This window comes from Agelaius tricolor, unplaced genomic scaffold (assembly GCF_023055355.1).
Source record: "Agelaius tricolor isolate 1412-34295 unplaced genomic scaffold, bAgeTri1.0.p SCAF_3, whole genome shotgun sequence".
NCBI classification, from domain to species: Eukaryota; Metazoa; Chordata; class Aves; order Passeriformes; family Icteridae; genus Agelaius; species Agelaius tricolor.
The window spans coordinates 35,382,528-35,498,469 of NW_027269263.1; the positions used below are offsets into that span (position 1 = coordinate 35,382,528).

The following is a 115,942-nucleotide window of genomic DNA, read 5'->3' on the forward strand; positions in this document are numbered from 1 at the left end:
AAACTAAAAAAGCTTGCCATGTATGTACTGAATCTCTGTTTGATTCTACTGTGCCAGAACATATATTAAGTTTTTTATTTCTTCCACAAGTCCTGTGAGGTTATGAAAAGACTTGTAAAAGAATTCTTCATTACCAACTCCATATGGGTAGGCAGTGTAACTCTGCTTTTGACCCCTTGAAGATTCTGGGGTGACTCAGACTAACAATTCTGCTTATGGAAAAATTCATTTTAAATTGATTATATCACATTTTAAACACATTATTTGCACGTATCTTTTCTAGCCCCTCAAAACTTGCATTACAGTTTACTTCTTAAAAAAGGAATTAATGGAGAGAGAGACTATCCATGCTCTTAGGTCTTCAGCTTTCTCTTCATTTGAGGCTGGGAAAAAATTGTCCTTTATACTTCTTTTGCAGGAATGGAACACCTATGCAAAACTGGAATAAAATTAAAGCCTTATGTTTTAAAATGTTTTCTAAGAGATTTGTGTACTGAGCTGCTGTACATTCTGGCTCAGTTATAATCTGATAGTGAAATTTTTTACCTATATGATCAAGGAAACATGGCCAACAGATCAAAATGATAATTCTTTGCTTTCCTATTATGGGGAACACATTTTCATATACAGTCATGTTCATATACAGTCCATATACATATTTCTTAATCTAGGATTTTTATTTTTCTTTTGTAAAGTAGGAGAAATTCTAAATGTTTTCTATTGCGTTTACTGCCCTTACCATAAATAGTAGTTTTATAATAATTCTTTGATTTCATATATTACCTGATATGTGACTATATTGACCATGACTCACATGGGATTTACTGGTGTTTTCTATTAATTTTTCTTTAATTTTTATGGGAAATTCAACATTTAAGTACTCAGTAAGTTACTGTTTTCTTGTGGGCATGTTGATATTACATCTGCTATGATGGATTTAACAGCCATATGCCAAATGAAGCACATTCAATTAACAGAAAAGCTTAAGAAAGTGGGAAGGAAGACTTCAATGTAACACTTTCATTTGGAGATGGCAGTAATGGGTAATCACATGGGGTTTTTGCTGTTGTAATGCTTGGTGCTGTGCCAAAGCTATCAGAGTTTTCAACTGTTTTTTACCCAACTTCTAAAGCATCTCCCAAGCTCTCAGCAAACTCTTTATCCTTAATTGAAAACAACTCATTGCCTGTAATTTCTGAAAGGAGAGAAAATATCAAAATATTTATCTTAGAAACAAAATATTGGATCAAACTGTGTCCTGTAGATAATTTGTTGGGACAAAAGGAAGCTTGGCTGGAAAAGGGGGGTGATTATGTAAAAAAGATTTATGACTTATACAGTTCTCTGCATTGGAGTCAAATCTCCAAGTAAATGAACATTTCTTCAGGTTCTATCTTATATTGTGTCATTTTAGTGTCTGTGTTCATGAAAGTGGGAGGAACATCAGGGAGGAATATCCTGAAGAAACAGCAGACCTTTCTGTTTGCTTTCAGATATTTTAGGGAATGCTTTACCAACATAAAAAATAGGCATCAGCTTTTAATTGTTAGCTGGATCTCAGAATAGGCTAAGCATGAGATAAACAGATAGGGAGTCTAAAAAACCCCTAGAAAGAAATATAATCCTTCTGGTGGTTCAGCAGCAGCTTTCGAAATTCATGCAAACCTCAGGAAGCAAAAGATGATAGACACAAATGGTTGATTAAATCTAACAGGGGAGTTAAAAGTCCACTTCTGCAGGAGATAGACAATACCTCTCCCAGTTGGAGTAGAGTGCTTGAGTTTCTCAAATGAGCTTGAGCTTTTGTTGTGTTCATGCTCACAAGGGAATGCTTAATGTGGATAATCTCTCTAATCACTGTGCAATCGGAAAGTTTATTTTCTCTGGAAAGGGCACTGCAAAAGCTCATGAGAGATAGGATGAAAAGGGTGTGAACTCTGAGTAGCTGTAAACTGAGGGGCTAGAAATATCCTATATCCTGCCCTGTTCCTTGTAGGGCAGTGGAAAGGAGCAGAAGAAGGATGGACTGTCAACCTGAGACCAATAGGTAATACAGCAAACCTGTTACAGGAGGCATGGAATGCTTTGTGAGGGAATCAGTGGAAGCTGTATGCTCTGTGTATGGCTGGCAACAGAGATCAGGACAGCAACAAACAGTATTGAACTGAGTGAGGGAAGATATCACCAGATGTTTTTTCTCCTCTCTTGCATTCATCGTTCTTTTGTCTGTTGGGATTTCCCTTTGGTTTATAGCCTGTACTTCCACCCTTCTGTGTGTGAACAGGTACACCTCTACTCTAAAAGCATTCTTAGTCCCATATACTGGGAGCTTGCAACTGGAGAGACTGGAATGTTTTCCCTATGCATTCCAGGGTGGGTGGGGAGGAAAGGTAACTTTAATGTGTATTTTCAAAGATACTTTGTAAAAACATTTAAACTCTCTGCATTCTTAGTTGGAATAGTTAAAATTAATACTGTAACTTCAAAGAAAACAAGGATATTAGATGGATTTCATTGGTTTACACAAGCAGGATTTATAATGTAACAGTGTGTAGATTATTTAATATTTATCCCCAAAGCCACTGAAAAAAATATTTTATATTTCTCTAACTATCCACTACATAGTCCTAGAATCCCAGGATTACTCAATAACTGAAACTGGAAGACATGTCAGGAAGTGTGCAGCCCAGGGGCTGCTCCAAGCAACATGAGCCATGAGTTCATAAAAGGTTACTCAGGGGTTGTTCCATTGGGTCTTGAAAACTTTGAAAGATGGAGGCTGCCCAGCATCTCTGGAAAATCTGTTCTGTTGTTTGACTTCCCTCGGTGTGAAAAATGTGTGTGCATATACCGGTGTGTGTGGAGTTTGTGAGGCAATGTTTGGTAGCAGGGGGGCTACAGGGGTGATTTCTTTAGGGAACTGCCAGCAGCTCCCTCCATGTCCAACAGAGTCAATGTCAGCCCACTCCAGGATGGACTCACTGCTGGCCAAGGCTGAGCCCATCTGTGACAGCAGCTTTGACATAACGTGTTTAAGGAGAAAGGAAAGGAGTAACTGCACAGGAGCAATTGCAGTCAGAGCGCAGAGGAGCCTGAATGCATGAGAGAAACTGCTCTGCAGACATCAAGGTCACAGAAGATGGAGGGGGAGGAGGTGCTCCAGGCACAGAAGCACGTTCCCCTGCAGCCTGTGGTGCAGCCCATGGTGATGCAGCTGTGCCCCTGCAGCCCATGGAGGGCCATGGTGGAACAGAAATGCACCTGCAGCCTGTGGATGACCCCACACCAGAGCAGGTGGATGCCCAAAGGAGGGTGTGAACCCATGGGGATCATGCAGTTCACAAAGAACTGCAGCCTGTTTCTCATTATCCTACTCTGGTTTGATTGTTAGTAAATTTAATAAATTTGGAAAAGTCAAGTCTGTTTTGCCTGTGACAATAATGACTGAAGGATCTCTCCCTTATCTCTACCCACGAGCCTGGGGGAGTGATGGAGAGGCTTCAGTGGGCACCTGGCATCCAGCCAGGGTCAACCTACCAGATGGTGTATGCCAGTGAGCCAGTGTTGTGTTCAGGAAGACACACAGGTCTGAAGCATACAAGACTTCATGTGGATACTTCAAAATATTCATAGCAGGATTCCTGATTTATGTCTTTGAGCCATTCTGTGTGTGTATAAGTATATATACTTGTGGAAGGATGAAGAGAAGGCAGAGGACTGCTGGTTAAACCAAGTGCCTCAAAAATGTCCAGCTGGCCAATACCCAGATCAGATTAATGTCTAAAAAAGGCTATAATCTGTACATTCAGGTGAGTATTTTATGATATGTAATACAAGAAACATCTGTGGCTCCAGCCAGCTTCTTGTGAAAGGAAGTTCTGATTACAAAGCTGTCATAGCAGTCTAATGCTAATCTTTATACTTAATGGAAATTTCAAGGAGAGGAGAACACTCAACAGTTCTTACCCTCTGGAGCTGGGAATTGATGTGAATCACAACCCTTCAAAACCCCAGAGACCCCAGAACGTGATGATTCATGGGAGTAGTATAAAAATAGGGGGATTAAGATAGTAAAAGTTCTTTTTGTTGGTATGCTAGTTTAGATCCATATAGTTCACATTTTCTGACTACACAGGCCTGAAACATTTTGAAAAATACAACTACTTAAAAATCATATAAATAGCAACTGAGGCCATTTTATAATCCCGTAAAACTATGAACTTGGTTTTATACTGATGAACAGGGTTGTGACACTGTAAAGGGGCCCTGGTAAGAGTCAGGCTCAGGAATTTTATTCCACGCAGATCAATACCTTCTACAGGAGGATGATAATTAAACCCACAAAAGCTAGGGCATGAGTTTATGCTTTTTATTAATAAGAATCTCAGCTGAGAATAAAGCTGATGATTTTGTTTGAAACACTGAATTCCTGATCCTGCTGTACAGACCATCCTTCTTTCCTAATTCATGTAAAAGGGCCAGCATGAGAAGATGGATGTGTCTGACATGGACAGTCTTCTGCCTGCTACCCTGCACACCCTGAGAGCTTGCCTGACATCAGTGCTGTGTGCTACAACTCTAGTCTGTCCTTGAAATGCCCTTTGCACTGTGGTTTCATGGGGTTACTGGAAAACGGTCCTACAGATGTTTTCCTGAGTGCCTGTCCGTGCTCCAGAAAACATCTCAGTTACAGAGTGTTAAGGACTCTTCCAAAATGCTTTTTTTTCAGGGTGTAAAGGCTTTAGGGTGCCAGTGAAGATCTTGTGACAAAGCAAATCCTAACATCCTTCTTCAGATGTCATTTAGATTTGACTAAGCCGAAACTCCCACTGACTTCACTGAGCCGTTTGAGATTTGGCACCAGGACATTTAGCACATTGCAATCAGCTGTGAAAGCAGCAACAGAGCTGAATCCCATAGAGTAACATCAGAGTAACATACATTATTTCCATCCAAGTAAAAAGGTCTTCCGTAACTTCCTTTTCTGGCCAAATCTAAATCTAAACACATTATTCCTCTGTGCACAAGTCTGTTTGCTTTCCAAGCCAAAATGTACTAGAAAAACAGGAAATAAGATATAAAACGAGGTTGCTCTGCTCTGTTAATTTGTCAAAGCCACAAAATGTGTTTTTCATTAGCTTTCAAGTATGGGGTGAAATGTTTAGTGCATCTGTCTACCCATTCCTCCCCTCCATCCATCCATGCATCTTATTTTTCCTGTGCAGAGCAAAAGTTCAGCACAGTTTTCAGCTATATGGCTTAGCATCTTTTGTTTAGAGAAAGCAACTGACACCAAAATTTTGCTTGCATTTTGATCTTGCAAATTAGTTTGTCCTTGTGAAATGGGAGCAAAACAGAGTCAAGAAACTCATGCTTAAATGTTTGGATCTGTTGGTGCCAGTCTCAATGGTTCAGGAGGCAAAGTCCTTCCTAAATGCCTTCCTAAGGGCAGCTGAGAGCAAAGGGGAAAAAAAAAAGAAAAATCTCATCAATTTCCAAGTGCACTTCATTACTCCCTAGAAAACAGTGTTCACCCTTTCCACACCCCTTAACTTGCCAAACCTCCATGCAGTAAGACACTCCTATATCTCTTAATCTACTGACTGGGTTTTTAGAGCTGAATGAAATTATTTGGTGACTGATGACTTTTGGTAGACTCTTAGAGAGGTTGTAGAGGTATGTGTACTTCATTTAAATCTTGGAAACTGTGGCAACTTTGGCAGCCTGTGCTGAAAATAGAACTCCATAAATTCAACATTGCTGTTTAATTTTGTAAACTCCAAAATTGTATAGATGTGGGAAATGCTCATCACCAAGTCTCAATGTACCCAAACACTCCAATTTTAAACAAATAATTTTACTAGAAATACATGGTGGTGTTTCACTTACACAACTATATTCACTGTGTTTGTAAGGACTCTATGTGAGAGATCAGAAAGTCCCATTTACTTGTAAGTATATTAATTCTATCTACAGACCTAGGCAACTCTAATTCAAGTTTTCCTCTTAATTTAGTCAACTGTGTGTTCCTAAATACCATACACTCCAAAGAGTGTCCAAACATCTTAAGCAATTCCACTATTCTTCACAGAAGCAGAGTTTCAAGATAGAACCCAGGACCAAAGCCAAAATATGTCCCAAATTGTACCTAATTTCTGTGGCAGGAACAGTCTTTCAATTGTAATTGGAATGAGTTCAAATGTGGTGTTGTACATTGCCCTGGATTTTTCAAATCTGAACCATCATCTATTGAAGATCACATCTTTTCCTAAGGCTGGAAGATCACCAGATGATGTGAAGAACTTTGATATTCACAGTGGACCATGAACACCCTCACCCAAAATTGTTACCCTTCAGACCAGGGCTCAGATATGACCTCAGCTGGGAGGCCTCTGAATCCTTGGCTTTTCAAAGGTTCTGAGGGTTCAGTCTCTGGACATTTGCAGAAACACTTCAATTTTGACAGGGTTCAGCAATTTGTTTTCTGTCTCATGCATGAACTGCTTGTGCCTCACCAGCATTGAGAAACAAGAGTTTCTGTGCTGAGCTGTGTCTGATGCTCTGCTCTCAAAGCCCCCTCTCTCATGCACCAGTAGGCATAGTCTTGGCTGCTGTTTCCACTTAAATCATGGTGACACCATCACCTCTTTTTCACAGGATTGCCCCAGAGTTGCAGCTCTCTCTTTTGCCTGGGAGCATTAACAAACTCCTATTTCACATCTCTTTTAGAGACTGCCTAACCACTAATCTGTTACTTACTCCACCTTCCAGTTGAGTCTGTGTCCTGTGAATATAAGAATTAATTATTTCTGATGCCTAAGAGAATACCCAGACAGCCTGGCTTTGTGGGCAGGATGCAACTTGTCTGTCTGTTGGCTGTACATGAGCAACACAGGAGCCATAACAAGGCCAGTATGGGAAGGGAACCTGCCCTAGAGGCAGCTCCTATGACACTGGACAGAGACCAGTTCTCACCAGCTGCTCTTTTCCAGACAGTGGCTGAGACTTGCCACCGGCAGCAGTGGGACAGCTGGAGAAAGCTGGGAAGAAGGACACTGAGGGAGTGTGGGAGGGTGGGGGGTGGGCTCCAGCACCAGCTGGAGGCAACTGGAAAGGGCTATAAGGAGACAGAAAGCATATCAGAGCAATGAGTGTGCCCACCTTCCTCCCCATCCTCTGCTCCTTGCACTCTCTGTGACAAACACAACAGCGTGGCTGGACCTGCTGGCTAGGGAGGAAGGATTTCAGAGTCTTGCATGTCAAAGAAGGCAGCATGGTGAAAGCCACTTGCTGTGGCACTGATTAAAGCACAAACAGCTTCTGGGAGCAGTTACTGGAGCTGAGGTGGATGCCCACCTAGGCAGCACTCCCCCTTTCCACCAGCATTTTTGCTACCCTTGGATGTTTCCTGCACCACTGGGTGCGGAGCACTCGGGTGCTGAGCACACTGTGCAAACACATCCACACCTTCCAGGAGTGCTCCCTAACTGAGGATGTGTCTGGCCATTATGTTGTCTCTGTGATTTATCATTTTCCAGACTGAATACCCTCATCAACATCCTTGTGTTCTCAGTGAGATGTTATGTGCTGGGGGAGGCTTCATCAGAGTCCTCCTTCCACATTTCTCATAACCAGGCAGCCTCTTTCCTTCTCCCATGCAAAGCAAAGGTTCAACTATCAGGGGAAAAATCTAACTTCTAGGACAAATTGTAAACTTTTGCAGCAAAAAGCACGGACAATTAGGTCCAGTGACTGATTCTTTATTACAGACTTTTCACTCCAGGTTCATGCATGGGAGGTCTGGATTTATGTGGTGCATGAAAGTGAGCAAAGGAGCTTAGAGAATAAGGGATTAAATCAGAGGGCTTGGTGGTGGAAACCGTGGGAGGGAAGAGCGTGTGGGAAGAAAGAAGGGAGGAAGAAAGGGGAGGTAGGAAGGTACAGGCAGTGGAAGAATAGAAATAGGTTAGTGGGTGATTGTACAGATGGTGTGAATCATCATGTGCTGATCTCTTCTTCCACTCTGTTGGCTGCTGGAGCTATCATTTAACATTTTTTCATGATGTCTTACTGAAAATAGAAGTAACTCTCCTGTTTCCAGAAGGTGAGCTGTTGAAAGTTAAAGACTAGAAACCAGTAGTTTTTGGAAGAGATGCAGCTTCTTAGTGATCTGAAAGTAGAGCTGAACTGGAAACTTCATTAAGAAGTTTATGTCCTTGCCACCTGGCAGATTTCCTACTTTTTAAAGAGGTGATTAGAGTTCCATAATGTGTTTTGATAAATTGCAGGAAATTATTATTTTTAATGTGGCATCCCCAAAAGAATTCTTTTGACTGAGTTTTATTTTTTCACTCTCATAATTTGAGATGTGTAAATATCAGTACATGGTATTTTCAATTGGAGCCAAGCGCAGAATTTTCCTGATTTAAATTCACCATCTACCAGGCATCTGAGCACTTTTGTAAGGAACAGGAAAACAAGCTTCAAGGGTTTGTCTTTCCCTGTGGGCTGCAGGACTTGGCTAGTTCAGAGGATATATCTGTCTGAAGACTTTTCTGGATCTGGGCAGGGATCTCTTGTACTTAATTTTCCACCACAAATATCCCCCTTGAGGTTGATTTGTCTGTCCCAGTAGTGTTGCCAAGAAGAACTAATTGAAGTAACATCTAACAGCATTGTTGGACACTGTGATTTTAATTTCCAAAGTGACTACAGTAATTTTTTTCAGCTGAGCCTTGCTGCTCTTGTTTGCAGCCATCTTGCTAGAAATGATGACTCCTCATTCTTCTTGTTGATGGTATTTTCAAGTATTGAGGCACCAGCTGTTCTAGTTTGGAGGCTTTAGATGAAATCTCTGGAGGTAAATGGGTATCCAGAGACATCTGACCCTGGCAGAATATGTCTCTTAAGGCCACACAGCCCACCTGGAGTCCCTCCAGCCACGTATCAAACAGAAGGTGGTTTTATTTTGCTTCTGCTGCCAAGTGTAGCAGCAGCCCAAAGACAGGTTTTACTATGTGATTGTATAATTTCCTATACATTATCATTTAGAGGAAGCTCTCTTGACCTCAGTTTTGCTGATGACCACCAGGGTCATGTCAGGCAGAGGAAAAAGCTCCATCAACTAGATTAGCACGACTGTATCCATAACACAGCCATGTGTTAGGAGGAGCTATGTATGTACACTACAGGGAGATCACCAGGCAAAGCTCCTGTGCAAAGCAAAACAAGTCAAGCCCACCCAGGTACTGCCGATAAGGCAGAGCAGAAACAGCCTCCACAGTCTTTGTGTGTCAGATTTACCTCCGTGACTTTGGAATGAAGAGTTCTGGAAACCAAAGAGATGTGTGATCACAGAAGCACAGTTCATGGCATATTTCCAAATAAAACCAAAGAATCATCACATTAGAGCATCTAAATTATTTATGTCTTCTTCATCAAGTTGGTTTCTCTAAGAATGCATTTCATCTGTATCTCATTTAAAAAGGATAAATAACTTATAGTCATGACTGGATGGATAATGTTGCATGGGCAACATTCTCATGACTCCAGCATCAACCTGTAGAACTGCTGTAATCCAGACCTGGAATGGTTCACTGAGCAACAACAGGCCCTGACTTTGTTCTTGCTTTTTAAACCTGATTGCAAATCCCTTTTTTATTTTTTCCTGAATGCTGTTCATCATACCAGTAAGACTGGAAATATTAATTAATTTATCAGTTATAATTTATCTCCAGGGAACAGTTTCATGCTGTGAAATTTATTTCCAGGAACAGTTTCACAGTTATGCCTGCTGTCAGAACATTTCAAACTGGAGATGTATCAACTAAAATCATATCGTATGTTCCTCATAACTGTGTGTGTTGTGACAAAAAGATAGAAGAGAAAGATTTATTGGAAGGAGATTGCCAGATGCTGTCCAGAGAGCAGAGAAAGCCATTAGCTCTGAACTGGGTGAGTCCCTGTTCTTGACCAAGCCAGTAAATTCCAGGCATTGTATCCAATATTGCATGTGTATTTGAAAGTTTGAGAGGGAGACAATTAATAATAAAATATCTTAACTGGATGGGGATAGAATTACCTTCAGAAGAGGGTTTGGGGGTTTTTGTCAAATTAAAGCACATCTCATTTTATATATATATATATATATATATATATATGTATATATACACACCTAAAAAGATCTTCAGCATTCTAATTATATGTTAAAAATATGTCTTTCATAATTTATGGAGACTGTGAGTTTTAGAAATCTGTTTCCCTTTTATGCCCTTGCTACTGCTGGAATAAACTAGAAACTTTGAGTTCCTAGGTAACAGCTAGGTAGCAATCAGCTAGTGGTCAGTACAAGTAGTTCACATGAAAGATGAGGCTTGCTCCTGAGCTGACCAGGCTGCTGTGTCTTCCACTAAACACACAGACCTTTCAGGACAAGAAAATTAATTTTCTGCTCTCTGTTCTTGGAGTAAAAGGCACAAAAGAGAGAAACCATGTGAGAAACTACCAACAGGAATATGGAAAGCTATACCAGCCTGGAGAAATATGAGCATGTAAAAGAAAACCTCCAGAGAAAGGAATTATCTATACAGACTCATACAAAGAGTCTGCCTGAGGCATTCACAGTAAAAATTTAATCACTGTTAAGTGTTCACCATTCTATTGGAATTTTGGGGTGAAAAGTGAACAAGAAGTTCTTGGAAGCTGCTACATATTAGGATCTTTTTTATTATTAACTGCCAGATATTGACTCATCCAACAGTATGATGAAGAAATCTGGATACAATACATCTATTCTGATCTCAGAAAAAAAAAAAAGAAAAAAGAGGTAGATGAAAGAAAGAGAACCATTTACTTTTATTGGGGTCTCTTTTTTTAATCTTTTCATTTGCTGATGTATTTTTGCATTCATGGAACCTATAACATGACTTCCAAAAATTTTGGAAGAAAAAGAGAGCAAAAAAGTTGTTAGCAACTTTAGGCAATTAAAATGAGGGATTCAAAGTAAGCAAATCTGAGAGCTATCACAATAAAAAAATGTTCAGGCTTAATGACAGTAGTGTTATGAAAATCTTACATATGTTTTCAATTAAATATGTGAATACATGCATAAAAGAGATCTGAGAGAAGTGTAAGTGTGTACATCAGCTGCACAAAAGCCAGTGGAGAGAATTTAAAATGAGAACCCAAATAAGTGCTGTTGATTCTGAAGTGGTTAAGAGCTGAGAGAACTGTGGGGATAGCACCATGAAAAAGAAAAGGTGAATCAGTTAGTTATAGAAGTGCTTATTATGGTAAAAAGTACTTGGTGTAGCATCATGTGTAGTTTTGTGGCATTGAGGTTAGAAAAGAAAGTCACTTCATACAGGGCAATACTGGAGATATTTTAAAATGTTTATGGGAAGAAACTGATGGAAAGGAAATATGTGATCAAAGCCACAGGCTGTGTGTTTTGGAGAGTTTTTTGAGATTTGGTTGTTTAGTTGGTTTGGTTTCTTGTTTTGTCTCTCCCTTTTTTTTTTTTTTTTTTTTTTTTTTTTTTGCTAAAAGACCCTAATGGTTATCAGAAATATACAACAATAGTAGAAGAAAAGTGTGTTGCCATTGGGGTCATACAACTGAGAAGTGACTTGCTCAGGGTGTGGTAACCCAAAATATCTACTGTTTTAAACTTGTTGTTTATCTGTCAAGATAAATTAGAGCGAGAGAAAACTTTCTGGATGGTTTTACTATCCAGATATTGCTGTCTTAAATTGCAAATCAGTGTAGAATATCTGTCAAGTTCCATACCTACAGCTGCCAGATTATTGCTTGTATTTTAATTTAATCATATGTGGCTTTATACATTGTTTAGAAGTGGATGAGTAGTGTATGCCAATCTTTGCAACGCAAAGAGTGACCAAAATGTCTGTATTTGTAATATAATCTCCATGAAGGATCATGATTACAGTTACAACAATCATAGAAACAACCACCAAACTCCATCAGATAAAGGCAGTTGTGTGTTAACTTTAAACTAATGCCTTTAGGTACCTGCTCAGCTACTGAGGTACATGCTAAAACATCCTACCTTTACTGGATTCATCAGCTAGGTAGCTTTGCAGAAATTATAAATTACTCATATTGCAGCCATGGTGGGAATCCCTGGAATCTCTCCTAAAGGTGGCTTCCCATGGCTGCAGGCATTCTCAAATTGAGCTTTTTCTTTTATTTTAATTGTAACAATGACTTTGTTAAGTGTGCAAGTTGTTTTGAGGATAAAAATGAAATGCTTGGCAAGAGGAGCAGTTGATTTTGGTACACCTGAGCTCGGCATGACAGGCCATCCGCAGGTCAGCAGCTGTCACTGCAGGAAACAGCGGGAAACTCCCAGGAGTTCATCAGAAGCTTTTATCTAAAATGATGTTTGCAATATCAATATCCTTTCTGAAGGGAAAGCTTTGGTTGCCCTCACTAGCACTGTGTGTAATGTTAGAAATTCTGCCTGCTGTCAGACAGAGGATGGGGAACCAGGTGTCACGGGCTCTCCTTGCACTGGTTTCTCTTGGAGTCACAGACTTCTCTGATCATCCTTGCTTTTCACAGCAGCAAGTTTGTGATGCAACAGGACAGATCTTGTAGAAATTTCCCTTCAAATGAAAAAAAAAGATTCTAAGGCCAAATTCATGCGTACCAGACTGGAAAGGCAGTGATGGTGGGAAACAGTATCACAAAGCATATAGTCAGAGAAATGGAAACAAAACTGCAGTGTCCCAGACCTCAGAGCAGTCCAGATAGCATCAGTGAAAGGACAAGATTGGCTTGGAGTGATGTGCATCCCAGAAAGACAGGACAAAAGCCCTACTGTAGCTTATTTCTGTGAGCACAGAGCACTAACACAGTAACAGCTCGTACCAGAAGGCAATGGTGCTGTGTTAGTAGCTTACAGGCAATATTAAATTGTTCAGAACATAGATAAATACCCCTGCAAAACACAGTGATTTTGGAAAGTGAAGGGTAAGGGAGCCTGATGTGTCAGTCATCTCAGGAAATTTGTTCAAAAGGCTGTCTAGAGAGTCCTTGTCATTAGAAAGATGCTCAGTACCTAGGATCAGCTTGAGGCAGCCCACAAGCCACCAGAGACAGAGATGAGTATTTTTGATGAGGGACAGCTGTCGTGCCACTCTTCACTCAATGTGTTCATTATTCAGAATCATTTGCACCATAGTTTGCAAGAGCCTGGTGTTCCCAAGTTATCTTCAGCAGTCTCAGCATGACATAAGAGTGGATTCAACAATGTTTCACAGGAAATTTGAAGGGCCACCTTAACCTTTTGTGTCAGGACCTTATCCTGTACTACTGGCAAAATAGTCTTCTCAATTGTAACAACACTTTTTGGCAATTGCAACAATATTTTAAAACTAATAAATCCTCCTGAATAATATGTTCACACATTTTAAATCCCCTGTCTGTATTTTTCTTTCTTTGCCTTACCATACCATTTGTGGAGCTACAGTAACATCAGCAGAGCTACAGCATTTATTACAGAATAAAGTTCAGAGTACCTGTAAGAAAAGACCAAATTGACTACACAGCAGTTTAAACAAAAAGTAGAGTTTTCAGCACCCCATGCAGGGCTGTAGGAAACATACTCTCTTTTTCTGTGCTTGTTTGCAGGATGTCACCAGAGAGTCACTATGTGCTTCTTGTGTACTAGAATTTAGTGTCTCATTTTCCCAAAGCATTGGGAAGATCATTTTGAAATGTTCATAAAACATGTGTTTTAAGTGAAGAGAGGAATTTTGATCTTTGCTTAAATCTACAGGTTGAAAGAGCCAAAGGTGAAACAAAGCTGATTCAAACTCTGTTCTGTGCCCTGGAGCAGCCTTACACTAGCAGGATAAGCAGTTTATTTGATGATTCAATTTAAAGTCTTTTCTAACTGTAAAGAAGTGACAGTATCATTCTGTGATGGGAGAGTTTGTTATAGGAAATTTTAATGAAAGGCTCTTTTGTTCTGCCTTCACTATTTGTAAAATCTGTCAATTTACATCATGCACAGCCTGAGTGTTTTAAATAGAGATGAATCTAAGGTTCCATTTTTTTAGTCTAAGTAGGATTTATTGAGTTTGTCCTTTTTACAGAGAAAAGAATGAGTCAAGATAGCCAGTTCCAAGAATGCATTTAGTCTCAGCATCTGAATTCCATGACTTACAAAAAATTTGGTATATTTGCCTTGGGTTTTAATATTCTAATATTTTTCCTTCATTAATAATTAAGTATTTTTACTTTCGTGTCCTGATATTGTCATTTCTCCACATACATCCAGCCATTCTTTATATTCTACTATTTAATATAAATACTTTTTACTCCAAGTATCTCCTTCTTTACGAAACCTATTCTTAATCTGTTTCAATTTACTTCAGGCCTTACATAAGTATATCTATGTCTCAGGAACTTGAAGTCTCTTGCTTTCATTTATGGAAACTTGAATTTGACCAACTGCTTTCTTTGCAAATAAGGAATAAGTAACAACAAGGAGCTTAGTTCATTAGTCATGAACCATGACATTAGAGGGTGACACTTCACAGGACAGAACACTTGTTCCTTGTTTTGGAATTTTTTCATGTGGAAAACTAGATTAAAAGTCCCTTCACTAAAAAAGTACCATAGAACGTTCAAGTGTCCCTGCAGCTTTTTCCTGGTTATTCCTTCACACTCCACAGGAGTCACCTCCCGAAGGCTGAGGCCCTGCTCACCTGGGTGATGGCTGAAATCTCTTTGCATATCCCACAGCTCTCTCAGGGATAGGGATTGAGTGGTTCCCTCTTGTTCCATTTCTTCCTCCTGCTCTTGTGATGGCCCTGCTTTGTTCTCCTTTGTTAAACAAACTCTCTTGTGTCCATTTCTCCTGGTGAGAAGGGGTGACTGATACCAGCAGGGTTGGTGCTCTGGGTCAGCTGCAGGGCCTGGGGCCAGGCTTGGAGCAGCTGCAGTGCCTGTCACTGCCATCAAATCCAGGGAGATCCTCTTTTCCCTTGAGGATCCTGAATCAGTGTTGAACTGGGCTCATAGGCCAGGGCCCAGCACGCTGCAGTGATTTGTGTCTCTCTGGAACTGCCAGGCTGGTGGCATCCTTTTTCCAAGTGTTTTCCTAGTTTTTCTGGATCCTGCACTTGTTCAGGGGGAAGTTCCAAAATGCTGGAATACCCACTGTCCTGGGCACTTGCCCACACTATCCCATGAACCCATCCACTCAGAGCTGTCCAGTCTCAGGGCAGATCTCTGGGTGGTTTTCTTACGTAGGTGTTCAACAAGACCTGGAGCACAGTCAGAAGACATAGCAATAAAACTGTGCTGGTTTGAACATCCCAAGGATATTTGACATTTGCAAGAGCTGTAGTAACTAGCCTGGAGGAGAAGGGAAGTGTCTCCCCCATGGAGTGGGAAGAAGAGGAGAATAGGTAAAAAGGTAAGACTTGTCCATTGAGGGAATTTAGTAATTGCAATGAAGTAAAAGATGATGATGATGATGATAGTGATGGAAAGGAAGATAAGAAGTGAGAGAGGAATAAATCCCAAGAAAGACAAGTGATGCACAGTGCAATTTCTCAGCACCCACCGACCAGTGCCCAGCCAGTCCCCCAGCAGTGATCAGCCCTGCTTGTCCAAATTCCCCCCACCCTATACACTGAACAAGACACTCTGTGGTATGGAATACCCCTTTGACCAGTTCAGGTCAGCTGTCCTGGCCATGCTCCCTCTGGCTTCTTGTGCACCTCCTCACTGGCACAGCATGGGAAGCTGGAAAGTCCTTGACTTAAGGCAGGCACTACTCAGAAACTACTAGAACATCATTGTGGAATCAACAATATTCTCATACTAAATCCAAACCACAGCACTGTACCAGCTACTACTTGGGCATGGTCTTTGCAGAATGCCAAATGATAAAAGACATTAACTGCAGCCCAATCAATAGATCACTGCCAAATGTATGAAAAATGCTGATTTATTACTTTTGCACGCTCTTCAATTACTCTATATACATAAATGACAACACAGGACAATGCAAAACTGAGTCTAGAATCTTGGATGGAGCAAAAGAAAAATCATTTCCAGTTCTTTAATTCTCAAATTCTCATGGATCATCTCTGTTTTAATACAAAGCTATGCAAACTCTACAGAAGGCAGATGTTTCCAGAACAGTGGATGCCCAACTATGAAAGCTCCCAAGCCTATTCCATCTCCTACAAGACAGTGCACATCATCTTAACTGTGATTGAAATCATGACAACCTTGGCATAAGTTTAAAGTTGTTGAACATATGGTTGTGTGATTTACTGGCTCAGATTCTCTATTTACAGCTGGGTAAAGGCTGGACAACACATAGAGATCTTTTTTGTAATTCTAGATCTAGACAAAAGTACCAGAATTACCAAGAGTAATTAGGACAATGCTGGTTGGAGAGGAAGAAATAAATTTTGGTTCTTTATAAGGAATCACACCCTAGATATAAATTTACTCAAGGGATAATATATTTTGTGTTTCCACATGCAGTGAAAAGAAATAATTCTTTGTTTAAAGACAAAGACAGAAGTTGGATAAAGTGGTCACATATTTTGGTTACATTTAGTCTACAAAGCCAAATTTAAAGGTCCAGTCTCAAAAATTATGAATCTAAGGGAACCAAGAAAAATTTTAAAACTGAGTTTAAGTTAATATAACTTACATCATAGAATCAGGAGATGATGCAAGTTCTGTTGACTCAGATTCTTCTTTACATTTAGTCTAGTCTTTAAAATTATAGTTAAAAGAAGAACTCTCTTTGGTTCACATGAGAACTGGCTAACATTCCAGTCCTATAAAACATCTGTCTGTCACCATGAATCTAAGATCTGTACCATGACTCTGTAAACCAGCAATCACATTAATCTTATACTGTAATACATTTGTAATTGTGATGGCTACTTTGCAATAATGCCAAATCCTGAAGCACAACAGACCTATGAATATTAGGACAAGGTGAAATAATTAATGTCCAAAGATGGCAAATAAGGGAAATGTAAATTTTTTAATGATCAAATATCTATATCCATGGCAATCTATGGAAATGTTTGTAGTATACAGTGGAACTTGAAGTATCAGCCAGTAAGAAGATAGTTTAAAATATCAAATACTTCTCTCAACAGTTCAATCATATCAGACTCCCATGAGCTTAGGCTTGCATGGGAGCAGTCCAATGGAGAGGCTCAAAAAAGCTACTCTCTCTATAAGGAAAAGAGCAGATCAAGGCTCCATAGATATGCATTAAAAACCCTGTAGGATGAACAGGGTTATATTGTTGTTCATATAATTAAAATTATATGAACAACAATCAACTACCAAAAAGGTTTTGTCAGTCTATGCAGTTCATGCAATATTCAGCCTTGCTATCTGTTATGGGGATTTGAATACATGCCTTGAAATGAGGATATCTTTCAAGTTTTCTTAATTTAGAGATCTCCCTCAGGGTCTCTGGGGAATTAATGTTTTTCTTGTGTATTTTCAGGCTTCCTGTGTGTGAGACCGCCAACAAGGATTACTAATGCAAATGAGATGAAGCTACTTTTTCTTGAACACTTGAAATCCTCCTTCCCACTGTAGCATTTTATATTATATTTACAGAGCCATATACTAGCAAAATAAAAATTGAGATATTGAACCCCATTGAAGATTTGTTTCCTTCTGTATCTGGTACAGGAAATTGCTCCAGCCTGGGAATTGCTCAGATGTCAGTTTGGTGCCTGATGACTCTGCTCAAGCCTGCTGTAATGTATGTTGTTTTGAAACATCCATACCAAAGATGTGCCAAGAATGCTAAAGTGTCCCTTATCCTATATATCTTCTCTGTGTGTGGATTTGGCAGGAAAGATTGCTGAGGGGTTACTTTTAGGGAAGAGTTGTTGTAAAAAACCATTTATTTTTTCATGATCTAGTTTAAATAGAAAGCAAGAAAGCACTTTAAAGTATTTGCAAATAAATAACATTGGAAGTTCAATTATATACCAATTCAGTGAACCAAGACAAAATTAAGGCTTACCTGGTCTTTCTTGCTTCATATCAAACCTTGCCTACTTTTATAGTTTTCTAATAATTCTGTAAAAGATGAACTAGCAGGGAAAAAATTCTCTGCTGTCCGCAAAACAACTTTCTTCATCCTGATTTTGGATTTTCTGATTAAGCTATTCATGACCTCAAATAAACTTCCTTCTAATACTGAGTATTGAAAGATCCTTGCTGTACAGGTTGTGTCTTGATAAGGGCTGCTCTTTAGCTAGCTTCCCTAGCCACCATGGGAGCAGCTTTTCTTTCACTTACAAGCATTTGTGAATAAAAGTTATTATTTCTAGTGCTCTTTTATGCAGGCTGATGTATCTGCAAATACTGGCTGTATCAAGACAACATTAATAAGGTTTATGTCTTGACAGTCATCTTGGAAGGCTCATGTGGCTGGAGGAACTATTCATATATTATCATCATTTTCTATACCAAACAGACAACGCTATCAGACTATGGATAGCAGAGGTTTCCATACCTGTTAGAGGGTACTTTTTCTCAAATTTCAGTTTAATTGGCATTACAAGACTGTTTGACAAGCACTAACTATTCTATAGTTACATTCAGCATTAATAGTCCCATGTCATTAGTGGGGGAGGAGAGTAACAGCACTTCATGTGTCTCTAGGGAACAAGCCATTGCCAGAAGAGAGGCAGAGCACAACAGTCTCTCTCTCATGAGCTAGGCTTGTTCTTCCAGAGAGACCCTCTTTCGACCTGTGGCATCCCATATGCACCTCCCCTAAGCCAGCAGTGCACTCTCAGTTCACTCTCTCTCTCCAGGAGCCATCTGGCTCTTCTGCTCCCCCAGCAAAGGCCAGCATGGATTGGGCAGCTGAGCCAGGTGGAAACAGGGATTCTTTCAGTGGTCTGTGTGTTTGGGTTAGCTTCCAGATGCCCCAATTCCCCAATCCCACTGACCACACAGCTGCTCCAGTGCTCACACTGGATAAAGAGAGGCAGCAGGGCAGCCTCTCTCAGACACAGCTCCGTTTTAGGTTACTTTAAGCTGGTTACAAAACCACACCCATATCTTCAGCGAAATGGAGCCTACACAGAGCCATATGGCTTCATAAATGACAGTCTAACCAGTGCACAGCCAGTACAGATTAACCCAAGAAGTCTTGCCATCTGCTTTTGCTGCGGTCAAACAAGCGGCATCTTTGTTTATTGCACCACTAAACATTCATTTTTAAACTGCCAATCAGCAAATCTATAGCTATTGTATATCTGGAAAGTTCCCCTTTCATTTCTTTCCCAAAAGAAAAAGGTTAGTGCCTAACATCATAACATGCACTTTTCACTGAGATTTCAGCGTGCACTGTTTACTCAGTTGTCTGTGTAGAGGCCCATTATGCATAAATCAGTGCAGAGAAATAAAGGATTGGTTTATTACACAATGAAATTTTCTAAAAAGGATCCAAATTTCCTGTTCAAGAAATGGCACCATTGTTTACTTGAAACAGATATGCTAAATAGCCTGGAGGAATTTTGATTTTAGGAGACAGATTTGCCATCGTTATGAGTAAGAGTGTTGCATTGTTCATGACAATGGCAATTAAAACATATTTTGATTTGAAGGTAATTAGCAAAAATAGCAAAACACTATTTCAAAGCTTGACAAATTTTCCAAATAGCTAAGGCTCAAATGAGTCCAGTTCTTGGGATAATTTTCAGATTGCTCAGAAGTATTGCTTAATATCAACAGGAAATCAGCTATGAAGAATCTCTGTAAATTCCATGGTATTAACTGCAATGCATTTCATATACAAATTAGCAGACCTGACAAGATGCTATGTCAACATCTTAAATCCCTCAAATTTTGTAACCCTGAGGTTAGATTAGCAAGATGTTAGTGAGCAGAAAGACTACACTCAATCCTTTTCCTTATGAACTCACCTGCAAAATCTTCTCAATTGCTTTTTCTCAACCACAGTATCTGCAACACTTCCACCTTCCAGGCTACTCTCACCTCTATGGACATTCCTCATCTTCCTTCTTTTTACTTCCCTGAGATGCATCTGTGCCACTCCACCTTTCTGGCTTTCCTATTCTTAGTACCATGCCCTTGCCTACCCAGGGACATGTAATTCCTCAGGTGTTCTGCTGTTCCAAGGATAATTTATTTTCAAATTACATCCAATTCTGTGTGGACTGTTGAAAGGACAAGTATAAGGCAATTTAAGAGGAGGAAGATAAAGCTGAAAAATGCTACAATTGTATTACAGTACCCAAGACACAGCACCTTTGTCTTGAATGAGATCATGTTTCCACTTTCAAGCCCCTGTGGAGCAGAACGGACCTGTTCTACCATAGCACATGACAGCACGTTGTCATACAGTAGCTCAAAACCTCTGCTGTATGGAGATCGTGCTGTTTGCAAGATGGGATGAGTGAGAGGACTGTCAGGCAGCTGGTTGTGGTTCCAGATTCTCCAGTGCTTGTCTGGACAGCTCTAAACAGTACCAGCTGCTAATAGTTCCCCTTGGGATCATTTTCTAATTGAAGATTACGAGACACAGGAGGGCATCCCTTTCTTCTCCCGGGGTAATTCTTATGCTGGGACGGAGGGGGAGGAGATTTATGAACCAAATATGCTGAGAACTGTCAGCGTGGTGGAGACAACTAATTAGTTGGTGAATATTTGAGAGATTTCTGATATTTTAGTGCTCTTTCTTACAGGGAATCTATCTTTCATCATATTAATAATATCAGCCTGTTAATTCACCAGTGCAGATATTATACATCAGAATGGTTTCACTGATGTTTATTCAGGTGATTTGTATCTGGGTTTATGCTAATCCAGGGCTGTGCTGTCTTATCAAGTTGATATGTCTGTGTCATCACTTGTATTGAACTCACTTGTCTGGTCCATCTCACTTGAGAATTGTGATTTTCCCCCAGAGAAATCTGATTGTCAGGTCCTTAATGTTACATCAATGTAGAGAACATGTAGCTGTAGTCTGTATTCCTAGGACATGATTTCAGATGAGAGTTTCAACAGCAGTGGTGATTCTTAAAAACTTAATCTTTGTTAATGACGTCTTTTTGAATTTCTAGCCAAAAATATTTTGACACTCAGTTATAATGCGATGCACCTATTTTTTCTTACTGATCTTTGGAAAGCGCAGGAATCCTGCATGAAAGATGTCAAAACACTGATTAAGATTTCAAATTCCAAGGCCTCCTCAGTGAGTGGCTCTCCAAAGCCGCAAAATTTGCCCGAAGATTCTTTTGCCGCCGTTACCTATCTCAGCCGCGCCGCTGAAGCGCCAGTCCTGGAGCGGCGCCTAGCACTCTGCGGGAGGAGTGCTCGTACCTGCTGCTCGGACAGGAATTTCTGCGCCTGTCACTAGAGGGCAACGCAGCCGCTCCCAGCACCGCACCGGGGAGCCCCGGCCCTGCGGACGCCGCGGGTGCGAACCTCGCATAAAGACCTGCGGGTTTTTCTCCACAAATCCCATGCTCAGGCGCTAACCTAAATAATTACCAGTTGAATACTTCTGGATGGACGGTCCGGAATGACGCTGGGTTCTTAAAGCACGAGGAGTTGGCTTCTCTGCGTGTGTGTCGCTTCCTCACGAGGGTCCCTGCCCGCTGCTGAGAACAGCTGCAGTCATCCTCGGACACGCAGTCCCTGATTTCGAGCTACTGCTGCTAACGGGAGATTTACTGCTGGTTTAGTTTCCCTAAAAGCCGGATTTGATCTTTGGTACTGACTTTTACCCACAACCGTGTTTACCAGAATATTATTATCCTAAGCTGGCTAAAACTGACATGGTGAAAAGCGACTCAAGTTTATCTTTGAATTTTGTGCAGGCTGGGGGGGAAAAAAAAGTTTTTGATTCTGTCACATGTAAGTCAAATATTGCCAAAGAGGCTGGCTTGTCTTAACTCGCAAGCACCTGGCACAGAAACCATCTATCATTTTGAACACTCCTATATGCAGTAATGCTCTCATTTAACCATGACTGTGCTGGCTACATTGGAGGGTGGTGTAATTTCCAAATGAGATAACGCTGCGTGATTACCCAGCATCAAAGGTGATTTCAGTTATCTCACTGAGGTTTTTACACCCCTTGTGATTTTTACTGCCTTGCCAAAACCCTACCCTGTCTCAAAGTTAGAGTTCTCTGATTTCATGTGATTATCTTGGGAAGGTTTCCAGGTATGTTTGTGTGGGATCACCACCTGAGTGTATTTTCTTCCCTGCTTACTCAAGTGGTGTGTCCAGATCATCACTCAAGGAACCTATAAGTATGTATATTGTAGCCAAATAAACCCAAATATGAAGCTCACATACTCCTTCCTCCTGCTTCTCTGGAGACATGTTTGCAGTGTAACCCCACAGTTTCTCCTCCATTTCACATAGTAGGTAACTATCACCAAAATCAACTATTAACTTTATTTTTTTTTACAGAATGTAAACGACATCCATATTTAAGTCTCACAAGAATTTTGTTTTGTGAATAAGAGAGAGAGGGTCTTGTCAAGTTATAAAAGTTAAAATGAGGTAGAGTCAGTATATGGGAAAAAGGCTCTGGGTCTGTCCCCTCCCTCAGAATACTGTACTGGAAGGAACCCAATCAAACAGAGATATAACATTATACATCTCTTTTAATCAAGTAGCCTTATAATTTGCATACATCCCTTGTTGTATGTCATATATGATTTGGAAGTCCTTCCCATGAACTAAGAGAGGTCTGGATGTGGACATCTTGCATTTTTAGATATATGTGCTTCTGGTACATTGGGATACTACAGATAGTTACATTAAAATATAATTTCAAGCTTTTTTTCTTAAAACTTCATGGTAAAAGAAAAAAGGTACTTATAAATTTAACAGTAACTTTTTGTTTAACAAGGACTTTTGTTAAATATAGTGTCTTCTATTTGGAATACAGGACTTGTTATTTGAGGTTGGCTCATAGGTTCATTTCCTTTAACATGCTTTTCTGACATTAAATTAGCATAGTAAATTTCAGAAGAAAGCAGATGAAATCCCACCTGTGGTTATAACTTTTTTCTCAGTAAAATTATACAGAATTTACAAGTAGCTGCATTCTAATACTCAGCTATATCCACATACATATTTTAAAATAAATGCAGACACTACCCTAATTTTTGTTGCTAGAAGCCAGATTAACTTTCTTTCTCTTAGTTCTTTTCAATCTTCAAGACAATAAAAGGTGCTAAAAGAGCCTTTGTGGTGAATTCCAAGACCAAGATATCCCCAAGGCAATGTGGTTAGCGCAGAACCAAGAAAAGCACTTAATTCTGTAGATAGAATCCAGTCCTTTTAGTAAGCAAACACAAGCCTATTAAAAACCCATCTTTAAACAAAAAAGCCAAAGCAAAAATAGCGCTAGGTAGAAATTTAGTTGGATTTACAGATAAATTCTCTCACGGCTTATGCAGCAGGCTTTGTCTCTGGGTCCCCCAGGCGCTGCCGTTCTGATCACACACCACGACCACACAGGTGCTGAGGAGGAGCTTGGATTTTATTGTGAATCAGAACAACGCCAAAAGTCAAAACGCGAACGTTCGCACCCCTCCCCGGGTCGTTGTTTGGGGTTTTTTAATCCCTACAGACACGGCTCACCCCCTCCGGTAAAAACACGAGGAAAAAGCAGCCGGGGCTGGTGAAGGGAGGGCAGCGCCGCACGGGAGCCGTGCCCCGCGCAGGTGGGAACTCCGGCGAGGCGGGAGCGAGGGAGGGGACAAGCGACAAGGGGAGGGAGGGATGTCTGTCCGTGCCCGGCCCGGGCCCCGACCCCGGGGCGGGCCGGGGGAGCTGAGTGGATGGAGGGCGCGTCACTCAGGGCAGGGCGAGGCCGGGGATGGCGGCCCCCGCCCGGCGCGGCGCGGCAGAGCCCTGGCGGCAGCGGCAGCATGAGGGCGGCGGCCGCGGTACGGCGGGCAGCACCTGCGCCAGCACGGCACGGCACGGCAGGGCACGGCGGGGCGGGGGAGATACCGGGACAGGGGACAGGGAAGGAGGGAGGGCTGGCTCTCCGCGGGCTGGCCGCTGCCCCGGCGCTGCCGCCGCACGGCGACAAGCCCGCGGAGAGAGCTTCATCTGTCTGTTCCTAGGACGCGGTGGGCATCCTCATCCTCTGCCTGGCTTCTGCGGCGGCCGCGCTGGACTTCAAGTACCACCACACGGAGGAGCTGGAGGAGTTCCTGAGGGGGGTGCACGCCGCGTACCCCTCCCTCACCCACCTGCACAGCATCGGCCGGTCGGTGGAAGGTAAGACGAGAGGAGAGACACTGTTTGTTCTAACTAATTCACAGGGCAGGTGTGGGTAAAGGTGGCGTGTCGTGGCTGCTTGCTGGCGGCGGGGCTGCTCTAACCAATCTCTGTGAAATTTCGTGTTCCTCTTGCTTAAGCGTGAATAACACACTCTGGCTGAAGCATCGTATGTGTCATCAGGGTAAAAGTTCTCCCAACACTTATGTTTCTGAGAATTGGAAACGTCCTGAGTGGCAATTTCAGAAAGAGGGCAGTCTTTATGGAGCGTAGACTGTGTGGGACCCCTTTGCCAAGTGCCCGTTCTGGGAAGGACTATAATTAAAGAAGTGTGTTTCCTAACTTGTGGTTGTGTTAAAAATACCTCCTGATACAAGGTCCTGTGCTGTAGATGAAGAATAGGATTTCAGTCTCAAATGTTACAGGAAAATGTACTGAAGTCAGTAATCACCTTTCTGACCTTATATTGATGTTTTAATTTATCTCCCTATGATTGGTACTTTCTTACCATAAATTTGGGGAGAAGTGACTAATTTTTCAAAAGAGATTTAAAAGATTAAAGTCCATATGCTAATAAACACTAATGTACATCTGTTTAATTCTAAGAAAACAAACAAACAAAAAAAACCCCAAACTGCTTTACTAGATTTCAGTTCAAGAAACTAAATCACTCTGATAAGAGCTATAAAACTAGATAGAAAATCCATTCTTTAGAAACATCATCTGTTCCTCTAATCCCATTTTGTACCACTGGAAGGAGACATTTGTAGCATCTGTTATCAAATCCACACTTGTGATTAAAAAAATAAAAATCTGTATTCTTCTTGATAGATGATCATGGAGACATTTTCATGGCTTTTCACTTGTTTTACCGTGTATCTCAAAGTAGAAAAGGAATCTTAAAGTTATTTCAGCTGTGTTGATTTTGGTTTCATCAAAGGCAGAATTAGATTGGATTATGTTATTCATCCATGCAAGAGGTTAGTTCCTGTAAGTACAGTTCTCTCCAGTGCAAACTAGCAATTATCCACATCCTCATTTTCATACCTTTAGAGAACTTAGCTAACATTGTGATGATAGGAATAGATTATGACTTTTCTGCCAGAAACTCAGCTGGCTTATCTTTGTGCGGGTAGGCAAAAGCCTTTCATCCAACCTGAGAGATTGGAACTTTGGCTTTTACATATCTAGATACCTGAAAGCTGATAACATAAGGTGTTCAACTTGTCTGAGTTCCATCAGCATGAAAACTGGAAAATCATCATCTCTTGGTTGTGATGGAGCAATGCACTGAAACATCATTCAGATTTTGATATATTGCCTTCTGCTTTGCCAGACTCTGAGAAGAGAATTCTGTGGGCTCTCCTCGTTATTATTCTCAGTGCCACGTAAAGCAGAATGGCGGTGAAAAATGTGTAGTGCTCCTCTATTCTTTCAGTTTTTTCTAAAAGTTAAGAGATTTCTACCTTTGTTGAGAAATGAGCCTTCAGAGTCACCTGGAATATGGCAGAGGACAGTACTGAATTAGGGTCTAATTTGGGGGGTTTTTTTGCTCATGCTAAAGGAAAGTTTTATGATAACAGTGGTTATAGAATTCTGGTGAAAATAAAGTTTCAATTTTGGTCCATGGGTTGAAGTTCTGTTCCTCTATTCTCAGTAAAGCTGCTGCAAACAAGGCTGTCTGTGTGTGCACACACCTGTGTGGGTTTACTAGTGTTGTCCTCCTGCCAGTTTGCTAAACCATGGTAGCAAAATGTACTTCTTGATGACAAGAAACAAAAATTGATTTAAGTACTATAAAACTGAGATCAGTGTGATGCAGTAAGTTGATACTCCTGATGTGAAAATTCTTGATGATGAATACAATATCCCATGGATCCAAGCAACACCTATAAAGTCAACAGACATTATTTTACTATTATCATGAATGGCTATTGTTCCCACATTATTTGTTAATCTATGCCAAATTTTATCTGATAATCTAGTATTTTATACTGCCATGTATACTTGGATTATGAAGAATGTGAAGTAAAGGCTTGACTTTTGGTTGGTGTGTGTAGATTCAGAGCTCTGCAAGGATGTAAAAATCCAGCTCTTAGAAGTTGTGGAGGGTGATAGGGACCTGTGTATTACCACTTCAGAAAGTGATCGTGTGTAGTTCTTTAAGAGAACTATTTAAACACTCTTCATGTCAGAAGCCTCAGCTGCTTCAGGCAGATCATAAAGTAATTTAGGTCTGGAGGCTATCTAGTCTGAGCTGCTGTTCAAAGCCAGGCTCACTTGAGAGTTAATTATGATGCTCAGGGCCCTCTCCACTCTACTTCCAAATATCTGCAAGGGGGGAGGTTCCACAGAGTCTCTAGGTACCTGAGCCACCTTGCAGACCTTCAGCTGCACAGCTGCAACCCAGCCAGTCTGCAATCTGTACCTGCATGGCATTATTTTCTTGAGTTGATAATCCATACATGGGGTTCTTTTGTTCCAGGTGCAGGATTTTGCATTTATCTTGGTCAAATTCCATAAGTTTGCTGTCAAGAAATTCCTTCAGTTTACCAGGGGCTCTCTGAATGGCAGCCCTTGCCCTGATGAAGATATTAAACAGCATCAGCCCCAGTACTGACCCTTGAGGAATGCTGCTAATAACTTGCTGCCTCTTGAACCACCAGTTGTTCAGTCCAGTCAGCTTCTAGACTACTTTACTGTAGTCTAATCCATAATCCCATAATCCCATATCCATAATCCCAGTTTGTTTACAAAGACACCATGAGGGTGACTGGACACTGGAACAGGCTGCTCAGGGAGAATCCTTAGAGACATTCAACATCTGTCTGAACTCAGTCCTGGGCAGCTGGCTGTAGGTGGCCCTGCTTAAGGAGAGGAGTGGGACCAGGTGACCTCCAGAGGTCCCATGCAATTCCTGAATCTGTGATTCTGTTGAAAGCTTTGCTAAGGTCAAGACTAAAGAAATAGGGTGCTTTGCTCCCTCTCACTAATTAAGTCATTTCTGCATAAAACCCAAACAGTCAAGTGTGATTTGTTAGGGATAAATCTGAGGTGAATTTTACATAGTGTGTTTATTTGATGCATGTAGACTGTAATAGCAGTGTGCACAGCAGAATCTGTACCAAGATCCTCAATGGAAAACAAATGGAAAGATGCCAGATTTGTTTTGTGGCAGTTTACATCACCATATAGAAATTCCCCCCTGCCAGATTACTAGGAGCACCTCTGCCAAATTACTGAAAACAATGTGTTCTCGACTGGCAAAGGCCTGTTCAGTCTCCAGATCTGATTTGGAAGCTATGATATTTAGTTATGTATCTCATCTGCTAACCTGTTATCCTTAAATGAGGGGAGAAAGGAGCTTAAAAGATGTAGCTCATTGGCTGACAAAACTGAGTGTTACCTTTTGGTCTAATTTAGTAGGTATCATCACATCCCTCAAGATTTGTAGGTAATTTGGTCTGTGAGAAACTGATAGAGTCTTAGCAGCAGGTAGGCAGAGATGTGTGATGGCTCAGAAAACACCCTAATTCTTTCACATTGTTTCAGGTGTGTTGTTGAATAAAGTTATAAAAGCTTTTTGTCAGGAATTCAGCTTTCTGATACATCCAGTATCCAACCTCAGAACAGAGTGTGCACTCTATAATAATAGAGGAACCTGCAGGGCTGCATCACTCTGGGATGGGAGAATGGGACCTGGTATAATCATATTAACCCATCCTGCCTAATGCCACCCCAGTGAGAAACTGACTGACTCTTAGCAAGCAAATCTTAGAGTGCATTACCAAAAGGAAAATAGTCAATGTACATGTATGATCTGTGGCTTTTCATTGTTCAAGATACAGTGCTGTTGTTATTCTTTGAAAAGAAAATGAGGATGGTGGGAAGCTGATTTAAGGATTCTAACTGAACTGATGACCTCCTTAGGAGGACAAAAACAGCCAGGTATTGGAAGAATGGAGTAACTTCTGTAGTAGATCCACACTCTAAAAAGCCTTTTCAGATACACTCTGGATTGAGATAAAGTGATAGCATGCTAATTACAGCTTGGTTTAGATCTAGGTTTTCTGGAGGCCAGTCTGCATTTTTAGAATTCCAGTCAACTTTGGGACAGATGTAAACATCTTCAGGCCAGATTCTGCTCACTGAGGGAATGGTTGTGTGTGGTTAAAGTACCCCTGTCTTTACTTAATGAAATTTCAAAGTTGACTTTATATATTAGTATCCCTTTGGCAGATTTCATCACTGGAGAGACAGAAACTAAAAGAAACTGACCAGATTTTGTTCTGGTTCCACTAGAAATTCTCAGAAATACCTTGCAAAAGAGCTGTCCTGAAAGCTTCTTTGGTTGAGAGCTATGTGGCTTAGTCATCCAAGTCATCTGATGCTTAGTGAACACCAATACTCAGTTGCTCTCTCTGTTGCCCTTGGACAGACACATTCTATCCATTAATCTTAAACACTTTGCTAACTTTGGGGGAATTTTTTTGGTTTTGTTTTTAAGTAGTGAGTCTTGCCTATTAGCATTTTGCAGTCCCTGCTCTGTGAACAGGAGACGCTGAAATGTGCAGGGGGTGTGTGTATGGTTGCCGTGGGTTTTGTAGCTCAGGAGTGCAGGACTCGCCCCTGGCTGCATGCATGGGTTGTGCTGTGTGCTCAGCAGGGCTCCTGCAGGCCAGGTTTCTCAGTGATAAGGTGCCTGTTGGGGCACTTTGTCCCCTTCCTGCCTGCATTCATGTGTTTTTCTCCTTGGAAAACAGGAGGGAATGAACATGCCCAGGTTTCCATCTGATAAGCAGCTGTGACTTTGGCAGTAGGGCGTGCTAGGGATTGGGACTCGGGTAGTGCTGTGTGCAACGTGTGCCTGATAATAGAGTCAATAGAAAACCTGGGCAATTAACCTGTCCATCACTGCTCACCAGCATCAGTGGAATGTGTGCCCAAGGTGTGCCAGAGGTCAGCTTAGACCTCCTGACCCTTCTGACACTGTGCTGTTAATACCAGGTATCAACAGCAGGCATTTATGGGTGGCTGAGACCTTTAGGCATTTATGGTGAACAGGGGAGTGCTGATTTAAGGTTCACTGCACTTCAGTGAAAATATTTAATAATAAAAGGCCAGGTATTGTATTTGTCTCATCTACACATAAATAGTGTGTGTATGTAGCTGGGAACTCATTTTAAGTTATTTATTTTGACACAGTATGGAGGAAGCCTGAGTTACTGCCATCAATAGTTAAGTGCATTGTAAATTCTATTGAATTTACATTACAGACTTTTATGTTCTGGATGTTTTTACTTTTTTTAAAATACTAGAAAACAAGTTTTACCACTGGGGAAAACAAAGCTGAAATACGTTACCCATAAAATGTTTGTTTTATTGTTTCATTGGGAATTATTATTGGGTGGCTCAAGGGTTCTGGCAGTGCGTAAAAATAGAATGAGAAGGTTTTATACAGCCCACTGTACTTCGAGGTGAATTTCTTGGTGTTACCCATTATTAAATGCTAGTGCCAGTGTTTTTAAAAGTAGGAAGAAAAATGAAAGGTAACAGAGAGAATTCTTTTTGTCTTAAAAATAAACTAATTACCTAGATGAAAAATCCATAGCAAGTGTGTTGTCTTTAAAGACTTACATTGCAGTTATTTTTTCTGTGGTTACATTATGCGAGGTGTATTTGTGTAGAGGATTGTTACCTTAGGTTAGCTCTATTTGACTGCTGCAGACGACTTTCCTCCTGTCTCCAGTCCTTGATAATGTCTCCCCTTCCCTCCTCCTTATCTCCCCACAAATTTCCTTACAGGCTTGTCATGCAAGCATAGATGATATAAACATCGAGGCTTTTCAAAGTTTGTTTTTAGAAACAAGAATGAATGAGACATTTTCTACTCTGGGGGCCCCATGATGCAAATAATACTAAAGTTGCTTAGCTCCAGTCCAGAATTCCATGTAAAAATGGGCATTCTAAAACTTATTGTGATAGTTAAATTCTTATCCATGCTCGCTCACTTGTGAATTTTTTTGCCTGTTATGGGTCACTTGTTCTTTCCTGTCTCTCCTCATAACCATCTTTGTTCTTGTCTTTGACAGTATGTGTGACATATAAATGTATGTTAATAAGATTTTAAGTAGGTTTACATGTTCATTTTGGTATTGAGAAGGTGTTTGGTTTCACAGATGGGCTTGATATTAATAGCCTTGTAATTTTTATTTGCAGCACATAATGTCCCTCACTGTGATGGGAAGGGGAAATAAAACAGGGAAGGAGTACTGGCTCCTTCATGGTATGTCTAGTGAAAACTAAATCATGACTTTAAAAACAAGAAGTATTAACTTGAATTCTTAAGTCTTCAGCTCCCAACTGAGCTTTGCTCTACATCATGTGTTTAACTAGAAGTCACCATTACTATATTAGCTTTAGATTTTATTTGTACTAACTGAAGCTAAAAATTCTATAAATAATATAAATAATATAAAAAAATGCTGAAATATAGATTCATATATATTATCTGACTGCATCCTCTGGCAGTTTGACTCCTGTGATGAGACACAAGTAGTTTGTGTGCAATCAGTCCTCCAATAGCCAAGTACTAAGATTTTATCTGATGATAACAAGACTTAACTTTTCTTTCCTGTCAGTACAACTATGCTTTTTACATGGGTCATTCATAAAAAGCATATTGTTTGGTCAGCATCAGATGTTTAAAAGATCGATAAGCTTAGACATTACTCTTGGAGATGCAGTCACTGACTCTGCATTCCTATTCTCTTGCAGTGAAAGTAAAATTATTTGCTTAAGTTTTCTCTTCTTTACACTTGCTGTGAATTGGTCAATCATTTTTGTCCTGCCTTCTATGATCTCTCCTACTTAAATACACTTTCAGAAAATTTTGGAGGAAAGTTTGTTCATTTGTTTTTTTCCTGTGGAACATGCTGCATCAGAGATTTCTGTCCCAGCTTAAATAAATAAACAAAGTGTGAGGGGAACCTATCCTAGCAACATAGATCAAACATTTCTCCTATATAAACTGTTATCTAGTACTGAAGTTTTAATGTTGTAACTTCAAAATGGAAAGATCTGATCTGTTTAGAAATATTACACTGTTCACATGAGTAGCATTTATTTAGAATCTGCCTTTTGAGAAAAATCTCTGTTCTCCTGCTTCCTCTCTACCTTTTGCTTTGCAGTTGTCTGGTTGCAGCATATATGTGTCAGTCTGTTTTTCAGAGCAATAAAAGTCTTAGGGCTGCAGCCATCCTGTTTCCCATCAGCAAGACTTTGCAGCTTTCTGTGTTTGTTTAGAAACAGGCAGAATTGACTACTGGATATTGTAACTCACACCAGTGAAGTTAGCAATGCTCTGGAGCTTGTGTAACACAGAATCAGGAATTGCAGCTGGTGGATGCAGTATCCATATCCCTTTCTGGTGTTGAGGAAGTAATTATGTAAGATATTTTATGTTTGGGGGTTTTGTTTGTTTGAAAACTAAGTAAAATATAGAACTCAGGGTACTAACAATGGTGCACAATGGGCATAAATGAATGTTTTTTCCCCCTCACTTGTTGTAGGATTCTGCATTCTGGAGCATTGTGCATACATTTTTAGCCCTGTAAATGAAATGTGATCCTAATCACAAGCTTTCTTAAAGAAATAAAACTCTCATCTTGTGTCTGGATTTTACCCAGATGGTCAATTTATCTGCATTCTCCTTTTAGCTTGAGAAGAACTTAGTAACACACCCCTCCTACCCCACTTCTTTTTTAGTAGAAAAGTGTTTCTGGTGGCTTTCCATTCACTTCCCGCAAAAGAAGAGGAGCAGTGTGCCCTGCATCCCTTCTGCCCAGCCTTTCTGCCTAGGACCTCTGGCTGTAGATCCTTGAAGGAACCAGTCTTGCTTATTTTCAGGGCTACCTAATTAAAGGTTTGCTGTGTGTAGCTATGGCATATTGTGTTCACATAAGTACATGGAGACCTACTTATGATACATTAATTAATTGTTTGCAAGACTTCTTACAGTGAAGCATTTAGTTCATTAGACAGTCATTCTGCACATGTTTTTTGTGTAGAAGAGAGATCTAGATAATTTTTAGGGCTGGGATTTTTTTTAAATGAAATCTGAATGTGCATGTGATTTCTAAACTTTCTGGAAGTTCTGCTTTTGGAACTTCTTAAAATTAATCTTTTAATTAATAAAAAAAGTGGACATGGAAAAAGATAATGCATAGGATTGGCTGTGGATCTCTTCCCCTCACAGCTGAGAGAACACTCTCCTTGTAAAACTGTTCACTCTTATAAGCTGTGCAATGGCTCAAATGTGAGAAAGAGGGTAGAGGATGTTTCTAAGCAGATGATTCTGCAGTTTAATATCTAGGACTTACTTGTTGTTTTGGGAAAGGTCAGACCATGGCAGTCAGAGGCACTTAATTAAATTACTGTAGCTGCTACGTAACATGCTGAGCTCACAGTGGATTTAGGACAGTTGAGTTACATTTCCTGTTTGTCCCTAGCCAGTGTGTTCTGCATCCATGGTCTTGCAGTTACCTGGGGCATTTAAACAGAGCTTGAGCACATCTGAAAAAGTAACATTTATCCTAAATCTAAAATAAAAGCAAATTCTGTTCTCAATAAGAAATGTACTCCTACTGTGTCCATTATTCCATTTTCCAAAGAGCAGCTAGAGAAAATTAGGGGAATAAGGTAGGCACAGATGCCTTCCCTGCTATGCACTTCAAGCAGTGTGCAGCCAGCATGGTTCTGATGAAGCGTTTTCCCTGATGGTGGTGTGCCTAGAGTACAAAGCTTGCTTTGATACACAATTGCATTAGGCTGATCTCAAAATCCCAAGAATAAACAAAGACCATCATAATGTGTTTGTTCAAGAGACTAAGGACCAAATTACTCTACTAGTAGATGGTAACACAGCCTGATCCTTAGTTGCTGCCTTGTGTCTTTGTTACCTTTCCTGAAAGCCGCTTGCTAGTGTTTCTAGAGACATTTGTTACCTGGTTTAGGGGAGAATCTGGAAATGCTGGTCAGACTAATGTAGCTTGTTAACTAAACCAGAAAAAGGTGATCATGGCAGAGACTGGATTAATTTTTAAAAATTTATGTAGTCTCCATTTTCCCCCCTTCATTGAATTAAAAGGGTGGGGGGAGCTACTCAGTGTCTGGATTTGTAGGAGTCTGCTTGTCAGTGTCGAGATGTGTATGGTTTTGAGCTTCCTATTCTTGAGGCAAACATAATGTCTGAGATCTGACAAGGATTTTTATGGGATAGGTGTAGCAAGTCTCTTGGTGAGGTACTTCAGTGAACTCAAATCCTCAAAGTGCACCAGTAACTTCTCGGCCACATATAAGCCACAACCTGTAGAGTGCTCCTTCTGTTACCTTCAAGTGGCAGAAATAGTTCTACATCCTCTGTCTCTGGTGCTCAAAGTGTAGGCTAAACAAAACTATTGAATCTGGATAAATAGCACTTTAAAACAAACAACCCCCTGTCCCTTATGACCAGCTTGTGTTACAAGCAATCACTTTATTCATGATGATCCAATGGTACTATTGGTAATATTTATTGCTTTCAAATATACAGTAGCTTTTCTGAAAATTACTAGATGCATACCAGTTTCATAGCTTTCTCAGAATATAACATACACCTTTTTAGAACTAGGTTTAAAAACCTGGGATGATAGAAACAAGAGTTTGTGAAAAGGGAAAAATAATCCATTTGGTTTCTGGGTGTAAATACAAAACCAGTTAGTGTAAATAGTAGAAAAAGCCCGCTCAGACTTCTCATCTTCTTAGTGGGCAATACCGAATAAGGTTAGTATATCTTAATTTAAAACCAGTATTCCCTCTGCGTTGTTTTTCTTTGGCTTTTACAAATTTATTTTTATTTCTTGATTTTTGTTCAAATAACCTGTAAGCTACTATTGTAGAGACTATGTTCTGCATTGGTAATTTTTCATTTTGTATAAAGAGTGTGTTCAACTTGATTATGAGAACTGGAAATGGTACAGTGATGACTCACATGGACATAGGAAAGAAAAGGTTGCTGTTCTCATAAGATCCAAGTCTTGTGAAAGTGTCCAAAGTAGCTATGGATCCCAATCAACCAAAGATTTAGTTAAACGTTTAGGAAGATAAGCAAGCATGTGAACAATGAATTGTTTTGACTCCCTTCCCTTCTCAAGTGCTTTGGATACAAATAAACAGTATCTAGTGTTTTTTTAGAGTCATTGTTTATTCCTTCAGTTCTGTTTATATGGTGCTGATTCTAATTTAGAGTGACTGGTGTAATCTCTTGGAGTAGATAGGAGCTGATTAAATAGTGGGAAATTGATATTTCTATTTACTTTTTGCTGAGAGAGAGCGCCTTAAGTCTGTAATGAGGGGTCTGTGGGAAGAGGCCAGAAGTATTAAATTTAGCAGTGGGCCCCACATAGTGACTCAATGGCTGTCAGTGGCTGTAGCCAGTGACAAATAATAAACCTGTAGCCAAATGTTACCTTGGGTGCTATTGGCTTTTTTCTGCTTACTAAGCACCATGCTGAATACTGCCAAACATACCTGGTTGATGTATGTGATTGATCTGATTTAAAATAACTTGAAGACTTATAACTTTCTTATATTTAAAGTGTTCTAGCTCTTCTTGGCATATCAACTTTGTTCATTACTAATGCCAGTGCTACTACAGGCCAAGTCTTTAGCTAATCCATTCTGCCTCAGTATACCTGAAAGTAAAGAAAAATGCTCACAAAAGAATTTGATGTTCAGTTGTTCTTACAGATGTTTGTCTGATTTCAGCTTCAGGTATGTAGCTTATTTTGGCAGTGTTTTATTCAGTCTGGCTAGATTAAAATCACATATTTGTTCATATTTGTAAGGCAGTACTGCTACATCAGTCATTCTGATTAACCATTTCTGGTTATACAAATAATGTACTGGTACTTCAAATTCTCTTAGAATCTGAATCAAGCTGTGTGTGGTTTTGGGCAGTCCCCTTGCAGAAGAAAAGTTCCCAAATGGCATTAGATTTTCCAGCTTGAATTGGTAATGACAAATCAGAGTACCTCAGGGCAAGGGTGCTGCTGATGATAGTTTAGCAAAAGGAATTACTCCTGAAGTCCTTCATTAGCTGTGGTAGTGTTTTGCCCTGAGGAGGCTCATCTGCCTGGAGAAGAGAATGCTTAGGGTGGATCTTGTCACAGAATTCTAGCACTTGAAGAGTGGCTATAAAGAGGATGGATCCTCTCTTTTCTCAAGAAGCCATGTGGAAAGAAGCAAGGGGCAATGGGTACAAGTTGCACTATGAGAGGTTTCATCTCAATAGAAGAAAATTTTATACAATGAGAATCATTCACTGGAATGACTTCCCCAGAAACAAGGTAGAGTCCTCCCCACTGGAGGTTTTAAAGATGCAATTGAACAAAGTCTTATCTAGGTTTCCTTTCCCATATAGGGTTGGCCCAGATGATCTCTTCCTTCTAACCTGGGCTGTTGAATGGTTCTGAGACTGGTTCTATGATTTAATTGCTCTGGGACCTTGCATTCTAATGAGAGTTAATCTCTCTTCCCCTCCTCTCTGAACTGCACCTTTCTAGGTGGGGGCTGCTTCAACACAGATCAGCATTACAGCAATTCCTGCCCATGAAGCCAGTGTGCAACTCAAGGCCAACCCAGGAGGACTGTAGCCAGTCTATTGCTTTTTCTTGGTCAAAGTGGTCCTCCCTGCAAACTCTTGAATCAGTACTCTAGCCTGGCTGCTACTGACAGCGGGTCTGAGCCATTCCCCAGTCATTTCACTTCATTTCCTAGCCATAACTTTCTTTGAAATTATGAGTTTTTCATAAATGAAGCTGTAAAGAACAAAGTGAAGAAAAGCAGAAATAAAATTCAGAACAAAAACAGGGAGCACAATCCAGATTCTAACGTCTACAAATTGATTTGATTTCTTTCCCAGTAGATCTGGAGATCAGTTTCAATTCTTCATTTTAATTACCAGGTTTTGTACATCTGTTTCGAATATGACACTACGTTGTGAACTAGTGGCAATGCTAGAAAACTTTTTAAAAAATTAAAAAGGCTTCTCATTCTACTAGAAGCTGTGTGGTCTGGCTCTGCTCCAATACAAGTCTTGTTTCTTGTCCTGAGACACAGAGTTAGAAACACACGTTTGTCTTTATCACTTGAAATATAGTTCACTAATTAGTTGACGTCAGTTTTGGTTTGGCAATTTGGCAGTGAGAAATGGCTTTTCAAAGCATGAGAGGAAGCTTAGCTGTTCACTTCAGGTACCAAACCAGAGTTATCTAGGCTTTGCTGATTAAAGGAAACCATCCATATGCTGAATCTTTTTACATGCAGTTAATTACAGCCGTATGGAAAGAAATCTTACATCATCCCTCCCAGTTACACTATCCAGTACTGCAGGCTGAGCAGACCCAGGAATGTATTTTAATTGTTAATGGAAGGTTTAGTACTTCTTACAAGCTGGAAATGCCAGGAAATAATTGGTATCTCAGTTCATGGAAGTGTTTATGGTGTAGATGGCCCTCACACAAACTCTAAACAGTCGGAACACTAATGCAGGAACAACCAATTTACATCAGTACTTAATGTTAGTCCATACTTAGCTCTTCCTTGTGTTTCCCATGAGTGAAATCCACAGTGAGAGCAGCAGGAACAAGTACTGCTGATGGCAAGACACTGAAAGTATTATTTTTTAGTTTGATACCAGGATACGCTATTATTTATAGAAAATCTTAAATGATGGAAACATCTAGAGCGCTTTATCTCTGCATGGACTCTTTACTTGAGTGTGTATGATGATCTGCGTGCAGTAGCCCCCTTTGGGCTTGGGCTGTGGCAGAAAGGCTGCAGTCACTGCTGTAAGCAGGTGTGCTCCTCCTGGTGCAGAAGCCCACGTGGCAGCTGGCACCAAGGAGGGATGTCTGAACTTGCCTTCCAAAAGAGGGAATGAGAGCTGGGAAGCAGGCCTTAGAGGGCATAAGGACAAAGAATCATAGGAGCATTCTGGAAGGACTCCTTGGTAATTCATTGCAAGTTGCCCCAGGATACAGCTATAGAGAAAATGACACATTGCAGAGTTGGAAAATTGAGGTTGTTGTCCACGCTTGATTATGAATAACAGTTTTTTCACTACCAGGATTGTTTTCAGTTCCAAACATATGCTACTGCAGCAAGATTTGTCATCTATTTTCACAGAGCTGCAGGATGGTTGAGATTAGAGGGGCTCTGGAGGTTTTGAAAGGGAGAAGGGCTAGGGTGAGATGATTTGTGTGTTCTCTTTCTTTCCTTTTTGAAGAATAATGTGATTAAAAGGTAGTGTCTTTGGGTTCTCCACTCTGCAACTTGTCTAGGCCTACAGAAATCAAACTTTTTCTTTTTTTATGAACAGTGGCTCTACATACAACGAGGCCAAATAACTAGCTTTCTTTCTTACCAAATCAGTTGCCACAAAATTATTTTTAAAACTATGGATTGCTTGCTCACATTGTCCTTTAATGAAAGAGTCAGTAGCATCATCTCACAGCTTTGTGCATGGCATGGTTACAGGGGTTGAACACCAATGTCTTCACCAATGTGGAACCAGGGGATACTGAGATCACTCTTGGTTGAATCTCTCAGCTCTCAGCACTGTCTTGCTCTTCTTGGTCCTAAGACTCTGATTCTGTTAACTGAGAATATAGTTTGGCAACCACTGTCTTCAGTTTTGCCTCTCTTACAACTGTTTCAGTGCATCATCCAGTGTTGCTTCGTCCACTTCAAGTTTTTCTCCCATTCCCGAAGCCATGACCCTTGTGGTAGAGCTGCTGTGAGCCAGTTGCACAGCTGGAATAGAAAACAAAAATGCTGTGGCATGTGCATGACTACAGTGGCCATGCCTTCAGGAATGGGAAGCTGATACGTTCCAGAGTTTGTTTAGTGCAGATTTGATGACCCACAAAGCTTTAGGAAATAGGGCTTTTTATAGCACTGCATGTGGCAGTTCCTATGTTCTGTCTGTCCTGCCAGCAGCAGTGGTGGCTGGGCTCCTCTCAGACAGGCTGTGGGCCCCACAAGCCCTGTGTGGAGCTGGGGACAGCTACCACACTGCAGGGTCTGGGCATTGGCAGTCTTTAGCCTGTCACTGCTGCTATCGAGTAACTGGCCCAGTATCATTGCTGCCATCTACTGAAACTTGGGTTTTCCACCTCACTGAGCAGACTAGTGGGAAGCACAGGTTTGCAGATGAGGTCTGAAATGCCACAATATCACTAAAAATAATAACAAAAAAATCTCCTCTTCTCTCCCCCCTGCTTAAATGTGGACTTGCAAAATGTATGTATGTTTATTTTGTTACTTAAAGTTCAGCTTCTTGTGCAGCTTTAGTGGTCCTAACTAATACTCTTTCTGTAGCTATTAATTCTTTCCCTGTTGATATATTTGAAATATGTCTCTGATATGGCTCTTTCTGGCACCTCCTGTTTTCTGAGTAGTAATGCATGAATATGTTTAGCTTTTTTGTGTTGTCTTTAGTACAAAACCAGATGTTCTTTCTTTGTGATAATGAAAATTTCTGTATATATTTCAGAAAAGCTTTATGATTTAAAATTTTGGGGGGGGGAAGAGTGGTGTTATTTGCTAAATTTAATTTGAAAAGTGTTTATTACAAAAAAAAGAAGAGCCTTCTTTTCTAGTCCTAGTTAAATGCTTTAGAAATTGCAGGGTTTATTATGTACTTGGGCAGAAGGCAAAACATATTTATTCCTATAACTAATATTGCAAATATTCATAGAATAAAAGAACCCCACAGTCTACTTTGATATGTTGTATATAGGACTGAGTGGGCACCAATGAAATACGAGGATTTGTACAATGGTCTTAATGACCAAATCTTTTTATTCTTCTAAGGCTTGTATAATTTTACACTTGTTTTAAAAAATGTCTTTTCCCCTTCCCCTCTTAAAGGTAGAGACCTGTGGGTTCTTGTTCTGGGAAGGTTTCCAACCCATCATAAGATTGGCATTCCAGAGTTCAAGTATGTTGCTAATATGCATGGGGATGAGGTACGTTTCAATTTTTGCAATGTCATTTATACCAAATACACTGTACCAGAGGTTTAGAGTGAGCTTCTCTCAGGCATGTTCTTTTTATTATTGAGATATTTCGTAACTCAAGGAAGACAAAATATGTGTGTATTTATTGAGGAATTTTCAGAATAAAGTTCCCTTTATTTTGGTGGAAGGGCCTTAGGAGACCTTACATCATGGTGCAGAGTCCAGCAATCCTACACTCAAGACCTCTGTTAAGTAGAGAGCTTTGTCTTCTCCACGTGAGTAAACCCAGAGGCTTTAAGTTTCCCAGCAATGAGTCAGATGCAGTAGTTTACTTGTACATTGTTATTGCCTAGGCATGAAATATGACTGATAGAAATCTTCAAATACTTCCTAAGATTAAACAATAATTGCTGTGAAGCATCAAATTATTTATTGTAGGAAGAAAATTTATCTTGGTAACCTTAAGCTAGGAACAGCTAGATTCACCTGAGATAATACAGAGTACAAGAAAAGAAAAAGCAATGCCAGAACAATAGACTTGCTCTGGGAAGAATGCCCACTTATTAGTGATCAAGGAGAAATTATGATTATGAGCCTACCTGGTGCACTACTTGAATCTGAATCAGAAAGAATCAAAGCTTTACTGTTCTCTATAGTACTTTTTTGCTTTGTATTTGTTTTATTCTTTGCCTTTACCTGATTATATTAGTCATCTGCAGGATTAGTTTAAACTGCACAATATGTTTTTATGCAGTCTTTCATGTGAAGGTTAAATAATTTAACAGGAGTAGCAAGGTATATACATGTGCTAGACTGTGAATTCCCAAAACTAAGAAAGATGGATGTAGTAGAAAGTGTATCCTGTGCAAAGGGTAACGTGTCAGGAGTTACTGCTGTGTGTGAGCACTTGCACGCCTACAGGCACTTTGTGACACTATGTGCCAAGAATTTTCCCCAAGTTAGACTAGTTTCACCTTGTTCAGCACTGGCCTTGCTCAAAGTGCTGCTTGGGAGTTTAACTCTGTGTGGGAGGAAGCTGGTTCATGGTGTCAGGTGGGTACATTTGTTACTGGGTGCCCAAGCTAGGGTTTGCAGCTCCTGGAGCACACCTGGTGTGTGTCACCAAGGAATCCAGCAACTGAGGCTCCATCCCACAGTGCAGGGGTGCTGAAGGGGATGGCAAACCTCTGACTGTAAATCAGCCAGCTTTGGTGGGGAGGAGGTGGAGGACAGGATGTGATCTCATCCAGGATGGGCTGGCTTGTAAATCCAATATTGCTGGACTGCAAAAGGCCACACATACTGAAGTCTCCACAAGGAAGCACCCCTGTCATTATCACTGCCCAGCTGGATATGCATAAGGAGCTTTGACCATAGAAACACACATTGTTTGCACATCCACAGGGCTGGGAATTGCTGGGGATTGGCAACTCAGATCACTGCCTAGGATCTGAGTTTTTTATTGACTTCATGAGGAAATTAGACTAGATTTTCTTTTAAAGTCAGACACAGTGCCAGATGGTGTGAGCAGGGTTGATCCTTGAGCTGCCTGGCTAAGGCATCCAACATTCCAGTTATTTGTCAGACCAAGTTCCACACCTAGGGAACATTCCAGAAATAGAGCTATTCCTCCTTTTCAGACCCTCATGATGATTTTTGCTATATGTGGTTTTTGGGTACATACAGGTGAAACAAATAAACATACAAACACAGTTGGTGTTTGGAACTTTTTAAAATCTGATCATAAATGTATTTCAGATGGCAGGAAATGAATTTCTCATATAGAGAAGTATTGGAGAACTTGAATATTTTTTCCCCATAATCTAAGATTCTGCTGGACTGGTCTCTGGGGACAGAGTCAACTACCCCTACAATATATTAGGCAGATAAGCTTTGCACTAATTATACAACAAGCTTCAACTTGTGTGCCAGAGTCTTTCATAAATTGAAATGATGGGATTATGGCTTCATTGATCCAGTCAGGCCTTTTGTGCTTCAGTGACATTTTCCACAAAAGATAAAAAATGAGAAGTTCTGTTCTCAAGTGTTGTTTGGTGAAGCCACCCTTCCGGCCTGTTACGATCACGCATATGAAACTTAACTTTGACTCAGCTGGCCCACTGCTCCAAAAACATAAAAGTTGGGGTGGAACCTGAATTACACGTGTGTGGGCTGTTCACACGTGCTGCTGGAAGAAAATCTAGGTTATTTGGAAAGCTGCCCAATAGGGAAGTTCTAATAAAGTAATCTGAGTATGCAATACCATGAGAGGAGTATTTTTTTCAGAACTGAAAGGATTTATTTTTCTAAGTAAGTTTATTTTTCTTGATACTCTAAGACATAACCAGCCAATATTTAAAAGATTGTAATTTTGTGTTCACTGTTGCCAGATAGAGTGAACTTTTGCCCCAGATCCACTGAGAGGCAACAAAAAACTTCTCCCATTCTTTATGTTGCCTGCATGAAGCTGGACACCATTTTTAGCAGTACTTTTTGTTTAACCTGAGCCAAATGAAAACTGATTTAAGCTAACTTTAATCAAGATGGTGGTAACTGACTGCACAAAATGCATAAGCCTGTGAAATATTGTTAAATTCTGCAGGGGGAAGGTGAGGGAGAGGTTGCCTGATCTTCTGGGGCAACTCCCATTCTGAATTAGACAGCAGCCCCTCTTGTCCCAGTCTTGTGCTCTTACTTGGAAGACCTTCTCTTTCCAAGTCACACACCCCTCCCTGAGGAAGAACTCCTGCTTAACATCAACCACAACCAAACCCCCAGATACTCCTAAGTCACAAATGGAGCAAAACCATTTGGACCCTCTGTGCCAGTGACTGGAGTGCATTCTGTACAAACAGGATCTAATTGGAAGGCTCTTCCTGAGCCATGGATATCACTGCAGGGAAACCCCTTATGGAAAAGCACATGTGAACAAGCTGTGAACTTCCTGGGTGCTTCTGCTCTCCCCCTTTCATGTGCTGAGTATAGGGCTTTAGCTTTCTGCAGCTGCAGTGTAAACAAGATAACTCTTTCTCAGGATGGCAGTGCTGATATCAGTCCTTTTCTTTTAAAGTGTCCACTTCTCATCACTTTATTTTCTCAGCATATAAAATAGCAACGATGCAAATAATATTAAATAATATGATCACTTATTTATAATAAACAATAGTTTATTTATAATAATATAAATAAAACACTAATATAAATAATATAATAATGTAGTAGTATGAAATATTATTAAAATAGTAGTATTTTTCCTGTTTCACTGTGTGAAACTGAGCCTATACTGATAGGTCTGGACTAGCCTATGTGAAAGGATATGTTTATCTGCTGCCTTATCTTGTGAAATAAGTTAATACCCTATTTTCCATGTCATCATCGACACAGTCATATCCTCAGTAGGGTTTCCTGAAATATTAGGGCTTAAGTGATTAAGGGCTGGAGTAGATTTATTTGTGATCAATATAATGGAGTCTTTAAGAATCACCAAACAATAAGCTAATGAGGCTTGTGCAGAATTTCTTACACTTATTTCTAAAAAATTAATGGAAGCTGCATTTACACTATCAAAATACCACTGTTGAAAAAAAGGCTGGTTTTTTATCATCTGATTGCACAAAAACAATACTGCATGTACTGCACAACTTCTAGAATACTTGCATATACTGCTATGAGGAATCCAAAGGCCATATTCCCATGTCCCAGTCCTGTGTGATATGTTATTGAAGTGATATGAGGGAAACAGCATTTGCTCTAGGAAAACCCCCACTATTTATAAAAACATTTATTGTATAGTAAACTATTCTTCACCTAGCTTCAGTATTAGCTGATGTGATGTGAAAAAAGGTCACAAGCACCAGAAATTTAAAAACTCAAAACAATCAAATCTCAATGCTAACAACAGACTTTGAAAAAAGCTGGATGTTGCTGAGGTCTATTTCAGCACATTTTAACACTGCCTTGCTGCAGTTACTTTTTTCCTTATCTTTCTTCACACTCTTCTGAGTGGGAAAAGAAAGAGCTGCCCATGTCTCAGCCAGGTAAATCCTGAAGCTGGTGGAGTTTGTCCAGGTGGTAAGAACTTGTGCCAGTTACTGGTTCAAAAGCATTTCCTTCAGTGATAAACCAGAGAGCTGCACTTGCCTGTCATACATGTGGTATTTCTCAGATGGCCATAGAGATTGCTGCTGCAGAAATGAAGGGATGTGTGCCAAACCTGGCACAAGCCAGTGGTGTGTTTTAGCCAAGAAGGGCAGCCCCAGTGGGGTGTGTCCCAGCAGTGCATGATAATTAGAGCAGTACAAGTGTTAAAAATAACATCCTGCAAGTGTAGCATTTCAGTGGGAAACCAGGCTGGCCTGCTGCTCACACTGAGCTTCCCTAGGTGGGGTTGTGCCTGGTATGCTGAGCCTGGCCTGTGGAGCAGCCAGGGCTGGAGCAGGGAGCCAGGCAAGGCTGTGCTGCCCTGGAACAGGTCCTTCCTGACTGTTTGGATCTTTCTTTCAACATCGTTCAGCTTAAAAACCAGGCCATGTTTAAGGAGAGAATTTTAATAATAAAAATGGGCAGAGTCCATCCACCCATAGTCCCCTGGTATTAGGGCTCTATCATGTGGTAACAGCACTGCTCTAAACCCAGGGCTGCTGCAGTAAAGCGTTACAGCACAGGTGCAATTGCACCTCACCCTAATCTCCTGACTGGCTGCTGCTCAGGCTTCTTGAGTAATCCCTGTGGCACTGAGCAGGGTGCTGACACAGCCCTGCCAGCAGGCAGAGTCAGGAAGTTTAAAGGATTTGTGTACAGAAGCAGCAGTTGCAGCCTTTTCTACAGCATTGATCCATGTCCTGACACATGCATGCTTCTTCATTCAAGGCTTCCCCTGAGGATCACTGGAAGCCTTTCCTGCTGACTTTCTCCCTTTGGGGCACAGGAGGAAGCTGACATCTGAAAGTGCACAGAGAAACTTAATGTCTAATTGTATCCCTGAGGTGGGAGAAAGGGATTTCCTTTGCTTTTCTGTCACCCATCCTGTGAAATACAGTAGCACAATCTTCTTTGGCATCTCATCTCCCCTGAGATACTGCAATCAAAGCTAAATGTTCATGTCCCCATACATGCTGTCCCCTGCTCTTCTCTCTATCTTCATATTAAACCTGAGGCTGGTAAAGGTGTCTGTGCAGTAAGGTTACTGTCAGCAGCCTTCCTTCAGTGTGTCTAGATCCTTTATTTGAAGCTCTAAAATAAAACTAAGTGACTCATAACTCTTATCCAGAGACACTCCTGACCTCTGTAGTGACAGGGTAAAGCTGGACTGAGCAGGAGATGCTTTCCAGGGCTTGATCAAAACTTGACCTTGAACTTTCCCAGAAACAAAAATTTTCCCTCAGATACTTCCAGATGTGCTTTCCCAAGCAATGCAGGGTGCTCTGGACCAAAACAAAACCAGCCCTCTGTTACCACACCAAAACAGTGGTAATAAGTATATTCTTCTCTCACAGTGTAATCACCCCAGTGCCAGCACTTTTATGATAATCTGAGCTGCCTAATGTCCTGAGTACAACAACAGCTATACCAGGAATCCTATAAAATAGTTGGTAAAACACTGTACATGTAAGTAAATCAGGGATTAACTTTTAATTTCAAACAATATAATCTGTGAAAATCTGGTCATCTTTCATTCTTTGTAAACATTGTTCTTTTCCACCACATTCTTTTGTTCCTTTTCTTTTTTCCCCTTTCTGCTCCTGCTTCTCTACCCTTTCTTTTTGGGACTTATTTTGGTCAGGCACTGGAGAGCAGTACAGTAGGAGAAGAGCACTCTCCCAGGTTCTCCAGGCAGCAGTCCAGTCTTGTCTCTGTGGTAGAGCTATTCTTGCTGATTCTGAGTCTGGTAACTTCCTCTCTCATGCCCAGGGCCATGAGTTGGCTGATTTCTCTCCTCTCCTGTCCTCTCCTCTCCTTTCTTCCCCCACCCTTATAATGTTCCCAAGATGTCTATCACCCTTTTCAAGAGCTGCCTGTACAAGACAGGTTCTGTTGCATCCCGTCTTGGATTTCACAGAGTGTATTTATCAAACCTGCAGAGCAGTCTGTTTTCACATACTCAGGTGCTGGTTTAGATCCTGTTGTGATATATGAGGCTTTGTTCTTGGAGATAAAGTAGAGATAAGTTATCTCTAGAACTCATCTACTTGCAAGTCTTGGTTTGTTCCCTTTCCAGACAGGGTTTAGGATCCCTAAAGCACCCTTGAGGCATGGGTCACAGTGCTGTGGAAAGGGCCCCTGGAAAGCAAGGCTCAATGAACACTTGCAGTGGATTCTGGGGTCGAATAGAATTGTCCTTAACTCTTGACACTATTTTGCCTAAAACCTGATAGACTAAAGGGAGATGTCAGCTTTCATGACTTACACAAACTTAAATGAACAAAAGTGTTTAGCTTTTTCTCTGCAACTACCTGTCCCTGATCTAAAGTCCGTATCCAAATATCTTTCCATGTCCTTTTCTAAGGATTTTTTTGATTTCCCCAATGCACATGCTCATGACATTAAAATAAAGCAATGTAACAGAAGTATCTATGTGGCTTCTTTGATCTTGTATTAATATTGACTTCCCATAAAAGAGGATCAACAAGAAAAAATCCTGCTCTGTGGCATCCTGGAAAATGTGGCAGACTTGTCCTCCCTTCCTTCTGAAGCTCCACTGCCAAGTGGTGCCACACAGTGCTGGCACTCGTGTGTGGGGTCACAGCACAGAGCTGGAACCCTGCAGTGGGACTGAGAAAATGCAGAGGAGTGTTCCCAAGCCCACATGATGTTTATCAGGCAGCTTTAGTTTTTGTTATAGCTGTTCTTTATCCATGCAAGATTTAAGCTGTGCATCTGACACAGTCAGCTTCCCATTATACAAAAAGGTCTGGTTGATCTGGGTTTAAAACCCTTGTGAAAACCCTCCAGTGATTCCTTTAATCTATTCAGTTGCTTTAAATATATTTAGGGGAGAGCATAAAACAAAGTAATGTGGATCAGTGTGCTCTCATATGCCTTGTATGTCTGTGTAGTCCATAAGAAAAACCTGGAAGTTCAAGGCAGTGGATATTTATTTATTTATTTTCTTCTTCCATATCAAACTTAAAGTAAATTTTGTGCTTCTTTACACAGACTGTTGGGAGAGAAATCCTGCTCCATTTGATAGATTTCCTGGTGACCAGCTATGGACATGACCCAGTTATTACCCGGTTGCTCAATAATACCCGGATTCATATCATGCCAACCATGAATCCTGATGGATTTGAAAATACAAAAGTGCCTGATTGTTATTACACACCAGGAAGGTAAGGGTGGCTTAGGAGGGTGGGAGAGGTAAAATAAATGGGTGGGGAATAATAATTGCTGCTAGCCAGAGGACTGAATCACACTTGGTGGAGAGCAGAGTCTACAGGATGTGCTAGGGCTAATTTTTGCCTGTGCCCTTCTGAAGACACATTGTTATGGCATAGAGTTTCTGGAAGATTGAGTCAGACTGGTGTTTATGTGTGGTGGAGCCAGAAAAAAATTGGTCAGAATTGGTGTAATGACCTCACCTTTTAGGCAGGAGACCCAGGTTGTGAATACAGGCACAATTCCCTATTCTGTAGTACCTTTAGAGTGCTACAAGAAAAGAAGGAAAATTCCACCCACAGGGATATATTTCAATTGGAGAGTTCTGTAACCCTTCTTAATGAGAAAAGGTGTGTCTAAGCTTGTTGAATGGACTTTAGCCATGTGTTTAAAAATCATGTTGAATGTGGATTTAGTAAGGAGGAGTTACACAAGCAGAGCTGCCTATAATAGGTTCTTTGCTAATAGTGATGGTAGGGAAAAAAACCTACACAGAAGAAAATATTACTTGGCATTGCATCCTGTGCTGCTTTTACATTCTTTATTGTGACTATTGCAGAGACCAAGAAGGGGATGAAAAGCTTAATAAGCTAGAAGAGGGAAAGAGACAGTGAGAAAATGGGAATAAATGCCCAAAGGACAGATTTGGAATGTGCAGAAGAAGGAAACCCATGAGCTGGAGGTTCTCTTGGATCACTGGCCTTGGCAACATCAGAAACAAGTGAAAAGAAAGTCTAGACAGTTTAGTTCTTCTTTAGGTGACCAGTGTAGTCCCTCCTTTTTATTAAGAAAAAATGTATTCCTTGGCAAATAGATGGGACTTGTATGGACCGGGTATTTTTTATCCCCTCACTGTCAAATAGACAGAGTTTACCAGACTGAGCTCAAAAATTATCACAGTCAACAGTGAATACCCTCTTCATTCCTGTGCTGACCTAACTGAGAGAAAAAGCAAGAGAGTGTTTGAACAGGCTGGGCGTTAAGGTTCAGGGAGAATAAATGCATCCTGTGTTCGACTCAATTTTTTTCTGTCTGTTGAGAGTGAGAACAGCCCAAGGGATACAGCCATTCAATAGTTACCTTGGTCTTCCATACAAGCAGGAAAAACACATACAGGAAGAGGACAAAGTCCTTCTGATCTGGCTCTGGTTTTTCTAATTCAGTTATCAGTAGGTGTATATTCTGTGTGCAAGTTAAATATTCTCTGTTTCCATTTAGAAATGTTTTATTGTGGCCTATGAAAATGCCAGTGCTGCCAGAAGGCAAACAGTAATGGGACTTTCTTCTCTCTTTCTAAGGTACAACAGGAATGGAGAAGATCTGAACAGAAATTTTCCTGATGCCTTTGAAGACAACAGGGCCAGCATTCAGCCAGAGACTCAAGCAGTAATGGACTGGATCAAAAATGAAACGTTTGTTCTCTCAGCAAACCTGCATGGGGGTGCCCTGGTTGCCAGTTACACCTTTGATAATGGTAACCCAGGTAAGCTGCTGGCAAACTCTGTTCTCCCACAACTTACTGGGTTTAGGAACATTGGCTGTACCAAAGCAAAATTTATATGTGTTCCTGCAAAGTTCCTCAAGCTTTTGAGCTGGGATGGGCAGAATTTTATAAACCCCATCAAAATTCACTGCCTGATATGGCCTTTTGGGAGATGTTTATCCTGCATGTAAGCCAACACTGTGTGTTTTACCAGTAATAAGAGTTGCACAATGGCTGTCTTCACTCTGCAGTTACTGGCTCTTTGCAAGGCTATAGCAGATCTCCAGATGATGATGTCTTTATTCACCTGGCAAAAACCTATTCTTCCAACCATGCCAGCATGTACAAAGGGACGGGGTGTGACAACAGGCAAACCTTCCCAGAAGGCATTACCAATGGGTACTCTTGGTACCAGCTGGAAGGTAAGAATGTCATTGATATTTCATGCAGCTGCTCCTGGTAAGATGTTTTCTCACTTTCTCCTGCTGTCTCTGATGATGAAAGGGCAGTGATTTTAGTCAGAGGGCTGATGAGGGAAGCAAGTCAACTCCTTCATGCAGATTCTGTGAGCAGGACCTGGATGTTTTCAGACTCCTTCAGCCAGCAATTCCACAAGTGAATGAGGCAGGCACTGCTGTTTGCCTGCTTCTGTGCCCTTGCTTAAGGCCTGCAGTAGCTGTATATGTTACATACATGTGCACACACTGCTTGGCATCAAGATCTTCTTTCAGAAAGAAAACCAATCTTCTATTCATATGTCGTCCATTTTTTTAATGTTTAATTAGGGAAATAAAAGTTTTCTTTATTGTTTATGTGTAGCCAAATAGAATATGGGGCTTGTGCACTGTGTATGTTGTTTTCATTGTATTAAAAGACTTAAAAGGGTCTTGGAATGGCTTTGGCAGTGGCAAATCCTATGCCAGCCTAACTGTCCCTTTTTAGATGGAAAAGCTTGAATAAAGTCAAAGACCCATCCTTTCTCAGCCACAATCATCATCATTTCCAAAATGAAGTATGTTTTAGAAAACAACACTCTATGAGTAACTAGAGTTAATAATTAAGTTGGTTTTTCACAGGAGGCAGTAAATACAAGTGTGGCATTGAGGCATAATTTATCTGAATTACTTCTCTTACAGGTATGATGCAAGTACCAACATTTTAAATCTCCTATTTGTCTTTTAATTTGACCTTAGTGTTTCTTTGCAGCTGAAAACACTTTTATTTCACTTTTAAGGTGGAATGCAAGATTACAACTATGTCTGGGGACAGTGTTTTGAAATTACACTGGAGCTGTCATGCTGTAAATATCCTCCAGAAGAGCAGCTGGGAAAGTTCTGGAGAGACAACAAAGTTGCTCTGATCGAATATATCAAACAAGTACACCTAGGTGGGTATGGGAGTGGGGGCAGAGAGAAAACTGGGGCCAGCTTAGAGGGAACTCCTCAACAGCTGGGTCAGTGTCACAGCTCACAGGGGACAGATCTGGTGGTAACTTGGAAGCTTCTGAACAGGAAGTGCTACAAAGCCAGGGGTGGGTAAGGCAGGAGAACTTACAAGTGTGTCAGGTGAGGGGCTACTACAGGTGTGCAAGGGGTTAAAATGTGCTGGGGCAGGAGCAAGGGGCTGGCCCTGGGGGCTGTCTGACCATGCACTCCCCCCCTCCCCTCTATTCCTGAGCAGCCTTGGGATAATAATAATTTCAAAGGTCTCTTAAGTGTATGTGTGCCTCAGCACTCGTGTCATGGTCTTTGTTGCTTGGATTTTGTAAACTTGAAAGGCTTCTCTAGGTGTGATCCAACTTCACATTTGGAAGAGAACTACTGCTTAGTGAAGCTGTGGTGCTTTACAATGAGTTGGAGAGTTTGCACAAAACCGTTGCTTATCTTGCATTTTGTTGCCCTAAATATCTGACTGCTGTTTTATCTCTGCCTGTGTTGCCTTGAAGATGGTGTGTGGGAATTAAGGGAAACTACTTCATAAGCAGACATTGTTGGTATTCTGCCTTTGGGAAATACTAGACAAGAGGCTGACTTATTTTAAATCACAAAAAAGAAGGGGGGGATATATGTGTGTGTGTTTGTGTGCAAAAATTGCCAAACCTGTAGTGAAGATTGAAGCCCTTCAGTAAAGGACATACAGTAAGTGTGTATGATACCTACAGCAAATGAGATTTGGAATATTAGGAGATTACAATGCTGCTTTCTAATTTAACATGAGGGTAAACTATTAACAACAACAGCCAAGGATTTTCTTAATTCCCTTGAGCAAGGCCAAAGTGACTAGTGCTAGTACTAGATGTGCTGAAAAGTGGTGAAATAGCCTTTGAGGGCACCCAGCAACAGAACAGTCTGCCTTTCTCAGAGAAGGAGGTTCACCAGTTACACTTCATGATCTTTCCCTCCTCTCCCTTTTTCATAGGTGTCAAAGGCCAAGTTACTGATAAGAATGGGAATCCTATTCCCAACGCCATCGTGGAAGCCAAAGGAAGGCCACATGTCTGCCCCTACAGAACAAATCAACAAGGGGAGTACTTCCTTCTCCTTTTGCCTGGGACATATGTGATCAATGTGAGTATGCAGCCTTACTGAAATATTGGTTCCAATTGCATTGAGGTCCTGAGCACAGTGAGACTGCAGCTCAGCTGTGAGCTGAGCAGCTCAAGTCATAGAAGCTGTAAAGACTCTTTAGCAGACTTTAAAAAGACTATGTATTTAAATATTAGTCAGCAGAAAGGAAATTTTTTGATGCAGTCCTCAGTGTCCAGAGATAAGCACTCCTTGGACCTTGGTGGTGGAGCCAGCTGGGATGAGTCTGGAGCATGGCAACAGGAGCTTGAGGTGTTTGAAACAAACCACGGAGCTCTTGCAGGGTGAGAGGGTGGAGCCTGGGATCTGCAGCAGGGGCTGACACCACCATGGGTGACTGTCATTTCCTTGGGTGAAAATGCTTTCTCTGTGGAAGTCCAAACATCCATGCCCTAGAGGTTCTGCCTGCTGCCAAAGGCTTATGCTTGAGCATCACTGCAGGATTCTGACTCTTGTACAGCAAGAGTCTTATTGCTATAACATGAAAACTTCATTCTTTTCCCAGTCCACATTCTCAAATATATCTTTAGAACATTTTGCCCTGTACATTTAAAGTGTAAATATTGTTTCACACTTGAACTCAATGTTTCAAACCAAGGAAGAACTCTTGTGTTTGCTCCTAGGCTACTGTACCAGGATTTAAATCCATGCTGAAGACAGTGGAAATACCTGACAACACTGGAAACTTCAGTGCTGTGAAACAGGATTTCTCTTTCCCAGAGGTCTCAGAAAAGATCAGCTCAAAAGTTGCTTCATGTCCCAAAACTCCCCTCTACCAAGAGCTGACACGGGCTTCAGCCGCAGTAAAACCAACCGTACATCTCTTGGTTTTAATGACCGTTGTGCTTGCAATTTTCAAATAAAGTCAGGAATGACAAAGGGAAAGGCAAAATCTTCCTGCACAAATGTGGCTTTTCAGAGAAGGAATTGTATATGCAAACAAAAGTATGTTTTTATAAACCAGATTCTTAGATTCACAATCAAGTTTACTGTATTTTGTAAAATGCTGGTTTGACAATTGAATGTTTTACTTTACTTATAGTAGACATATTTTTAATTGTAACAGACTATCATATTTTTCTATGTAAATATTTTACTCTGAAGAAATTTCAGACACTCTTATGCTGATAACTGTAGAATTTTGATGCAGAAAATAATACAAAAACATTTTGAAGATTTTTTCCCAAATTCCAAAACATTGAGAATTGTTCTGCAATGTTTCATGCAAGCTCAGGTTCCTCACTGAGCCAACAGCTCAGGCGCCACACAACTGTAAGTCATCAGCTCAATACTAATTTCTCGTAATAAAGCCACTGCTATAAATGAAGAATGGCATTTCTATATATGCTCTTTCTTACCTGGACAGAAGAGACGGCTCAGGGCTCAAATGAGGTAAAGGCCAGTGACACAGACATGTTTTAAGACAAGAAGATGAAAATGAAATGTGAGTATCTACCAAAGGGCCGTGATGTGGAAGCTGGATGATAATCCACACCAACAGGGAAAAGGGAGGAATTTGTGGCTCTGAAAACCATGTTCTCCTACGGCAGAGCTGCTGAAAGCAATGTGGAAAGAGTCACTGACAGCTTTATACTGTGTCCATTTTTAACTGCATTTGTTGTGGCACAGAACCGCATACAATTCAGAATTCTTTGAATAGTTTTAGCATTGGCTTTGTACTGTTTCAACAGCCTCCCAGCCCTGCTGCTCCACTGTTGGGACTGTTTAACAGCCATGCCAGGAGCTGGCAGGCACACCAGCCAGGCACCAGCCAGCTCCAGTTACAGAGGGTGCTTTCAGCCTTCCCCTGGCTAGCCTGTACTGCAGGCAGGATTAGCAGATTCCTTTTGCCTGGCCAGTTGCGACTCATTTTCAGAGCCCTTTGAAGCTGCCCAATTAACAGAAAATTTTTCAAGAAAAGCCAGTTAGTACGAGCTCCTGTGTTTATTTTAAAGCTTTATCTGCCAGTAATTTTCTTGAGCAATTTCAAAAGTAAACCAGCAAAGATTATCTTTGGAAACATCTATCTTTTCCTGTATACAGTAAATAAAAAATGCAGGAATTCAGTTAATCCTTTAATGCCTTTTAAAATCTCTCCTGAGGCATTGGTGCCTGTCACACCAAGCCCTTCCAGCTGGGCTGTGGCACTTGGGCAGCAGCCACTTGTCTGCCAGGCAGCCACATTCAGTGTGCAAATCCACTTCAGAACTTGAAACGGCAATGCCAATAGCAATGAGGGCTGTGTGTGCAAGAGACTGGTTTTTGAATGTTTTCCTCATATCCATTTGCATTTTCTACCTTTCCTCACCCTCTGATCTGCTGTGGGTTGTTTACCACACAGAGAAGTAATTATCCACTAAATCCCATCACTGCTCCTGCCACTTGTAGCAGGGAGAACGAGAGATTCCTTGAGTTAAAATCTCCCAAACCAAAGAAATCTGACAGAAGTCAGCAGTCCAGCAGCTGAGTGGGGGCAGAAAGAGCCTGTGTGCTGGCTCACAAAAGTAAGAATCTGTGTGAAAACAAAGTACTAGAACTTCTAACAATCCAGTAATTGACATGAAAAAAAAAGAACACCATGGAGTATATAAACAAATCTTTATTTAAAGCTTTTAAATGGAACACAGTACTCAATTTTCATCAGAAAAGGAAAAACTGAAAGATAAATGCAACACACGTGGAACTCCTCATAAATGGGTCTATACTGTGTGCAATTGGAGTGGATACTTGCATTTTAATGGTTACTGACTGTGGTCATACATGCACTGGGTAGCTGGAAAGTAATGCACCAGGTCAAGCTCTTGAAAGCATGTTGCATAGTTATTTAAATTCACTATGAGCTATTCTATTCAACAGTCATCCCAGCTGTGTGTAGTCAGACAACAAAGACTCTGGTTTTAGAAAAGCTATTGGTATTTTAGGTGTAAAGTAATCATCATCCTGACAGCTGACTATATGGCTCAAGACCAAGAACCATCCTTTAAAAGCAGGCTGTTAAGCTAAAACATTTACTCAATAGGGGAGCCACCACCTTTTTAAGTATCACTGATAAATTTCACATGTATAATATAGCTCTAGATACACCAAAGAACCATTCATTTGAAGCTTTCAGTGCATCTATGCAAAAAAAAAACCCTAACAAAACCCTCACACTGTAGTTAAAAGCAACAATTTTTCATGTTCGGTAAATGCAATCCACTATTAAAACCTTAAGCTGGGTTTTGTGCTTTGCTTGTGCAACCTTTAAAGAACAAGACGTGCCTTGGACTCTGCTATGGAGGAGCTGGAAGGGCAGGGCAGGGCAGGTAATCCCCTGGAAAGGAGAGGGCTGATGCTCCAGCAAGGCTCTGCTGTGCTGCAGGACCAAGGCTGCCCTACAGCCCCTCCATGACAATGCTGCCTCTCCTCAAGTCCCATCAGCTGTCCAACATAATGCTCCCCACAGGGAACCCTCACAACAGCAAATGCCCCTTTTCAGGCCAAATGTTGCACAACAAAATGCTGTACCTTCCTGGGATAAGGGATAACTTCTGCCCCACCATGTGTGTGGCAAGTTAATATGCTGAATAAATTACCTGCTTTAAAATTATAAACTCTACCTAAAGTTACACTCCAACACAACAGCAGCCTTAGATTAAGATGGGGAAGAAAAAAATCTTCACCCCTATTTCCATCCCATTTATTCAGTTTCATTAGGATCTTAATAATTTTCTAATCTCTCTTTTGTAAGATACATTTTTCTGAAACAATTCTTCTTGTTGACACTCTCTGTAAGAACGAGGAATTTTTCTCTTCCTCATATTAGTCATAAGAGAAAAAAAAATCTGAAAAAAAAATCTTCATACCCACAGACACTTCAGAGACAGTGACATTTGAACAAATGTGCAGCAAACAGAACTCTGATAAAATCGTACCACACTCTTAGAAGGAATGTAAGCTTTTCACCAGTGAGCATTTTGAAGCACTTTTACCCTTTCTAAATCATCTGCTAAGGGGAGAGGCACAGGACGGCACAGCCCATGATCCTGCTGCTGTGAGGTGGATTTCAATACTAATAAATGGCAATACTAACAAATAGGTAAATAGTTAACAGATTTGTATTTAAACAGCAAGTAGGTTTGTTGTACTTTCTAAAAAAAATAAATGCAAGCCCTTGCACCATTTGTACATAACTACTGTCTACCTGATGTGCAAGGAGGAAGAGACTAAGAAAATTACTGAAAATCACATACAGACGCATCCTGTGGGCATCTGGCCTCCCCTGCAACCTTCACGGTCATGTGCCCAAAGGCAAAAGCCATTTCCACCTTTGCAAATTAACCTGAAAGCCTCTCATCACCATCCTGCATCTCCTGGATCATCACCCCAATGTTACCAGCACCCAGAAGCAGTCAGTCAGCTCCTTGCCTGTACTGAGGGATGCAAAAGCATTCCAAAGGAAAGCAAAACACCACCAAAATAGTTTCACTATGCTGACGTTGGACCAGCACCTTCTCTATTCAATAAATCTTGTTGAGGTTCAATGCAGAAGTTGTTTTAAGGGAAGGAAAAAAATTCCATAGCCATAAATCTCCCTTCTCAATATAATACGAGTATTTCTCTGAATTTTAATGCTACATTTCTTAAAATAGTCTTCTTGTGCCTGTGATTTACTAAATAAGCATATTTATATAACTACACATGTAGCAGTAAGACTAATTCAATAAATTAGAGCTCAAAACATCAACTGTGAGCACAAGTATATTTACAAACAGCAATAAATTAAAGATTAAAACGTGTGCGATATTACATAACGATCTCTGAAGTTTTGTACCAAAGTGTTTAAGGGCCAGAACGAGCAGGGTGCTCACTGCTCATGCCCACACACGGAGCACGGCCAGGCTGGGAGCCAGGGTGGAGGCAGAGCCAAAGGCTCCAGGCCACAGCCGGAGCCACCACAGGAGCCACTGTGACACAGCCCCGAGCACCAGCCCTGCACCTGCGCTGGCCTGCCAGTGTCCCTAGCAGGAACAGGCATCAATTCCCATCACTTCCATTTGGAAGGCATGCACCCACACCAAACAATTCACGGTTGCACTAGAAGTCTTTAAGTATAATATTAAGCCATAGAATGTAACTCAAACCCAAATACTCAGTGATTTGCAGATGCAGAAATGAAAATGGCCCATTTCCTCCCCATTGTAGCCAGTGGAAGGCATTTCCAGGGCTATTCTCTGCAAAAGAAGGCATGTGACTGGAAAGGAATGCCGAGAGGGATGGTACAATTTGTCCCAACCGGAAGAAGATAAGGACAGCTGCTCCCCCAGCATGCAGTCACACAGCCAGGGCAGCCCCTGCAGAGAAGGCATGGTGCTGAGAGAGGGGAAGACATGGGAGACAACGCAGTGCACAAAGCTTCATAAGAACAAGATGAAACTTTTTAGGTACAGTCCCCATGTTATTGATGCTTCTGCATACACACATCTATAATTCTCTCTCACCTGCAGGTGCAATGAAGAGCCTCTGCAAGCCTCACAGCACCTAAGTTTATCAAATCAAAAATTAAAAAAAAAAACATTAAAAGGAAGTGCAAAGTAGGGCAAGTAGCTCTGTAATAGTATCTCTCTTTGAAAAAATTAGCTATCTGCCCAAAGGCCTTTTCTCTTTGAGGCTGAAGGATAATCAAATCCTATAAAACCCATTAAAGGTTTCTGCTGATCAAAAATCTTCAAATAACTTCCAGCTACCTGATGTCCCTTTACAAACTGAAGGAGACAAGAAACGTGCAAGTAAGAATGTGAATGAATACAACTGGCATTTATATTCTGTTTACTTAAAATGACCTATGTTAGAACTTCCGTACACCACTATCTTTTACTGGCAACAAAATAACTCAAATGTATGAACAAAATGTGAATGATCCCAATAATTCAGTCCTTACCTATAAAGTTACTACTTTTCAACCAAGTCACAACCAAAGATTTATTAAGTCTTTCCTGTATCTCTTTATGTCCTTTTCCTGAGTACTTCCAGGCATTTGCAGCCCTGCATTTAAGGAGAGCAGGAGTGCCAGCTCACAGGCATTAGCAATTTTATACTGCTGGTGTTAGGGAAGCAGTTGAGCCTTAGCCTGTAAGATGGTAACACTGCACAATTCCTGTACTTGAACTACATCTCCACTCTTGGCACTCCCCTGACTGTTTATCTGCCATTCCCTATTGGTCAGACAATCAACAACCACATGTAAAACTAAAAGGTACTAAAAAATATACAAGTCCCCTTGTAACACAGTTTTCCAAAGGAGTAAGTATCACTCACAGGGTACAGAAACTCCATGTGAAAGGCAGCTGAGTGATCTTTACTGCATCCTGGCTCCCACACTCTACCTTGCCTTAAGGCCCCCAGAACTGAGGCAGGCAGCAGACTCCCTGGGCACAGAACTGGTAAGTTTCACCAAGTTTTTGACAAAGTACAGTGAGGAGACAAGAGCTAAAAGCAGTAAAGAACAGGTCTAACAAGACCAACTTTGAATTGGCCGGCACCTTGCAAAAGATTTTCAGAATTCTCGTGATACAGATAAGAACAGTGAGTTGGAAAGACTACTGCACTTAAAAGAATGTGAACTGGAACTGCACAGCTTAATTGTTTCTGCAGATGAAGGGGAATTTCTTTTCTATTTTTATTACAGTGAATGTAGCAATGCAGCTGAATGTATTCTGCTAAGTCAGAGACAAGTGCAGAAAAAGAAAACAACTGTCCCCTACTACTACCTGACATGACAGTTCATAGCACATCCTTCATTTACCTTGTCTGTTGAGACTCGTTTCATGCTGCACTTAGTCAGAGGGGTCTGATTGAGCCTTATGTTTTCACCAAGCAACAAAAACTGGAACCTGGATAATCATATATTTTCTTAAATGAGGAATTTGCAGAAACACACACTTCAACATGTCTCTCCTCCAACAATTATTGAATTTGGGGTTTTAATGCACGTATTTAATTCAATAAAACAAATGTCACTTTTAATGGAACATTAAAACACTTGGAGAGGCAGGTGGTTTAGAGGACCTGGTTACTTCTATTGAGAGGGATTTAAAATCTCCAAGTTGACTTATGAGCATTAGGCAAACCTCTTAATAACTCCAGTGCAGTTATGTCAGCAATTATTTTTCACACAGAATGCGAAGAGACACAAAATATTAATTTTCCAATAAGCATACAAAAATAATTTCTTGCTCTCTTAACCAATTTCTGAAGTTTCTTTTGCTGCTTTCCAGTCAACACATGTCTAACTAAAATAAGTTAGTACAATCATTTGTATGGGCTGCCTGCACACTGGGCAGGGTTTGTTCCTCTTCTTGAGCTTTTTTGCACAGGTAAAACATGACATGAGGTGTCCTGTTTTGCCATGTACTATGCAGCCATTTTTAGGTCTGCTCTGACATATGACACACGGCTCTATGCTGGTAACAGGCAGACTGGATTCCATGCTTTCCTCTTTGTCTTGCATTTCTCTCCTCTCAGGTTCCTTGAAGTCCTCCTGACTGCTGCAGAACATGCTGCTTGATGTTGATGGCTGGGAATAACCTTCACTTTCCTGGGACTCAGAAAGCTGTATTGCTTTATCCTCATTCTCATCCACAGCTGGTTCTTTATCTTCAGTCATTTTTGTTTTCTTGCAATCAGGAACATCAAAACCTTCTCCAGACTCTGCAGCAAAGGAGGTTTCTAATTTGCTCTTTTCCAATTTCTCACTCTTCTCATCTGGAAGCCAATCCTCACGAAGGGCCCAGCATCTGTGGCAATGTCGTGGAAGCGGAGGATTCATTTCATTGCATTCGGGACACTTCCAATAATCCTTTAGTGAATCAAAGGTTGGAACAGCTTAAGCTACTTGGAACACTTACAACTGAAGTATTCAGACATTATAAACAATTTATTACTGCCAAAATAATTATTATGTTGAGCTATCAACTTGTTTACAATTTTAAAATTCCATTCAGTGGTTTTGGCCCCATTTTACAATTCTAGATTAAATTGGTTCTTATTTTAAAAGGACTCTGGCTTTCCTTTATTTTGCAATAGATTTATGAATAGAACAATTCATTATTTCATACGCAAAACTGCAGAAACAAGACCACAAAATTCTTCAGCGGCCCTCATGAAAAACTCGTTAAAAAGGTCATAATTTCCCATCTTTTGGTCTATGGACTCCTGCAACAGGAGCTATTCCAGACGGAGGGACCCTTTCCCGGCGGCTGGCTGCGCTGTTGGTGCACACAGCGGCCGGGAGAGGGCGCTCCGACACAGCCACAGCACAGCAACATCGGCCAAGGCAAACACAGACGGGAAGGGGGGAGAGGGGAAAAAAATAAAAGGGCAAAACCAAAGGGGTGCATCTGCCTCTCAGAGGTTACTCCATGGATTACAAGAAAATAAACCGCTATATCGTTAAAAATACATTTTGCTTCTAAGGACAGAGACCCTTCTTAAAAACAATGCAAGCTGTAGGGAAAATCAAAACAAAAAAAACCCAACCCGAAACTTATTTAGGCAAGTCCTGAAAAACATCAGTAACATCAAAAGCTTATAAAACAAATTTTAAATCCTAAAAATCATGTACAGGTCTCTTTTCCTACACATAAGCAGCACTATGTTTCCAGAAGGTGGCCAGCCCTGTCTTTAACACACCAAGTCCCTCAGTCCTACAGACTATCATGGGACTGGAACACTTCACAGCTCCACAAAATAGCTCTAATTCAAGCGTCAAATGTGAAAAATATCAGTAAGGTGATAGGACACACTAGAATTAGAATGCAGTGTTTTTTCACAAACATCTCCACACTTTGCCTCAAGATTGTCAATTTCTTCCATACCTCAAGAAGGGTCTCACAGAATGTAGTAAAGGTCTCTTTTAGAGTACTGTTCTGAAAAAAGGCTTGCCTTCACATCTCTGTGTTACAGACACCTTCATTCAAGCTGGACAATAAAACTAGGTATTCTGACTTATAGGGAGAGTTTTTTAAATGTATATGACTAAGATTTTAAGTTTTTTTCCATTTTGTGCAGAAAGTCAGATTTAGGCTCCAAATAATTTCCTTCCATTAAGTCAAGGAAATGGTAAATTAGTGTGGGATGGGGGTTTTTAAAATGGATTAGGAAGTTTATTACCCATTAAAAAAAAAAAAACCAAGGCTCCTTAATAATCACAGTAATTAAAACATTGTATTGGAACCTTCACACATAGACAAAGTCAATTTAATTCTTAAAAAATCACTGGTAGCAATAGAACTAGTCTATACTTCCTGATCTATTTTATGTCAGTTTACCCAACTTACGATGCTTCACCAGACAAGTTTTTACTCACAGCTAGAGAAATCTCTGGATCTTCATCAAATGAATCAGCATCACTATCTTCATCCTGGTAAATAGTCAGCTGATAAACCTGGTTTAAATTAAAAAAAAAAAAATATATATATGTATATATAACTGGCTTTTGGCATTTAATTAAAAACGCAAATATTTTTAACCTGCTAAGATTTTCAGATAGCAAGCTACTGGAGAGTCTCCAGGGATGGACTATTAAGATTATTAATGGATTAGAGGAGCTCTCATGTGAGGAAAGGCTAAAAGAGCTGGGAATGTTCAGCCTGGAGAAGGCTCAGGGCAGAGGGTGCCTGATCAATGTGGGTAAATACCTGAAAGGATGGCATCAAGAACACAGAGCCACGCTCTTTTCAGTGGTGTCCAGTGGCAGGACAAGGGGCAACTAGCAAAAATTAAACACAGGAGGTTCCCTCTGAGTATCACAAGACACCTTTCACTGTGAGGATGAAAGAGCACTGGCATGGGTTGCCCTGAGCACCTACAAAGCTATCCCTGGAGATATTCAAGACACCTGGACATGGACCTGGGCAATCAGCTCTGCCTGAGCCAGGGCAGGTGGGTAAGACAACCTCCAGAGGCCCCTTTGAACACCAGCCATCCTGCAATTCCCAAAACTACTGTCTGGAGCAGGGGCTTTCCTCCTCCAAGATACCATCCTCTCTCAGGGTGCAGCTCTGCTCTACACTACTATTTGGTGTACATCAGTACAGTCAGTCCCATTCAGCCTCTCAGTTACCACAATCATGTATGTCCCTGGTGAATTCTGCCTCTGGTACTCACCTAATCTTGCCATGAGCTGATTAACCTCTCTAAAGTAACAGAAAACTAACCCAGGAAGAAAACCAACCCAGGAAGAAAACCCTACATATGTTGTCACTTCATTCCGGACATTCTAGAAATCTCTTGAAAATTGCAGTAATCACAAATTTTCTGTCTTCCTGCCTACTAATGAAGATTCCTAAAACTTTGGTTCAACATCTCTATGAAATATTTACATTCATAGAGGCAAAAAACTTGGACATATCCCTTTGGAAAGAGCTACTCAGAAAGGTTTCCTTTGGTATCAAGTGTTGTCAAAGCTCAACATGTACTTCTAGAATTAAAAATGCAGAAAGGCTATAGTACACATGCTGCCACAGACTTCAACAGCTGGTGAGAGCAGTTAAGCACCCAGACTTTCCTATCCAGCCCTTTTCAGAGCCTGCAGAAAGCCTCAGCACCGTTTCAGTCGCTGGCTGGTGGGTTGTATAAAGGTGACCCAATTGCACCAACATGTAATTTGATTTAATGAACAACTGGCTGCAGATTGTGACACCAGTACATGCAGTTTGCAAATATACATACAGAGTTCTTCTTGGAAACTTACAGGAATTTTTCATGTTGAAATTCCTTTTCCTTCTCATCCCCTCCCCCCAGGGTCAAACAAGGAAAGCAGATAGTACCTCATCATCTTCATCAGTTAGCTCCTGCCCTTCTTCATTATGGCTATAATCTTCTGAATAAATAGACTCAACTTCAAACTCCACACTGAACTGGTCTGATACAGAACCATGGTCAAACCAATCTGAGTTTTCACTTAATGAACTAGCATCAAGATCCTGAGGAAAACAAAAAAAGAAAGCAGACATTCAACCTCACCAGTCCATATACATAAGATTACTGATAAAACAACTCTCAGGATAAAACTGTACTACTCAGTATAATTAGTTATGGAAGAAAAAGGACCAGCTGCTGTGAGACATAGTACTTTTAATGAGATAAATTATAGGTGGGTAAAAAGAAAGCTAGGTCTGGAAGCCTTTTGCTGGCCCTAATAAGAAACTGCACTCAGCCTACAGGCAGCTGAAAGGCTGCAGTCATTATTTCAGAAAGTCCCTCCTAAAAAGTGAAAGAAGAGATGCAAGAAGATGGTATCTTTTGGCTGCGTGTCATTAAATTCCCTATTCTCATAAACTTTGTTTAATCTGAGATCATGGCTTAACAACTACAAAATATGAAGATTGAAAATACAGTATTAGTGCTGTCAATTGAGAACACAGTATGTGACTAGGAATACTGTTAGTTCAGCTCTTCATTACTTAATTGAACCACAAATTTGCCCTGGTGTTTGCTAAAAACAATACAAAACTTCTGAATAGTGGCATGGCAAATTAATACAATGCACCATCAGCACCCATTCCACTGGGTAGTGTTACCAAAGCTGTACCAGAACTAACATCTAACACTGAATTATGGAATATCTATGACTCTTTTTGTCTCTTAGCATTCTAAGAAATATTTATTTTAAAACACAAAATATGTCTGACTTTTTTCCATACTGTGCAAGTAGCAAGGATCTTGGTTTTTAAAGAACATTCAACATTAATATTTTTAAAAATTTCACTTCAGTTTTGCCAGCAGACCTATGAAAAACCCCACTCCACCCACACACCTACTTTTCTTTCAACCTCTTTTTTTTCCTCAGACACCACTGAAGGCACTGCTGCTTTTAATTAAGAACATTGTGTTTTCAGATGCATGTTTGCACTTGTGGAATTTGCAAAATTTGTACCACAAAAATACTTTACTTTTCTATTTTGACTTACAGGAATGGAAAGAGAATCTGTTGAATCACTGCTATTGCTTCTTTCACGGCACAGACCACTGACTACACACCATGAGAGACTTTCATCAAATGTCACCGAAATGTTCTCTGACTTGTGTCGCTTTCTTCTGTCACTGTGCAGGTCATCTGAAGAACTTTTTTCTGAGCATAGTCAAGAATTTTTTTTATTACTCAAAAACATCTATGCAATGTGCAGTTTTGAATTTTCTAAACAGAAGCTTAAAACACAGTTTACTACAAAGAAATCTAGTAAAGTAAAATATTACAGTATTTTTTTTTATGGGGCAAAAAAGACACTAATACTTATTTAAAAAGACACAATAACTCTTATATCCATACAGTGTGAAACATTTCTGAAACCAGTATTTCAGGGGCTGGCTTTCCCCACTCGTATCATCAGTACACTTATAAATGGCAGTCTCCACATAGAAGACAACCGCAAATTTAAAAGAATTTTTACTCCACACACAACTTGTTAAACCCTTCCTAATTTTAAGAAATACAATTAAATCTTACTTGTCCTCACTCCCTCTACAGGCAACAGACAGAAAGGCACTTTCAGAGGGCTCTGGAGTCCACCCAAGAACTTGTGGGGAGATAGAGCAATTAGCTCCCAGTTCACAGGCATACAGAACACCTTGTGCTAAGCAAGGTAAGTTCAGGTTCTTCAAGTTTCAGACACCTCAACATATTTATCAGTGAATAGTTGCGCTATATGTAATTGTATTTACCCAACAAGATTTTTGTAACAAGCTCTTAGAACTTTCATCACACCCTAGCAAGAAAATTTTCAAGACATACTGTGCAAAAGCTGAACTCCGAAAGCATTGCTTTAAGCTCTGCTTACTAAGCATGCTTGGTTTGAAGGCAGAAAGACAATGCTTTGTAACTACATCGTGTTTTGGAACAATCACCCACAGCAGCGTGAAGACTAAGGGCACGCTATTTTAGGGGTAGGTAAGTCAAAATTCAGCTCCATTGACTTCTAGAGCATTTGGTAAAAAACAATTTTATATAAAAATGTGTTGCAAATTCAGCATGTCAGTGCAGCAGAGTGAAAACCTCCCAAGATGTCAACCACTTTTGGTTCAACAGGCCTCGGTACGAGCCTGCTGACTCCCCAACAGGTGCCTTTTGCACCCAACCCTCTGTTGCCCACCTTCTCCCTCGCCTTGCAAATCACACTGTGACAATCCACAAGTCTTCAAGTCTTGAATCTTTCATTGTTAAAAAACAAAAAGGAAAAAAGGAGAACAAAACACTTGTACATACTTTGAGACTTCTCTTACTCTCCCTTGGTGCTTCTTGGCTCAGCCCCTTTCTTTTCTTTTCTTTTTTCCGCCCTGAGAGCCCCACCAAACTTGGTGCCCCCAGGCCCAAAGGGTGCTCCTGTCCATCGTTGTCCTCATTTAGTTGTCATGGCTCCATGCTGTACTGATACTGTATCACCACAAGGTCTCTATACTCTATTTAAGGGGCTCCAAAGGAGCCACTACTATCCCAATTTAACAAGAATAGTGGTTTAAAAGGAAGATTTCCTATAAATTAGAAAAAAAGTGTATATAAAAACACTATATTAAAAGAACTCTTAAGGTTGTAACAAACTAATAAATGGATGCAAGGCAAGAGTTAATAATCAAACCTATAATAAGTAAGCACAACCCAGGACCTTATGTGATCTGTGCCATGCCTAAATATTACAGGTTGTGATGTTTAACCAAGACTTTCCATCCTTTCATCAGTTTTAGTTACAACATTAAAATGTTCTTTTAATTTAGTGCAAACCGCTCAGCAACGCAGCACTGGTTTGGGACCGACTTAACGTAACAGTGGCTTATGAGGGACACAAAAAATACTACTTGAAAGCTGGGGAACTGAAAAATGCTCCTGAGCAAGTGAAGAAAAGGAAGTTCTATGCAGTGACAGAAGGTTATCACTGCCCAGGTAAGTGCAATCACCTAGTCTTGAGGCAAGACAGTAAGTGATGGAACAAACTAATGTAAAAAATTCCACAGAAGAGTATTTACATAAAACTGTAGAGAACACTTCCATTGAAAAACTAAACCAGGTGTACAATGACCAGATTGTTATTGCTACTTATCAGAAGAAACATTTTGTGTTTTGAAAATGTATTTGCCAGTGATTATTGAATAACCACAGTAAAGACAAAGGGGAGGCAAATACGATGCTTAGGTCACCAGATGTTTTAACAAGTGCTTAATTAATGGTGAGGTACCTGAATGTATCCAAAGTCATTCTGTGTTACTACCACACCTTTGTTGCCCCCAACCAGTTGAAATCCAAAGAACTGGCTTTAGTGAACAAGCAAAATTTCAAATTTTGTGGCTGTCTACAGAGGGAATTGAAATTAATTTGATGGTATCACTAGATTAAAAAAAAGTGTTCTCATAATGAAGATAACACAACTGATAAAGTTCTGCTGATGTGAAAAAGTTTAACAGAGCCGTGGAGTAAGTTATTCCATCATCTTACTAACAATTCTAGACATCCAAACTGTAACATGACACTGAAGCAATGCAAGAAATTGTGTTTTTCTTTCAGACTGAACATTTTGGTTTAGATAAGCAGAGAAATATGAGTAGTATTTGCCAGCATCTTTCAAGTCAGCAAGGCAAGAGAATGTAGCTTTTCCCTCTAAGTGGCCATGCTACTGAAAGCTCTGCATCATAAATCTGCAGATACCAGATTCACTGTGTGTCCTCCTCCTAGAAGATGTAGTTGGTCGGGAAATCACGCTTGATGAAGCCTGGTTCTCTTCTAACTCTTGCCTAGACTCCTGAAAACAGAAATACTGAGTAAGCCTGAGCATAAATATGAGGTAAAATTCAAGAATCAACTTAATAAATTAAACCATTGACACTATCATGCAAAACTGAATAGAATGTACAACTCAGAAAATTTATTGAAATAAAATAAAAATAGCACCTTAACAACATTTTCTTCTTCAAGCTGAGATGTGGCATCATCCTCAGGTGTGTCGCCAAGGGTAGAGTCTGAAACCAAACCAAAATAAAACTCATAATACAATATAGCAGAAAAACTCAATTTCAGGCTGAAAAAGTAAATTCTAAGTAAAACTTGAAGTCCAGACATTTTGCAACAATGGAAAAAACACACTGCTCTTTTGTTTTCCAGGTGTGTGCAGCACCTTCCCTGTAACATTACTGAAGTGGAAATGTGAGGAGAAGAAGAAATGTCAACTGAAAGCAGCTCAGAATTCTGTTACAAATGGCTTCAAATGAAGTCTGTGCATAAACTGTGATTCTGCAGATATGAAAGAATATAGGCAGGAAATGTAATTACTTGCTCGTCTCCAAAGTGCTTTTTACTACTTATCTTATAGGAACCCTGAGTTAGAAAGACATACAATAGAAGAAAAATTAGCTGTTGTTAAAGATATGTGCTTACTAACAGACAGATCCTGAATTAATAAAGAGTCTTTCCTGAAAAAATACTTGGAAGATAAATTTAAGTTTGCAAGCTTAACAATGGGGATGACAAAAAGAGCAGCTGAACACTTCTTGCCTTTAGGAAAAATCAGAAACAAAGGGTGTCTTTATAGAGATTTAGAGGCAAATTTACAAAATGGTTTCCATTGTTTAACTTCTGTTTCAGACGCCATATTAGGCAAAAATTACAGCTATACTGAGCATTTTTTATACTGCAGGACTGTGTATAACAACTCTGCATTTAAGGAGTGGCTATCCACAACATCACCACAAAGATACTTCTTAAAAGTATACAGCCCATTTAAAACAGGGCAGAGTATAGCTCAGAATGACCAGCTCTAAATGTACTTCACATTCAGTTGTGAAAATTAAAACAGAACTTTAACACAAAAAAGAGGCTTTGCCCTAATCTTATTGCTGGCCTAAGTTTAAGAAGCTTATTTTTCATATTAAAACTTGGTATGTTGTTGAAGGCTTTATTAATAACAAATACAAGCAAATTACTTAAGTTTGTAATTTAGTAGCCTTTTTGTTCAGCTCTGTGTTTTTTCTGGTTCTAGTCCAATAAAATTACCCAATTTTTTTCTCCTCCTGAAAAAACAAGTGCTTGCTTTGGTTCACCATTTGTGATTGCACTGGACTATAGCGAGCAAAGCCAAACAGCTAATAATGGAGAGCTCACTGTTATCTGATCACTGCCTGCAAGATTCATTATGTAAATTCTATTTTCCCTACTGCTGTTTCCCAAACAAATCACCCTCCTAAGCTAGCTTACCTTGTTGATTGATTGCTATCAGATTTCTGGAAATCATTGAATATAGTCTCCTTAAATAGGGATAAAGAAAGAGATGATACAAGTTAGCTACGTGTAACCATAAAAGAGAGCTTACCATCTCTGAAGATGCGAAGAGTTAAAAAAGGGACATATGCATGATGGTCTTCATTATTTCCCAACCAGACTCTCAGAAAAGAATCCCATTTTTTACCTGTGTTCTTTTACTGAAAAGCTTGTTACTCCAAATAACTCCCCCAGGAGATCATTTGCACAGTGTACAATATGCTGCTGTTTTTCATCATATAATTGCTTAGACATAATATATTGTCCAATATAGAATATTACCTGTGAAATAAATTAAATACAGATGTTAAATATCCAGGTTATTTCTTAAAGTGTAAGAGACAAAGCATATTAAATACATTGAAATTTACTCTTCAAACTCTGCCTAAAACTCTCTTTGAGCTGACAGATTTTCATCCATCATTCCAGAAGAACACTACTATTCTACTAACCACCAGAAACTTTTGTTCAGATTTTTGAGAAACTTGCTAAATACCCAACTACAATTCAGCAGGAGAAGAAACACTGTCTGATCTCAATTTCTAGACAAGCTATGAAAAACACTGCCCCCCCCCCCTCATTTACCCAACCCAAAACAATCTATCTGTACTCACTGTAGTCTATCTTTAGTGGTTAAAAGTTCTCACCTCCTTCATAGTAAAAGTGTCCTTTTCAGCACCAGCTAACTTTAACAATTTTAACAACAGTGGCTTTGGTTTAACCTGTGTATGAAAGGAGAAAAAATACACTAATTATTCACCAAAAAAACCCCATTTATTTATACCAGCTGTTTTCCTCCTTCTGTATTAATCTGATATGCAAACATACAATTGCATTAAAACCTATCTTCATTCAAGTTTTTTACTTTGCAAAGTTCAAACTTAAAAGCAAATATTATGAACCAAATCATACTAAACTTCTCATACACTGTTCATCTTAGCTCAAACCCCAGTCTTTCACTGTCCCCTGGTTTCAGCTGGGATAGTTAATTTTCTTCCTAGTAGCTGCTACAGTGCTGTGTTTTTGACTTAGAGGGACCATAATGTTCCCAGCACACTGAAGTTTTTGTTGTTGCTAAGTAGCTACACTAAATCAAGGACTTTTCAGTGTCCCACACTCTGCCAGTGAGGATGAGTACAAGCCATGAGGGAACATGGCCAGCACAGCTGAGCTGAACTGGCCAAGGGGATATTCCATACCACAGAATGCCAGGCCTAGTGCTATGAACAGGGGAGTTGGCCAGGGGGTTAAACCACAACACACTGGTAAATACAAACTCCTTAACTGGAGCTACAGAATTTGTTTATTAGTTCCAAGTCCAGGGCTGGGTCCTGGGGAACTCAGCTTCACTCCTTTAACCATTACCACAACTCCCAAGGGGGAGGGAGGATGGAAACAGAACTCTGTGACTGCTAGGTCCACAGTGCAAGTCATAAAACACTGGTCCACCTCTTTCTTAGTCTCTTTCTGTGACAGTTTCTGAGATTTTGATTTTGCATTTGCCAGCTGGGCTGCTTTACCTCTGAAGACTTTTCTTAGCTGGCACCAGCAGACCCTGTCCCTTCTGTCATACTTCACTCACTCCTACCTCTGCAATGGCCTCCCACCCAGTCACCGTGCCAGCAGTTTAATCTGCAGTCAGTCAGTGACAATTTCCAAGGCAGAGGAAGGAAAAGTTTAACAAGAAAAATCACTTCCCCCACACATACATACAAACTGCACTGTCCCACACAGCTGAGCCAGCACAGTGCAGCAGATGAGAACAAGCTGCAGGGGCTGCCACAACAGCAAAGCCCGTGAAGCCACTGATGCTCCCAGAGCAGTACATTCCAGAGTCACCTCTTTAACAATAGTGTAACCATTCTAAAACCGGGCTAATATTTAGCTATCCTGATATATTACATAGCATAAAATGTAAAAAATAAACACACAGAAATTAAAAAACCCCAAGGAAACAAAACAGGGAAGTGTGAATAAAATATCATGAGACAAGGAATTAATGTTTGAGGAAGGGTGGAGGAGGGGAACTACCCTTCATTCCATTCCAAAGATCTGCTAAAACCAACATAAGTTTCAGTGAGTTAACAAGATATTAGCTGCAAGAATTACACATCATGAAAAAAATAACTAAAATCGTGGACAACATTAGCTGTCAATTCACCCCCTCCTAAGAACTGAATTATTTAGAACATGTTATATATATATATATTAGTTTCATAAAGGAAGCAAACAAAAACTTATTCAAGTACTACTGACAGTTAGGCATAGCAAGGCACAGTTTCAAAACTGAATCCACACCTAAGCCCACTTTTATGCCCCAGCCCTCTCCTCCCGTCTCCTCCAAGTTCTGCAGCCGTGCACGTCTGACAGCAGACAGTAATATCACAATATGATGATATAAAAAAAAGGAAGACACAAATGAAAAAAATCAATTTTGAACAGTCTGCTGTTCTGCAATTTCACTTTTTTGAAGTTCTACTGTCAAGTCCACGCTTTTAAGCTTAACCCTTCTACACAAGATAATTCAGTTCAACCATCGTTGTACATATGCAGTTTTGTAACTTGCATTTCAGGTGTAAAAGGCTTCAATCCTCAGGAAAACTAAGGACAAAACAGCAGAACTGTCACTGTATTATGGAAAGCCTATAAATGCAAAGCCATAACACAAGTCGAAAATCTTCCCATTATTTCACCAAGAATATGTTTTGTACGATGGAGATTTTCCAAAGCTCTTCAGCTATAGGATCTTTAACAATTACCACCCGAAATTCTTACCACTATCAAATCGGATTATAGGATTCTTTTTATTAAAAGAAAGCAAAAAAGCATCAAACGTCTCCAGGAAACATTCTAGACCTATACCATCACCCTGTACTCTCAAATATGCTGAAGATTTGCTTCCTACAGAACCAAAGAGAACCACCTTCACTGGCTGGACTTCCCGGCTTTTCTCCAGCCATCGCTCGGTAAGCACAGGGATTCTTCTGAATTAGCCGCTAAAAACTCTGCAAAAAGCACGCAAAATAACCACGCGCCCAGCAGCTACTGACCAGCGCCTCTTGCTCCGAAGCGGCGACAGAGGGATCCGTAAGGGAGGACATCTTGGTATTGCACATTTGCCTGCAGTGAACGGAGAACAAGCTCAGATCGCGGCACGCAGCGACACAACCCGGGCGGGCGGCAGCCCCAGGCCGGCGGGGCCCACTCACCTCGGTGCCTGCTCCAGCCCTCACGCTGGACTCCGGCGGCGGTGTTTGTGCCGGGCCGGGCCGGGCCGGGCCTTATATAGCGCTGCCAAGAGGAGGCAAGTCAGGGCTTAGCTCCGCCGCGGCCCGGCTCGGCCCGACATGCCTGAGCATGACCCGCAGCGCTGCCGCCGACTCACCGCGGGGGGCGGGCGGGCGCCACCGGCCCGCGCTGACTCACCGTGCCCGCCGAGCGCGGGGGGGGGGGGCCGCCGGCGTGGAGAGACGGCGCCGTGGAGGAACAGCGGCGATCCCGCGCCCCACACCCGCCCGCCCGCCCGGCGCGGCCTAGCCTGGCCTGGCCTGGCCTGCCCCCGTTCCCCCGGCGGGAGCCCTCCCCCCAGCACCGAGGGCCCCACGAGCCACCGGCGAGACCCCCGGCGCCCCCTCGGCCCCCGAGCGAGCCGCGATCGATCCCCACGCACCGCCAGCCACGCCCGCTCCGCTGCCCGGCCCGCGGCGGGCGGAGCGCCGGCACCGCCGGGCCCTCTAGCGCGGCCCGGGCGCGCCGCGCACGCCGCCCGCCGCCATGTTGGTGCTCGCAGCGCCCCCTGGGCCCGCTGGCCGCGGGGAGCGGCCCCGGGGAGGGAAAGGCGCCCCCCGCCCGCCGCGCACCGGCAGCGACACAGGCCGGGCCGGGGCTGCTGCGCCGCCCGCCTCAGGCCGAGCAGCGCCTCTGGGCACCAGCTCCACTTCAGCGGCCGCCCGTGCTTTCCAAGTTGGTTTTATTTCCAGAGGTAGTTAAGAAATGGAACTAGGAGAAAACTTTGCATCCAAAGATAATCGGACGTTGTCGTCCTATGCTCTTGTCATCTCCCATTCTACAATTTTCTGAATCTTTCAAATGTAGGGCGTTTGGAAGTATGTTACTTTCACAGGTACTTATTAGTTGCCACACTTCAACTCGAACTGGTTAGTTTTTAGGCTGCATTTTCTAATTCTCAGGTTTTTTTCTTTGCCCATGACGTTTTGAAATTATTTTTGGATAATGAAAAGCTTTTTCCAGAGAGCATGAGTGGTGCAGACAGTGTTTAAAGATAGGCTAGAGCAGAGGGAGTGTAATGCTACTTTTCCATGACAACTAACTTGTCCAAACAAGCAGTGGATAACTGCCTGGACTTGTCTGAGCTTCTCGGCAACCATGGCACCTTGTAAAAATTCCAGCAACGGTTTAAATCCAGATATTTGTGTGATGATGGATTTTCAAGATGACCTTGTTATCTCTCTGGAGCATAAAGCTCAAGGTCTAGTGAGGGACAACCGAGAAGCTGCCAGAATTTTGCAAAGCCTGCTCACCTCCTTTTAGTGCTGGGATTTCAAGGCAAACAGAAATCTGTTTCTAGTGGAGTCAAGAATGTCCTGCAGCAGGCAAAGTCTGATATCTGCTCTTTTCCACCCAGCACCCCAGTCCCTGAGATCCTTAGCTAGCTAATTTCATTCTTAGGAGAAAACTCCCATCTACACAAAAATGCAAGAGGAAGAAGTGAATGGCTACTAAATACCTCAACTACTGATGTTCAATCTTGTCATCATGCAGACTACACAAAAACTATTTAATTCCAATGCAAAATGTATTTTACTGAACAGAAACTAAACCAAACAAAACTGTTTATGTAATTCTCCCCAAGCCATCACATTATTGATCCTCATCTTAAGTACAGTATCATTTTGCTATGGCTGTGTGGCAATTAAAGAGCTTTTTAAAATTAGCAATAAATTTTCTGTAGTCTAAGACTTGCCAAACTCATAACAATAACTTTCTTTTTCCACTTCTCTACCAATAAGCATCTTGTGACCAATGACTTTGAGTCTGAGATTATTTAAATAACAACTTCCCTTACTGATTCATTAACTGCTAAGGATAAAAAAACCCAACAGTTTCTGTCTAGATTTTTTATCAGCCTTCAAGGACAATCTTATCTCTTTTCTCCAACAGACTAATCTTGAGTTAAGGGAGGTTGCAAGCAGGTAAAATATGCTGTCTATGCTAGGATAGGGAAAGGGGGATATTTACTGATATGCAGTGCTGCAACACTTGTTTGTCACTAATACAGTTAGTACTGCTGTGATCACTACTGTGATCAACACACATAATTATTTTCTTGTGCTTGATTATTCAGGACAAGTATAATTTAAAAGTTTTACTTGAAGGATGAGTAATAAGCTTCTATAGTTACAAGAGCTGACTTCTCCACTATTTGAGGGTTGTAAAAAGAAAAGGAGATGTCACTACACCTGTGTACTTTACTTGTAATGCTACAGAAAATACCTGGAGTAGTTAAGGCCCAGCTGTCTTAACTGGAGATACCCACTTTACATTGTAGTTAGCTAACATTGTATGAAACCCTTTTTCATATAAACTCAGATTCTAACTGTAGACATTTTACTGTTTAATGCTTACAAGCTAAATTTCTGGCAGCTGTTCATGAGCTCTTACCTCCCTCCCACATGGACTCAGTTCAGGTGTGTCTGCTCTCCAGCACATTAAATCCAGCTGCTTCAAAACCACCTGGACGTAGAATAATCCCACATCAGATAACAGCAGCTCTTCTACTTTTGTATAATTGGTGTATTTATTCCTTCATCCATCTGGGAGAGCTTGGTAATCTGTCTGCCCAAATCTGATTCCTGCACAGTCAGCCACAAGCACAATTAAACAAAACAATAGTGTATGCCTTCAGAAGGGAAGCCAACTGGCAAAAATACAAACCAATTATTTTGAACTTCTGCTCAATATGAAGGGGTTGGGTGTTTTTTCCCACTCAAGTTTTCTGTCTAGTCTTCTTTTGAAAGAATCTCATGGAACAATTCTAAAGAACTAAAAGGGAGAAATCTCAGGAAAAGACTCCTCTTACTGTCAAACAGTTTTTGTTAAGCACATCACTGAGTGAAGAAACAGGTTTTTCTTCTTAAGCAGGGGTGAAGTATGTGACTAGGTTGTGACCAAATCCTGCTTTACTAAACTGTGAAAATTAAACAATCCAGTGATATCTCCTTTCCTAGAAATACTTGATTGTATGTAATTAGATCAGAAAACTCCCAGTATAATCATGCTCATCTGCCTTATGTAATCAAACTAGGATGATGCCAATTCAGTTTAGAATTTTTCTTTTAATTCAGTGTTCATTTGTCATTCAAATGTGCTGTTCAGTCCAGCACAAAAAACCATTTCTGTTCAAGGGAGTGGCCCAGAAGGGTGTGTGGGGTGTCCACAGGCTAATAGGACTCATGTGAAACCCTGAGGTATCTTTCACTCTGAAACTGAAATGTATTCAGGGACAATCTAGATCCAGGAGAAGCTGAGAGCAAACACAGCGTGCAATCCAAATCCAGTCTGTTTGGAATGCTATGCCTGGAGAGAACTACAGCTGATGATGAGGTCAGGCCTGAAGTACTATTCAGGTCAGGCTGCAGTCTAGAAGTTAGAGGAAGAAAAGACAAAAAATTATTTAAAATGTCTGACTGTTAGTTGAACTGTTTGTTTCTAACAACAAAACCCAGAAGGGATTTTATTACACAACCAGCTTCTTAACTGAGACCCATTCTATGTACCTGATCATTTATCTCCCAGAATTGTCCCAGTCTTGCTAACCCAGCTGCCCACATCTCCTCTGAATGCTCCATTCTTGCTTTCTAGCTGCCTCTTATACAAACAATATATGCTTTGCTTTGGGTCGCAGCATCTATAACAACTTTTCTTGCAGACCTTCTTGGGGTCTGCTCCACAATTTAATATTTGGTTGATGCAGTCTTACTGACTGGTGTATGATTTTACCTGACACAGGATGAACCATCCCTTCCTGACAAAACCTCAGCCCTTTTCCTTTCCTAATACAGTTGATTTACTGATGAATTACAGTCACCTTTCTGCTGGCTCTCTATGTTTGAGAGCACAACTTCTTCAGTAGCATTTTTAGCATACAGTTGTAGCACATGCAGGTAAAAAACAGTGCAAGTAGCTAGACAAGTAGTTTGGAACATTTACTAGAGGCATTATTATCATAGCCTGACCTGAAACCCTCAATGCTAATTTGAGTAGTTTCCCTCCACTAGTTTGTTGCCATCACAAACAGGGCTAAGCTATCAACCTTGGATGTATATTCCGAAGCCTGCTTTGAAAGTAGATTTGCTGTGAAGAGTTTCCTTGAGATTAAATATCCCCCTCATTTTTGCCAAGTCATCCTTCTGAGAAACCACATTGTTTACCCAGTCTTTTTTTTTTTTGCCCATATGCCTTCTCTTGATTCAGGTGGATCCTGATCACAAGTCACCTCAGCACCCAGGAGCTGACATGCAATAACTTGTTGCCAAGTGAGAGAAGTGTTTTACAGTGCCCAGTTGCCTGCCTGTGAGTTAGTACCTGTTTGAACACAAACATGAAACAACAGCATGTAAGTAAGGAGCACATCATGACACTGAAATAGAAACAGAAACAGTTGTCTCTGTAGAGCAAGAGAATAGTAACCTCTGTAGAGCAAGAGAATAGTAACCTCTTCTACACCACTCAGAACTGGTGTAGAACTGGGCGGCCCTGGGAGGAGTTTTGTGACCCACAGAGATGCAACACAGTTCTACTGCAACAGCAATAATGGTTTACCTGCTTCTTCTGAGCTGGATTCCAAGGCCCTGGAACATGACAGTCACAGAAATCAAGGGAAAATGTCATGTTTTCCCCCTGGGTCAAAGAAAAAGCTCTAGCACATGTTTTACATTCTCACATCTGCAGTAAGAAACACTAAGGAAGGGGAACTTAGGCATCTTGCAGTTCAGGTGCCAGACACTGGTTGGGATGATCAGCACTTTGAGCTTTTTTTTCATGTTCATCTCTGATTTTCTCTGCTTTACTTCCAACAGAGTTTTCTTCCCAGTACTACATTCCTGTATCCTTCTCTCCTCCATGTCATTTCTGCTTCTCAGATTTTGTTAATATTTCCACAGTATATTTTATATATATATACACATACACACTTTAGAGATAAAAAAAGTTACTTCATACAAAGAGCTCACAAACTATTCTGCAATTACTCTTATGTGTCCTGATTTTTGGTAGTTATATGTGAAAATGTTTGTAAAATTGGATCAATAAAGAAGCATATAGCAAGAGGGTTTGCTCCTTTTTAAAAGTGCTTTAATCTCCATATATTTCACACCATGCTTTTCTTCTTTCATTGTAGATTTTTAATTTTTCATAGCTTCTACCTGAAAGCCAGCTGGTGGCTGTTTCCAGTCTGTGGCATGCATTAGCCTGAGAAGGACTGTGATGGGGCCATCTGCACCAGACACATTTGAATAAGTAACAGGTAGTTCTTGTCCAAGTCCATGACTTGGGTTTTTTACCAGATTTTTTTTTTCTAAATATGAAATAGCAAAGTTAAGGAAAATCCCCCACTCCAGCTGCCTTTCTAATTGAAATCTCTTTCTAAGTACCAGTGGGCAGTACAGATCAGGATAACATCCAGAGTCTTTATCAGGAAGGCAATATTTGAAGAAAGGAAGTATTAAGCCAAATGGTACATGAATTTTTGAAGGCTGTGTGTGCCATTAAACTCGTTTTTTTGCTACCTGCCCTGATTCCCATTAGCCGATCTGACAGCCACGACTGCAGTTTCGGAGCCTTGGGACTCAGAGCCCCCGCCCTGCTGGCCTCGGCAGGAGGTTTGTTAGGGGAGTTTCGCTGGTGGTTGCGCCACCTGGTGCAGAAAAAGTTTTTTTCCACCTACAGCACCCAAAAAAGCCTCTTTGAATTAATGCATAAAAGGTGCACAAACCCATTGATGCCACTGGAAAAGGAGGACACAAACTAAGCTCTGACTGCACGTGATGAAGCCATGCAAAATACGATTCTGTGCTTTGTTTGGTTCCATTGAAGCATTAATGTCTTGGTTATCTCTTGTCTCCACAAAAAGCAAGTGCAAGGACTTTTTGGAATGCCTTCATTCAGCTGGTTTTACAATATCTATCCTAGCACCTTAGTTTAAATCATCTTTGTAGTTTAAAAATAATTTGGCAATTTCTTCTGAATTTGTTTGTGTCCTGGGAGAGATACGCAGGCACCGGGCTTTGACTTCTGACCAACCTTATTTATCTTAACCACATGTTGTTCACCTATGAGCCAAGGCCAAAGGGTAGGACACCTAGAGAGAAACATACCATGTAGTGCTACTCACAAGGGAAAATCCCAAATCCACTGTTGTGGGACTGAAAGATATTACTGCCTCATGCCTTTGCTGTCAGAGGATAGGCTACAGTTTGCTCACATAAGTAAAAGAAGCCTCACACAAACATACCCTGAAATGCACTGCAGTGAGACATCTGAGAGCACAGATCTGGTTTTCATGCCAAAATACAGTTTCAAAAAGACTCTCAACTTTTCAGAATATTTTTTCTCAATTTTCAAAATATTTCAAAAACACTTACTTTCCCCCATATCTTTTGAAGAGAGTCTGTTGGAATACAGACTATCCTCTTTGGCAGGTAATTGCCAATCCTGATCTTTAACTCATTCAATGCAGAGGATATCACAATATGTAATTTCCTCTTTCTTATTGGATGGGGTATATGTAGAGCTGCAGGGAGTCTTTGACTTGGGCCTGTCTTACCATCTCTCTGATCCTTAATCAGCCACATAATCTGCTCTGCTCAAGAAATACAGAAATTGTGGGGCTTACTCAGCTGCACAGCCACACTAAAATGTTGTGTTTAATGGCAAGATGATGAAGACTCAGCATGCATCCCTTTGTAAAGGGGTTGGTGGCATGCTACTTCAGAGACATCTGTTCCCAGCCATTTTTTCCATCCTCTTGCTGCCCCTTCTGTTATTTGTACACCTATGGTATAAAGTGGATAAAGTGACCTAGCACACCTGAGAAATAATGCCAATTTTTTTTCCTGTAGATAAGTTCCCTGAGGCAGTCCCAAGCAGCTACACAGCAGCTGGCCCAGGACATCACTGGAATGGCAGCAGACAGGTAGACAGGGAAAAGGTGGGATCTGCTTCAGCTGTTTTATCAGCATTACTAGGAGGAAGATTACATTATGCTTGGCTGATTTCAGGGCACACCACTGCCAGAGGTGCTCCATTCTCCTGCTTGTCTCCTCACTTAAGGCTGCAAACTGATGTGGAGAACTGATGGAAGAACTGTGGTGTTGGATTGCCTCAGCCTCCTTGTAGTGTTTGGTGATGCAGCTGGACCCAGCAAATACCTCACCGAAAGAATGCCCCAAGCTCATCTAATGCCCTGTTGAAACAATGGCCTTGCCAGGAGCTGTGCATTCCTAGCCAAGTATTTCTTTGAACTGGCTTTGGCTCCTTTGACCACAGATTTATCTGATTCAACAGCAGGATATCTACTTGTATTTGCTGCTAGTATGTCAGCTTGCTTTATCAAGAACTTATAAGACATCATAAAGAAAGCAGCAGGGACACGCAGCTGGAAGCAGAGAAATGGAGATGGAAATGGGAAATAACTCCTTCTGAAGGCAGGGAGCCTCAGTGGTCTTTTCCTTATCATCTAACCATACCTTGAATGTTATCTCCTGTATCAGTCACCTGGGTTGATAAACCAGTTAGAACTGTGACCATATTCCCAGAAGTCTCCCTCAGGTGTTACTCAGGGAGAAGCAAAGGGTGCATGTTTTATCACTGATAATTACTTTAGCTCCTCAAAGCCAACTTTTCCTGTGTTGCAAAGGAGCCGAAACGTTTGCAAGATGAGTTGTGTTGATACTACCAAGGCACTTTGGATACTTGCTGGCCGTTGTGTTTTCTAACTCATTTTCTCTGTACTTCAAACTGGAATTGTTCTTTTCTGTGAAAGCTGATGTAAAAATACAAGACGTCACTCCCTTCTGCTGTTGTTGGGACTTGGTGACAAAAGTTACTGCCTTAGCAACACAATTTATGTTGGAGATGATACACAATTTATGTTGGGAAGTTGAAGTTTCTCTTCAAAAGATGCTGTTCACCGGTGGGTCTGATGAGCTCAACATCTACAGACTGGGAGTAGCCAGAAGATGCACAGGAGAGAAGCGAACATTAATGAATATGACCCGCCCCGGTGTGGGAGATAGGAGACACCTGGTCAGGGAAAAGATTGCTAAGAGAACCAAAGAATGAGGACCAAATTAGCATCGAAAGGGATAAATAAGTAACAGGAAACAGAATACTAAGATTTGTGTAATTTAAGACCAATGAACATGAATTTCTTTGGGATTAGTCTGTATAAATATGTGAAATGTGTGGTGAAAAACCATTTGTGATGGAATGATTTTCACTGCACAGCTCAAGTATGTGGGATGAAATAATTTCTATTGCACATCCTGGCCAAAATGACATCCTGGCCAGAATAGTACTGCCTTGATTCTCTAACAGTGCAGAGATGTTGGAGAGTTTCTGTTTTTCCCTGCAGTCTCAGTGACAGGATCACTACCCCCATCTCTCAGTTCTCACTCTGGCATGTTAAATTGATACCCCAAGGATTGTATCCAAGGGAGACCACAGCATGGGCACACATTCCTCTTTGCTGACACAGACAGGAAAAGGACAATCGGCTCTGGAAAAACAGAAGCCTGAAGTAGCGGGGGAGCAGTACTGGTACACACCACTGGCAACCTCCAGACACAAACTGAGTCCTTTCAGTTCATGCAGCCATAAAATTATCTTATGCAACAATAAAATGATGACTGGGCTAAAACTAAGAAAACTGTGTGGTTTTATTTATGTTTTATATATGCATATCAGCTCTCCATTTTTACTAGATTCTGGTTCCAGTTTCCAGTGCAAACAGCCCCTTTTTAGATCCCAGTGTCTCTGGCTTCTACCACAATCCAATCCTGCCAAACCACTTTCACAGCAAAGTAAGTTTTTCATCATCTCAGTCATTCCTACCACCCCAAATTTAAATCTCATTAGACAATAAGGACATCACGTCATAAAATAATTTCCTCAGACATCTTTGCATACCCTGATTTACATTAATTTTTAAAAGGAAGCTCTGAAGATGAGGGGACTTGCTTATTGTACTTTTACACTCAATGAAAACGCCGAGAATACTTAACTCGAAGGCATTTAAATCCTGGCTTGCTCAGCAACAAGTAACTGATTAGAAAATTAACTGGCCTTTATAAGTAATATCCCAGTGATTCGTGATTTGTGTAACACCCAGTGAATTACTATAAGCTATCCAAGAAGCACAAACAGATGATGTAGCACAGACTGGTTCAGCTAAATAAAGCACACTGAAAAATAGGATCAACATCCAATTTACATTCCAAAGATCCTCCCTTTATACAGGGGACAAGGGGGAATAGAGAACTGCCAGTCCACAGGAGGCTGCAGAGTCTGGAAGCAAACTACTGAGGCTCAGAGCAGAGCCAGTCTCCCAGACTTCAGGACCACTTAAAGGCTCATAAATTTGTTCAGTGCTTAAGAACCTCTTTGAGGGCTTCCGTCTGAGAAGCTGGTAGCTGTACATGCAAAAGAGTGTTTTCTCACCATTCCGTTTGTGTGTGACACTTCCTCCTTCAAAACCTGTCTTTTGAGGCCCGACGTTACATCCGGACTAAGGAACGAGGCGCCTCCCGCCCCGCTTCCCTCGATCCTGTTTCTAGCCGTGTGGTGTCACCCTTCCTCCTTCTCCCTGCGCGGAAACTTGCCTACCCGCACAGGAAGGCTCTACAGCCAGTCGTAGCTATTCTGCCTAGCAGAGGGCCATATAATCTTCCCAATTCAGACAGATCAAGGGGCAGAAGCAAAAGCCCAGGCTGGGTCCAGGGGAGACACGTGCCTTTAAGCAGGATCATGATGTTCCACTGATGCTGCCATCTCATATAATCCGTGCTAGGAGCATGTCTTCAACTACATCTGCTAATTTCTCAAAGTTTCTGAATTTACATTTCTGTCTTCAGCATCCAAAATGAGGTTTAAATGACATCCAAATACTGGATGGTATGGTTCTGAAAACTTGCATCTGTTTCTGTAAAACTAACTTGGTGCAGGTGCTCAGCAACTCCAGCTCAGTGCCAACCTCCCACGTGTCCATTCACACTGCTGTCAGCTGGAACTCTTTGAGACTGTAGGTTCAGGGGTATAGAATGAAGGTTTACATGTCTATCCCAATAGAGAAAAAGTTATTAATGAACTGGAAAATGCTTTGTGGAAAAGTTTTGCTTAGGCTTTGTTTGAGAAAAAAAACCTACTGCATCTCTGGGGAATTATACTAGCTGAAAAACATTGGTACATTGTTAATCCTGATCAGAAGGACGACCTTAACAGTCAGAAAAGCAAGACTGTATGTTTTCAGAAATGTATCATAATTTCCTGAAGGGCGTGTGATCACCACTGTCAGTTTCTTCTCTCAACTGGATTAACAAATAGGAAACGAATTTCTGACTAACCACCACAAGAGATGCACTTAACAAGTAAACCTCTTTGGATGCCAGACCTTAATATTGCTTTGCAGTCTCTGGAGAAAAGTATGTATTTCACAACAGTTGATGCTGCATAATAGGAGCTGGAGAGGCTTTTTCCATTCAGCTCAGAGACAGAAGCTTGATTAAGAAGATCTTAATCCAAGTTTTAATACACAACTTTGGTGTATTGCAAAACAAAACCCATTCAGTCACTCCAGTTAGAAAATAAAGTGCACAAACCGTTTCTTTTCCCCAGAGTAAGGAGGATTAAAAACATTGTGGGCAGAGTAAGGAAACAGAACAAGTAAGGAAACAACCAAGGTTTCTTGGTTGAATAGGATACCAAATTTAGTTGGAGACAAAAAAAATGTCAAACTTGACAATTATGCAGCTTCCTTTCTGGAAGTGCTGAGTGAATGCCATTCTCTATCAAGTTCTCTTGAAAGGGAAGAAGTTCACACTGACAAATCTGGTCCTGTTATTGAGCTGCCTAATTGTGGAGTTAAGCATTTAAACTTGGACCTTATATTTAAAAACCTGCCTAGATGTGTATGTGCTGTTTACTCAGTTGTTTCTTAATCCATTGTCTCACTTTTTTTTTCCTTTAATCACAACCACCTCTGTTCTATGATCTCATTATCTATGATTATTCCATGTTGTTCAGAACACAGCTCCTTTAAATGAGTTTGCTTCTCAGTCTTTGCTTAGTAAGAAAATAAAACACAACATTTTTTTGTGCCAAGGTAATTAAAAATTACATTCTTATGCTCTGCTTCAACCAGAGATCTCCTCCCTGCACTTCCTGGATGAGACACAGCCATCTATGGTTCTAAAAATAATCCTGCTCTTTTCTGCAGACACACTGCTTAGCCTGCATGTGCATCCTGCATGTGCGCGTTACCCACACAACCGTGCTGGACTTCTTGGAACTCCTTGAATATAACCACATACCTTCAAATGAATGGCCTGTATTCATGTTCCAGTGAAGCCACAGATCAGAAAACATCTTTGCAATGCCAATCCTCCAAGCAGCCTTTGGATTGTTACCCCTACTTGCTTCTAAATATGTAATTTATTTTAATTACATTATGTTTAATCTGCCCATGTCTGTTCCTGCCTATGCATTATAAACGCAGCACATTGTGCCCGTTTGACACTGAGCAAGTGCAGCTGGGAAGGCACGTGCAACTCCTGAGCTGACTAATCACCTCTTAATTCAGGTTAACCTGACTCCTCCTGTATTTTAGGCAAATAAGCTTTTCTGGACTGGAAGTCAGACAAGGGCCCCTATGTAAAAAATCAGCAATAGTGGGGGAGGTCAATGTATTTATGTGAGCAATGATACAATTTCTGTCTCAATTCCAGAATTCCATAAACTGTATCATAACTATACAGAAAGGACAGACTGGAGCAGTAAAGGGAGTTTACTTATGCACCTACTAAAGGGAAATTACAAAGATTAAAACTGGAAAATATTAGAAACTGTGTGGCAACTAAAACAATGAAAAGGGATCACATTTCTCCCTTCTTTAGTCCTTGTACTGTAGATTGTAACCATAACCCCTTGGGCTGGATTCCCTGCTGCTGACTGGACACTGCAGCTACACAAGGCAATGGAGTATGTTCCACTCCCCAGGGCAACAGAATCATAGAGCGGAATCGTTAGGTCCCTTAGACCTTTCAGGTCGTTTTACACACAGAAGGAAGACAGGAGAACGATCCACGTCAGCTGGATGTAAGCAGAAACAGCAGCTTCAGTGAGACAAGCCCTACAGGGAGAGGTGCTATGTTTTCATTGGACCAGCTGATACAGCTGAAAAAAAGCAGAGCAGCTTTCAAGAGCACAAACCCTCCTTCAGCAAGCCCAGCATCATTGGAGCAGGGGAGAAACAACAATAGCTCCCTTCTCTCAAGGAAGGTTAATCACTGCTGTGGAACAAGCTTGGCAAAGATCTTATACTGTCTGAATTTACCTTTTTTTTATGGCACTTATATTTTCAATTTTATATTATTAAAAACTACTTTATACTAAATTTGTCAACTACTACAGCACAGTAAGAATGCAAGAAATTAACCTTTTGCATTCTCTGCAGTACCTGCTTGGAGATGAACCCGTGCCTCTCCCTGCTGCTTAGCAAAGGCCTGTTTGGTGAGATGTCTCTATGTCTTACAGTAGAATTTCTCATCACCCAAGATTATATCAGCTCCTGCTGATAGTTTTTCCTTTGTATTCTTAACCCTCTGCAGCTGACATCCCAATCATCTTTGCAACAACTGAGCTGTCAAACGGAAGGCTGACACTGTGATCAGAGGGAGAGCACCTGCAGGAAGAAACTGAATTTGTATGAAGCAGAAAAGCCAATGCTTCTTTTCGGCTGCTTGATTGTAACAGTAGAAAAGCAAAGAACTGCATCTTCAAAATTAGAAGAGTGAAATTCTTTTGCAAAACATATTTCCACTATATATACACAATAGCCTTTAATTTATTAAAATAATTTTCCTTTTTGTTTTCTTGTTAAACAAGGAATTTGGGTTTTGAAAACCTAAAATAAAATTTGAAGAGGGGAAAAAACAACACAAACACCTGCAAGTCTTTAATCCAAACTCTGGTTCTTTCATAATCTAGGTAAGACATGACTATTTAACTGGAAGCAAAACTGACATCTTGTAAGAAAAATCTTAGTATGAAAGGTGATAGGAGGAAGTAAGTCCTGCTCCCCGAATTACCTCAACCTGCAAGCCTATTGTTAAAAGCAGGAACATAAAAAACAGACGTTAAAAACCTATTGCCAATCAGTGAGTCCTCTTCCTTTCCCAAGTACACTGGCGAATTTCAGGCCAGATGTTCTTAGTCCTTGCTATAAACACCTGAACAGTGTGGCAGTGTCCAGTACTGCTCAAGGGCAGGCCTCTCCTCAGCAGCCCAACTGTACCAAGATGTACAGCCAGCTATCAAATCCAGCATTTTGGACAGATTTTGCAAATTTTACAAACTAGATATGGGTTAGACATTAGCTCAACTCCAAAATGTTAAAAACCACTCTTTTGAAACTCATTATATAATAAGACATTATAAAAATGAGATTTTACCTTAATATTTATTGAGCATTGACTACTAGTAATATTTTTTTTTAAGTTTAATAAAATACTGTCTTTTTTTAGGGTAACCTATACAAAGTTTTAATGTTGCTTTAGCCCCAGGCCATTGCTGGGCATTCATTTCATGAAATGAGACAGAGAGAGGATACAGTCCTGCTGAATTGCAGTTCTGTCCTGAACGCTGTAGGCTTCCTGCAAGACAAACCTCCTTTTCATACATGTAACAGCAGCAAACCACACTCCTTCAACCTCAAGCCTGAGAGAGTAGCTGTTCACCCATCTAGAGGAAAACTCCTCTGGCACTCTGCCCCAGAGCCTGAGAACTTAGCCAGTTGTACAAAACCCCATGCAAAAACTGTCAAACAAGAGCCAAGTTACCAAAGTTAAAGGCAACACAAAGCTTTACACCGAGTATCTCTTAAATGAAGACATACTTCCTACTGCTTTGGGGAAAATGGGGAAACCTTGTGGATGTTGGTCTAAAGTGTTTTTGGGGACAAGTCTAGATAACTTGCCACCAGTCACTCACATTTTAACCAGATTTATCTGCTCTCATTTTTAAATGCCATCTTGGTATCTTCAGTTCCATTTGAACTACATCAATGGTAGCTTTATAAAGTAAAGAATGCTAGTATAGCAGCAAAGCATGGCATGGCAGAAAAGGACCAAAGCCTACCCTGTTACCACAGTTTAGTCATATAAAGTATGACTATAAAGTAAAATGAAAAGCAGAAAGCAAACACTGGGGCATGTATGGTACAGCCTCAATTGTAACAGCTCACACAGGGAGATGACTACACATTGCTGAAGATGGCAAGTCTCTGATTTCTCTTTCAGAAAAGCCAAAACTGATTGAAACATACATAGTTAGCAGGAAAACATATTCAAGCCACGTAGTGAAAACCAGAATAAACAAGTAAGTATCAGTAATTTTTGTAAGACTCTGGTTTTACCTCAGGACTTAGTTTTCCTCATTTGTGCCATGAGTCCAAAAAGTTCAAACTCCCTGCTGTATTCATGTGGACAGAAATCCATGTGGTACCATTTTGTCTTATACACACCTAGACCCCCAAAGTTATGTAACTCAAACAGAAGATGAAAAAAGACAAGAACAACTCCTCTCTTCTGCAATAAGCAGGAGTCAGACAAATGATTAAAAATTTATTCCCACCCTACACATGGTATCCAAAGAAACAATACATACAAAGATCTATTTATCCCACAATTACACAAGTATCCTGGATTTAATATTTTGAAACAAATGACAAAGTTCAAGATACTTTATTTATTAGATACAAGAAGTAAATCTCAAAAGAGAGTTCTTGAATGCATGAAAAAATATCACATCACTTAAGTGACTCATACACACACACACCCCTTTAAGTACCAGATTATATTTATAATGTACTTTTTTAATGATGCTCTTAACTTTCTCTTGCAGATCTGCTCCTCTCCTTACGGAGTCTTTTGTATTTCCAGGCATGGTTGTTTAGTTCATTCTACTACTTCATATATATATATATATTTACATCCATCTCATCTCAAATATTTTTGTCATACAGGCATGTGATTCAGTTGTTTCTTAGCTGTTTCTTTGCAGTCTATCTACATCTCAAAAGAACTTGTGCACAGCACAAATTAATGGAAATGGCTTTCTCAGTGTACATACTGAAGGATATGCATCCAGAGCTTGACCATCTGAACACATCTTTCAGTAGTCCAGGCTGTATTTTTAAACTAATTATACAGATCTACAAAACTGTACTAAAAAAATTATTCTTGGGCCAGTACAATGTCCAAGAAACAGTTGGTAAAGATGTAAAATTTTTCAGGTATTTGTAGCTCTGAAATGATATAGAGTTTTATGTAAAAACTTAGGTTACACAGAGGAATAACTTTTTCTTAAATCAAGAACTCTGTAACAATAAATAAACAAGCTTGAGAAAGGTTGCATTGTTTCCAACACAAAGACTTCTTGCCTCTATTGTAAAAAACTTAGAGGAACGAAATATTATTTCTGTCAGTGGCTGCACAACTTAAATACTTGGTTTTGTCCATACAATTGCCCTCTTTAAATCTGATAGAGGTAGACAAAGACTAAACAAACCCCAACATGTAAGGATTAAGATACTGCAATTAAATTCTAACCCTGCAAATCTAGTGAACATATGTTCTCACCAGATTTACGGAAAGCAGTTATTTTTTCTTTCCTTTTTTTAACTAGAACAGCACTGAACTTCTTCCATCCACGTTGTCAAAATAAGTGCCTGATACTGTCATAAAAAAATTTTCAAAGCATTTCTTAAGTAGAGCAGCAGGTCCCACCTTGCACTCTTCAGCCATTCAGATACATTTCCCAGGACTGTCTGTTGAGGAAATGCTGCCTCACACCCAGCATTGTCCAGCCAGCCCCTGGGCCTCTCCCCCAGACGATGACAAACCTGCAGATCCCACCCAAGGTAACTCTTGGGGAAAGACGTGGGAGCAAGGGAGGTGGTGCTGAAGGCAAGAGAGAGAACTGGGCAGCCTTCACATCCATTAAAGACGGTGGCCTTTCCAAAGCCTTCTTGAAAATATTTTTTAGCATGGGTGTCTGTGTGCAAGGGCTGCAAAACATTTGGTTACTACCACAAAACCAGAGATTTTATTAGGCTCACAGGTAGTATTTACAAGATCTTGTGTAAAGTCTTGGTTTTGGCACAGAGAAAATGATAAAGCAGTAACAACATTTTCAAAACGTCAATTACTTCGTGAATGTCCTGACAAATTAAAAGAAAAAATTAAGATGAACTGTTTAGATCCAATTTCCTACTTTCCCACACCTTGGCCTGTGGCTTCAAGTTTTCTGCTTTTCTCTTCACCTGTAATTTTATCTACTTTCTTCATCTAAAAATCTATCCCTGTGTTGAAGCCATACATAAGAAAGCATATACAAGAAATAGGAATGAGTCTGGCAGCCTTTTTTTTAAATTGATTGGACAAAATATGTTTCCCTCTTCATTGTTCATCAGGCAAAAATGAGGAAGCATCACTACACACCAGAACATCTGCATAAAAGTGTCTCCAAATGTCTTCACAACGGCAATACTGGCTTGATCACAGAGAAAGGATTCTTTTTCTTTCTCTCTCTCTGTACTATAACTGTAGCCATCATGATCTCATTTGGTATGCAAAAAATATAATTACTTCAATACAATTTCCACAGCAATTTGAAGTGTGCCTTTTTCTCTTTCAAGTTAGTGTTTTAATTTAATGAAAACGATAGGACAGACTGAGATGGCAAAACCCCAGAATTTTACATCCTTCAGTTTGTTTGGTTTAGTTACAGAATAACAATCCTGGCACTTAAACTAAAACCATAGATCTAAGTGGATGAGGCAATTTTGCGCATTCTAAAATCAATGCATATTTAAATACTTGTTTTCCTTCACAACAGTCTTCAGAAACTCTTGCTCTATGGACGCTGGGCCAATTTACTCTTATTGCTTTCCTGCTCACTAAGCTTGAAGTGGGTGTAGGCTAAAATGCCGAACAGTGTGCACAGAATCCCAAGGCCTTGGTTAACAGACAATGGATCCTTAAATAAGAGGCACCCTCCCAGGAGGGTGATGCAGAACTTGAAATGTCCAAACATGTTATACCTAGACATCTGTTAAGGATAATAGCCAATACCAGTATTATTTTTTGTAAAAAGAAACACTTGGAATTTTCATTAGTTCCACCCAAAGCATGCAATGGTACACTGTGTTGACTCAACTCAATACAGTTTTCTCATACAGATCTCTGTGGCTGTATTTACCCCCACCTAAAGCCTTTCACCCCTTTTCAGTGCAGTCTGATGGACATGCCAACACTTGCTCAAGGCAGCCAAAGTGTGAGTTAATATTCCTTGCAGGTATGAAGGTCAGCGAATGACCCATTACCTATGCAAATCCCAAACCAGGAAGGTTATCGAACAATTTTCCCACATTAATCAGCCCAAACGAATTCCAACATAATGAATCTGGCAACGGGAGAAACCACCAGTGTTACAAAGGATACGTGACAGGTGACGTATTTCCAATGATCCAGTAAATGGACAAGTTTACCATAAAGGCTATTATTCCAGACAGCAGTACCATTATCTGTGGATTAATGGACACAGTCAGTAATCTGACATGCTTTTGGCAGTTTATAGATGCATTCCAGGTTATTTATTTAGTTTCATTTACTTTCAAATGCAAAATATCAGGCAAGAAAAACATATGGAGAACAAAAATAGAAACAGTTTCAAACCAGTACAGACACTGGTGATGTGTATAAGCAGCTCAGTGACAGGTATATTTATGACATCCATAAATATACACTGACAAGAGCCACAGGCCTTTTCTCCTTTACTCTTGGTGAACATTTAAGAGTGATTTGGAAAATCTGGATACTCATTCACATAGAGGTTGTATACTTTAACTTTGAGATAAAGTCTAATTTATGGTCACAACAAAAACTATTTTAGCAAAATATCTGATTTTATTACTGTGAACACTTGCTATCCCATTCATAAAATACAATGCTACAAGAAATGACCCATCACTGAGGGCACAATCAGCAGTAGTAAGAATATGTCACTGGCTCTTTTTTGGACAGAAGGATATTGAGAGAAACTATAGTCTCCTTGGTGAAAATAAACTACTAATTCTAGAGAACAATCAATATTGGCATCCTTCCACAGAAGAGAAGTTGAGAGTATCCTTCTCTGAGTGGACAGTCAGAGCTAGAAATAGAGCACTTCATACACTAGGGGAAGCTTCTGGATTTTGACAGATTTTCCTGTTCTTCAGATGCCCTCTAAATAGAAACAAGAATAAGGAGATAAATCAATTGACAGACTCGCTCCTCTCAGAGGAAGCGGGGCAGACTCAGCAAGGGGCTTTTTGTCCTGCACATGTCCCTCTCATCTCACCACAGACAACAGCTGTACAAAAATCTGTTCCACAAAGAAACAGATCTTACTATCAAATTTAACTACACCAGTGATAGTTATTTAAATAAAGTCAACAAAAGCCTTACCACAGCAGAAAGCGTCCAGGGCCCAAATATTCCCCCCTCTCCAAAGACTGGCTCGAAGAAGGGTATGATGAACAACAACATAGCTGAGGACATCGGTGCCTGATAGTACAGCAGCTGCATGGAGTTTACCTGCAACTCATGCTGCTTAGCACCTACCCACTAAAACCAAAAGAGAAAGCTGTTAAACATGAGAAAAAAAACCCCATAAACTGAAAAACCTGAGCAAAAGCAAACTGCCCATTAACACAGAGGGAGTCTCACGTGGACAATACTACTTAAACAGGCTGTTGAGCCTCACCTTTGCCTCAGTGGAGGCCCCATGTGTTTGTCTCTTTCAAGTGAAAAAGCCATGAGAAAATTGTATGCAGGGGCAGTGAAAAGAGTGCCTCAACTTTACTTTTCACATAGCCTGGGAGTAAATTATCATACTTGACGAAGAACAAGTAGGTTGAAGAGCTGGGAAGAAAATAGCAGCTCCCCTTTATTTTCTCCTTTATTTTATAAATTCCAGATCCTGCCTGTGTTGGACCTGAGTACCCTTTCCTAAGCAGGCCCTGGATTCTGCTCCTTTCTTCTCATTTTCCTGTACATACAAGCTAACAAAACCAGTACACATTTGTCTTTTGTCAGTTTATTCCAGATTTAATGGATTTCATTTCAATATTGATTATAATTGACTCGAACTTCAATTTTTAAGGTTGCATGCTTTCAGAAATATTACTTATCTATGGCTATGAAGACAGATGTTACAGCCAAAAGGACACATTTTTCTCTTAAGCTGAAAACTGACATTTAATATTTACTTAAATCACATTAACTGGTAAAATGGATTCTAGCATATAAACTTGCTCACAGTTTTTAATCTAGATAATTTTACCCAAGTACCATTATTTCTCCAGTACACAAATCATCAGTTTAATGTCATTATGCAGCATCTCTTTCCTGCTCCTGCCCCAAAACAGGTCAAGAGACCATTATTTATCATCTTACACACTATGGGTCAAAGAGCCTCACGTTTTTTTTTTGAGGCACAATACGCCTCCTAAAAGAAATTCACGTTGAAATCTATCACATTGACATGACAGGAGTTTCTAATCTAGGAGGCTCTTATAGTCATGGTCAATAACAAATCGGGTGAGCTATTAGTACAATGTTACAGCAGAAAGGGCTGAGGCAGTCCTTGGACATAGCAATTTTTAAAATCATGATTATCCAGGAAGGTTGTATTGTGCGTTTATGTATTAATCCATCCTCTACAAAAACACCTTAGAATGTATATAGTTTAAACTGAAGAAGGATACTGATAAAATGTAAATAGCTCAAGGATAAACCATGGGATTGAAGGACTGGAAAACATCCTTTCTAGGGAGAAAGCTCAAACGCAAGGCACTTGCTTCAGCAAGGAGAACATCTGCTCCCTCTAGAAAAAAAGGAGTTTTACCGCTAAAGCAATCTTCGCCTCTTGAAGATAACGCTCACGTTAAAGATGACACCCCAATTTTTAGCAGCAAGGACGATCAGGAGTTTGTCTCCTAATTTATCAGGAGTTATGGTGGACTATCATAATTTGGTGGGCGTTTTAAAAAAGAAATAACGGAGCAGGGAAGGTTTCCTGGGGGGCTGGGTGCTACTTAAGGAGACCGAAGCAAGGGGCGGCATGCCCAAGGGAGCCCAACCCCCCAAGGCTCCCGCGCCCGCCGTTACCCACCACTTGGTACAGCGAGGTCACCAGCACGCCCAGGGTGGCGAACGCCATCCCCAGAACGCTAAACTTCACGTCGTAGTAGGAGTTGAGGAAAACACCCAGCGTGATGGGGACCTGTGGAAGGGACACGGCGGTTTTAGGCGGGGTCGTCGCCCTCAGCGCTGCCCCTCAGCGCTGCCCCTCCCCGCCCCCCTGCGCCCCGCCGCCTCCTCACCAGGGTCAGCTTGATCCGCAGAGGGAAAGTCTTGCCGTAAGCCACGCTCTGGATGACCACGATGACCGGCGTGGTCATGGCCTTGGCCAGCTGGTAGGTACCGATAGTGTTGCTCTGCAGGGAGAGGTTGGTGAAGACGACGAAGCCGCAGAAGCTGAGGGCCAGCGGCAGCACCTGCGCGGGCTGGAGGCTCTTGGGGGAGAAGGCGCCGAGCGCCTGGCACAGGTAGAGGCCGAGCCAGGTGATGGCGAAGTGCACCAGGGTGAGGCTGAGGTTGGGGAAGCCCAGCCGCACGTACAGCCATTTGTTCAGGAAGACGATGCAGATGGAGGCGGCCAGATTGACCAGCAGCCCCGCCGCCAGCCGGCCCTGCGCCGGCAGCCAGCCCATGGCTGAGGCAGCCCGGCGGCCGCCCGCGCACCGGCCGGGCCCGCCGCCGCCTCCCCGCCCCGCTCCGCCCGCCCGCCGGGACACGTGGGCTCGCGCCTTCCGGTGGCCCCGCCCGCTGCGAACGGCTCCGCCCGCCCGGCCCGGGCGGCAGGGGCGGCCGGGGGGACGGCCCTGAGTGTGTGAGTGTGAGTGTGAGTGTGAGTGAGTGTGTGTGTGCGCCCCCATAGCCTGCCCAAGAGCCCCGAGGCACAGAAACGCAGCCCGGCTCCAAGCCACGAGTACCGCCCCACAACGGGACTGGGCATTTCCACAAACACGGCCTTGTGCGCACAGATGTACAGCACGAAGTACGTTCCTTGCCAGGTGTCAAGAGACACCGACTCGCGTGAAGGAGCCAAAGTCCTTGCCTAACTGCACTACGTGTCCTCTGCACTCTGTTTTGTTAAGGGAAAGGCAGCTAAACATGTGTTTACACATGTAAACGGGGGCAGAACAAGCTTTCAAAATAAACTACGAAATCTCAAACGGGGGGGTTTCAACATATGATCATCTTTCCTCTGGTTCAGGATTTCATCAGCATTTTAGCAACTCCTTCATGTACAGCAGAACAGGACAAGGCTGCCTTCTCTTCTGAAGGGCTGGAAGTAACCCCTCACTTTTGCTTTTTGGTTTTCCTTTTCTCCAGTGTGTCCCTTTTCCTTCTCCCCTACTTTCTCCATAGACCTGGCAGTCTCACTTTCCTTCTCCATGCAGTCTATGGGCAGTCTTTGTGGCATGTAGCAAATATATTAAGGAGTTCATACAATCACCAAATTTATATAATGCCATTTTAGATTAGAATGAACAAACATTTTCTCTTTTTCAAGCACTTTTATTAGGAAAAAAAATATGAAAAAGGTTGTGTAACAAATAACATCTCTGAAGTTGGTCATACTTTTTCAAGTTTAAATTGAAATCTGAAGGTTGGGGTTTTTCACCCCACAAGAAGAGAACACTTTGTCCAAGTAATGATTCTGTTGGGGTCTTTTGTTTGTTTTTGTTAATAACCAGAATGTCCATGCTCAGAAGTTTTTGAAAGTATCTGCATGAAAACTTAGGACTGAATTTCATATCCCAAAGGATCAAGATCCTGGTCCAGAAGTATCAGAGAAGATTCCCTCAGCTTCTGTAGAAGCTTTTGGAGTTCTTCTTTTGAAAATACCTGAGAATAAATAATAAAAAACCAAACATCATAAAGTTATATTTATTTGCAATGAACAGTATTGATTAAAAAAAGTGGTGGTTAATTAATTTTTCTATTTGATTATTTCTCTTTAAGATAGTGTGATCATCAGGCATTTCAGAAGGACATTAAGTAAGGCACGGGAGGTTAGACACAGCATCCAAAACCTGAACATAGGCTCAAGATAGCTCTGTCTCATTCTGGGGGTGTCTTTAGGCATTTGGAGGCAAAGATAGTCATGGCTAAACCAAATGCTCTAAAGCAAAACCTGCTTATATAGTCTTTGAAATGTAATGGAAATAAAGAAATCAATTACAATACTACAGCTAAATTTAGAATCACAGAATCATTTAGGCTGGTAAAGACCTTTAAGATCATGAGGTTAAAATTCAAGAGCCCCCATCCAAAAATTAGTAATTGCAGTACTCAGAACTGGTTGTCAGAACGGTGGTCATTATCCCCAAAATTTCGAAGTTAACTCTGATTCCTTAAGTCATAACACAAGGAAACCTTTTACTACTGCAGTGAATGGGAAGCGATCAAGAAACTTATGATGCTAAGGAACATATGGTGTCTTCCTCTCTATATAGAAGCTTTTTCCACAGCCAGCCCACAGAGCTTTCAGTGTAGGCCAGGCTGCTGCAGCCCTGCCTGGCTCACCGTGTAGAGCTTGTGGCGCTCGGAGGCGACCATGTCAGCAAGGCGCAGGCACTCCTGGTGCTGGCCCGTGCTGTGCAGCACCGTGTGCAGCAGGAAGCACATCATGGGCAGGCACAGCTTCCGCAGCAGGCTCATCTGGTGTGCTCGCTCAGGGTCCTCCTCGGCGTCCTTACCAGAGCAAAGTAACATGTCAGTATTAGGAAAATGTACCTGTCACAGGCAACTCAGCATAAGCACGCAATTGGTACTGTCAGAGGCAGAAAACTGGCCTCAGCAGCCTGGAGTGGACTCTCAAGTGTGATCTGCATGGTTACTCAGGGAGCAAGCTCTAAATGCTCACAGCAAGGCCAGAGCAAATTGAACAGGAGCACATGAAACTAAATGTCACAAAGGTACAACTACATGTGATCTGTGCTTTGTGGTCTGCGTCATGACATAAAAATTCATTTTACCTCTCTGACGTCAACCATCCATCCTCCATCAACAAACAGCAACACATTGTACATTTTCTCCTTAACATCAGCTGTAAGAGCATCCAAGAGGCCTTTCCAAATGCCATAATCCATCTGGCAAAGAAACAAAAAATAAACTACTGCAGAACAGGATAATTTCCAAGGCTATTTTAAAACAGACTGCAACAGGCAGTGCAGCTCCAATTCAAATTAGAATCTTCAGTCAGTGGCTAAAACTTAAAAGCCTGCTGCTCACAACTATTTCCATCCTTTCTTAATGCCCTGTCCACAGAGTCAGACAGGTTGTTCAAAAACAAAGCCACGAGAGGAAGATAATTTTAAACAACCTATTCTGCCATGCTTATAAAACAAATGTTTATGTTAACTGAATAGGGTATATTTTTACTGACCAGACCTGCAAAAAGAACTTTACTCAAAACAAAACTGCAGCATCTTTTAGAAAACAGAAGGTGCTAATACTTCATAGAATTAATAGCAAAATCAAGGGCTCACATTTATTAATAACACTAACAATCAACACACGATAATATTTACTATTACAGTATTTTATGTAAAGCTGAGTCATTAAAAAAACAATTTATTGTGCAGTTGCCTTATAACTCTGTTGTCTCATACTCTCTCAACATATTATTTAAGGACTGTATTATATACTAAAAATAGTATATAATACAGTCCTTAAATAATATGAAATAGCAGTCTTCTACTTTCTTTCATTGAACTAGACTGCCTCTAAAGCAAGAACATAAAAGTTTACAGTAAATAAGGTGGGCTTCCACCTACCTCATACTTCTTTTCTTTATGTTCATGGGCCACTTTTTCAGTGAAACTTGCTTGTGGTAACAAAGACGGCTTCTGTGGAGCTGAGTTCATGTGTTTAAACCATTCATTAAAGGTTTCATGGGCTTCCTGGATTGCATTGGAAACAGTGTTTGGGTATTTTTGACTCATCTAATAACCAGAATGTCATTGCATGCACAGGTTTAATGAATCAAAGAATCAGAAGTTAAATCAAATGGACAAAGCTAAAGTTTCACCACCAAGGCAAAGTCACCCGTATTTCTAAACAATAACTTGGAATATTGCATATTTGAAACTCACCAAATATGCACGAATACATAAGTGTTCCCGGATAGCATTGTCATCTTCAGCTGGAAGCGGAGTATCCATTCCCTGTTCTTCCCACTGGTTATATATTTCTGCTATAGAGTCTTGGGGAATCTTCACAAACACATCTTTTGCAGCTTCATGTTTCTTGGATGCTATGAGAATGTGAATTGGGTATCAGAGCTTTGCAATTTCCATACCTTATCTTCTTAAGCTGGCAAACCCATGCTTTTTAATAGACTAGATCCAGTTATATCAAATGTACTGCCAAGAGCCAATGAGAACAAAACCAACATTTAAAAGTAAGTCTATAGTATTTGTGAAGCTTAGTACCCAAGAACTTCCTCATGATTGCATTGCTTTGTTTAAGTGCTTCTGCCCTCTGTGCAGGATCAAATACGAGCCAGTCAATTACATCTATTTTCAGCTGATCCGCCTGTAAAAAACAACACAGAGATTCATCACCATTTCAAGCCCACAGCTGATGCAACACACATTAGATCTGGTCAGGGAAATACACAAGTTTGGAAAGCATTGCAACACAGTAACAAGGATCGATTTATTCAAAAGCTTAGAAAACCTCTGCCATCTGCAATAATTTTAAAAAATTAATTTCAAAGTGTTCCCAAGATATTCAGAGCATCATCTCTCAACATTTTTTATGGATTATGATGTGTTTTCCTCAATTTTTAATACAAATACACTGTACCAACATGGTACATTCATGGAGCTCTTGCTATAATCTTCAGGGGCACCATCAGCCTGCAACCACAGTTTTCCAACTCTTGTTAGATAAACTACCTTTTTGTCTTAGGGAGCTTAAACTTTGTACTGAACAGCAAAAACATTACCACAGATTTGCAAATGGTCAGTTGCTTTCTAAGCAGTACTTTGAATAGAGTCTATTAACATTACCTTGCTGTCCCTAAAGCACTGAGTTGGATACAACCAATGGTCAACAGCAGTGACAAGGAAACTGTCAGCAAAAGCAGTGTCTGCTGTAGCTAAAAATGCCACTTCAGCATCTTAAAAGGTACATCTGAGATCCAAAGTACTAATCCTCATAAACTGCAGAGGCTATAACAACACCCTACTCCCACCTACAGCATAGGGTGCTGCAGTCGTTTCAAGGGCCTTATCTTCACTTAATGTTTGTATACAGGTAAGCACACACCCAAAGAGCAAGGAAAAGCAGAAACAGAGTTACAGATTTGTGCAATATCCTCACTTGGTCACATGGAAAGTACATTTCCCTCCTAGGCTTTTTCAAGGCAATTTTCACCATTGTTGAAAGAAAAAGATGGCTCATAGATGGTCAGAGACTCTGTAGCTGATTGCAAACTGGACTATCTGCTCTGTAAAGCACTCACCTCTGTTGTGCCTGTGTCCAGCACGTGGTCATGGTGGCTGAACTCCCCAGCATCCTTCTTGCGGATGTTTTCAACAACGGTTTTTGTTATGGTTGCAACATCCAGACCTGAGTTAAAAGTGAGCTGTGTAAGAACTATCATGAATTCAAACTTGACACAAATTGAATTTCAGACTCCAGTTGTTGATCTTATTCCTTACTACTGGTAATTCTTATCAGTCTGTTCAAACACACACTGTCAGAATAAATTACAAGCTTTTGTGTGATCTCATTTATTGCAGATATTTTACAAGAATGAGATTTGATATAACACAGAATACCAAATATAAGACAACCAATAAGTTCTTCAATCTGTGCTGAAGACAGCATATAGATATATCTGCTAAGATCACTGATTCCTACAATTCTGACAGCAAGACTATGATTTGACAAGAATGTACCAGGAAAAGCTCAGAATAGTTCTTTTACAGATGCTTAAGCAGGATGTGTTATTTTTGAAACCTTAGCTGAGTTTAAAAGAAAATGATTGAAAAATGACTGAAGAGAAGTTAAGACATGAAATCTGCAGGAAATCTGCTTTGTGCATTCTGGGTTAGCACAGAGGCATTGTCAAGCAATGGACAGTGTGCTGCTTCATTGTAATCCCCTTCTAGTTTCATGTACAGGCCCAGAAGGAAGTTTACAATTAATGCAAGAAAATTACCGTGGCTAAGAACAAGCACTATAAATTGGACAAAAAATTTAAGATACTCATAACCTTCCTAAAGCCACAAAAAAGTACGTACTTTTATAATTAGTTCTCTGAAATAATATGAACATGTCAAGTTTCAGAGCATATATTTGAGATAGGCAGCTGACTTTTACTTCCTGGTGTATTTGGACATAACCCAGAAGCAGTGATATTTAGTTTAATTCCAGGTTAATGAAAACACACCTATACACCTACTTGAAGAAGTGATCAGAAATTAATTTTATTTATCTGAAAAAAATAATAATAGGGGAAGGAAAGAGTGTCATATTCATAGCTAGGTTTTAGAGGAAAAACTACTGAAAGACAAAATAACCCAGGATATAAAATGATAATTGGACCATCAGGATCTCTCACCTGCTTCTTTTGCTAACTCAAGGCAATGGTGGCGTTGATCGCTCTCAGTAACATCTTCAAGAAATAAAGCGTACTGAGCCACAGCAAGCTCTGGGGGCAGGTGGCTGACATAAAAGGCTATTAAATCTGTGTGCTTCTCAGACACCAATCGCTGCACAGTATGAAACAAACACACAGAATGAGAAGCAAATATGTAAGAAGCAAATATACACAAGATACCCACTAATATATAAATATATTTACAGATACGCATACTATATTCCTTGGTGCTTACACTTAAGTGCTTACACTTAAGTAAAAACATGTACTGGGTACACCCAAAAATGTGTAACCAGTTTCTGATTAATTTATTCTAACACAGGAAGATTCCACTCAACTTCTAAACAAGGATCAATACAATTGTCTCATTTAAGAACTGCTGACAGAGAATTTGTGTATTAGGCAAGCTTCCATGCATCTCCTGAGAAAACAGTGTTAGCTGCATCATAGCTCTTATCATCCTGTAACCTTAAGTCTGCTTTTCTTCCTCCTTTATATCTAAATCACATCAGAGAAAACAAACAATATTTCTGAAAGCTTACCTGAATGTAGGTCTTTAGGACTTCAACAGAAACTTCCTCCTTATTGCAAACAAATATAAATTCAATTTTAAATCAGATAATGTGGAAAATAAAATAAAAGATACTTGACAGGCTATCACTATTAGAACAGCCACAAGGTTATTTGCCTATTCCTGCTTCAGTAATCTACACAAACAGGCTCAACTGGAAGAACTGTTTCTCTTGGAGCATGATTAAAAAAGCATGTCTTCTGATTCAAAGATTTAATGTTCCAAGGATTTCCTTTTTCAGCAAGTGGATAATACAGCCTTTGATCTAACTGGAATGTTATTTTTTACAGGATTTAAAAAACTTTCTATTTTACCGTATTTTTTAAATTAATAAACAAAATGTCAGGTACACAGATTACTACTGCAGTGTAATACATGCCCTGTTTTATTATGGAAAATGATAATTTAACAGGGTATAAATATCACCTGACTCATCTGGAATAGCCTATACTAAACAACCACTATAGGCTGAGCACCTGAAACTGCTTTAGCCAAGACTCAAGTGTTTGTTGCTGTCATGAATTATAATTTTAATTTTATATGCGTTTATCTATATGAGCTGTATACAATCAATATACAATAAACACCATAAAAGCTTGCATTTCTGGCTCCTTCCCGTGAAGTCTACTGAGGGTTGATTGAGTAATCATACAATAAATTCATCTACTCTAAAACTGTAAAGGCAGAATCAATTGTTACAAATTCCCACAATGGAATTAATGTAGGAAATTACACGTTTTTTGTACCCTCTGTCAAACATATGCTAATGGTTAGTTCTACTGCACTTTAGCTTAAACACCTACTCCATAAAATTTTGAGTCTAAAAAATTAATATGTATACATATACACACACACATTCCTCTTATTTAGCTAAATGTTAACTGACTTCAAAACAGACTTCCACAAGGAATTCAAGCAATGATTGGAAGTATGAATAAACAGTAACTCAGAGCTGTATTTAAATCATCTAATGAAAACTCTTTTGTGTTTTCCCAAAAGAGGTTACATTCAAAAACTTACTTGACACACAACAGCTTCTAAATTTTAAAATAGAAAAGAAGAGCCCCAAATTACTTGTGATATTGTCCAAAATGAGTAACTACAGCTATGTCACCCCTCTGTGTATTTAGCATAAATAGGCCAAATAGGTAGTAGGCTATACTTGGAGATAATAACAAAGTTTCAGCTGGTACTAATTACCTCAAGCAGAAGCATTTATGAGCTTACAGCAGCAATAGGTACCGTTCCAGCAACTGTCTATAAGAACAGGTTATATTTAAGACATCTTGGCTGCTATGAATAAGCCTAACATGAAGTTTGACCAAGGACCTTCTCAACAAAGGGTTTCTGAGTAAAATCCACCATCCTCAAAACCCAGTTTTTAAGCTCAGCTGGAAGGGAGGAGGATGCTCTTTTCTCCTTTAGGCTCCAAGATCAACAAATACACTATTGAAGCATGCAGCTTCTCCTCAACCTGGCAGTAATTTACCATCATTCTATGTTGTCCATGTACTTGCACAAAAGAATTTCTACTTCCAAGACTGGCTACTGCTATGACAGCAAATCAAGTACAAGTGAACTGACCTTGGTCTGCATACCCAAAGTGCGGAAAAACAGAATAAGATGTGTCATGAAACGAAGGAGGTGTCCTGGGAGCACACTTCTGTCCTTGGAAAGCCACCTGCTGACTTCCTCCATCAAACCTATAACCACCAAGGAAATGTCTGCATTAGCCATACCATGGAGACAAAGAAAAAAACACCCAAGAAATATTTCCAAATGATGCATTTATTCAACAAATGTAATTGAGTCTCAGAAGTCCAACAACACAGAACAGCGACAACTGTGGAAAGATGTAGCTGTTTGGCTTAAAAATGTACTGTATGTATCCCATCATTTCTCAGAAGAAGTTATAGCTACAGTCTGGCATGTATCCTCACACATTTACACTATTTCATTACTTCTTTGAAAACTACCTTGTAGGTCAAACTGTTCCTACAGTTCTTGATTAGAGCATAGCTTTAAGGCAGAGCTTGCCTACTGTGCGCTTCTAAAAATCCATTCATACAGAAGTTTCTGGAAAGGTTCCTCAAAATAATGTAGTCAGTTGACAATAAAAAAAAAAAAATCATTTAAGAGAAATGCTTACCATCCACATCTCCAAGTATAATGAATTTCTGAATCACATGATAATGTTCTTGATTCTCCTCTATAACCCTCTGGAGACAAAAAAAAGAAAATTCAAACTTTGAATAAATCTTCTAGCATAATGTATGAAGAAAACAAACTTATAAATAAAGCAAAGGTTCCTCAGGGGAAAAAAGCTATCCTATTTCAAAGGGTATCCTTCATAAAGAGCAAGAGAAAAGGCACTTGCTGTCTCGGCATCAAATTAAAGAACATTGACAAACTAAAAGAAAGAACTGGAATATAGATCTGTGCAGTTAATACTTTCATGGAAGACAGCCAATTCCAAGGGCTTTTTGCTCTGAAGAGAACAAACAATGATGTTACAGGTAAGATTTACAAAAATCACAGAAGAAGCAACAATGCGTATAAATCCTTAAAGAAAAGGCCTGTGAAAATTACTTCAGGAAGAAATTCCACCCTCTCCCCAGAGGAATCAACACATTAATGCATGAAATGCAATCCAAATCTAAATTTGCTTTATGGTGAGGATTGCACTATGTTACAAAGGCAAATACAGCTGGGTGTATCTGTAGCTGACTGCATGTTCTTTGTCTTAGCAATATGATAAATGCTATGTGTCCATTCCATCAAATAAAAGTAACTGTAGTTTCAATTTAATCACTGCAAAATAACCTTTAAGTTTTGTATCCCCATCTTACATGAACTGAGTATTTTGGGTGCTAAAAGTAACAGAGAATCACAGTCTAAGCAAATATGCTTTTAAATTTTGAAAGGCCTGTTCTGAAATATGCACACAAATCTATGAAGAAAATAGAATGAAATCGATTTGGAACATTTTACTGAAGTGTTGAATAGTTGATTTGTCTGTCTGCTTTGTATGTCTGACAACATTTGACAGCCATCTATTCCTTTAGCACACCCAGCTAGTTTGGCAGATACAGGGCAAGGCAACATAAAACCTGTATCACTTTCACTCTTAAGAGGGTGTAGCATGAAGAAAAATCTATTTGAATTTGGAAATCACACTATTTTGGGGATAGAAAACATGAAACAAATTAGTCATTGTGCATATTTGAGCATTTCAGTAAAGAGTGCAGTAAAAAGTAGAACCCAGTGAATAATCAAAAATGGTAAGCAGTGAGGAGAAACATGGCAATTATTACATACCCTTTTGTCCGTTGCCTGAAGTTCTTCAAAAACTTTTTCTGAAGTCCAGCTTCAAAGCAAGGGAGAAAAGACAAAAAATGTTACCTTGAATAATTCTACAGAGATTCCATACAGGATACTTTGTGGAGTGTAGCAGCAGCATAATTTTACTTGAAACTTACTTTGTTTCTAAATAATCTCTAGGGAGATCTTCCATCTCCTCTGCAGTTACTACTGAGGTTCGTATTTCCTGCTCGACTAGAGTGTCCACCATGACCCTGAAATATGCCCAAACAGTATCTTCCCAGGTATCACAAACTGGAAGAAGCTACATATGAAAAAAAGAGTAAAAATTATCAAGAGATGGAGAAACACAAGAACCCAAACTGAGCAACTATAATTTAGGATCAGATTTTCAGGCACCAAAGCAGTGTAGTAACCACCTTAAACAGCAGCCTTTCCTTGACTGAGAAGTCTGTAATATTTAATTAAGACATGTCAGTACTAAAAAGAGCATGTCTACTAAAGCAATGTTTGTTATTGTTCTGTTTACTAGATCTTTAAAAGTACAGAAACGAGTAACTGCAATATTTCTGATGATATTGCACATATGAGAAAGGAAATACACAACTACCAAACACTGTTTAACTAGGGGGCTTGACATACCTGTTTGAGGTTTCCACTCAGGGCTGCATAGATTGCTCTTTCATATCTATTAAACTGCTCCTAAAAGAAACAGTAAAAACATCCAAACTTTAAATTACAAAGCATTTAAGTTTTCTAGTCACTTTAAATTTTATTAGAGATTAATCCATTGCAAAACCTTCCATCTAACAGATTCCAAGTAAAGTTGGAAAATCCAAAATAAGAATAGCAAGTGACACTCCCTTCACTAGCATCCTCTTGTAACTTAATTGAAAAATTTACATTGACCTGGAAAGAAAGCAACATTTTCTTTCCCATTCAAGATGAAGGCAGTGTCAGTGGTTTTACTTTCAACCAGAAAAAAGAGTCTGACGTTTCCTGAAAAAGTGGTGCTGATTATGTAGATTTCTCACAATGCATAAATGGTATTTCAGAAATCCTCTTAGAGGCATTAATTGTGAATCCTCTAGGCAGCAAACACAGAGTAGGTGTGTTTACTAAAAATCCCATTTCAGAATTCAGAAAAGTTCGCATTTATATATTAATAGAAAAAATAGCAGCATTGTCTTACCTCTTCAGCCATGCGCCAGCAACTAATTTTCCAAATGCACCTGTATGGATTGCCTTCAACAGGCTCCAGCTCTTTTCCTACATGTAAAGAATAATTAAAAAAAAAAAAAGAGAGGGAAATGAAAAAGAGAGAAAATGTTATTAAAAAAAGAGAATCCAGTAACATCTAAAAAGCGATAAAGTCTATTTTCATTTCATAGCCTGATTTCAATCCCTTTAGAACTCTTCCTAAAGCATTTTGATGCTTTTGACTGGACTGCAAGGTGGCTTTTCTGGCTGTTTTGGTGAACTGCATCTGTAAGTTACAGTAATTTAAAAACTTGGCTACTATCTAGCTTTTAAAAAAATAATGCTTTTGGCTGTAACATAGCTACAGTGTCTACTTTTGAAAAAACGCAAAGTTAAGGGGAAAAAAAGAATTTTTATATCTTTCATATTTAAAAATGTCACTGCTTCAGTGCTGCTATTTTGCATACATCTGCATGGGCATTTATACCTGTGTAACAACAGCTTAGGTAGGCAGACTCAAAAAAAAGCTGGGACAGTGGTGTGGCGTGCAGATAAGAGCAACAGGCTATCAAGATTTGAAAAGAAAGAAAACATTAAGCCTTCCACACCCAGCTATAAACAACACTTAGACTCATTATTGAATTCCTTGCTAAATCCTGCAATGTACTGAACATAGAGAGAAGCAGCAAGGTACTGTGTTATAAATGGGGAACCATGTGCAAGGAACCAAGAAGAAAGGTACTTTACAATTTTCAAATATTTTAAAAGCATCTCTTTCTCCTGCATTTACATTTGCTGAACTGTAGTCCTACTACACCTTTCTGAAGCTGGGGATATAGTCCAATTTGAGTCTGTAAGCAGCAAAATGTGTGCTAGCTGGCATAAGCCAAATGTTAAGAAAATACAGACCCAAGTTAATATAGGGAGGTGGAGAAGATCTGTACAAAACACTGAGACATCTACTTCCTAATGATTATGTCTGACTTTGAGAAAGAAAGTGGCTTTAACATGTGTAGATGGATACAATGAACTTTCAAGTAAAATAATTTCATGTTAGTTTTTTACATGTTCAACAGACATGGTAAAATATTCCAGATATCAAAAAAGGCTCATCAGGTGAAAATAAAGAGCTATTTCTCTTTGCCACAAACAGATACTACGAGATCTTAGTATTTTTATATCTGTCTCAAATGCACTTTAGAGCAGATACCTCCATTTATGTTAGGATCATGATACAATTTCCAGCCTTCCAAAGTCGCAGCTCTCCAGGCCTGACCACATCGTTTGCATAAGCGCTGTGCCTGAAAAATAACGCATTTTCTCAGCAACACACTTCAAGGTAGGAAAACATCCAGCTGCTTCTTTAAAAATGAGAATATTATTAGAACAGTTAATTTTATAGAGATTCTACTACGTGGAAAATAAGCACACAGGATCTTAAACTCAAAACAACTGAAAGATTTCAAAGTAAATGTCATCCTTTTTTCACCTTCAGTCAGTATTTACAGCAATGTAAGAAATGTGCTACAGCCTCATCTTTGTTAGCTAAACAGCTGTTATGCATCATTCTGGTAAGTCTAGTGTAAAGCATAGCCCTTTTGCTTATATGTTTAATTGTTGTCTTCATGCAGTCATCTACTTTCCCAGTTCACTCAGCCTTCCCAATCCCAACTGAAGCTGTAAATCTCTACTCATAATGCCCTGCAGCAGTATGCTCATGTTCCATACCATCAGAAAATGAATACACATGCACCATATTGGAACAGAATATGAGCAAGTACCCATAGTCCTCACTGAAGGTCTTTGGCATGAGAATCTCAAATCCCCTTTCCTCCCCTTTACTCAAATGTCATTATGTATACACACCTGATAATCCATTGATGATTAGAGACACAATTAGGAAGCCCTTTAAAGCATTCTGTCTGTTTGTCTTGGCAGTATTTAGTATCAAAACACAACAGTGAAAAAATATCATCAAACAACCCAAACACCCAAAACTACATTTTTTCCATAACACCTATTCTACACCCAAAATTATTTAACTAGAAGCAAGCTTGATTACAATGCTAATTTGGCAGTCAGTATTGACAACAAATTGAAAACTGAATCACTACAAGCCAAATTTAAACAGACATTTTAGTACACAGCTTATTTGCTTTTACTTCATTAAAACTTACTACCTCATCTGTCATTCCTGCTCTGATGAGAGTGAAGAGATACTTCAACAACCTTGCATCATCTTCTTGGTCCAAATCATCAAGTGGCAGTTTCTGTCGAATAGGAGCATCTGGATCCTGCAAGGAAAAAAGTCATCACTCAACCTATACAATAGATGTCATCACATCTACACAATACCTATATGTCTCTTCCATTAATGTTCTGCCCTGTTTTATAATTTGGAGTCACTTTTTCATGTTGGCACAACAATCTGTACAACCCATGTAATATTGAGCATGATACTTGTTTTTCCTCGAATTTCTCTTATTCCTCTTCTGTCACTGTTCCTATCAGAAAGAGTCAATGCAAATAATTTACTCCACTGCCTTGTTTTTTGCCCCAAATTTCTTATCTTCCAGCTCTTCTCACCTTCAAACATCCTTTGCTCTTCTATCTGCCTACCAGACTGGTTCTCCTCCTTCACCTTCTATCTGAGAAGGTTTTTCACAACAGCTGCACTTGCTTCTATGTAATCCAAAGTGATTTTCCAAAGCCAATCAATACCTCAGATCACTCCCCAATTGAATTAGCCTCCTATGGCTGCTTTGCTGTCACTGAGGCAGCTCATCACCTTGTTCTAATGGATGGCCCTTTCTTTCCTTGACTTCTCTCCTATTAGCTTTTATTACAGAGCTCTCCAAGTACTGCACTACGACTTGGTTTTATTGTACTGGTTACTGCATAAAGACAGCATTCCCTTATCTGCAAGGTCTCCCCAAAGAGTTTTAGAAGCTTCTCTGCTTAGGAGCACAGGTTTGTTTTAGTCATAATAAAGCCCTTACTTTGCCAAATAGATCACAAGTACTTGTGCGGGGGGTGGGGGTATGGAACTGATTGCTGAAAGAAAACACAAGTCCACAGTGATCCATGAAAGAATTTTTGAGGTGCTCTGCCTCACAGTTTCTGCAGCCATTTTTAGATACAACAACTACTTTTAGAAAGCACAACTATCTAAGAATTGGTGGCAATCTGTGAAGATAGCATATTTCTCTAGCCCATTTTGAAGCCAAGTCCTATTTTCATATAATACTTACCAACTCTGTTACCAGAGGACGAGAACTTCCCATGTATGTACTTGACTGTCGCTGTTTCAGGGCGTGGAGTGTGTTATCCCTGAAAGCAGTGAAATGTTTTACAGAAAAATTACTTTAGCAAGCATCTTTGAGTAACACAAATATTGAAAGACATATTTTGTTACATAGAATATGTTTACAGAACAGACACTTGGTTTAGCTGATATATCCATGAACTATGCTAGTGTTGTGAAAACATAACATTTCAAAAGTACAATATTAAAACTAATGCACATATATTCGATTTCTTTCAAAAGATCTGTTATTTCAATCATTCATGTATTCCACTATTAACTGACTTCTGCATAAGCAGATTTTCCCATTATCATTACTATAAAGTCAGTCTAGTGCAGAAATTGAGGATAAATACATAATTCCAAAAGCCTGTATTCACCAGCCATTAAAAGCAGGTTTACTCTAGGCATCTAGCATGGAAGGTAATCTTTGGTCCATTTTGCCATAAAACCCATCAGTGATAATACAGGTGACAATAATGGCTTCTGGTGAAGGGTAAATGACACCAAGTGATTAAGAACTTGGGCAAAAACTAAAGCCAGACAAAGATTAAATTACAATGGTTTGATGGTTTTTCCTTTCATCTTTGCCTCCCAAAAGGCACTAACTGACTTGTGAGGTTTACTTCAGTGGATGGGTAAGAAGTCTCAATTTTTATATGTAAGAATTATAAGAAAAGAAGTGAATGAAATGAAATGAAATGAACAACCTAAAAAGACCACTTCTTTTCAAGAGTGATTCTGTGACTGTGTATTTTATGCTTGATGGGAAAATGTATATAATCAAAGAAAGTCTGAACTCACCAATATACTGTTTTTGCATAAAACTCAATATTATCAGAGAAGTCCCCAATTTCATCCTTAGCAATGCTCTCTAGCCAATCCACCACCAGCTGGAATAAAATTAAATTGCATTTTTAAAACAAACCTCTAACAAATAATATATTTACTACTTTCCTCTCATCTCTGGATCCACTTCTTATCTAAGCAGCAACCAAAAGGCTGACAGATCCAAAAGACTATTCCATTTGCATTTAAAGAATCCAAAATGAAGGTGGTTGGCACTTTATGTCTGTTTCTCAGTGAATACTGCAGTTGAATCCAGTACTACTTAACAGCTTATCAATCACCATCAACAGTAACAGATGCTGCAAATAGGAACAGCTCTCAGCCTTTCATCCTCTGCAGAACACCCAGAAAAATCCTTCTCATCTTCAGCAACTAAGGAGCATCATTTTTATGCATACAATTCACACACACTTGAGCGAATGTTAAAAAAAAGTATTAGAAACAACCCCCAAAAGTTCACAGAGCATTAGTATTATGAACATTTAATCTATTTTCATTCCCATATTAAAAACTTTCCATCATACCTGACTTTGTCGAACAAGTGAATCTTTCTGAAACAAGTTGTCTACAGTAGTTTTTTCACTAGCAGTTAAAGCCTATTTAAGAAAAAGCTGATTATTACTTCATGGAAAAGAAAATTTCCACAGAACCAGAAATATCAACTCAAACACATACTAATTCAGAAATTTGCTACAAGTTCAATAGGCTGTATTTCCCCTCCCAATGTATAAATGCCTTATACATTGCTTTATTTGATCATTTACATCCAGTTACACTAAAAACCGTAAAAATGAGACATAGAATATAATTCACAAATATAAGACCACAGAAAGATTCCACACAGTAGATTCATTGATTCCTTGACTGCCTGCATATTATCTTAAATCCCATTTGCTACCTTAAAAGAAAAAAAAAAAACTTTTCAATGTCATACGCACATTTAACATCAAAAAGTGTGAAAAACAAAAAAAACCCAACCCCAGAGCCCTGATCCTTCTATTTGATCTCCTGCATTAATTTAGCTTTCATTAGACTTTCAGTAAAAAGAGAACAGAAGATTTGTTTTCCTAAAAAACACAGGTAGGAGGAAACTGGGTATTTTTGGCACAACAGTGATTAACACTGACAACTTAGCAGTGGGAATTGTAGAGGAAGCTATTTTATGACTGAGAAGAAAGATCTGCAATCATAAATTTTACAAAGGCAGAGTCACTTTACTTATTGTTTTGTTTTCCTAAGCATATTCTGGCAGCAAAGGCTGGAAGCACTGTATTGACATAGACAAGATGACTACAGCTCTAACAGGAATGCTAAAAAATTTGGGTTTCTCTTCAGGTAAATTGGAATCAGGACTGCAAAGGCTAGGCAGCTAGAGACCACGTTCTTCTTTTAAGCAAAGCAAAACTATCTCTGATCTATGGGAATGTCACAGCTACTGATGCAGATTTTAAAAATAAATAAATAGTTATTTCTAGTGAGTTTAGGGTTGCCTTGTGTAGAGCCAGGAGCAGGACTCAATGATCCTTGTGCATCCCTTCCAACTCAGGATATTTAAGGAAACAAAACAAAGAGTAGTTTGCAATAATTTTTACACTAGCAATCTCTCTTTAGAATGAAATATTTAGATGCACTTTTCACAATTGATGAAATAATTTAGTAATTGTCTTGATAAAAATCAGTCCCATTTTTCACTATTGAATTTTAAGTGACTGCCACTTTGAGATTCTAAAAGTAAAACACAAGCATTTAGCCTATATTTTGCTTATTTAGTTTCTTATATCACTTATAAAAAATGCCAAAAGAGTCCATTCTTACAGTGATATCAAATGCAGTTTCATCTTCCAGTGCAGACTGTATTCTGTCTCTAGAAATAAAAATGCAAACCACTAAAGATTAAAACAAAAGCTGAGAAAATTTAGCAAATATTTAGGCATAAATGCTTATAAAACTTTACAAAAATGTTCTTAAAAATGCTAGAAGTTGCAAAGGTAATAAGAACACTCCTATTTACAACTTTCATTTCTGTAAACAGATAACGAATAGGCATATATATCAGAACCTACTTCAATAAACAGCTTTTAAACTTAATAACAACTTAATAAACAGCTAATTAAGCTTAATTGCTTGACTCCATATTTATAAACTCCTAAAAAATTTGTCCAAGAAAGTTATCTCAGTACAAAAATGCAGTACTGTGCTTTTCTAAGGAATTACCTATAAAGTGAAGACAGCAGTCTCCATGTTACCATCTCCTGCTTGAGAAGCCACAAGACACTGGCAGTTTTGGAAAACTTCTGCTGTCCAGGAGTTGCCCGATAAACTATTTTCCCTAATATATTCACCTGAGAGAAATAAATTTATACAGAGTTAAAATTGCCAGAGTTAATTTTTTTGAATTTTTTCTATTTTTTTCCTAAGCCATTACAGCAATCTTTTTACTATCCTGAATGTTTTCCAACAAATGGGTTTGATTACCCATTCAAATGATGCTTTTATTTATAAAATAATACGATGATTTAATTTATTTACACCTGAGAGAAATAAGTACATTTTAATCCATGTTATTAATAAAAACATTTATACATCTGCTAATGTTTATTGCCACTTGACACTTTCAGTGGAACAGCAACCAGATGACAATTTTAGTATTCAGCAAGCTACACCATGGCAAAGCAGTGTTTGAGGAAAGTGAGATGCTACTCGATGCTAGTGTTCAGCAACTCATAAGCTGGAGGATTTAAAGTATGTATGTTAAGCACTGTGACTTCACAGCAACACTGCTTGGAGAAGGGAATGTAAAATAAAGTAAATAAAAACTAAGTAGCTACTTACCTGACTGTTACAAATATTTTCATACTCATCCACAAGATCAAAAATGGTAGTTGATGTATGCTTCAGAAAGGAATGCAGAAAGTCAGAGTACATGCTCATAGTAGCTAGGACAGATATAAGAAGAAACAGCCATATTAGTGAGTCACACCTTGATAAAAAAGCCCCCACTGAACTACAAAAACATCCTTCTGATGACATCTCAGTTTTGCAAATTTAAATGAGTACAATGATGATATGAACTATCTCACGAAGTCAGAAGTATTTATCAGCTAAGACAGTAAGATCTACAGAAGCTATGGGCTATCTCAGTTATAAAACTTTTGTTGTAAATACACCACCTGCAAGAATTTCAACAGTAAACTCATTTGTCTATCTCCACAAAACTAATCCAGTTTGCTTCCCACATCACTAGAGCATCACCTTTGCTCCATCAGAACAGACTCCATAGAAAGCACAAACTCACAAAACTCCAATAAACTGGAACAGAGTAATTTTATGAACTTTTAAAAATAGACTGTTTTTGACTAAGAAATACCAGCAAAATAATACCGAAATTTTTTAAAAAGGACATATATTTATACCCACAAATCAGAACTGGGATCAATTAATAATAAAACTTCAGATTGTCTCACCAGCTTCCCCAGGATCATCCTCACGTAACAAGACAGCACTCATAGTGACATCTTCTGTCAGATTGGACATGTCTGCATTTACAAACATCCCTCTCTGCTGAGGCGAGAGTGCCATTGTCCAGCTACTTTCATCCAACTGAAAGCACAAGAACATAATGACAATAAATTTTTGCCTTCTATATGAATGGTATATAAACAGAGAATCATAAAAAACTAATATTGAAATAACTGCCTTTAGATAAGGTACATATATGCCATAAAAGTTACCAGTGTGTCTGGTTTAGGGCAAATTTAGTCACCCCAGGACACAGTGTATACATGTATACTCTGTATACATACTGATCAACCAGAAGCTGAAAACTTATGAAGAAACAAATGGCCTGAATCAAACCAAAGAAACTAAAAAGGAGAATGAATTAAAATGTAGATAGAGAAAAACACCTTAACTTCTTTAGAGTTAATTTAAAAATAAATGGAGATAAGATACTTCAGAGGTCCCTACTGATAACTTTTCCAATCAGTATTTTTCCGAAGACATTGAAGTAGAAGCTAGTCAACGTCATCTAAAAAGCCATCAGAAGAGCTTGTTCTTTGAAGTCTAAACTTCAGCACTCTAGTGAAGCCTAATACTGAAGAATGCTAAAATAAGAAAAATCCCAAAGTTTTAACTTGCTAACATAAAACAATTATCTTTGAAGAATTTGTAAAAAAGCACAGTCAGGATTTCTGTAGTCACAAACCAATGTTGTGAGGACTAGCTTAACACACATGGTGTTATTTGGAAAGTCCTTGAAAACCTCTATTATTCCTCACTGCATCATCTCAAAGAACAACACAGTAATAATTAACACCAGCAGTAAACAGCAACAGCAGTAATAGCAAGATTGTACCACTCAGTTTGTCTTTGGAGCAAACAACACAGAAACTCTGAACTTGGAGTTTCCTATGTTGCACAGGGACAAAAGAGAAAAAGATGCTCTAACCATCTTACCATTGACAGACTGCCAAAAAGTCCAGAATTTGGTAGAATAAGAGGAGATTTCCCTCCTGTTCCCAGGATGGCAGACATATCTGATGGCTTCATGGAGCTGCGATGCAATGCAGTACCTGAGAGAGAAAGAGGCTTTTCTGGAAAGAAAAAGTATTTAAAACTACTCTGCTCTACCCAGAAATTCTGAAAGAAATTTTTAACAGGGACTGAAGTACTTATGCAGTGCAGATAGAAGCCTGAAAGTAGATTGTATTTATGCACCAAACAGGAAATATATCTTCAGCTACTAGAGCTCATTGTAAACACACATGAGCATAAAGAGCAGCACATCACCACTCATTCTTTCTTGGAAATTGGTCTCCAAACCCTTAAAGCAAAAGGCAGCCCAAAGAGGTGTCAACTAGAAAAGATTGCTCAGGACCTTGTCCAGTTTTATTTATCTCCAAGGACAGAGACTCCATAGACTATCTGGGCAACCAGTTCTAGCATTCAACTAGAATGCTAGCTGAATGCTAGAACTGCTAGTTTTTACATTAGAGTAAAAAAGGGGGTGTTTTTTTAATGTTCAAACATGCTAGTTTTTACATTAAAGTAAAAAAGGGGGTGTTTTTTAATGTTCAAACAGAATTCCTTGTATATGCTGTTGTGCCTATTGCCTCTTGACTTTTCAGGGCACCAAAAAAAACTTGGCTTTTTTTTTACTCCCTCCCATCAAATATTTATATATATTTACAAGATCCCCCAACCTCTCTCTCAGGATAAACAATCCCAGTTCTTTTCAGTCTCTCCTCATATGTCAGATACTTAACCTACTAACCAACTTTGTGGGCCTTCACTGGATTACAGCACATCCATGTCATTCTTATGGATTGTTATTAATTATTAAGTACAACCACATAAAACCTTTAACTAAATTGTAAGCAAACAAGCAAGCAGTCTTACCTGGCTGGTGAAGTAATGAATTAGGAGTTCGGGAAAGAAACTGGCTTTTGGGTGTCATGTTCCCAATAGTGTCATCCAGGGATGTAAGAACTGATTAATCAACTAGTTAAGAAACACTCTCCTAAACACACTTTTGGATTTATTCTAAATGAATGTGACTACTTGAAAAGGAAAAATATTTTGTCGTAACTCAAATGTTATGAAAATTACACATCTTGTCTTTCAAAGTAAAACAGTTTCATAAAACATTTCATAAAATGTTTCATCACAACCTTAAAAGCTGGAGGGTTAAAAGGGACACCACAAAGTGAAGTTCAGAAATATGAACACAACAGGTCTGGGACTCCTCCCAGTGGCTCAGGTCAAAGAGAATCCTTCTGCCCCATGAGGGGGTGCTTCACCCTACATCAACCATAACAAGAAAATCTGAGCCTGAATGCATTTTTTAAAATGCTTCCTCTCTCAGTTCCAGGTGCTCTGTTGCTCTACTTTTCTTCTTCCCATCAGTAACCAGGTTCAGTGCTCTAGGTATGATTTACTAAGAAGCAGTTGTATAAAAGTTTCAGTAGCTTGTGCTATTAGCACTCAGAAACATCCTGATTCTTAGCCACAATATCATCAGGGCAAATATCTCATTAGCTTTATTTCACATGCAAAACCCATAAGAACAAGCAAATGTACTGGATTCCTTTGCTATCACAACCATGAAAATACCACTATCTTAGCTGTCAAACTACATGGTGAGGGGGATTCCTTACTGTAAAAAAGCAGGGGGGGGGAAATTTTTATGGAAATTTAAATCTATGTCTGTGCACTACTCTTGCTATGCCAGTGGATGGAAAGTTAAGATACACTAGATCATCATAATACTCTGATACTACAATACCTGCAAATAAGCTTACAACCATAAAATTAAGATATAATGAAGGAAACTTATTTTTCTTTTCCAAAAGCTCAGAAATGGAGGCACAGACTTCTCAGATAGTTCTGGGTGGAAAACCACTTGAGTTCATACACCCATGAAAATCTAAGCAGTATTAAAAATATACACACCTGGTGAACACAGCAGTAAAAGATAAAAATTCTTTACAGAAAAAGGATACTAGAAACTCTTTTCTGAGAGCCTTGCTTCCGTCCAGGTCTGACCATCTCAGGATCATGGGGGGATGACACGTCTTCAAAACCATTTCTACAAAACAGCAGCATAGACCAAAAAAAAGCAAGTGAATTCAAGCAGGACATCCAAGGTCTTACTGTCATGCCAAAGTAACTCCACAACCAGGAAACTTAAAAGCATTAAGTCATCTCCAATCTTAGTACTAATGTCCAGCCTCCTCTGCAGAAATCCAGCACTGCTTATTAGCTCAGGGAAACGAGCTTGCGAGAAAACCCAGATTTTGTTCCTCCTACACCATAATTAACATTTTACTATTAAAAAGAGGGGGAAAAAAGGCTAGGAAGAGAAGCAACAGTAGGAAATTCCAATTTTGAACTGACAAATTAAACTGAAAGAATGGCATGACTTCACTACATCATTTTTTCCCCCGGATAACGCAATCATCACAGACCAGCAAAGCTCACGTGTCTGCGGAAGGGAAAACACCCATCCCAGTTACTGGGAGCAGAGCAGCCGCTCCCGGTGGGCTGTGGGGGCGGCGCGGCCACGCCTCAGCAGGCCTGGCAAAGGCCCGGCCCCGCGACCCCTCAGCAGCTCTCGGCTCCCGGTGAATCCAAAGATAAACTCAAGAAGCAACAGCCGGACTTAAAGCTCCCGGCTGACAAAGCCCCTCCGGTACGCTCAGAAGCCGCTGCAGGCCCGCTGCGTTTCGCAGCCCGCACTGTGCGCACCCGCTCCCGGCCGCCGGGGCGCGTCTCACGGCCGGCGCGGCGCGGCCTGGGCCGGGGCTGCCGCCAGTGCCGCCGCCCCTCACCTGTCCATGGCAGCTGCCTCGGCGCGGCTCGGCCCGGGCTCAGCCTTCCCGCCGCCGCCAGCGCCGGCCCGCGGCCCGGAAGGACACGGGCGCCTTCCGCCCGCGCCGCCCATGCGCCCCGCCCGCCGGGGCCCTGCGGCGCCGCGCTGGGGCCCGGCAGGCCCGTGGGGAGCGAGCGAGAGCGCCGCTCTCGCAACGGGTGCTCTCCGTTGGCAACCCGCATTGAGGGTCAGAGCTTAAAAAAGCCCCGTAGTGTAAAAGTGTCAGGTGCTGTTGGGGTTATCTCGCCGCACAGAAAAGGGCTCATGAAGCGCACCAAGGGTTTCATACACTGGGCTGGAGCAGCCGCCGTCCCGGCCTTTGCAGTGTCGGGTTTTTCACCAGGCTGCAAACGCGTGTCTGTTTCTTTCCCCTTTCTGCCAGTATAACTCAGTCTACAGACACCAACATAAAGGGTAAAGCAAGCACCACACAGCATCACTCAACTCTTCAAGGCTGGACAAACTTAACAGAATTATGAAATTACCTCTCCCTTTCCTTGCCTAAATTTACTTCTTACCTAATACTTTTTACCTAGAGAAAAACATGGTTACTACTTTATAAGCACAAACGACTGTGCAACTGACCGTGGATCGTTTTGCGCTCTAGGACAACGGAAAGTGTCCAAACCGAATCTTTTCACATAAACAGGCAGGTTCCGAAAAACACTTGCAAGTACTTGGGTATTTTTAGGGCTACAGCTACAGTGGGATACTTCAAGCAAATTAAACAGAAGGATACACCTGACAACAGCTGCAAAAGGCAGCAGAAGTGCAAGTCTGAAGTCCTCCAGGCTTGCTTGAGATACTGATAAAATTCCATGATGCCCAAGCATAGGGTTTCACTGAAGCTGCCAAAGAGCCTAACTTCAGAAGGCTTCACAAGAAGAAAGCTGATGAAGACTGGGTATGCAGAAATGCAAGTAGACCTATGGAGAGTAGATTATCACTCAGGAAATGTGCTGTTGGATTAAAAACACCCCAAAAAACCTACCACCAAAAACCAAAAAAATGTTGCCCTTCTATTTTGAAGACTATCAAGAAAGCACAAGCAAAGGCAACAACCTTCATGATGACAGAAAACTAAAAGAGTGTTTAAGGAATTATTACATCCTAGTACTATATATTTCATAGAATTTACCTCTCAACATATCCTTCTGAAACAGCGTAGCGTTATCGTCTCCAGGGCAATGGGAAATTCAGAGTAATGCACAAATCAGTATCTGGTTCAATCGTTTGCTAACAGCTCACACCCTCAGGCTAGCCCTGCCTCAGGGCAGAGGGGAAACAAGTGAGAAATGTAATGATGACAGAGCCGATGCTTCCTTTGTGTGCCGTCTCAAGTTTATTCAAAGCAATGACAGATGAGAACAAAGCAAAGGAAATAGGTCTGAAATTAAGAGGGCAGGATGCATACGTTAAGAAAAAAATCCCCAACCCGGCAAACCTGTAAAAGTATACGAACGACTGGGGCCTTTGAGAGAACTTGTCTTAGCCTCTCCTAAGTGCAGACTGGGGAAACACCTTAGAGGCTCCAGGGGGAACTCGATAAAAACCTAGGGGTGTGTTTCAGTACTTTTTGACTGGGATCCCATTTCATATTTAGCTACCAAGATGGAAATAGGGGGTAAAAATGAAGAAAAAAATAACTGAAAATCTCATTAAAGCATCTTATGCTTCCAAGAAGCAGAAGAGAATGCATTTTTTATTCAGTCAGTGATATAAAGGACTGTAAATTCAAATTTATCATTAAAATTCTTAAATCTGTCCTAAAATTTCACATATTTGGATTAGATACACTAATCTTAACTCCAGTTGTTATCAGAATATCAAGGGAGGTAGCAATGCTCCTTACTTAGAGGCAGGACACCCAAAGATGACCCTGCAGCCAGCACAATTAACACTGAAACCTGGCATATTTATTGCCAATGCCTAAGGTTCCTCTGCTTCCTAGTACCTTTCTGCAAAGTTAACAGAGCCTACAGGATGCAGTACACTAGGCTAATTTTGATCTAGTATATCCTGAACTTCAAACAAGTAAATTAACTCAAAACTCCAATTACCCTTTACAAAACATGTTTTAAAACAGTTCATAAATTAATTTTCTTAATGCCCTGCTAAGCTGCATACATGTCATCTGCATTTA

General features: G+C 40.3%; 4 protein-coding genes across 9 annotated transcripts; 1 reads left to right on the top strand and 3 right to left on the bottom strand.

Moving 5' to 3' along the window:
* Positions 1-23,822: 23,822 nt before the first annotated feature.
* On the top strand, positions 23,823-53,281 carry CPM (carboxypeptidase M). Its single transcript, XM_071423461.1, has 9 exons — positions 23,823-23,981; positions 24,165-24,321; positions 39,295-39,392; positions 46,539-46,711; positions 48,056-48,240; positions 48,492-48,662; positions 49,475-49,627; positions 50,659-50,807; positions 51,449-53,281. The coding sequence occupies exons 1-9, from the start codon at positions 23,874-23,876 to the stop codon at positions 51,686-51,688; spliced, it is 1,434 nt and encodes a 477-aa protein (XP_071279562.1). The 5' UTR covers positions 23,823-23,873; the 3' UTR covers positions 51,689-53,281.
* A 125-nt stretch (positions 53,282-53,406) lies between these two features.
* MDM2 (MDM2 proto-oncogene) lies at positions 53,407-70,924 on the bottom strand. 6 transcript variants are annotated; one of them, XM_071423455.1, is made up of 12 exons: positions 70,775-70,906; positions 70,314-70,395; positions 70,155-70,224; positions 67,752-67,826; positions 67,253-67,386; positions 67,042-67,091; positions 65,743-65,810; positions 65,500-65,593; positions 62,777-62,937; positions 61,634-61,789; positions 60,172-60,249; positions 53,407-58,662 (listed from the first exon to the last, which is right to left on the bottom strand). In XM_071423455.1, the coding sequence occupies exons 3-12, from the start codon at positions 70,218-70,220 to the stop codon at positions 58,093-58,095; spliced, it is 1,452 nt and encodes a 483-aa protein (XP_071279556.1). In that variant the 5' UTR covers positions 70,221-70,224; positions 70,314-70,395; positions 70,775-70,906; the 3' UTR covers positions 53,407-58,092. The 6 variants fall into 6 exon arrangements, with proteins under 6 accessions (XP_071279556.1, XP_071279557.1, XP_071279555.1 ...); XM_071423456.1 differs by lacking the exon at positions 70,314-70,395 and having other exon boundaries at positions 70,775-70,924; XM_071423454.1 differs by lacking the exon at positions 70,775-70,906 and having other exon boundaries at positions 70,314-70,591.
* Positions 70,925-85,006: 14,082 nt separating this feature from the next.
* SLC35E3 (solute carrier family 35 member E3) lies at positions 85,007-91,291 on the bottom strand. The gene is made up of 5 exons (XM_071423462.1): positions 90,824-91,291; positions 90,613-90,723; positions 88,905-89,063; positions 87,900-87,982; positions 85,007-87,499 (listed from the first exon to the last, which is right to left on the bottom strand). Exons 1-5 carry the CDS (start codon positions 91,211-91,213, stop codon positions 87,313-87,315), a joined length of 930 nt encoding a protein of 309 aa, XP_071279563.1. The 5' UTR covers positions 91,214-91,291; the 3' UTR covers positions 85,007-87,312.
* Positions 91,292-92,063: 772 nt separating this feature from the next.
* NUP107 (nucleoporin 107) lies at positions 92,064-113,879 on the bottom strand. Its single transcript, XM_071423463.1, has 28 exons — positions 113,759-113,879; positions 112,931-113,016; positions 111,828-111,917; positions 110,886-111,001; positions 109,895-110,030; positions 109,263-109,366; positions 108,645-108,772; positions 108,246-108,294; positions 106,955-107,026; positions 106,386-106,474; positions 105,529-105,607; positions 104,458-104,571; positions 103,488-103,578; positions 102,270-102,346; positions 101,720-101,779; positions 101,236-101,381; positions 101,075-101,123; positions 99,906-99,975; positions 99,341-99,459; positions 97,728-97,766; positions 97,147-97,297; positions 96,043-96,149; positions 95,006-95,108; positions 94,667-94,827; positions 94,349-94,474; positions 93,548-93,661; positions 93,096-93,263; positions 92,064-92,414 (listed from the first exon to the last, which is right to left on the bottom strand). Exons 1-28 carry the CDS (start codon positions 113,869-113,871, stop codon positions 92,307-92,309), a joined length of 2,865 nt encoding a protein of 954 aa, XP_071279564.1. The 5' UTR covers positions 113,872-113,879; the 3' UTR covers positions 92,064-92,306.
* Positions 113,880-115,942: the final 2,063 nt, after the last annotated feature.

What these genes read in the sequence shown, in the direction of transcription:
- CPM (XM_071423461.1), top strand. Translation starts at nt 23,874, where the DNA reads ATGGAGGGCGCGTCACTCAGGGCAGGGCGAGGCCGGGGATGGCGGCCC. An exon ending in CTAATATGCATGGGGATGAG is followed by an intron (nt 39,393 to 46,538) that starts GTACGTTTCAAT and finishes TTCTTTACACAG; the next exon opens with ACTGTTGGGAGAGAAATCCT. An exon ending in TATCAAACAAGTACACCTAG is followed by an intron (nt 49,628 to 50,658) that starts GTGGGTATGGGA and finishes CCTTTTTCATAG; the next exon opens with GTGTCAAAGGCCAAGTTACT.
- MDM2 (XM_071423456.1), bottom strand. Translation starts at nt 70,220, where the DNA reads ATGTGCAATACCAAGATGTCCTCCCTTACGGATCCCTCTGTCGCCGCT. An exon ending in GATAGCAATCAATCAACAAG is followed by an intron (nt 65,811 to 67,041) that starts GTAAGCTAGCTT and finishes GTTTGGTTTCAG; the next exon opens with ACTCTACCCTTGGCGACACA. An exon ending in ATCCAGAGATTTCTCTAGCT is followed by an intron (nt 58,663 to 60,171) that starts GTGAGTAAAAAC and finishes GATTCACTAAAG; the next exon opens with GATTATTGGAAGTGTCCCGA.
- SLC35E3 (XM_071423462.1), bottom strand. Translation starts at nt 91,213, where the DNA reads ATGGGCTGGCTGCCGGCGCAGGGCCGGCTGGCGGCGGGGCTGCTGGTC. An exon ending in TGACCTCGCTGTACCAAGTG is followed by an intron (nt 89,064 to 90,612) that starts GTGGGTAACGGC and finishes TTTTGGTTTTAG; the next exon opens with TGGGTAGGTGCTAAGCAGCA. An exon ending in CCTGGACGCTTTCTGCTGTG is followed by an intron (nt 87,983 to 88,904) that starts GTAAGGCTTTTG and finishes ATTAATCCACAG; the next exon opens with ATAATGGTACTGCTGTCTGG.
- NUP107 (XM_071423463.1), bottom strand. Translation starts at nt 113,871, where the DNA reads ATGGGCGGCGCGGGCGGAAGGCGCCCGTGTCCTTCCGGGCCGCGGGCC. An exon ending in GTCCTCTGGTAACAGAGTTG is followed by an intron (nt 104,572 to 105,528) that starts GTAAGTATTATA and finishes TTTTCCTTGCAG; the next exon opens with GATCCAGATGCTCCTATTCG. An exon ending in TTCAGGCAACGGACAAAAGG is followed by an intron (nt 99,976 to 101,074) that starts GTATGTAATAAT and finishes TTTTGTCTCCAG; the next exon opens with AGGGTTATAGAGGAGAATCA.